A 144,179-nucleotide genomic window follows, 5' to 3' on the forward strand; every position below is an offset into this window, starting at 1 on the left:
AAGAAAAAAAAAGTGCGATGAAGTGGGAGGGCAGAAGGCATGGCTTATTCAAATACAATAGCCTTCAGTAAGTTCTGAGTAAATCCTAAAGCAAAATGACTGCAAACTTTATGATAAGTTTCACATTTCAGGGGCTGAAACAATAATACAATACCGGGAGTATAAAGAAAGACAAAATAAATGTATAAATCACAATTAATTAATGATTATGACCACATTTATAGAAATGCATATAAATGGTTAATTGAACCAATAAGAGTCAATATTAGAGTGGAGTTCAGTGTTTCATATAGTTGTCGTGGTAGCCGAGAAGGGGGGGGGGGGGGGTGCTAGTGGAGCAAGCACATCAACGGGGGAGGGGCGGAGCACATAAAGCAGACCCTTCACGTGATAGCTGAGCAAGCAGGTACAGGAGGGGTAGTTAATCGATCGCAGGTGGCGTTGTGCACGAGGACGGATACAAAAAGATTAATCCTAAATATGTCACGAAATATGCTTTGGCGGACGTTAAAGGTGACATGTCATGCTTTTCCGGTTATTACCCGTCCCCTTGTGTGTTATGAAGGTTTTTATGCATGTAAACGGTGTGCAGAGTCAAAACCCTCAAAGTACACCATGTAGCGAGTAAAACTCTAACACACCTCCCCAAAACGCCTTGTTGGAGATGCGTCACTGTCCATTTGATTCTTCCGGGTACATCATTATGTCATGTCGTCCCCGGAACGAAATGGACCAATCCGTGGAGCCGTTACATTACGTCCGCGGAGCCGCTACGTTAAGCCCCCGCTGATTGGTCCAAATTGACCAATCCACGGACTTCCTCACACACTCAGTGCAGGCAGCTCTGCTGATTTCTCCTCCCTGGCTGCAGGCTGATAACAGACAGTTGGGATCGTGGTGAAATTCTCTCTGCAGACCCATTCTCTCTGCAGACCCATTCTCTCTGCAGACCCATTCTCTCTGCAGACCCATTCTCTCTGCAGACCCATTCTCACAGCGTTTATCAACCTTTTTCTTACTCAATATCAAGCCACACTTATTGTTTTTACTTCGGCTGTGACTTTGTGTGTGCTCAGGGTGAGTTTGGCTGTGTTTCGCTGTGTATCGCTAAACAAGGAAATCACACCTCCACGGAGCCCAACGCGATTCACAACGTCCCGACTGGTCCCGACCAATCGGAGCACACTGGGCTCACAGGGGGGGCAAGCGCTGCAACGAGCCGTTTAGTGGAGAGAGTGAATACTGCTGAATACACATACTTTATAGAGATGCTGTATGTGAAACCAATGTGAGTTTGGAAAATTGCACAATATAAATCTATTCTAGTAGACCACAACAATGGAATTATGATCAGTGGAAATGGCCATGACATGGCACCTTTAAAGTAAAGTCTATGTGTTGGAAACCCTGGAGTTAATTTTTTTGTGATCTTCTTTGTTTTTTAATCTGTTGTTTCTGAGTTGTTTTTGTTCCTGTAAATATACAAAGCTTCACAAAAAAATGCACACTTCTACCAATTATAGGTTGGACAAAGATATATCTGATCCTAAATTACCATCTGTATGAAAATATACAATGTCTATCTTATTTTCGCACAGTTTATTAGTAAAAGTGTACACAGCTTGTTTCATCACGGACACGTCGCACATGGTCAATAGTTACGGATGACCTAAGATCATCCGTGCGACGCACAAACATCGTGTACATTTGTAGGGGTTTGGAATTGGACCTCAATGGTTTGTTCTAAAGAGCCTTTTTAGTGTTAGTGTTGGAGCTATATATGATTTAATAGTTTAACATTTGTTTTCTTGTTGTTTTTGTACATAGTAAATGTTTTATTATTTAGTGATATTATTGTGGTTAGTTAAAGTATTTTAATTTTATTTTTGTAAGGCCTCTTTGGGCACTGGGTGATTAGAGCACCTGGTGTGATTGTCTATATTGGAGACAGGTGGTGGAGGGAGTAGAGCACTAGTAGGCATCTCGTTTTCTATCAGGGTGATTCAAGCAAGCAAGCAAGAAAGAAAGCCATAGGAAAGGCTTGAGGAAAGTAAACCTGTTCATTGTACCTTTGTGATGGGAATAAAATGCACAGAACTGACGATCTTGTTTGGACTTGGATCATTCCCTCCGTAAGATTCGCTATTCGGTGCCTCAGTGGCAATCATACTTTTAAACTATGTGATTTTGGCCGCTACAGTTAGTTTGCCTGGTCGGGTACTCACTGACTTTATTTTGAAAGTGCTTTTGGACATAATGAGGCATTTCATTATGGATCATTTTGTGCATCACCAGTTCTGTTTTCAGCTAATCTATGCTTTTTTTATTGGCACAGAAAGCCTCATGGCATCAGTGTGTGGCTGTGAACTAAAAGAGAGCGGCTCCTGAGGTGACTCGGCACGAGAGGATCCACAGGTACTTTACATTTGGATTACCTTCATTATGCAGAATCATGCTGAATGATATCTGAATGTTTCTTTGAGCTTCAGCACATCAAATGAGAAGAGTTGCAAAAAAATTATGCTGACTGCAAAGCAATTCAGTAGGCAGTTTAAATTGGATGTAAATCATGAAAAACTCTCCCTTTTAATGTTATTACCTAATTTCTGTAATGGACTATACCTAAATTACAACAAATCAAGTGCAGGAGTAGACACAATTGTATGTTTCATTCTGTTTAGTAAAGATAAAGGCCGTTTAGAGATAATAGTCCATTTCCTCCCTCTTGGTATTCAATAGCTCAGCATTTAAAGACACACATTCTGCTTTTATTAAAATTGCTACTCCACTAATCACAGAAAAAAGAGCCCAAATTGATAGTTACGAAACAGCAAATAAAGAATAGTTTGCAGCCTTGTTTCTCTAAGAGGCGGATCATTAGATGGAAAGCAGAGTATCGACTGAAGCTGGATACAAGTTGCTTTTTAAAAGTCACTGTCTTTAGAAAAATCCCAAAATGCAAACACTTTCCTGCTTCTGCTGCATATTTATTATCTGTATGGTGCAAGTGGAATACAAATAAACAACTCTAGCCATGTAACGTTATCTTTTATGAGTTACTTTGTCATTACTTTGGCACGCTTCAAATCAATCCGTCCATGTTATTAACCATTGCTGGGATTCTGCAGGTCAATGGTAAATGTGAGTGAATGGAGGGTATCGGGGAGGCGTGTGATGCAGTGGGATGTGCGTTGGTGTTGGGATCAGGGGGTCACAGGTTCAAACCCCACTGCAGTCAGCATGTCGTTGTGTCCCTGAGACACTTCACCCCAAATTGCTCCTGTGGGGATTGACCACAGTATTGAGTATGTAAGTCGCTTTGGATAAAAGCGTATAACAAGTGTTACAACCCGGCTCCTGGGCTGCAACAAAAAGCAGGCAGGCGAGACGAAGGGTAAGAAAATAAAAAAATTGTATTCTCAATAACCAATGTAGTGAAGAGAACCAGCAACAGGTCCCTGAAGCTGGCCCGGAGTGACTGCTGGGTTGCGTTCCGATAATCCAAAAATCAGCTCCTAAATTCTAACCCTATCTCCTATTCCTTGACCTCTGAGTGAAACGTCACAGGGTTAAGGGATAGTGGATAGGATAATTCAAAAGGACTTAGGAGAAGAGACCGCGGTACTTTAGAGAATCCGAATGCACTTTCGCTATCCGACGTGTTTATGATGCGCCAGCGGACGTCATGAATGTGCGTCTGCTGCTGTGGGGAAACTATGGAAACTACAGTTTTCTATACAGCGGACTACAACATGGATGTTTAATAAGAACGAGGGACTACTGTGAACTCATCTAGAGACTCTGCACCGTGCTCTGATGCTGTTGTTTTATGCTTTATGAACGGGGACAACAGAGAAACATATTCTTCATGAACAAAGTTGGAATTGAAATAAAAAAGGAAAGTGAAACGTATGCTCGTCACCCTCTCCCTCCGGTCCACATTAATACAAATGATCCCAATACGTATGATTGTATGAACATATCTTAAAATCAATACAAATGTATTTATTATAAACGTTAGTCCTTAACATCTATCACTGTGTACATCACCATTCAAACATCTTTTAAAAGTTGAACAAACACAGCTCAGTAAAGACTGTGAGATGTTGACTTTATTTGATCATTTCAGTAAAAACTAACGTTCATATTTCTCTTTTTGATTATAATACTGATGAACGTTCAGAAAAAAGCACTTTGGCAACTTACCACATACGTTTTAAAATGCTTAATAAGAACCATAACTTTCATGATATCATTTCTCGGTCATAATCGGTTGTTTCCGTGAACGGCCGACTGTTGTGACGGCAAATGCTGCGGCTGCAATGCATTGTGGGGCAGCATTTCCTCCTCTCCTTTCGGTTAGGGAGGTCCAGTGGTTCCTAAGCTAAAGGAGGTTATAAAGGAAGTTTGAAACCTCCTTTCCTTTCATTTGGAGAATTGGAACGGCACTTGGCATGGCTGCAATTGACGTACTTCCGGGTCATTTCACTCCGTTAGGAAGATTCCTAAGCTAAATTGACTATTGGAATGCAACCCTGGACTCCTCCTATATCCTTTTCCTTTCCAGGTGTAGCTCATCAGGCAGGTATCCTCCCACAGGTGCGGCTCATCAGCCATGAACCTGTGAACGTTCACCCACAAAGCACACCCACAACCAGACAGCACCCCCACGTGGTGTGGAGGTGTGTAATGACATGTATCATCACTAGGAAAAGTAATTTTCTGCAGCATTATTTCTTTTAGTAGTTCAAGCTGGAAGTCCTGCTGCTGTTGCACTAATTACCTTCTTGTCACATAAAATCTCATATTCAAACATTTGTATGGTTAAAAAAAGAACAATTACAACACCAGTACGTTTATTTGAGGTATTTGTACTTTACTTAAATATTTCAATTGTTTTGCTATACCTGATATCTCTACTCCACTACATTGTACAAGCAAGTATTGTACCCTTTACTCCATTACATAATGTGAGCTTTAGCTTTAATAACTTTACAGATTCAGATAATTTGCTTATACACAATATAAAACAATTCAGCCAATTCCATTTTTGAGTACTTCTCTCACTACCAGTTATAGAGTGAAACAACTGTTTTAAATAAGAGCAGATTTGAATTTGTTCATGCATGTTGGAGCCTACAATGCATTTCTTCTCAGATCTTGCCTCACAGTAGCACACTCTTTCCTGGGTGGCTGAAGTTAGAGGTGCAGCTGTTTTAATTAAATTAAAACTGCTATATCTCCAGCAATGCATCCTATTAAGGCTTTGAAGCTGTCTCTCACCTTATAATGCACTCTTCAAACCTTTTCGAGATAAACTCATGTCAGGAACATTTCAAGGATCAGACTGTGAACAAAGTGTTTGTTAAATATGTAAAACACTTCCTTAACACATGAAACTCAATACAGCGGAAATAAAGTACAATCATGGCCAACAGTATTCTGAGTGAAAATCAGTCTGTTCCTGATTATCTGCCTTACTGGTGTTAAAGCTCCTATTGTCCACACAATATGTAATGAGTGCACATGGCAGGAAGTAGATTGTGCTCAGAAGGCTGCCTCCAGTCCAAATCACCTCCACCTTCATCATACGACTGTAATCAGTGAGCAGGAAGGGAAGTCTAATGTTGGAGGAAGGGCAGAAACCTGCAGACGTCTCACACTCTTGTTATCTTCCTTTGTTCTGTCCTGTTTCTCCCAGAGCGATTCAATCAGACACTTTGTTCAAAATCTGGGCCGCCTTTATAAAAACATGCACAATTCTGCAAGGAACAGAACCATTGCAAAAGTACTGTTTGTATTTGTACTCTACTTTAGTTTATCTTTCAATTGAATAGTTTACTTTAACTTGTTTGGTTTATATTAATACTGTAATTCCATTCTATTTTACATTGTTATTGCACATTTCTTACTTGACTTCTTATTCTTATATACATATTTTCTTATCGCAATTATTTGACTGAACTTGTTATATTTATATAAATGTGTATTTGATTCATTTAAAAGGGACCTATCATGTAAAATGCACTTTTTGATGTCTTTTATACATTTGTGTCCCCGGCGTGTCAGGGAACTCACACAGCGTCAGAAAATAAAACCCTCTCTCTTTTCCTCCGTACCCACATCTCTAAAAACGGGGCTACAACGGAGCTGATCCAGATTTGCGTCCGATATGACGTAATATCTGAAATGTGGACCCACGGCCCAATCAGAAACGTTGCTATCAGAAACAATGCCCGACTGTTTTGGACGTAATATGGTCGGTGTTTACATTAGCATCGCTAACACTCAGAGCTAACCTGTACTGGAGAGCATGTGTGTGAAGAAGCAGGAAATAAAAAGGAACTCACCTTGTGGTATAACCGGCAAGAGAGAAAGCCTTTGAGCTCCATACTGTTTCAGAGAGAATCCTTGATAATCCATGATATGGCGTTTCATCACGGCAGTATTTAGTTTAGACAGTAGCTGCCGGGTCCCGCATGAGCTCAGCCCCCTCCTTTTTTATTTTGTATCCATTTTTATTTTTTTAAAGCTTTATCCCCCAAATCAGCACTTTTGAAACAGGAAGTGAAATAGAGGGATATGAGGCATGGCTAGAATGGGTGATCTGTTTGGTATTTTGAGCAAAACACTTCATAGACATGTTTTTTATATATTTGTATATATCTGAGACCTATGCTATTGCCTAAAAATAGCATGATAGGTGACCTTTAAATTATAATCTTTTAAAATGTTTAAAACTTTTATTGCACATTTTTATTCTAACTCTTTCAACTAAACACTTTTACTTCATTTCTTGATTACACATTTAAATGTTATTCTAAAATCCAGTACACTCCAAAAACACAATTCCCCCGGGATAGATGAAGGATTTTGATTCTGATCATAGGACATCATGTTTGGGGCTGCTGATGAAATGTGCTTTAGGTGAAATATGGCAGCATTGGTTTGTTATCTATTGAAATTGGAAAAGAGTTTTCAAACAGACGGCATTCTGGAAAAACATTTGCTACAAAAAAGCACATCCTAAATGTTTTTCATTGTTAAAAACTATTTCCAAAAGCCCGATAATAACATAAACATTTGGTTTCTGATCCAAAATACAGACTGCCAAAAACAGTTTAAAAGAAGTAGTGCTCGACTTCTCTTACCACGTCTGTACCTTAATTAGAGTTCGATTTATTCCAAAGAAGTGCCAAAAAGCAACTTAAAATGGAACACTGTACATAACAGTAGGTTTTAGTTGAATTGATTGTAAAAACTTGAAAAGAATACAGACAGCCAAACCTTTAATTGTACAAATTAAATCACAACAACTAGAGAAATAAACCACCAATTATGTGTTAAAGGTCAGATGTCAGCAGGAATCCTCCCTTACATCCCTCTGCAGAAACAGCATATGAAATATCTGGCCTCTCTGTATGGTATATGACAGGTTCAACAAGAACCAAGGAAAACTGATGGGAACATCCTCTCAGGGAATATGTGCTTCAAGCTGCTCCGCTGAGAAACATGTCTGCTGTTTGTTTCAGAGGACAGCCGGGTATTAAGATGCTTCTAGATCACATCCAACAGAAGGATCTGAAGATGTGACGGCCATCTGTGCTGCTGCGTGCCATCAGAGCAGGAAACACAGGAAATACGTTTCTGATCACTGATAGACAGAATTCTATGGACAGCTTCATTCTTACTCATCACTACATTGTTTTTGAATTGGTTAACAACCTTTTTTTAGAATGAAAACAAGACATAAAACGAAACAAAAATTTACAAATAAATACTAGGAAAAAAAGACAATAACTCAAATCTGAACTATGATGGCAAAAAATTGACCAATGTTAACAACATTTGTAACCATAGTTAAACAGAACACTTTATTTTATGGCAGTTGCAAATAATATGCGATTTAAGATAACATAGGAACAAATAAGTTCAACTAAAATGTCCAATAAAAGATCAGCATGCATCTAAAAAATTATAAAATATATATAATCCTTTTTGCTTACTTAAGCTCTCTTAGCTTCTAAATATTGATATACTATTTTAACTATTTATTTCTTATGAAGTGGAGAAACTGTAACAAAGCACAGTTTCAATATATATAACGTTATTTATATAAATCCAAATAAAGACGATATTTTGACAACAAACACATTTGTTCACTGTAAAAATAGTTTTTGATGAATGAATTTTCCTCAAAGGGTCAATAGCATTTGTCAGAGTTGAGTTTATTTAGAACAGAATACTCAACGTTAAGAGTGTGTTGTATTACTGTGTGTGTTTGAAGAACTCAAAAAGTGCCTCTTCCCTTTTACCTAGTGAGGGGAGAACACCCTCTGTAACCATAGAAACTAAATATCAAACATAATGACAGCTATGTGTGTGTGTGTGTGTGTGTGTGTGTGTGTGTGGCCTAGCATTACCATCCTTGTGGGGACCTACATCTGTTTACACAGTCATGTGTGGGGACTCACCTCCCTTATGGGGACATAATGGAGGTCCCCATGAGGGGAATCATTAATTTTAGGGTGAAGACTTGGTTAGGGTTAGGGTAAGGGTTAGGCATGTGTTGTTATGGTTAAGGTTAGGATAAGTCTCCAGGAATTGCGTGTGTGTGTGTGTGTGTGTGTGTGTGTGTGTGTGTGTGTGTGTGTGTGTGTGTGTGTGTGTGTGTGTGTGTGTGGTGTGTGTGTGTGTGTGTGTGTGTGTGTGTGTGTGTGTGTGGTGTGTGTGTGTGTGTGTGTGTGTGTGTGTGTGTGTGTGTGTGTGTGTGTGTGTGTGTGTGTGTGTGTGTGTGTGTGTGTGTGTGTGTGTGTGTGTGTGTGTGTGTGTGTGTGTGTGTGTGTTCTTTAACCCTGTAATTTAAATATTGTCTGTAGTGGTATCCTTGTTTTTGCACCGGATTGTCCTTTGTGTTTTCTTCCTTCTTCATGCACTTACTGTGAAATATTTCCCTTCTGTGTATAATTGGAGTGAGTTAAAACAACAGTAGGCTGTAGTCATGCCTGTGTTGTAGCTAAAGAGTGCTCATTTAAGTCCATTGTGAAATTTCTCTACAAAGATTGGATGGTTTGACAGGAATTTGTGTTGACTAACTTTGCTCAAAGCATGTCGTAATAACGTTTCCCTCCTGAACTTCCACATAGTGCCATCAGCAGATCAGAATAACAATCTCTCCCATACTCTAAAAGTCCTACATTTGCATTGTTCTTTGCTTTAGCTGTACTCTATGTTATTTTAGTTCTAAGATAACATAACCCTTTATTGATCCCTCGATGGAAATACAGGAAAACTCTCGCCCGAACAGGGACTTGAACCCTGGACCCTCAGATTAAAAGTCTGATGCTCTACCGACTGAGCTATCCGGGCTCTGGGAGGAAACATCCTGATTGCCTTTCTTATAACTTGCTAAATGAAGATAGTTAACATGGTAAACAGTGTAGCTGTCACACCAAGCCCCCAGGAAGAGCGCAGGCCATTAATTACAGCTAATTTCTCTAGTGGCCAACAGTGGTACTACACTCAAGTGTCATACCGTGTTGTCATGGGGCCGAGAGCAAGAGATCGGGGGCTTAAGGGAAAACTCTTCTGTGCATGCTCACATCCGGCTACTACTACTGAATCTATAGTTGCTCTGTTTTGGTCTTAATGCTTCACTGACCAACTCTCATGGGGATGACAAGGGCCCTGCCTCCGACACTGTATTCAGATCTCTTCATACATCCATGTGCCACACCAGTCCAACTCTTTTCCAATCAAAGTAGATACCACTAGCTCCAAAACTAGCTAAAAGTATTGCCCTCATTTGCGTATTAGCGACTCCATGCGCATAATTTGCATTTGCCTAATGTTGTCTCCACCGCATATAGAGTGTGTGCTGTTTGCAAAGACCCAAATACTGCCATATACACTCAGCAACATTTGGAAAGCTTTTACAAAAAATATACATCTGAACAAATCAGTTTTTTCCTAGTTGCTTTTTTAAAATAAAGTAGCAAAAAAGGGGTCTGAAAAATCTTTAATCTGTCAAGGAAGTTGCCAAATTAACAGTGCTGTACTAACATGCTAGCTTGGTACTTAGCACGATAGCATGTAAATAATAGCATTTAGCTCAAAGCATAACGCTGTCTTACTAAAGCTCTTGTTTTCATCTTCAGCAGAAAATGTCCTAACTGTTAAAGAAAACAATCAAAAACAAAACTTTGGAACAACAAAAATGTTTTTTTCCCCACTATGTAACAGCTTTAAAAAAACTCCTAACTTTCCCATCAATATGAGATGTTTTGTTGTTATCGAGCGAGAGATGCAAACCTTGCTAACAAAAAAGATTTTAAAGGCTTTCTCAAAGGGCTTTTGTGTTGGATGATGTGTTGTAGAGAAAGCCAATAGCGCTCTGGGCCTGAAAGAACAGAGTCATGAATAACAGGAAGAATAATTGAACTCACAAAATCCAAGGACATTTGGTTAAACGCTTCTTTTTGAATGAAATAAAAGGCCATTGGAATTGGCCTTAAAACAACATTTAAAACAATGTTCAGAGCCTTGATTTGCACATGAAAGCCCCTTTATTTCTTCCAATCTGCGTCTGCAAGGTTAAAAAAGGTGGAAGACAAGATGGGCAGGCCTTTGAAATTAGGGAATAGAAAACTTTCTCCCACTGTTGTTTTACCTCCACAGACTGATGTCTTCACCTTCTTTAATGACACCAATTACTCGGACAGCAAGCTTTACTTCCAGTCCCAAGACATCCTTCACTTCACTATGACCAGGAAAACAGCCTGAAGAGCTCTCCACTCAGTCCCTTCCTTCATCAAACCTCCTTTCACAGTCCAACAACACATTTAATATTTCATGGTGTTCTTGTTTTTCTTATTTAGAAAACTGTAATACTTGATTGAACAAAATAGCTCAAGGTTAAGTGGCACTGGATAAGTGTGGAGACTTTGGGCTCATTTTTCCACCACTTCTCATTGTAATGATGGCACTAAATCATAGCATATATTCTAACATGCAAAGCTGTAATATTATTTAATATAACATTTTTGTGGAATGTTAAAAAAAACAATAGCCGGAAGGGACAAACACGCTACAAAACATTTCCATAAGGAGAAACGCGCTGCACATTCTAAAGCAATGCAATTATAAAAACACAAATGTACCAAAGCACATGCAAATGAAGAACATATTTTCTAAATTCTGTACATGTGTTGTCAAGTTGGTGAAATGAGACTTTAATACTTATACTAAATGAGTATTTCTACTGTTTTTCGAGAGTAGGCATCCTGCCGTAGTGACAGCTCTAGGGGACAGAGCTTTGTTTGTCCAACACACTGGTCCCACACACCCAGTGTGATGTTAATATTAGCACAGCTCTTTGGGCGAGTTTATTCATGCAGCACAAACAAAAGTAATTCAAAGGACAACTCCACAGAACGGTTTCAAGTTCAACCCTTTACCTCACAGCGTGTAGGACCGGTTTTAGTTTATGAAATGCTGAACTTTCAAGTGTTTAAAGAGGCCCTATTCTGCTTATGGGGGTTTTCCATTGAATGCAGTGTGGTATAGGTTTTTGTGCATGTAAATGGTCTGCAAAGGCTAAAATCCCTGTGTTCCCTCAGAGGGAGGTTCTATCCCACACACTAAAATAACTTTGGTGGGACAAAGTTGCAGCTGTTCCAACTTTGTCCTTTTTTTAATCTAGAACATGAAAGGAGGGATTTTGAACACACACTGCCCGCTAACACATGTTTTCATGTCTTATGTTCTACCTATCAGTCAAAGCGGATTACTTTAATTGATGTCTTAAACTCACGGTGGTGCAATCTATGAACGTATTAATAACTACAAACAATCAGAAAGCCATTTGGAAAACTCTCGATTGCAGACTGAATTTAAAGTTTCCTCAGCATGACTCCTGAAGTAAATTACATTTACAAAAGCTCTCCGGTCCCCTGCAGTAATCCAGTGTTTCCTGATGTGAGTAATAAGTCTGTCGCCTAATCAGCTCTGACACATTGACTCCGGCTATATTTTACATTGTCTTTGAAAACACACATTAAACATCATGTATCCCCGGAGACTGAGTGTTTCCCTGGAGAGAATATAAAATAATATGAATACTTGTTTGATTTTTTTTTTGAGTTTTGCTTTGGAATTTAAGGCAATATGAAATAATTTTTACAATTTGTTATGTGACGTTAGTTAATCGGAACACTCTAAAAAAATCACTAAAATGGCACATAACAAAGATGAATTCAACGATGGAGAGAGCGCGGATACCTTGAAGAGTGTAGGATAAGACTCTTTCCTGACCCTGCAGAAACTAAATATTCCCTCACAATGTTCAAAGCGCTGGTTTCTGTAGGCTGGCCGTGGCTCCAGATGAAAATGTTTTCACACTGCAGTCAGAGAGACCTTCACTGCAACACTTAAAAAACTCCACACATTATAATAATAATAACACTTTTACTCTCATGTGTTGTTCTGGCCTGCTCAGTAGCCTTTGACTGGTGCAGCGCTGCAGAAGCTTAAGTCAAATTAATGTTGTGCATTTCTGAAGCAGTGGTACAATGAACCAACACCTCTCAATACGCTGGGGAATAATACGTTGAAAAAGCGGCAGCACGTGTCCCTTTGTCTAGTATCACTAATGTGCATCATAGATGTACAGGCCTTTTCCTGATTAACACTTAACTGAATATAGTGTTTAATCTATGACGAAGTATATACTGCTCTCACTGATTGTCCCCCACCTGTGATTTGAAAAGCAAAACAAAAAACACGTCTTCCCAATTATAAACCCTCGGTTTCACCCTTGGGATATTTTTCAAAGCTTTACGTATTCATCTGTTGCAAAGGTGCTGGTTACATATTTATCTCAAAGAGTGGTACAGTGATGACATATTGTTGTTGGGCTATAAAGGAACAACAGCACGGTTTCATGACTTCATGTCACCACCGCTAAGCTAAAGGCGGCTAATGTCGGGCTATAAAGGAACTACAGCACGTTCACACTGTTGGGGACATATTTTCCAAAGCCCATAACTTTGACCCAGTTTATCAGTTCTGTCCTGACTGAGCACACGCACCTGTAACCTTGGCTGCTGTGCTCTCAGTGTTTTGTCTCCCTGTTCCTGCCTGTTGGCGTCAGCTGATAGAGGTGTTATGATTCTATCTTGTTATGCAGCATGTTGATTATTCACTCTAGCTACATACATGGGTCTTGGGTAGAGTTCTTCAGAATTGACGTGGCAACTCTACCGTGAAGTCAGAACCTCTGGCTCTTGGACTTGTTTTGTGAATTCTCCGGCTGACGCTCATAATAAACCATCAGTGTTTGACATCAAAGCTCCAGCTCTCCCCGTGTCTCCTTCTTGAGTCAGTGACTCCCACTGCATTGCTACACAGAAGTTTCTCCCACACACATGACTTCACGTCACCACCGCTAAGCTAAAGGTAGCTAAGGTTGGGCTATAATGGAACTATAGCACGGTCACATGACGTCACATCACCACCGCTAAGCTAAAGGCAGCTAAGGTTGGGCTATAATGGAACTATAGCATGGTCACATGACTTCACGTCACCACCGCTAAGCTAAAGGCAGCTAAGGTTGGGCTATAATGGAACTATAGCACGGTCACATGACTTCACATCACGACCGCTAAGCTAAAGGCAGCTAAAGTTGGGCTATAATGGAACTATAGCATGGTCACATGACTTCACGTCACCACCGCTAAGCTATAGGCGGCTAATGTGAGGCATTTAGACACTTTAGACACAGTTTTTTTTTTTTTTTTTTTGTGGGGTATTTTCTGACGTATTTTATGTTGAAGAACAAACGTTAAAATATTGAGTTTTTGGACTCCTTACTGCACCAGTCTATACAGTAGTTGTGTACAGATAAAATATATGAACACATTGTAATAACTCACCTTATGCATAATGTTGGCAGGGAAAGCAAGCCTCCTGGTTATTACCAGGAGAAACAAAAATGTCTGGGTCTCTGTGAGGACATGATTCCAGCTCTGGTATTTATCCTTCTGACTTTCTTTTCCTTCATCATCAGCAGAGATATATTGAAATTGCTTGCGTACAACCGGATCTCATTATCACATTCAAGCGAGCTGCAAACAAATTACAACGTGATTCCTTCTCATCTGGATACAAACTCATTTTCATACCATAAACAAGAGAAATTGCAATCTTGGTGAAATAAATTGAGTCTGTACACTGGTATTCAGCGGGGGTAAAACGTGGGTGATGAGTAAAACAAAGTGATTCACAGACGAGACAAACCGCTTCTCACAATCAATTGCGGAGGGAAGCCAGATGCTGCTGTTGTTGTAAAAAATCTACTGAAACCTCTGATTAACTGAAGCATCCTGAAAGAGCAGACTCACACCTCCTCCACTTCATTCAGATTCTCCGTCACTCTCATAGCAACCATTTATCTTAATAAATCACTGACTTGCAATTTGCTTTAATGTAACTCTAAATCTGTTTGTATTTTTTAATGTAATATTTTATTTATATTTATCTTTATTTATATAATTATAATTATTTATATGAATTTTTATTTATTTTCAAATGTTAAGTTTAATATTTATTTCGGCTATTTATTTATTTTATTTTATTTCTATTCTTTCTCTCAATTTTTGGGACATTTAATTACAAATAAATTCATTCGTTTTTTCCAAAGTCTTTGGGTTGTTTTTATATTAACTCAACATATCTAACCTAACTTTTGTAAGTTGACTCCATCCTATATTTTACTCCCTTTATGTCTAAATAGTAGCATTTGGAATTTTTAAACAATAACTTTGTATGAAGCTCTTGTATATGCAGCATCGTATCTCCCACACACTGTTTGAACTGATTTCTAACATAACCTCTAACCCCTCAAAATATAGCGGTTAGCTAATGATGTGCCATATAGTTCTGTAGGTCGTGAACTTGCAAACACACTGTTTAAACATTTATTTAAACTTTTGCTGTTGTTTTTGGCCTCTGAACTCTTTACATCATTTATTTTTTCTTAGATACCCATACACACATCTTTAAAGTTTGATTGTAACTAAAACCTAGATCACCTCTGTTGCTGTAAAACGTACTTTGGTTATCTCTTTATCTAAGGTGTTTGTTATTTATTTTTTACATTATGAATTCCCTGCATGCAACTAAATCTAAGAATAGCTAAATGCAACTTGTACTTTAAACAGAAACTAGAGCACCTGATGCAACTAAAGCCTGTCTAAATGTAAAAAGTCAATACCACAACAAAAAATAAATGTTTGACAACAAATTGTTGACCTTCTTCCTTTTGATCTAACGTATCTGTTTGAATACCTTTAAACCAGTGTTTCTCAAACTTTTTCATACCAAGGACCACTTAACCAATAAAAAAACACTCGCGGACCACCTAACTCCACAAATATCCAAAAACACATCGTTTTTTACAAATCGCCTGAAAATGGTACAAACAAGTGACAACATGTGTGATGAAGGTGTTTATCTGGGCTATATCATGCAATTGAAAGTGAAACGTAAGCTCGCTCCATTGCGGAGATATTCCCGCGAGAGTGCGGAAAACTTAAATGTATTTATTTATTTCAAATGTGAAATTTTACCAATATACTCACGGACCTCTAGGGGGCGCCAGTTGTCCGCGGACCACACTTTGAGAAGCACTGCTTTAAACTATAACAATGCAACACAATCTCACTCCCTAAGCGTCCAGGAGCGACATTTATATATCTTATCTTAAGCTGATCGATGGCTACTGCCATATTTGCAAAATGTGCCTCTGAACCTTGACAAGTGCATGTTTCAGGCTTATCAATTAATGTAATGTAATGTAATGTTATAAATTAACAACAGGGGTCACAAACATAAGACCAGCTGTTAAATAAAGCTCTTCTGACCTTAGCTGGCATGTGTGTATATATATATTAATGCTGCCCATTATGGGCACAAGCAATTTTCACCCATTTATTAATTATATGTTTTAAATGTGAGTGTTTCCTATCCCCTAAACCTCCAGGGATGTACACAGTTTAATACTGGCAACTTCTTATTATGGGAAATACGAAAACGTCTTTTAAAACTACAACTCCCAGTAGAGACGTGCCATAGATACAGAACATGTTGCGAAACAGAATAGCCAGCATTTGTAGTTCTGGGGACGGGGTGGGGGAGGGGGGACGCGGTGGACCCGTTCAAATCCAGTTTTGGACAGTCTGCGTGGTTCCATCCCATTTCAAGTGCTGTTCGAGGCTCGGCGTAACCCTCGGAGCACACTCTCCAATCACAGAGCTTGGAGACTACCAGGGGGTTTGTCAAACAGAGCACATGGTGTAGTCCAAACGATAGCTGGGGATTCTGGGTAGTGTAGTGTCTTCTGCCATCCTTTACTCAGAAAAAACATTTGTTTCTCCGAATCGAAGGGGAAAAATACAAAAGCATTGCACACAATTTAAACCAATCAATGTTGTGTAATTAACAAGGATAATCTGGTGTTTTTTAGTCGATGAGTAGTGCAGATATCACTGTAAAATCAATCGACAGTAAGAGGAATACTTACTTCCGGGTGTACAATTCTCCGTTATCCAATGAGAATGGACGCTCATATTGCCTTTAAGGGCAGTCGACACAAACGAATGCCGTGCTTCCATGAGCGTCAAATCCCGCCGCAGATGGGAATACATTGCAATCAGTTGAAAGCTATTTGCGTCCCTTTATTACGCTGAAGGAGCCTATGAGCGTCACAACTGGACGCCACGGACACTGACCAAACGTCGCTCCTGGACGCTTAGGGAGTGAGAGTGTGTTGAACAATGCTGCGTCTCAATGTCAGGATTTCTATATCTATTATAAGCTGTTTTATTTGCAAAATGGCAAAAATGTCTCGTAACCACCTTCTTTATTTACAAAAAAAACTATAAACACATTACAAAAGGCTAAAATAAATACTTTAGTAATACCAGGAATTATAGTTTAGATTTGAAGCATCTGGTTCCTGTTACAGTGAATTGTCTCGTGTTGTTGTGGTGTCAGCGGTGCCAACGAGACACAGATGATTAGCCCAACAGCAGATGGTCTGTCATGGCACCTGAGACACTTCTGTGGGAATGTTTCATTGAAAGATGTCAGTGTGGAAATGCCTGTTGTGTTGGATGAAGTCGTTTTAAGTCGAATCCCACAGCCTGCACATGGTTAGCTGCATCATTAGCATGCAGGCTAGTGGAGTCAGCGTTTCTTATGTTCATGACAGAAACAGCCCTATGCCAATCATCCGGTGTCATAATTAGTGTTAGAAAATACATTATGGTGTGATTGTATCAGAAGAAACTTTATTATTCGGTGGAAAAACAATCAATTTTAAAGTTCCAAGCTACAGACACAGCTTCCAGGTAACACTTTCTTCTTCTTTTTCCCCTTTGAGGCACATCCTGGTCGACTCATCTGTTTAAATCGATTCCCGTCACATGGTGTGTGTTATCCGGTGATTTTGAAGGTCACAGGATTTCAGACAGATTCTTGCATGTCTCTCTCTTCCCTCATATTTGTCCCCCCCCGTGGGCGATATTGATTCAACACGAGTCAATTAATCAAGACAGTATTGTTGTGTCAGGAGATGTGTCCCTAAATGTGACCTCCAAGAGAAAAGGGAGAAAGTAGAGCGAGGACAAAAATACATTATCCACATGCTTTGCTTAACTACATTTTTGAGTACCAAAAAATACTTTACCTGAATATTTCCGTTTGAACATTTTGTATTTGTCTACTCCGCTACATTTTGGAAGCTAATATTGAACATATTACTTCACTACATTTATCTGTAAGCTTTAGTTACTTTACAGAGCAGTAGCTTATACACAAAATATATTAACTACGACATATAATTACAGGTTAAGTTGTCAAGTAGCAGTATATAAAGTCATTTAAAATGGGAACACCTATATGATTAACACATGAACACATCAAGGATTATAATCCAGTTTTACCCCCACCTTTAAAATGGCTCTATGGGGCTAACAAAATTCCACCACTGACCCAAATAGAACACGAAAGACACCTTTAAAATCATCAAATCCATAGGATTTATTATAACAACACATCAAAGGTTTAATTATCCCTCCTAGGATGAGAGGCAGAACCACAGCAGTCCCCACACCAGAGGCCTCCCTCTTCTGCTGCTGCACTGGAGCATTTAAGCACTTCCTTCTCCAGGTGCACCTCGTCTGAACCTCGTTACAGCAATGCAGCACACCTGGGTAGAGGAACCAAAGGGAAAAAGAAACAGGGAATACATACAGCCGTAACACTTTTCATATATGATTCTGAAATACGCAGAATGAGAATTTTTACTTTAGGAATCCCAATATTTGTTTACCTTTTTAATTTGTCAGAAAGGTTAAATAAATATACATATATACCATTACTTTTAAATAAAATATATTAACTGTGATGCAAGGTTTAAGCCATATCATCCACAACTACACAACCTTTATCCTGAATAATGAAAGTTCAAAAACTTCATTTTTTTAATATTATGTAGATTAAATCCAGGAGTAGTCTGTGTATATAAAACACCGGTCAAATCCTCCTGAAATAAATGATGTCTCGACTCCTATCTGTTGAATAATTGAGAGAAAAAGATAGTTTTGTATTCAGCGGCTGTATTTTTTATTTGTGTGCTGAATCCTGTTTAGTTTCAGATTGCTCATGATTGTGCCTTCTCATGTTTGTCCATTTACTGCAAAAGGAAAGTATAATTATACTTTCAGTACACAATTAGATGGATGAGCTGGAATAGATGGTGTGTTGTGTGACCAGTCATCCAGTGGGCGATTTATCTCTGCACAGACACTCGTATCAGATATGAATTATGCTTCTGCATTGTTTACTGAAAGTTGGCCAGGAAGAGCAAAGCTCTGTGAAGCAGCTCCTAAATTTAAGATTTTAGATTTGATCACCTCATCAATTCAGAAAGTACGATACTGACATTTTATTTATTTATCCATCTGTTCATTCACTCATGTTTTATGAGCTATATCTTGTGTTATTATACTTCTTGTCACCGTCTCTTATTTTTCTACTTTTTGAGATTACAACTTCACAACCAGAATGACAAATTAAAGGTAGGGTAGGTAGGAATGGAGAAACCAGCTCGAGTTCGCTAGAATTTGAAAGTACGCAGCCGAAAAAAATCTGCCCCTTCCTTACAGAGCCCCTCCTCCAACACACACGTACGCGCACATGACCAATGAGGGCACGAGATAAGTTTGTGCACGAGATGGAAGGCTGACAGGCAGGTAGGTGATTGTATTCACATTGCGAAGCCTTATGCAGATTCTATTAGCTGGCATCTTTTAACAAATGAAGACAACTTGAAGAGAGAGAAAATGTATCCTTGGTTGTTGTGCAAAAGGATTCCTCTGCACCATCACATTATGGTGGGACATCAAGACAAGCTGCAGACTCCGGTGCATCAATAATCGTGGGCACATTTAATAATAAACCAGGGTTTTTCGGCTCAGTCTCTGCCAAGGTTTGCCAGAAACTCGTTGGCATTTCCTTCAGATACAGACACATTTCACTGTGGCAGAAAGCACCGGATAGTTTGTGTGTGTATGCTTTGCTCCGATGCACAAGACAGTATAGGCTCTCGCTAATGAAATCATACATTTAAACATGGCTGCAATTCTGGCCAGGAAGGTCGAGCAAACACATCAAAGCTGGTGTAAGAAACCAGAGGCTAATTGGGAACATATAGGCAGCGACGTGCCAGAAAAAGTCTGCAGGTTTTTAATCTAAACCAAACACCACAGGCAGCATTTGATAGTCCTTTTTTATCCACACACACCTCATGTCGAAGGTATGATCATATGTAGGGATTTTAGTGAGATAACCATGGATGTGTTATCCCAGTTTTTAGTGCAGGTATGTTTTGTATTTCAACACAGAAAGTTATTTGTTCCCCCTATGCAATCCTGCACAACTGTTGGTGAATGAGGAGGTTTGCAAATCACTCAAAGGTAAAGCCAGGGGAGAACACATGTATTGAATTTAAGATGAGTATGGAGAATTGTATGTAGCTAATAGAGCGCTCTCACTGTGTGGGTGTTCTGCAGCGATGGAGATGACAGGAAGCTCTCACAGTCGTCGTCCTACGCAGGGAGGCACTGGCGGCAAAACAAATTGATGCTGAATTTGATCCGGTGCATGTTAAAACAAACTTTGTGAACTTATCTCTGACGTGTGGATGTTTGTATCATCTTTAAAAGCATCTGCACTGATGCTGCAGTCTGAGAGGCAGCTCTGAGGTAAGGTGTTCAAAACAACATGACAACAAGACGCCAACTTGCTCTTGCAGAACAAATAAAGGCGCCCTGTTATACTATTTAGATTTAGGGTAAACCCTTTCCTGTACTGTGTTCTATAGGTTTTTGTGCATATAAATGCAAAGTCTGAAATCCCCTACATATTATTTTTCAAATAGCACTGCCAATTTTCTCTAATCAACACCACAAGCTGCTGAAATATAAAAATATATTTGTTCGCTGGATGTACAGGTCAGGATGAATCCCCTCATAAGTTCTCTGATGGGAAAAAGAAAGGTCAACCTGATGAATCAGAGCCGATCCGACAGACACGAAGAGCACGAGGAAATCCCCGGGAAGATGAAGTGCCCTGATCACCTTTTCATACGCCTGCATTACAGGAGAATAAGCCACTGTGCAGATCCAGGAGCAGATGAGGGATTATCATGTATGTGATGAAGAGGCCACGAAGGTCCAAGAGACCTGGAACACGGGATGTTCTTTAACCAACAAAACAGTCAAATATTTCTCTAATTTTCTACATGAACTAAAAGTTAATAAGAATATAAGACACAGAGCATGAGATTAAGATACTTGTATTTGAATCAATGCACTACAACATTGCAAGTCAATACATCTTATAGCAGTGAAAGTTGTACAAGATGGGAATAATGTAAAAACAGTTCCAAAAACAATGTATTTTCTTATGTTTCACTACAGCTGACATCCAAAGACGTTGTAATGCTGAACCATCTCCTCCATGCCCAAACAGGTAGGTCTGTGTTCATCAGCTTGACACTCAGCTTCTATGGGCCAGTACTCGATCCAGGTTCTTTCTCCAAGTACATACTGATACCTAAGGAGAGCAGAGTGAAAAACACGTTAGGTCTTCATGTGAACAGCTATCTGTAACATTCAAACATAACATAAGAAAGCCTCCTTCCTCCTTCTGGATACTTTATTACTCTATGAATGGCAACAGTAAGTGAGGACAACACATCTTGACTTTATTTAGTATAAAAAGCAGTGAAACAGAAATATCTTAAATTCCCACACCACACATCAGATTCAAACACACTTACGTTTGATGTGCATCATCACTGTGAATATCATCTGATGATCCCATGATAAGGTACGTTTTGCCAACAACCAAATCTAAAGACTCCCTGCAGTGCAGATAACTGAGGAATGTGCGAAGTTCATTCAGAAGACCCACATCAAACGTTCCTGTAATTTAAAATTAGGAGAACAAAGAAAAGGTTATGATCAAATTGATAGCTAATGATTAATCACAAAACAAAAGTACTTTATTCTCACATATCCTGCTGAATCACGTTTCTGGAAACACACTTTTTTGCCTTCTTGCCAAAAGTTATAAGGGGCCCAATAAGGTTTTTCGGCGTTTTCCCTTTCCTGTAGTGTGTTATATAGGTTTTTTTTGCATGTAAATGGTCTGCAAAGGCTAAAATCCCCAAATCCCCTCGAGAGAGAGTTTCTCACCCACAATCCCCCCCTCTGCTTGACGGCTTTGTTTAATTTCCGCAATATAGTCTTAGTGACATCACTACTGTAGCGTGAATCACACATGGAGATGGCTCTAACCCCTCAGAGCCATGGCTGACATCACAGTGACACTCTAGGGGAAGATCAAGGAGAAGATTCCCCAGAGACACAGTACACAAAAACCCATGTCACTTGATGCCCCAATGACTCTTAACAAAGGGTCCCCCCTCCTCCCACAAGGCTGGATACCTTGAACGATGGGAATGCCATCTCTGTCCACAGATGTCGATTAACTTTAACATGAAATCTTTGATTCCATAATACCTTGGTTTGCAGGTATCTACTGTAGAGTTATATTTGTATTTATTCATGTTAGCAAACTATGGATAAGCTTAAAATGGGAATAATTTGGGTAAAACTGTGAGCTGCATTTGGGGCCTGTTGACATGTGTTTTTGAGGACAAAGGAAGATGGGGGAAGGTGAGAGCATGTCCTGATTTGCATTCAACTTAGAACAAGCTACAGTGGTTGTGATATTAAGAGAGGTCCCTTGGGTTTCTCTGGTGCTTATCAATAGTAGCAGTTAAGTGAATACTGTTCAAACAATACCTGTGTTTGTGTTTTATATTGATTTCTCTGTTTTATCCTTTCATAAATGTAAGGACTACAAATGGCTATAAACATTCTGGGCTGGTTGGAGTAAACAGGGTTTTATGGCTCTGTGGGGGAGGTGTAGGTATGCAGGCCTTGAGACCTTTTGTTGGAAAGTGAGCCTGTTTGGTTTCCTGCTGCGTTTCCTGCTGCGTTGCGTCTCCCAATGAGATGACCTGAAAAGATGACCAGCTGACCTAACACCAAACCCCTCCTTCTTACTCTGGTATATATCCGGAGGATCCCTGGCGTTCGGCCTCTTCTTCACATGCTGCCCTCGGGTGAAAGTAGCTCTGCAGTATGCGGACCAGGGCAGGAGTAAGCCGGCATTACTCCTTAAGCATTACAATATAACTGTAATATATCATGTTGTATTGTAATGATTGTATTGCATTGTCATATTGCCATTAAAGTAGATTATTGTTAACTGTTACTTTGTAGATATGGATTCCTTCCTGTATTATAACCAGCTTCATAGGAACGCGCGGAGATTTGAAAAGCGGACCAGTTATCCCTCCAAATCTCTAACAAAATGGTGACCCGACGTCTAGAGATAACGAAGCTGAGGAAGAATTCAGACGCTTTCAAACATCTCAGACAATCAGCAGGACTCTGCAACTTTGCAAATAAGGTAAGCAGACGATGAAAGTCGCCTGTCTGTAATTGGATACGCTAAAACTTTAGGATTGTCTGTAGGCGTTTCACAGTGTTTTTATAGTTTAAATGGAATATACAATGCATATTTTACTATGTTAGGAAAGTTATATACAAAACGTAAACGTGGATCGACAGGTAGACGAAAGTCCTGCGTGACGTAAAATAGAGCAGTTTGGCGCGGATCTGCAGGTAGTTTATTCCTGAGTGGCGTAGAGATGGTGCAGTTTGTGTGAATGCGAGGTTTGAATCCTGCACGGCAAAACCTGGAAACTCGATAAATCAGATCGAGTCGCCGTTTAAAACTGGGGTTTAAATAACAGACCAATGCTAAAAGCTTAAGCCAGAGGTCTGTTATATATTAAACCAAGGTAGAGCGTTTCCCTTTGTCTGGAAACTTCTGCTGCTGCCATCTAGTGGCTGAAAGGGGGTATCACACCCTTGAAACTTCTGCTGCTGCCATCTAGTGGCTGAAAGGGGGTATCACACCCTTGAAACTTCTGCTGCTGCCATCTAGTGGCTGAAAGGGGGTATCACACCCTTGAAACTTATGCGAGCTTAGAGTTTAATCATTACATTGCTGGCCGGTATTGTTTGGTAAACTGGTACAAAACAATAAGGGATTGAACATTTTTTACAACGACAGCACCAGGAGATGAGTAAACTCAAGAATCTGTAGAGTGTAAATACATTGTGCAAAACACATTTTACACTCGAACTGTTTGCAAATGTAGACAATATAAATAAATGTTCAGAAAGAAGACATAGGCCTACACTTGATTCAAATTTCATTACTGTGATCCGATTGGTGTGCTCTGCAGGTTTACTATTGTTCGAAGTAACAGTGGGATTTAAAATGAGAGAAGATATGGAGATGTTCTTTCATAGTGTGTGGAATATGTGATGCTGGAAACATGTAAGTATTTCAGAGTTGTGTTGGGTAAATATGTAACAATGGATGAAACAATTTTTGGAGTGAGTTTTTGTAATATCATAAGTAGACATTAATTATGTTGTTTAGATGGCATTTAACAACTAAGACAGATAGTATGATTAGAAAGAGACAGAGTGGAAAGGGTTGGATTTATTTAACATCAGTGGGCTAGACTTCTTATAGGTAATGTGTACCGGGACCTGGACTCCCCCTCTGAGTTAGAAAGGCTTTGATCCCGACCCTCCAAGCAGACAACGAGACCTAACCCAACAGGAGACTCCTCCTTCTCCATCGTACAGACAGAGAACCAGAGCTAACCAACAACAACAACAAGACTACATCAAGACTGCAGCCAGAACTATCTCCACCTGTGGCATCCAGAACCAAACCAGCATGCTGACATACAGAGAGATACTCTCATCGGTCCCTCAAACAGGACATGAAGTTCCAAACTGCGCCGCGAGATTTGGCACAATAGACATGAGAGCAGAATCCGCCCTCCATAAAAACAGCAGAGAGACTGTAAAGGAGGAGTGCAACAACAGTGGCATGATGGGGCTGCAGATGTGACTGGGCCAATGGCTGCCTACAAAAGTTACAGCGGATGGATTCAACAGCTGATGGACTGAAGAGAAGACAGAATCAGAGGAGTTGGCATGGTCGATTAGAAGTGAGGAGGCCGGGGTCACGGCTTGAGAAAACCAGGGGAGGAGGAAAGGAGAACGGGAATCAGTGAGTTACACATAAACACACTTATTCACGAAACGCACATTTAAATAACTTGAATTAACTTCATAAAGACAGAAAGATTTATTAATCATTTGGTAAATTAAAAATAGCAGTAAAGAGGAAACTATTAAAGTAAAATGATAATCATCCTAAAACACACTGACAGAGTAGAACCATATTCTTCAATATTTTCATCATGTTAACAATTCATTCTTTAAGACATTTTTTATTCACGTGTGAATAAAGTAGCGGTCTCATTGGTTACAATATTGATCACCATTAAAAGGATAGTTTTAGGAACCACTCTATAGGACAAATCTTTGTTTGTATTAATGGCTAGTGCCAAGCCACATATTAAATTCCAATCTAAAGTGTTGATTTCACCATTGTGGCATAGTTATTACCAGACTTCGGTTTTAAATCCTTGATAAAGGAGGGAGTAATTGTTGCATGTTCGGACACCCAAGGTTCCACACACTGCTAAAGAGTTTAACATCGTTTTTTAAGTAGACCAGAATTATAATGAGCTATGAAATGCAGAGCGACACAGATCCTAGTAATGTTTTGACTCAAGATAATAGTTATTGTACAAAAGTTTCTGAAATAGATCATTAGACATTTTAATTAGTAGTGGTACTCGAAGGAAGTGAGTTTTGTACCAAGTTTCAGGAAAAGTGGGAGGCGGAAGTCCCAATGACAAGTGAGAATCATCTTGAAAATTATAGTTGAAATCGTGACATATTTTTGTAGACAAAGGATACTGGCCTATGCTGAAATGTCAAAGTCTCTGCAGAGCACGACACATGGCCAAAAAAGACGGAGACCAACTGACCTTTGACCCTGACCGACAGTGTAACTTGACAAGGCACTGTGGATGACTGACTCTGGGGTGAACCTGACCAAACTTGACATGACGACCAGACAGTGTGAGTGTGAATGAATGCCGGCATGTGATCAGTGTAACTGCATGATTCTAAAACAATAACTAACCAAGCATGTTTTTGGACTAACATATTATTTTGGAGCTCCAAGGGAAACGAGAGGTTTCCTAAAAATTCCACAAAAAGGGGAAACCGCACATGTGATATTTTCCTCTCACATGAGTTGGCGGTTTGCAAATGTAAAACTACAATCTGAAGATTCTGTTTCTTTTAGGCCTGAAGGACGGAGAGGAACACTTCTTTTCACTGAAGTGTTCACTGTGGAAATAATGATAATAATGTTCGTTATGTTCCTAACCAATTACCTGACAGTTTTTGTTCCCCTCCCATTACAGGCTTTTGTTACACATTATTTCATGTGTAAAAGGGGGGAGTGAGTATAATGTATAAATGTCAACATGGCTGTAAAATTCACAATTTAAATTTTTCTTTTAAGGATTGACAGAAACCTTCCGCCCCAACCCAGATGTTCAAACTGAGCATTGAATGTAATTAACCTGCTCCATATCTGGGGATAAGATACTGTTTGATGAAGGTTGAGATGTTTCTAAATATTGATTTGAATTATAACAGGTAACAAAGAAGCAGTGGCCAAGGGGCTACTGTGAAACCGAAGAAGTTGACCTGTGATAGTTAAACAATTTTGTAATATTTTAACAGACATTAGAGTAACTGAGGTTTGAAATGTAGAAAGAACATATTACAGTTAAAGCTAAAACATAGTAGTGTATTGAGACAGAATTTAATTTAGACAACATCATGTAACTAGCCTGGTAAAGAAGTAAAAGCCATAGACTTTATTGTTTAGGTCATTATGGGGATATACATTTCATCTAAATTTATAATAGAAAGACATTTGATGACAGTTTGTTGGAATTCTGTATTCATTTTTTCAGCGTGATAATATCTAAGCACTGACAGGTAGAAGCAGTATCACCAGGAAATCATTCACTTTGTTAGCATCGTGATTTTGGTTGTTTTTGAATCCATAACATTAGTGTGTTTCTTTACCAGAAACATTAGCAGTTCATATTATATTTAGATTTTAAATAGGATTTCATTTAAAAATAAACACGGATGCTTGTCAGAAATTCAGAGCTATTGAAATATGTTATTTAGTTTACCTAAAGATGTTGAGGTTCTTATTTAGTTGGCACAATCCAAGTATTAAGATTCTGAAGCTGCACGGGCAGATAGGAGGTCTACAATTAATTTGGAAAACCTGTTCACAGACGGCTGTTGTTTCAAGACACCCCACCAAGAGGCTCCAAGTGGGGCAAAACAGCTGAGCGTAGGCTTGAGGGAGTTGTATCAGATTTCTCCACACAGGTCACTGGCGCCAAAAGGGGGACCCGAGAAGCACGAGGACAAAGTGGCTCAACCCCAGGCTCTCCGACCCCGACCGAGTGACCCAGCGGACCTCTTATGCCGTCTGCCTGGGAGAAAAGGGGGACAGCTCGTACCACGGGAGCCAGTGTGCGGCGGGGAAACCACCTACTAGGACCAGGGGACGACATCAGGACGGACGTGGCCCTGGCAGACGTGGACTACTCGGAAGCAGCGGACTGGAGAAGGAGGACCCTGGAGACATCCTTACAGCAGACGACCCGGGAGGCATCATCAGCGGGCCGGAGAAGGAGGATCGGGAAGACATCTCTACAGAATCGACCCGGAAGCCGCCATCAGCGGCCGGAGGACGAGGAGGAGGAAGACATCTCTCTAGCAGGCAGCCCAGAAGCTGCTGTCAGCGGATTGGGTGGACAAAGACACGGCAAGCCGGGACGGCGCAGCAGAGGAGTCTACTTCGCTCTGATCAGTTCTACCCGTGAAGGGAAAGCTGCATCTCCCCCTCCCTATTAGCTGTCCTTGTGGGCTATTCCTCCGAGGGGGGGGGGGGGGGGTGATGATTCTAGCACTCAGCTACCCCCTCATGGTTCCTTCACTGCCATGGAAAGTGGTGTTCTGTCTCCATGAAGGTTTCAAGTACTCTAAATACCAGCTTCGGATGGATTTATGGACACAGTAGAAAATAATGACAGTGGGTATATTTCAAAATGCCTTGTCTAAGTTTATCTCTGGAGAAGGAGATAAAAAGGGGGATTTGTAGAGTTATATTTGTATTTATTCATGTTAGCAAACTATGGATAAGCTTAAAATGGGAATAATTTGGGTAAAACTGTGAGCTGCATTTGGGGCCTGTTGACATGTGTTTTTGAGGACAAAGGAAGATGGGGGAAGGTGAGAGCATGTCCTGATTTGCATTCAACTTAGAACGAGCTACAGTGGTTGTGCTATTAAGAGAGGTCCCTTGGGTTTCTCTGGTGGTTATCAACAGTAGCAGTTAAGTGAATACTGTTCAAACAATACCTGTGTTTGTGTTTTATATTGATTTCTCTGTTTTATCCTTTCATAAATGTAAGGACTACAAATGGCTATAAACATTCTGGGCTGGTTGGAGTAAACAGGGTTTTATTGCTCTGTGGGGGAGGTGTAGGTATGCAGGCCTTGAGACCTTTTGTTGGAAAGTGAGCCGGTTTGGTTTCCTGCTGGCCAGCGTTGCGTCTCCCAATGAGATGACCTGAAAAGATGACCAGCTGACCTAACGCCAGACCCCTCCTTCTTACTCTGGTATATATCCGGAGGATCCCTGGCGTTCGGCCTCTTCTTCACATGCTGCCCTCGGGTGAAAGTAGCTCTGCAGTATGCGGACTAGGGCAGGAGTAAGCCGGCATTACTCCTTAAGCATTACAATATAACTGTAATATATCATGTTGTATTGTAATGATTGTATTGCATTGTCATATTGCCATTAAAGTAGATTATTGTTAACGGTTACTTTGTAGATATGGATTCCTTCCTGTATTATAACCAGCTTCATAGGAACGCGCGGAGATTTGAAAAGCGGATCAGATATCCCTTTAAATCTCCAACAATGTGCATGGATTGCACACACAATGAGTAATCTATTGATTACATTGACAAAGATCCAGCACTGGATCAACACAATATTTCATCATATCTCTAGACCAGGGGTCGGCACCCCCTGGCACGTATGCCACAATTGGCACGCGGCACCATAACCAGTGGCACACTAGGAATAAGTGGAATCAGTGTGCAAAATATTTAAATTGTATTTTCGGATCCTGAACGAGACCGCCGCCAGAGCGCGTCTCCCCGTTACAGAAGGAAGCCATGCACGCAACGCAGCCCCGCTCTCTTTAACTCCAGGTGACTTTCTGCCGCTTTCCCGTGGTGCAGCGCTGATAGTTTCACCACGAAGGAAAGCACTGCTGCCGCGCCGGCACTTAACAAATTGCAGTACCCATAAGGAGCTGTACAAATGCCGCAATTTTTGCGTGGCTGTGTCTTTAGTTGAAAGCCCAGTGGCGATTTGCTCATCTCTCAACAAAATAATATGCTACAAAGGGGCGGACTGGCCATCTGTGGCATCTGGCATTATTATTATGCCGTTTGAACCAATTATTTAAATGTGTTTAAACGGCATCATGTAAGTTGCGCTGAAAGAAAGAGGTCCACACACTGCTTCCCGCCCTCGTGTTTACAGTTCACGAGTGTTGAGCTTATCACCCCCCCCCCCGTTGTCAATTCACGATCGTCGGCACGCTGATCAAAACATAAAAAATGTTGAATGCTACTTCATATCAAAAAGGTTGCCGACCCCTGCTCTAGACCCTTGCTCTGTGGCATTTTGCATCGTTTTGCAAACTCTAAACAAAAAATGAGGCCAACTTATTGGCATCATTTGAAACACCACATGACCTTGCATTTTGTAACACAGAGTGCACTGTAGCTCCTCATTATGAAAGATACAAGTTAAGGTAAATCCAAAAGCTTTTTGAATAATATGAATGTAGCGACCACCAATAGTTGCTCCCATAACAGTTTAACCAATAACAATGTGTATACCAGGAAGATCACCAAAAACAAAACAAAATATATCGTTGTTTTCTGAGAAATTATTCCAGCAGAGCTGAAGTTAGTAAAGGTACGACATGTCTACTTACAATGGAGCTCCATCAGCACGAGAAGTCAGGAAGACGAAGGCCAGAGAGGCCAGCAGCCACAGCAGAGTCTTCCTCATCCTCCTACCTGATCCTGATCCGCTGTCAGTGAAGTGGTGCAGCATCCTCCTTTTATCCTCTCACTGCCCCACTGCCACCTCACCTCACATAGTCTTTCTGTACACACGTACGAACACAACCACATACACACCATTTCCTAGCAGCAGTTGAGAAACTGATAAACATGAGGTCCACTTTGAGGAAAAAGATAAACAGTAGAAAATCAATAAGGGGTTAACATGTTTGACTAACTTTGGAGCATAAAGTTGAATGACCAGTTCAAAATTGCTACCAAATAACTATTCTGCATTTATGTTTCTTTCTAAATGTGACAACTTGTTCTTCTTTTCTTGTTTGGGAAATGTTACTAATGTTTAATTATTATACAGTACTGTAGCATTCAGTCTGCCAACAGTCAATGTTAGAGGAAAAAGAAAGAAAGCTGCCAGAGGGTTTGTCCATCATGTTGGAGGGAGAGGGTTTGTGCTTATTGGATTCAATCCAAAAGGACTTATACACATTTTAAATCACATTCATTAAAAGGGCACATTTTTCATTTGACATTTATCAGTTGGCCAGATTTACAGCCTATCAAAAATTCAAAGTTGGTTTCAATTGTTGTTTTTGACCTTTAAAAGTTTGACACCATTGTTTGGTCTCACATATCTTATGAGTTTACACCTAACAGGAAAGTAAGAAAAGTAAATGATTCTGTCTACAACTGCTATATTAGAGTAAGCTTATCTCTCTACAATTTGACATTAACATCACATCTTGCCTGGAGAGTTTTGGATTACAGCAACATATCGATTTTCCGACTCATTCCAAAGGACATATTCTGGACTTGATCTGCTGTTCTGGTGTCACTCCTCTTAAATGTACTGCAACTGATCTTCCCATTTCTGATCACTCATTAATATCCTTTACTGTCACCTTAACACTGTCCAAACCAAATTTGTCACGTGTTATTTCCTTCCGCAACATCAAGGATATTAATGTAACTACACTCTCCAGTGGCATTGACAACCTCCCCAGCATAAATTGTTCATCCCCGCCTGATGAACTGGTTTCTCATTACAATAACAATCTTCATAAACTGCTCAATACCCTGGCTCCTTTAAAAACCCGGTCTGTTTCCTTCACCCATTCTGCTCCATGGTTTACACCTGAACTACGCCAACTCAAAACAAAAGGCCGTCGATTGGAACGCCTCTGCAAAAAAACTGGACTTGTCGTTCACAAAGAGATGTACAATAACCACATTCTCCACTACAAGGACACTCTCTCTACAGCCAAATCATCATACTACGCAGTTCTCATCAGCTCTGGCGAAGGGAACACAAGGGTCCTGTTCTCTACAGTGAAGAACATTCTACGACCACCGGACTCTCTTGCACCTCATCAGTATTCAACTGCCTACTGTAACTCCCTCATGTCATTTTTTAATGACAAAATAGAAAACATTCACCAGCAACTAACTCCTAACACCACCTGCAGTATATCTCTCCCTGTTTTCACCGACCATCTCTCTCATTCTCTTTCAAGTTTCACACTTCCCTCTGCTGTTGTAATATCTGACCTCATCAGTAAATCCAAGCCATCTACCTGTCAGTTAGACCCTCTTCCTACCCCACTGGTAAAAGCCTGTCTACCTTCATTGTCCTCCCTTATTACTGTCATCATACATTCCTCCCTCACCTCTGGTCTTGTTCCCTCACTTTTCAAATCAGCCGCCATCACGCCCATACTGAAGAAACCTGGTGCAGACCCCAACAACTTTAATAACTACCGTCCCATATCTAACCTACCATTTCTCTCAAAAATCCTGGAAAAAACTGTTGCATCCCAAATCCATACCCACTTGTCTGACAATAACCTGTATGAACAATTTCAATCTGGTTTCCGCCCCCATCACAGCACAGAAACAGCACTGGTGAAAATCACTAACGACCTCCTCATGGCAGCTGACTCCGGACTACTAACTATCCTCATCCTCCTTGATCTTAGTGCAGCTTTTGACACCATTTCCCACAGCATCCTCATTGACAGACTGACCTCCATCGGGATCACTGACACACCCCTCCTCTGGTTTAAATCATATCTCTCTGGCCGCACTCAGTTCATCCAACTCAAAACCTTCAAATCACAGCCACTTCCAGTCACAACCGGTGTTCCCCAGGGCTCTGTCCTGGGGCCTCTTCTTTTTATCATCTATTTACTTCCTCTTGGCAATATCTTCCGTAAACACAACATCCACTTTCATTGTTACGCGGATGACACCCAGCTCTACTTGTCCTCCAAACCAACCACCATCCTCCCTCCATCCTCCCTGTCTGACTGCTTACAGGACATCAAATCCTGGTTTTCCTCTAACTTTCTCAAACTTAACGACAGTAAAACCGAGGTTCTCCTCATTGGCTCAAAATCTACCCTAACCAAACCTGACAGTTTTTCAATTACTATAGACAACTCTTCAGTCTCCCCCTCCCCTCAGGTTAAGAGTCTGGGTGTCATCCTCGACGGCACACTTTCATTCAAATCTCACATCAGTAATATCACTCGGTCTGCCTATTTCCATCTACGCAACATCAACCGCCTCCGGCCGTCCCTTAACCCTAAGACCACCGCCATTCTTGTTCACACCCTGGTCACTTCCCGCATCGACTACTGCAACTCCCTTCTCTTTGGTCTCCCTCTCAAATCCATCCACAGACTTCAACTGGTTCAGAACTCTGCCGCCCGCATCATCACCAGAACCCCCTCCATTAACCACATCACTCCTGTTCTTCAGCAACTTCACTGGCTCCCCGTCAAATCCCGTATCGTTTTTAAGATTCTGCTCCTCACCTTTAAGGCCATCCATAACCTCACTCCTCTGTACCTCTCCGACCTCCTGCACATCAACACACCCATCCGCACTCTCAGGTCTCCTGCTTCCCTCAGCCTCACTGCACCCCCCTTCCGCTTCACCACCATGGGGTCTAGAGCCTTCAGCCGCTCTGCACCCCGCCTCTGGAACTCCCTCCCACCTGACATCCGCAACACTGACTCTCTCCCCATTTTCAAATCACGCCTCAAAACATATCTCTTCACACTCGCATATCCACCCTGATCATTATCCATCACACATCCTCTGTTTTATTTATTTGATTCGTTGCATTGTCTTGTTTATGTTTCTTATGCTGGTGTTAGGTATTGTGTATCTTGTTTTTTTATGTGTTTGTACGGCGACCTTGAGAGCCTTGAAAGGCGCCTATATAAAATAAATGAATTATTATTATTATTATTATTAAGTCTTCATGCTTCCATTCATTCTTGATAAGCCCCATACTGTGATCAAAACTTCTGAAGCAATGGAGCCTGTCTCCATTGCATCACTCAGAGAGATACGAGGAGAGCAGGAACTTTGATGGCAAACACTGACGGTTTATTTGGAGCTTTGGCCGGAGAATTCACAAGACATGTGCTGAGCCACGAGTTGACACAGCAGTTGCCAAACCAATTCTGAAGATCTCTACCCCAGACCCATATATTTAGCTGGTTCTGAGAGAATAATCAACAACATTGTGCATAACAAGATAAAGCACTATAACACCTCTATCAGCTGACGCCAACAGGCAGAATAGGGAGACAAAACGCTGAGAGCACAGCAGCCCAAGGTTGCAGGAGCTCATTGTACAAACTGATAAACTGGCTCAACGTTATGGGCCTAGGAAAAATAGTTCCCCAACAGTTCTATACCTTTTTATCAATGTTGATAAACAAAACATACCCCAATAATGACATTTTTCAAATCACTAATACATTAGATTCTTCAGAAAGGGTGTTGGCATTCCACTCATTTGAAAACAAACATATAATAAAACATTTCAGATTGAAACAGTCAATCACAATCCTACAAAAATATATTCCATAGTGTTTGGAGCAAAAGTATAACAATTAACATACATGAAATAAGACAGGAATACAATAACACAAATCATTTAATCCAAGCAAACTTTATCATGTATTTATCAATTAGCAATATTATAAATGTGTATTATCAATGTAGTAGATTCAAATCTTACTCATTACCCTATTTAAAAGACTTTGTACGAATAAAGGTATTCTGATTCTGAAGCTAAACACCTTTTATTTGATCAATTACCCGGCACTATAAATAATCCAAGATTTTGATTTAAAAGGCTATATATTTTAAAGTATTCAGTCTATATATGTAACATTGTAGAACTATCTGACACGATGGGCTCACAGGAACTCAGACGCACGATTCAGTTTCAAATAAAAAATGGTCTTAAAAATATATACATTTATTAGGCACTCTGAATAAGGGTTGACTGTGTAATAATCATGCCTGTTATTAATGTCAAATGTTATATGTTGTATTATATAACAAAATAGACATTTATAACATATTATAAATGTCTATCTTTAAATAAAAATATTAAATAGATACCTTTACATCCTAAACAGAAGGTCAAAATGTTAATATGTTAGGAATTCATATTCTTTCACACACACATACGGGGATTGGGCCGAGGGCGACACCGTACTTCCGGTATCTGCCATTTTACGCGAGGTGCAAGCAGGCCGAGGGTTTAGCCGTACACCGTCTAGGTGTTGCTAAGCTTCCTGTACTGAATATCATAGTCTATTGCCTTAATCAATATCTAGTCAACTCTAAAATACCACATATATGCAATGGCATGATAATATTATTGTGACAAGTGGGGTATTCACCTGGTGTTTCCAGAAGATAGACGTAGATGCAGCCAAAATTGACGAAGGCCACTTTCGAGGGTCGTTTTTCCATACATCTGCAGGCAGTCTGTAAGGGCAATCCGACAACCCACACAGCTCTAGTTTACGCTGGTAACGACCTGGAGCACACCCCTCAAGTCCAGAGATGTAATCCGAAGACATGCAGCGATTTCTTCGGTCGTTAATTCAGAAAAAAAACCTAGTGCGCTCTGCCTGGTTACGTTAGCTAGCTGTTTATATTAGCACTTCCAGGATATTTGCACCTCCAGGAAAATGACGTATTTATATATATATATATATATATGGCGCGCGTTGCATTGTGGGTAGCTCGTGACGTCACTGTGTGTGAAAGAATTAAATGATGAATTAACATTACCTCAGCACTGCATAAGTGTGGTCGTCAGTCATATTGACAAATAAGCACTATTATATTGTATATTGTATATTATGCGGCGTTTAAAAGGAAGGTATTTCGCTTGTCAGATTCAGATTTCGCGGGTGTGCCGCGTCTATGACGCTATCGCGTAGTGCTACGTCGATCCTTGCGTAATGCGGAAGTGGGCGTGGTTAAATCTAAACTGGGTTGGAAAAACGATAGACGCGGCCGGGTCAGATGATTGGTCGTGCTTTTTACAGTACTACGGCTTCCACAGATGACATGTTGTCAGTCAGTCACTTAATGACTGACTGAATATATTTTACACACTGCTCTGCTTTCTGCACGGACCTCACAGCTGTTATCACTGTAAACATCGCGTTGCTGTTCAAGCAGTTGCTAAAATAATATCCAAGGGATGCATGCAGAGCTGTCATTGGCTGAGATAACTCCGGCCGTGCGTAACGCCTCCACCGTTCCCGGAAATGCATCCGCGGAGGAGCCGTGGAGGAACTATCAAGCCTCATCCCAATACCCCTCCTCGACTCCTCTCTTCCCCTCCTCCGGTACTTGAACCGGAAATCGATCAAGACACGCCATTTTGAAGGACATCCCAATAGCTGAAATGCACACGGAGGAGTCGAGGAGGGGTGAGGGAGGAGGGGTGCGGGAGGAGACGAAAGGGAGGATACACGCAAGCAGACTACGCGGAAGTGTTTTCACTACTCGCATATAAAAGCCCCGCCCCCACCTTCACAGCTGGTCGATTTCAACAGAGGAAAACCGACAACTGGAAGATGAGTGGAAAAGCGTCACATAAATGTATAGGTGCTCACAGCTCCGTGGGAATTATTATGTGCAATTCATTTCTAAAAGGCTTTCACATTACTATAATTATATTTTTATTTAAATGTGGGCTACATTTTACACCAAAACGGAACACAAAAGCAGGACCAACCATCATACATTGAATTCCTTGACTAACAAGAGAAAGATTCATTCATTTAAATAAATATTTAACAACAAATGGGCCGGTTCTAAAGGGTTATTCAGTTAAGCCCGATGAGAGGGGATACAGCTGTGCACATGGCATCATTAACAGATGTCGTTTAAGAGTGACGTTTGAGTGAACGAGGACATCCCAATTAATATCTGAGGACTCCTCTGTCCTCGCGTCACCTCCTCGTGTCTCTCGCTCGCATCTTACGGCGGCGGAGCTAAGATGCAAGGAAGGGACGCGAGTGAGGGAAAGGAGGAGTCGAGGAGGGGTATTGGGATGAGGCTTCAGTGTCTCCTCGGTTAGAGCGCCTCCAGAGAGCCTCCTCGATGCTCGATGCTCGGTCCTCGAAGTGCATTTAGAGAAATGAGATGTCCTTCAACATGGCGCGCTGAAATTCGAGGAGTCGAGGAGGGGAAATTTGAGTATTGAGAAACCTCTAGTGAGTTGATTCATTCAGGAAATGAAGCAGTTGCTGCCTGGTTCGGACGTCACATGTCACGTGATTTGAAGCAAGCTTCGAAGCACTGCTTCTATGGAATAGGAAGTCCAGGGTTGAAGCTCCGTTCGAAGCTTCAGTGTCAAACTGCCATCACTAGAAAACTAACCTGTTAGATAAATGCACGTTTTGTTCAGCCGGATAATATCCACATGTCTACCCTACTTTTATAATTTTCGAATCATAAATCGAATCGATAGATTTATGATCGATAGATTTATGATTAGCATAAGTTTGTTCATGATGGCTCACTTCAGTGATAGTGATGACGTCGTTGCGAAATTATTAACCGAGTCATTTTCAAGATTGAATTACAATGATAAACTGGAGTGGCAAAGGATCAGCTGCATGACCCGCCATCAAGTGCTTCACAGTGGGGGCCTGGGTATAAAAGTGGCTATTGTAAATGCACTGACATGGCATTAAGTCCCACTTGTCACAGAGACCTGCTTGTTGGTGTGTTTGGACTGGAGCCAAATCTTTCTTGGCAATTCCACTGTTGAGAATTTCTTCTTGTTCACCATCTAAAGGGAGAAACAGTGGGCAAGTTTCAGCATCAATTAGCAAAAGATAAACACATAATGTTGATAAACCACTATACTGTATAATGCAGCCATGTCATTCTTCAAGGTAACTCACCTACACCTTTATTAGTGGGGTCTAGAATTACAATCTTAGGATCTTTTACTAGTACACCTTCAGGCTGGAAAAACAACAGTTAGGACACACATTAGAAATCACAATCATTTGCACAACTTTTTGTAGTTGTAGTAGTAGTCTTTGTAAGTCAAGTATGGTCCGAATTTAAATAAGGTATTTATATATCAATAAGATGCATTTCATAAACATGAAAGTTTACGAAACTGACTTTACCAGACTATATCTCTCATACCCGTAACTGTAGCTTTGTAACATTATTAAACCGACTGTATTCAAACAGAGGTTTTTAAAGGTGAGAGAGGGATCAGTGTTATCCTCAGCAGGTCAGGTGATTAGTATGCCATGTCTGAGTTTCCTAAAGTGGAAACGGAGTGACAACAGTCATCAGCGTAGTGTATGACCTTCTTCAGCCGAGCGTCTCCTTTTAATCTCACCTGGGACTGCATGCTTCATAAACAAACACAAAAACAATTTCCTGACTAAATTACCAGCAAGAGTCGCAGAAGAGATGGAGGCGAAGAGCGAGTATAGAGCACGCCCTCAATTCACAACTCCAGTCTGAAGTTTGAGGCGCTCTCATTTCCACGTTGTGAGCGACACGGTCAATAAGAAATGTTTTCTGATCATGAAGAGCGAGCAGAGTAACCTTGAAGACAAGAAACAGGATTAGAGGATGTATTTCATGTAATTTAGTTAGAAAAATCATATCCAAAGATGCATAAAATTGTGATTTATTAAAGAAAAGCTGTTATAAATATTTTACCAGTTTGCAGTTCAAAATAACTTCCTTTAAGAAGCAAAACAAGGATCTTATTGTACGGAAGCCCTGAGACGCCAGAAAGAAAGAGATACTTCGTTTTTTTAATTTAGCTTTTTCTATATCAACACTTAATTTAGAGATATATTTTCCCTTACGGCCCGTCCACACAGCGGTGTGCGTTGAAGCTTCCAACGCTTCTGCCCATTAACTTTGAATGGGGTGACGTCACTTTTAGCCGAACTGCATCGTGGGAAGCGACGCGGAGCGTTGCTGGCGTGGCTCGCTGCAAAAGTTGAGCAATGTTCAACTTTTGACGCCTCGGCAGAAGCGTCAGCCAATCGAATCATATGCCAGTACAAGCTCTAGCCAATCAAACCGCTGCTTGTGTGTCAGGGGCGGGAGATTCATGTGATTGGTTGTTGGTCGAGTTTCAGACACGCCCGCCGGCAAGCGTCAACGCACGCCGCTGTGTGGACGTGCCGTTAATGTATACAATAACCATAGAAGGAAGTGTTAAGATTTAAATACAGCTTTTTTTACGACTTAAATACTAATACAACTTTGCCCGGTATCAACTAATAACTTCCTGTATTGTTATGTGGAACAAAAAAGTTTGGCTCTTTTGTTTGTTATTTTCCAAAGAGGAACATTTTCTGATAATTTGCCTGTTTGCAGTTGTAATACTTAGCTGTTTTCTTTAATTAATAGTCAGTTTTCCGAGATAACATAAATATCTCCTTATAGAAGAAAATCAAGCTAAAAAAGATCATCCACATACGCAGTGCTTGAATTGGAATAAAAAAGGTGCCAGTACTCTAAAATCAGCAACTTTTTCAAGTCAATTTTATATATACAGCCCACAAACAAGAATTTGGCTACTATAATGCTGGTGGGTTTGTCTCTTTACTACTGTATATTTTAGAAAGGTTCACTGTACTTAACATTTGTTATGATAGGCAGCGGATATGGCTAAAGCTCAGTAAGGTCAATATTAACTGAAAATATAGCAATCAAAGTCTAGATCTTCTGCTGAAGACACATGAAGCAGAGACCTTTCAGGTGAGAGCCCCTCTGGTGGTGTTCAACATTAATGACAAGGAAACAAAGCTCTGGTCAGAAGCATTTTTTATAAAAAGCTTTAACAAAATTAAGTATTTCTGTACATTTTGAATGCAATCTAACTTTCCAACTCAGAAAACGAAAAACGAAAAAGTGCCAAAAGTCTTCTCACATGGCTGAGCTGCTTTGCAATATACTTCACCACTGAAGAATACAAATATGTATAAAGTAAACTATGATGCAATCTAACTTTCCAACTCAGAAAAATGAAAAAGAGCATGAACAAAGAACATGTAAAAACAAATGCAAAATTTGCACAATCTAAAATGAGAAACTGTAACTGCAAGTAACAAAGTCTGAGCCATGGTAAAGAGTTACATTGAACACCAAGCTGATCAGATAACTCCCTGGTTGGTCTGAAGTCCTTCTATCTCCAGGATCTGTACAAATCGGCACATTATGCCAAAAGTCTTCTCACTGGGTGAGCTGCTTTGCAATATACTTCACATTGTTAGAAAAGGCTCCAGAAGGCCTTGGGGACATCAGTATCAGGGGCTGGAGCTGGACAGGCTCTTTCATCAGCACTTCTCCTTCCCTTTGCCAGCCAGGACCTCACATACTGTTCCGGATTGAACTGTCCTAGTGATGGTCCATTACATTTAATGAAAACCAGGCTGGACAGTCGGCTGACAGAGAGAGCATTCCTTTTTGCAGTAAGGATATCGTTCATGCAGCTGAATGCCCGCTCACACTCACTAGTGGAGACAGCGATGGTTCGGACTGCTTTCAGTAGAGGCTCCATGGCAGCAGGTGTACGGGATGCCCTGGTTTCCTTGTATTCGCGAAAGCCCTGAACAGTCTCTCTTCTGTCCACTTTCAGCACTTCGCACAAACGTAGCACCTCTACGTCCCCATACTGTACGTCTAACTCCTCTTCAGGCCAACTTCCAGGATGGATAACTTTCATGTCCTGGATTAGCTGATTGTCCCGGGCCTCCCGGCCATGTAATGGGATTTCTCTTGTGCTGACATGAGAGGAGGTTGTGGAAGTCATTCTGTGTCTCAGATTCTCTACCATACTGCGGAAAAACTGACCTGCATGAATCTGTACAAGCCTGCCATTCTCACGCAGGGCAACACCCTTGAAGGACTTCTCAGCTAGAGCTGTATGAACTGTAGTCATGTGTGGGCCAGGCATGGTGACCATGGATTCAAAAACTCGTATTTCTCGAGTTAAGAACCTATCTGCTGTAGGCAGTGTCATCTCTCTTTTTTGGAGTTGCCGAGAGAGGTCGCTGAGCTCTGTGAGCGCATCGTACATCAGTCCCAGATTGCTGACAAACGTTGCAGATGTGAGCACATCATCCAGGCCCTTGTACTTTGCTCTGTCTCTGGAATCCCTGCTCGTGTCGTTTGCAGCATTTGTGAAGTGATCATGAAGCACTCGGTAGTTTTCCCAGACTGCTCTGACGCTCCTTTCACTTGAAGCCACCCAGCGGATGGACAAAACACGCCCTATCACCAGGAGACGCTGTACGACTGCTTGCGCACACTGCGCTAACTGCCTCTGATTTTTGGGGGAGGCATGGAACAAGGAATAGAGTTTGTCAAAAAAGATCTGGAAATGATTGAGCCCTGAGACCTCCTTGACCACATCCCCAACTGCCAGCTCTAGACGATGATTGGAGCAGTGCCACACAAACAGGCTTGGGAATTTACTACACAACTGGGTAGCAACGCCTGTTCTCTTCCCTAGCATGACTGAAGCCCCATCACATGCAAAAGAAACGAAACACTGACCTAAAAAGTCCTCGTTAAAATCTCTTCCAAGACACTCCATTAACGCCTTTGTGATGTCATCAGCCGTTGTTCCATCCAACTCGATCAGCTCCCAAAAAAAACGTTTCGGGCTCAGCATCAGCTAATGCTGAGCGTAGACACACAACAAGCACCGTTTTACCACTAATAGTGGTAGATTCATCGACCAAAACACAGAGTTTTCTTTGGTTTTCTGTAATGTCTTTTGCCATTTTTTTCTTCAGCTCATGAGCTATGTGGTCGATGATTTCGCCACAGGTTTTATTGGAGTGCAAAACCCTGCCCACGTTCAGCCCATTCAGTTTCTGTACATTCAAATCAATTGGCATGTCTGTGAATGGCCGGCTATGTTTGCCAATTTTATATGCCGTTCGAAAAACTCTGATAGTGGTGTCTAATTCAGATTTATGCATAGACTGCACTTGATGTTGAATAGTTTCACGTGAAGCAGATGTAAGGATGTCAGCAGCTTTTACATGGGCTTGTGATTCTTTATGTTCTTTGATTTTTTTTCTCAAGCTAGCTTGTTGTTTGCCCTTGTCAACACCGAAATGAGACACTGCACACTCACCCCATTCAGTTGACAGTTTCAGTCCTTGTCCAGTGTGTATTCCCAAAGATTTGACATCTCTGCATATCCGACATCCTAGCTTCTTATCTTTAAGAAGGAGCCATGCATTGGTCTTGCAAAAATATTGCACCTGGTCCGTTGTCCGGTGCATCGCTTTGCCCGGTGTTGGTGGTGGCAGTTGCGCCAGCAGCAGCTAACGTTAGAGGCTCTGGAGGAGGCGGCGGAGCTAGTGCTAATGCTAATGCACTAGAACTTGGAGCAGGAGGATCAACCAAAGAAAGCTCCCCATCAGACACAATTTCCAACACAGGCACAGCATTCTCTGTATTTGAAGTTTCTTCCAGCGACAACCGCTGTCTTTTTGCACTTTTATTAATCCACGCTAACATTTTAGAAATGCTAATTTGTGACGTGACTTGCTTTCCTTCTCTCGGGGGCGTGCCTGCTCTGTTCTATCACTCTACATAGCCACCCACTGGGTGGGAGTTGCACTGCATAAACACAACACACGTGCATCTAGGTATGTAAATTGTAAAGCATTAAAACATGGTTTTACTAACAGTTTTCAGTATGTTGTTACTTCGGCATTATTATTATTATTATTTTGAAACGTGTATTACTATTAAATCACGGTCAAATAGGTTAATTTTGACATAGTCGTTTCCACCACAGTATTTACATGGAGAAGATAAGCCCCGCCCCCTCTCCAGCACGTTCTGTTTGAATGACAGGAGTAAACAGCTGACAGCCGCTGTGAAACTCCAGCGGTTAGAGCGATGAGAATGTCCGTTCGGCACCTCATGACGCATCTACTGAGTACCGGGCGGCTGTATATATATATATGGATGTATAATAAGAACGGCGGGAGAGTGTTGAGTACTGGCACGGTGCATGAGTACCGGAGTACCGCCAGCATGCCGGTACTGAGCAAGAAGTGCCGGTACTCCATGGGTCAGAACCAGAAGTGCCGGTACTGCGTACCGGTGAGTACCGGCCCAATTCCAGCACTGCTCATACGGAAGCCTTGAGAGAAGAGATACAAAATATTCTGGTTATCAACAAGGCCCGGCCCCCCCATTGAAACTTTACCTCAGCCACACAACGCAGACTCTGCATTACATTAATGCACACCATGTACACAAATATCAGTTTTTTTTATTATTATTACTGCACATATTTAACTCCATTCAATGACATTGTAAATACTGCCATATTTTATTTTACTATATATTTTACAATTTTTTAATGTTATTATAGTTTTCTTATAATAGTTCTCTATCTGTGTTTTTTTATTTTTGTTTAACTTTTATGTATTCACCTGGTAAAATTCCTCGTACGTGTCAACCTACCGGGTAATAAACCCGTTTCTGATTTATCTGACAGCCTCTTGTGGCCAAAATGAGTATTACAACAACAAAACACAAAATTCCCGTACCAAAATTAGTTCCTCCTGTTTTCAAATTAAACAAATACTATCAATCTATAAATAAACCCAGGTGTGAAAGACAGGTGTGTTGAGGTGTCAGGTGGTTTCTTTCTGACACCAGAGGTTAAATGTGAGCCCGCTCTGGCAGGAAGTGGCTGCCAGATGTAGAAAAAGGTTCTGGTGCTGCTGACAGGTTCTGAGTTGGCCTAAGTTTCAGCTCCAGTTAGGAGCACCTGGGCCGGATTTGGTCTGTAGAATTTTGGCAGGTCATGTATCAGGATCCTGGCACCAGTCAGGCGACCAGGTTTGCCAAATGTAGCCTTTTTTGGACTTAAAAGTAATTTGACCAACACCACGAGAGAAACTTACTGCAGACTTTGTTTTCTTTGATCAACTGCTCAGTAAAGGTCACCTATTATGCAAAATCCACTTTTCCATGTCTTTTCTACATCAACATGTGTCCCCTCTTCTTCATGTCTCCTCTACATCAACATGTGTCCCCTCTGTGGAAAGAGACTCTGAAAGTTTCAGGAACAAAGATTCTCTCTCTTTTTGTTCTGATCCATTTATATAAAAACCTGTCTGAAAATGAGCTCATCAGATTTTGGCCACTTTGTGATGTCATAATGATTTTTGTCTTGTGTAACCATTAGCCAATCAGCAACCAAGGTAACCCCCCCCCCCCCCCCCCCTTATCACCTGAATCTCCTCCTAGAGCACCATTGAGTTCTTTTTAACCAAATCTCTCTCAGAGGGGCGTGGGGAGAGGCTCCTTATTTTCATCTAAAGTAACAGACAGAGAATCAGCACTTTTGAAACAGGGCTGAAACAGAGAGGATTATGGGTAATGCTGCAATGATCTGTTTGGTATTTGGAGCCAAACACTTCAGAGACATGTTCTGTATATATCTGAGAGCTATAATATATTGATGAAAAACAGTATAATAGGGGACCTTTAAATCATTGGTGGAGAAAGTTATGAGATCCCTTACTTGTGTAAAAGTACTAGTACCACAAAGGTATTTTAACCTCAGACCATTTACATGCACACAAACCTAAAGAACACACTACAGGAAAGGGGAGAACCCCATAAGGAGAATATGGCCTCTTTAGAGTAGTGGACATTAGGGGTGTAACGGTTCACAGAAGTCACGGTTCCGTTCATACCTCGGTTTGGGGGTTCGGTACGGGTTCGGTACAACAAGGAAAAGCAAAAAAAAGTCCCAAATGCATTTTTTTTTAACAGTAGTGCAAGTTTTGGTATGAAAATAAGGAACTCTAACATTTGGAATCATTAACTGTATTACACAGTTAAAAACAAACCACAAACAGTAACACACACACACACTCAGATGGCCATACTATTTATAATGGCTGATGTCAAACAAAAAGGTTAAGATAAAATAAGCTGTACAACTAAAAAGAATGTCTTGAAAATATTTAAATAAATAATAAGAAAGTGTTTCAATCACAATCACATTGAAAGCAGGGACAGGCTTCAGTATAGGATCTAAATGTGTTATCCTTATATGACTTATTCTTTACTTTTATTGGAGTTTGTTTGCACTCTTTTACTTTGTCTTCACTGCATATAAACCTAATTTCACACACTTTCATTACGCTGCCATTCACACATGCTTTGCAATCTTTTATCTCCTCACGATGCGTTCTGGTATCTGACCTAATTTCCCCGACGTGGATCATTTAAGTTTCATATTATCTTTCATCTGCGTCTTATCTTAATAGGTCTTGGCGTCCTCTGATTGAAATACCCAGAAAGCCGTTCTCCGTGATGTCGGACGCTGAGCAGCATGTGTGGGAGTGTAATGCAATCTAAAAAAAAAACACCAAATTAGACTCCAGCTGACAGCCATATTCAAACACCTGATGCTGATCAAAGTGTGCAGATGACATAGGATTTATTGAGGGAAATGCATAAGGAGGCAGCAAAGAACAAGATTAAAGAAGATATTCTCTCTCTATATTCATAAAGCACACTTACAGCAACATTTGAAGTTTTTTTATGTATTTTAAGACTCTAGTTTTATATTTTCAGAGATGCTTCAGAGGGGGAAATTGAGGTAAAGTCTCTTTGAAGCTGCCTCACTGTAGGCGGTAACTGTAAATATATTACAATTAAAGAAGGACCTGTTTGTTGTGCAACTGTTTCTAAAACCACTTTATGAAAGCACCTTCCCCCGGCAGCGTCACTTTACTGATACGAGAGGAGAAGCTTTGCAGGGAGGATCTATTTAACATATCTAACGCCCAAACTCCAGCCGGATTTGCAATTCCTGTGAGAGCGAGTTCTGCAGCGTCATGAGTGACACTTCACTGGAGGAGAGGTGGGTAGAAGACTGAGGCTGAAATTAAAGGAGGAAAAACCAAATATTATCTTCTTCACTTTCACCTCCAGGGAATTCAGAGGAATTGAGGAAAGTAAATAAATAGGAGAAGGATTTGCAATCATAAACTGCTGCCCAACAGCCAGTCACTGAGGATTACTGCTGCAGCCATTCATCTGTTGATTCTGATTGTGATTAAAGGAGAATGTCACTAATTGTACACTTCAAGGTCAACTCACTCAAGAAGGAGCTGAATTTATCATTCATTAAAAACGTTTTTTTTGTTTTTCGGAAGTCTATTGATGTTTGTAAGCTTCATCACTCGGTTATCTTAGCTTGTGCTTTGAAATGTATTCTTGGCATGGATAGGCACAGCAATGTTTTTCTCTTGGTCAGAAAACTTTGGTTCAGCTTGAAATATCCCAAGAAATATACTGTAGGAGGGATTGAGGAAGCATATGGTTGACCCCTGACTTTCCCTCTGGTTCCTTAGGCTTTTACTTAAATATTTCCATTTAAATTAGTACAGATATCCATTTTGAGTTGATATATAAATAAGGGAATGTAACCAGAGATACCACTCTTTACTTTATTATATATACAACTTATTTTATATTGATATGAACTTTAACTAATTGTTTTTGGTTTTCTCTCCTTTTACCATGTGTGTAAAGAATGATTTGAAATGTGCATGCGTTTTTGGAATAATAATGGATACATTTTTTATTTAGAGCGCTTTTACAGGTGCTCAAAGCGCTTTACAATTACATATTACACATATTAGACGTGTAAATGTCAATACTGTCTATATTACCCAAAGGAGCAAATGCGGGTAGAGTGTCTTGCCCAAGGACACAACGGCCTGACGCAGTGAGGGGTTTCAAACTGGAGTTCACCAACGCCCCTTGATCTGATGATCAACGCTCTAAACACTGCGCCAAAACCACCCCAATGTACTATTTCCAAAAGGTGCTCAGCAATCTTCTGGTCATGGAACTCTATTCTATTGTTTTCTATTTTGTTCTAGGAAGCACGGTAGAGTCGCTTTTGACCTTTTATAAAACAAACTTCTACTATATGGACTGGCCCAAAATGTGGAACTGATACTCATTGCCCCCAGAGAATGGATCCTAAAGAATGAAACCTTATGTTTTGGTGATCACCCTACTTTTGATCTAGTGCCACCATAAATCAAATATCAAGCAAACTAATCTATAGATTGCAATGAAGTTTTGTTCAGGATAAATGCTACTAACTTGCTAGCATTAGTTGCTACTTGTTTAAAAGCTACCAGAGCTAAGTACAACGTCCCAGATCCTCTAGCATTGCTGGAGACTCTCATCTTGTTTTCCTGTCTTGAGCACATGTGTAGTATTAGATATTTGAATTCTCCTGGGAAAATTTGAGGGACTCATAATCTTTCAACTTCTCAAAGCTTTTCTTGCTTTTTGTTTTTGTTGTATGTTTGTATTTATGACACCTGTGGTATTCCACAACAGCATCTCTAACTTACTAAATATTTGAGGAACAGTAGAGGATAGAGAAGGAGATAAGGATGGATGTGAAGTAAAAGAAGCCTTTCTTGTTCCTCCTCCTCTCTCCTCCCGCCCCTCAGAGAGATTCCCATCATCCGACAGCAGTGACTGATCTCCATGTCGACAGAACAGTGAGATCAAGGTGAACAGAGCTCTGCCTGAAAGATGAAAGAGGCCAATCGCTGAAAAACAAACAGAGAGGCGGCAGCCGCTTCTTCTCTCAGCTTCCTGGAACAAATCTCACCCAGGACGAGACGTCAAAAAACTCTAAAATCCTGCGTGATAATGCTCACCCTTGAGCTGACAAACTGAACTGCCTGCATGTCCAAAGTGCTGCGAGGCAAATCCAGCAGCTTCATTACTGCGGCCTCAGTCAGTCATAGCCCAACATCACAGCAGCTCAATGGAGACATTTACAACTCTGAGATCCTGACTGGAGCTGATGATGTTTTTTCTCTCATTGATATTGATACCTACACTTTTAAGATACTTGTACTTTACTTCAGTATTTCCACTTCATGCTACTTTTGACCACTACAATTCAGAGGTAAACAGTTTACTTTTACTCCACTACTTTTATTGAATACATTTAGTTACAGATTTGGATGAATGATGTGAAATATAATCAAGTCTTAAATCAGACTTTAGTTACACCTGGAGTAAATTCACAAGCTACCCTGCAGCAGTGTTGTAGTCAAGTCACCAATTCACGAGTCCAAGTCACTCTCGAGTCCCCACTTTTCGAGTCCGAGTCCAAGTCCGAGTCACAAGTCTTCATTAACCTTCGTGGATATATGTGTTGAAATGTAGCTGCTCCTCTACATTGATTTTATCCTGTCATTTTATACTAATCTGTCCATTGAACTGCTGTGAAGCGAGTTTGGCAATTCTTGTATAAAAGGTGCTATACAAATATAAAGCTTATTACTAACATTAATATTATTATTATTATTATTAAATCAGCACTCGAGTACTCCATCTCTGCCCTGCAGTATACAAAGTCATTCAAACTAGCTGCACCTTTACCAGCTTTGATAACACTTTAATGATCAATCATTATAAAACATATCATATCCCTTTCATGCATAGAGGTCAATACAGTGGACAGCTATTCAAAAGGTGTTTTCTTGTATATGCATTGGTTTTTTTTGCATAGTTGCACCATCAGCCACTACATAGGACCCTATTGCATCATCCCATACACTGCCACTCAGTGGAAAATCAGTGCATGATAAATGTCTCTAAACCAAGATGGACGACAGAAAGCCACATGGACCAAGTCACCCATCTATATCTTGCCAATCCTTTTATGGAAAGCGTCCCCTGCAGGTATAACAATGTTGGTGACATCAAGTAACAACTAAGGAATCATATAATTAATAAATTATCAAAGTATTGATTTTATGTTTGCACGAAATCATGATTAACCACCTGTCCATTACAGTGGACGTCATGCATCACTGGCTATATTTCAACTACAATTCATACTGGTACTGCTTCTGTTGTTCCCAGGGCCGTCCCTCCTTACAGGCAGATCATGCAGACTGTGTGGGGCCTCACCTTGTGGAGGGGGCCACACCTTGCGGAGGGGGGCCTCATCTGAGGCGCACCTATGCGCTTATGTGGCGCAATTAGGGTGGCGCTGCACGGTTTCGCCGCTGCGAGGTTCCACTAGCACTCATCAAATAACTGTGTGTGGGGCCTCAAATTGGCCCCTGGCCCTGGTTATTCTTGAAAATACTTCATCTGCAATATCTTTTTGGGCCGTAAATCAATATACTTATGTTATTATTCAAAATGTACATCTCTTCAGTTCAAACCCTGAACGCATACTGTCCACCTGAGTGGACATGTAAAAATCTCTTTGAAAAAACTAGATTAAAAAAAAAAAAGTTCAAATCTTGTTTTTCACGCCCCAAGAGCAATAATAACACTTGGTAAAAAAATCCTGACTGAGACTTTCATAATTCATGCATGAAAGGGATATATATTATTCTGAAATGGACCAATCCGCACAATGACTACTTTTACTTTTGGTACTTACAGTATATTGGAATTCTCATACTTTTGTACTTTTACTTGAGTAACATTTTGAATGCAGGACTTTTACTTTACGTTTGTGTGCGTACGCACGTGTGTGAAGAGGCCACGAAGGTCCAAGAGACCTGGAACACGGGATGTTCTTTAACCAACAAAACAGTCAAATATTTCTCTAATTTTCTACATGAACTAAAAGTTAATAAGAATATAAGACACAGAGCATGAGATTAAGATACTTGTATTTGAATCAATGCACTACAACATTGCAAGTCAATACATCTTATAGCAGTGAAAGTTGTACAAGATGGGAATAATGTAAAAACAGTTCCAAAAACAATGTATTTTCTTATGTTTCACTACAGCTGACATCCAAAGACGTTGTAATGCTGAACCATCTCCTCCATGCCCAAACAGGTAGGTCTGTGTTCATCAGCTTGACACTCAGCTTCTATGGGCCAGTACTCGATCCAGGTTCTTTCTCCAAGTACATACTGATACCTAAGGAGAGCAGAGTGAAAAACACGTTAGGTCTTCATGTGAACAGCTATCTGTAACATTCAAACATAACATAAGAAAGCCTCCTTCCTCCTTCTGGATACTTTATTACTCTATGAATGGCAACAGTAAGTGAGGACAACACATCTTGACTTTATTTAGTATAAAAAGCAGTGAAACAGAAATATCTTAAATTCCCACACCACACATCAGATTCAAACACACTTACGTTTGATGTGCATCATCACTGTGAATATCATCTGATGATCCCATGATAAGGTACGTTTTGCCAACAACCAAATCTAAAGACTCCCTGCAGTGCAGATAACTGAGGAATGTGCGAAGTTCATTCAGAAGACCCACATCAAACGTTCCTGTAATTTAAAATTAGGAGAACAAAGAAAAGGTTATGATCAAATTGATAGCTAATGATTAATCACAAAACAAAAGTACTTTATTCTCACATATCCTGCTGAATCACGTTTCTGGAAACACACTTTTTTGCTTTCTTGCCAAAAGTTATAAGGGGCCCAATAAGGTTTTTCGGGGTTTTCCCTTTCCTGTAGTGTGTTATATAGGTTTTTTTTGCATGTAAATGGTCTGCAAAGGCACAAATCCCAAAATCCCGAGAGAGAGAGAGTTTCTCACCCACAATCCCCCCCTCTGCTTGACGGCTTTGTTTAATTTCCGCAATATAGTCTTAGTGACATCACTACTGTAGCGTGAATCACACATGGAGATGGCTCTAACCCCTCAGAGCCATGGCTGACATCACAGTGACACTCTAGGGCAGTGGTTCTCAAAGTGGGGGGCGCAGAGGCATGCCAGGGGGGGCGCGAGAGACCAGGAGGAAAAATGGTAATAAAAAAATTAAAAAAAGATTAAAAAAAAAAAAAAAAATTCATAATTTGAAAAATTATTGATTCGAAAATAATATGATGCAGTACAGTACTATTACGTCTGGGTATCTGTGTTTCATTAAAGCTCGGCTCGGCGTGTGTGTGTGTGTGTGTGTGTGTGTGTGTGTGTGTGTGTGTGTGTGTGTGTGTGTGTGTGTGTGTGTGTGTGTGTGTGTGTGTGTGTGTGTGTGTGTGTGTGTGTGTGTGGAACGAGCCATGTTGTGTGCGCGAGCGAGAGAGAGAGCGCACCGGTACCGGATATCGTTGTTGTTAGCTTCTGGTGCTAGCGAGCTACGCTAACGGATATAAGGAGTTTTTTCAACAACAAAGTGGAGGAGAGTCCTCTCCTGTCAGACTGAGAGACTCGGTGAGCTAAATGACTCTCTCAGTGTTATCTCAGTGGGTCTCAAACGTTTTGGTCACCATTAATGTAAACAATTATTTCCGAGGCACACATTTATATGATCATTATAGTTATAAAAAAATAAGAGAATAAATGAAAAACAGGTATGAAATACTATATGACAGTAAAAAAAGAATAAAGTTTAAAAGGGTGATTTGTAAAATATCCATAAAGAAAAAGTAAATCTGTTTACAGTTCTGTTTCAAATGGGTGTTGAGAGATGTATCCATAGATCTCTTCATGTTGCTCTCAAAGTGCACCAGATTGATGCATTTAACTTCAATATTTAAAAATAAATCTTCCCGGGGGAGCTTGCCCCCGGACCCCCCTATGTGAGATCCACACACCACCTATAAAAATAGCACTTGACCCCTGCTTACACCTATATGCCGTGAGCTGATTATCGAGCCTTCATTGTAACAGTTGCGGAAACACTGTGTATATGCGTGTGGGGAGTGTTGCAGTAGAAAATTCCACTGTAGCGACCGGTACATTAATGGGAAACCCTAAATGTTTGAGCACCCTCTATGAAACGTCAAGCTACCCCACAGCACCCCCAAAAGAAATCTCTGGCGCCGCCACTGAGCCTGACTTGTGTTGGGGGGGCCCGACTTTTTTTTTCGCCTGACAGAAAAAGTTTGAGAACCACTGCTCTAGGGGAAGATCAAGGAGAAGATTCCCCAGAGACACAGTACACAAAAACCCATGTCACTTGATGCCCCAATGACTCTTAACAAAGGGTCCCCCCTCCTCCCACAAGGCTGGATACCTTGAACGATGGGAATGCCATCTCTGTCCACAGACGTCAATTAACTTTAACATGAAATCTTTGATTCCATAATACCTTGGTTTGCAGGTATCTACTTATACATCCTGATGTATGAGAATTATATGATGTCATGCTGCCTCAATTGTGATTGTGTTATTTGTTTAAATCAAGTTAATGTGTCAATAAGGTAATTTGCATTTGATTTGTATTATTTTTGTCTTTCTCAACAGCTAAAACAATGGATATTTCAGATATGGTTAGACGTTTAAAACAATTACTATATATTTTGTAAGTTTCATTTTAAGAAATCCCAACCAGAGCTTTATGACCTGGGAGGGATAGGGTAAGCCCCACCTCCTTCTTGAGACATACAAAAGACAGATACAAATTTAGAACATCCTCTTATCCACTTTTCATCCTCCTGATTCCTGACATAAACACAGAGGGGTCGCTGACTCCTTTCCTCCCCCCTTCCTCCAAGATGACCCCCCACTGAGGTTCTTTGTCTCAGTTTAGTTCTGAGTTTAAGACCCCACGGATACGGCTCAATAAACGTGTCCCTTCACACGAGACCGCTCGACCCGCTGGTGACGCTGTAGTACATATGCCGGGCCTGTAAGTGGCGCTATACTTCCGCCACAAAATACACCAAAAGCAGTGAAGAAGACCCCCGAGCATGGTGGCCTGGTTGCCCTTCTGTTTATTCTCCGCGGTGGATTTAGCAACATGTAGTTCATGTAATTCTCCATGTCCACTTGTTGCTGATGGTTGTGGTAGAGGAGCTGTAGATTTTTCACTAACAGCTGTTGCATGGTCAGTAGCTACTGTCAGTAGCAGCTACTGACCATGCTACAGCAGTGAGCAGCAGAGGTGGGGAGAGGCGGGGCTATGGCTTCATCGTTATCAGAAAAATGATCGTATAGGACGTACACACGGAGCCGTTTGCCCCCCAGAGCGTTCCGTCCGCAGCAGATCTATCCACCTTGGGACCCGTTTTCGTTTTAGGGGTCCGTTTCCGCGGTTCCGTTATGGCCTCGTGAACGAACGGGCTATATGAAAGAGAAAAGTAGCGGATACAACCGTTTAGTTCCCGTGTAAACAGCACATAAGTAACATTCTTAAATCTTGAAAGACTTCCCTTCAACGGACTCATAGTGCTACACGAACCGTGTTTAAAGACTTTAAATAACTTTAAAATAACCACATTGCCAGTGTCCGGGCTCTGATGTGCCGACTCACAGTTAAGGAACGGCCGGACTGTGGTCACAGGACGCCAGGTCTAACCAAGCCCCTAGGAAGTGCTCCGGACTCTGAGGAAAATATTCGTTGTGTCCAAACGGCAGTACTACAATTTCCGTATCAGTCCGTGACGTCACCCGTTACTTCCAAAATGTAATTCATACATATTACTTATTACTGTCTTTTTTAAGTAATAAGTTACATTACAATATTACTGTCTCTGAAATGTAATGAGTTACACTACTTTTATGTTAATTTTGAGTTACTTTCACCAAAATAACCGCAAGAATAATGGCTAGGTATTTTAAATGCTAAAATGTAGTTTAGTGCAGCAACTGTGTAGGCCCTTAAGGCTACTAACAACTTGTATTACAAGCCTTAGTTGAATACTTGATTCTGATTGGTCAATTCCGTTGCTAAGGAGGATCAAGAAAGAGAAAGTAAAAGTCTGAGTCTAGGCTCGGTGAACAGAGGCTGAATTACTTCAAACACAAAAACACATGACCTGGTTCTTTATAAATTAAACATTTATTAACTACTAAAAATATAGACACTCAAGAAAAACATCACACAAATAATATGAATGGCCAAGGGAAGGTTACAAAATGTATATGGACAGTAAATCAGATGGTTGGTAAGTACTGAAAAGTATAGTTGGAACACTCTTTGACACTTTTCAGTACTTACTGACCATCTGATTTACTGTCCATATATATTTTGTAACCTTCCCTTGGCCATTCATATTATTTGTGTGATGTTTTTCTTGAGTGTCTATATTTTTAGTAGTTAATAAATGTTTCATTTATAAAGAACCAGGTCATGTGTTTTTGTGTTTGAAGTAATTCAGCCTCTGTTCACCGAGCCTGGACTCCGACTTTCAGATTATGAGACTATAATAATTGATTATGCTATCATATTTTCTCGCTTATTAGAGAGTGGTGCCCCAACTTTATTAAACATTATATTAAAGTATTGTATTGGTACACTTTCAAGTTGATAGCTAAGTAGAGTGCTGGCACTTTAGATAAATACTTAATGATTAAATCTGCACGAACAATATATACTACATATCTTGCCCACGTGCAAGGCTCATTGTTATACTACACTACATAACACTTGCATTTCTATTGTAAACCTCCCGACATATTGTACATAATAGGCTTAGGGGCGGGGTCTGTCCTGTGCCGTGTTCAAAGGCACCACGGCAGGGCCCATGAGGTGAACTGGGATCTCTTCAAGTAGCAGTCCACAATCCATATTTTAAGTCTGTTCAGGGCCTTGAACCAGCAACCCTACGGCTCCCAGTCCAAGTCCCTACTGAGCCAGTGCTTGCACTGAATTCTGCTTAGCATGCATACAATTAGCCTGGCTCTGTTTAAAGGTTACACAGTCTTCTTACTTGAGCCTGTAATTTTCTTGTTGCAATCTGTAAAAATGATCAAGTGCAAAAACGAGTCGAACATCTTATTTTCTTATCTACAAACATGAAAATTACTGGTGTTGTCATCCAACTGCCTGACATAAATGCATTTACCAAAATGTCAAACGTTTTATTTTATTGTCTTACAGGAGATTAAATGTGCAAACAAAATGTAAAAAGGAGGTAAACCAACCTCTTAAGCCCCAAGCCTGTTTTTCAGGTTTCAGGCTCGAAAATGACATTCCCAGAACAAATGACCATATCTTCACTTCTAAAAGGGTTAAATTAAGAATCTTTTTTCTCAAAGTAATGATAAACCTGTGAATTGGATGTAGAAAAGTCAGAATCAATATATTGATATATATATATAATATATATTTATTTTAAAGAAAATTCAGATTGAACATGCTAAAAAACTGTAAATTATAGTGTCCGTCCAAAAAAAAAAACATCCAACTAACCTTGGATGATGGGTTAGTAGACTAAAAGCTTTAGGAATCCAAAGTACAACATATAATAAGTACCCTGTATCAAGATTGATGTAAAACAAGTGATATTTGACCTTTTTAGACAGATTTAGCAAAAAAACCCTCTTCTGGGGCCATTTGGGTGGATTTTCCTTATCTCTGGCCTCTCTTCTTCGATTTTGATATGTGACATCTCTTTCTGAGCCAATAGAATCGAAGGGAAATCGTCCCTGACTCATCTTTTCTATCATATTCACAAATAGCATCTATTATTAGTACAAAATGTAAGGAGGGAGCCATGCCTGCTTCATGTATGGAAGAGGACCAGCGCCTCAAGAAAGCAATCATATCATCAGGTGTGGTGGTCTCTAATATTTATAAATTATTATCTAGGGCTGCCCCGAATACCTATTCTCCTGTCCAACTGTCCTGGGAGCATGCCTTGAATATCTCTCTGTCTGCTTTGCAATGGAACTCCATTTGGAGGTCAGATATGTTCTCTTCTAAATGTGTAAGATTCAGGATCATTCAGTTCAAAATTATCAATAGAGCTTACATCACCCCTGTTACAAAATCCAAGATGGATAATAAACACAGAGACTTATGCTGGCATGAATGTGGCAATCGAGGTACATTGTTGCACCTACTCTGGGAATGCCCAGCGGTAAAAAAAACTTTGGTCAGATGTAATATCCTTAATGTCTGAATCTTTAAAAGTTAATTTCCCTACATGTCCCATTGCATGCCTACTGGGTCTCAAGCCAGATGGCAATGTTGCAAGGACTGCCGATCGGCTCTGGACATTGGGCTGTTTAGCCACAAAAAGACTCATCCTACTAAACTGGAAGGAACGCAAACCAGCCTGCTTTACTAGGGACTCATGGCTGAGGGAGTATCTGGACCTACTGAATATGAAGCGTGCAGCTTCTCTGCTGGGGGATTTTGAGGGGAGACAGGAGGATTGCGGCTCACTGTCCGCAGCTCTCCTGTCTGACCCTGTCAATATGGCATCTCCTGTGTAATGTATAATGTATTGTGTATGTAATGTCCTGTGTATGTCACAATCAGCTGTCTTAGGAAGTCATCCTTGCATTCCCCCCCCCCCCCCCCCCCCCATTATGTTTTGTTTAGTTGTTTGTTGTTACATGTTTTGTTGTATGTTCTGTTATCTGGAGCAATGTCTGTTTATTTTATAACTGAAAAAAAAAAAGATTAAAAAAAAGAAGGGAAATCGTCCCGCACACACTCATGTTAAAAAAAAGGTGACGTCTTTGCGCATTCAATGAAGCTACAGAGCGTAGGAATGGCTGCTCTACTATTTTAAAACGGAATTGCAGTTTTATTGCTTATAGATTATCAGAACATTTCAAAGGGGACACAGCCACATTGGATATTAACCTATGGATTAACTACATCATCGTTGTTATCGTTTTAATGCCATTGAAGACCAGTTTAGACCAGACAAAGACGAAGGTAAGCCATGTTAGCGTTGTGGGCTACCTAGCGCCACTTGTTTTGATGTACGTTTTTGTTGATAACGTCGCAAGTTTGTATCTTTCAGTGTTGAGGTGGGCACCATTAGATTCTGTGTCTTTACGATCATAAACGATGTGTTGGATGTGCAGCTAGGATAAGTAATAAGGGAGCTAGGAGTGATTTTCAGTGCAGTAATAGGTTAGCATTTTTCGCTCGGGGCTAATTCAGAGGCTCATTGTTAGCATTGTGTGTTTTTTTTGTTTTTTTAAATGAAAAAGATCAGTTAAATGAGTTTTTTCCCGTTATATGGATATAAAATATTCATAGTTTATTAACTATTAAGGTTCCTTAGACGTTGTTTCCTGCAAATGACGCGATTTCGGCCCCGGAACCGGGTCCATGGGGCTTAAGAGGTTTTAAGTCACCTACAGTTTTAAGGCAACCTAGAAACATCAGGGGCTAGTCCATTTTAGGCATTTAAGCTATAGACACCCACCTTCTTTGATGACTTCCAGTACACGCATTGTGTAAATGTCTGTGGACAAACCGTCTTCAAACACTTCCAGTTTCACTTTGAACACTGAGGACAGACACATTGTAGATTGTAAGCTCATCTGCTTCTTTGCTCACTTGTTCTCCAAATCTCTTAGACGTAATCAAACACATACATTTTTGGGGTATAAAAGTACTATTCTAATTCAATCCATTTACGCTCTCTTACCAAAATCTATTTTGCTGGTTGGTATACTCTCACAAGCCTTAGCTGTGCGCTGATCATTGCTGATGTTCGCCTTCTTCTGCATACTGCAATTCTCTGGAAAGACAAAATTAGCATAAAGTAATAACACATCTGATCAAATGTTTACATCAGTACATGACAATGGATGATGGCAGCTGTATTTACGTCACAATTTAGATTATTAGTGAGGTTTTTTTAGACTGCAGGTGCTTGTGATTTACGGCAAACTCAATTTTACAGCATTCTCCTTTATCATATGTGAAACTAAGTGCTTTTCTCGCAAGGAGTACAACTCAGTCTGAGAAAACAGACTTTATGTTGTAAATCTGAGGGACAATACCTGGTTGTGATGGAAACTTCTGAAGCAAAGGTGCGCCGTAAGGGGGTGAAAAGTTAGGACGATTCTAAGGGCCCGTGACTGACAGGGGCCCAAACCATTTTAGAACATTAAGAAAAAAAAATGTAAGTAACAAATGTGATATCTTTTCATGGGGCCCAAAATCCCTGGTGGTGCCACGAAACTCAGAGAGTCACGGGGAGAGCTGGAAATACACTATCATTTCTTTCAATTGAATATTGAAAGAGTCACAATAAAATTGTCCGCAGCTGTAAATGCACCAGATGGGATCAAGGCTTTTTACCCCGCTGCTGGCCATAGGTGAGGAGAGACTGACTAACATTGACTAACATGGGGAAAGAGATGTCTGTAAATTGGTGGATACTTTTTTTTTAACAAAATAAACTACCCAGTATGAACTATTTTATAGCCCTTATTAGATTTATTCGGTCCTTAAAGTTATAAAATGCACTACAAGCCGAATCTAGATTTATTTTCTCTCTCCATTCATTCTAGTGAGCCGAGAGTGGGAGATCGGGGCGGTGCTTAAGGGGCGCATGCTCTGTGAGCGCACATAGAGTGGCCCCTTCCGGTGGACCTCCATGGGACCTTATTTCGAAAAAATTATGTATTGAAGTCAATGGAGAGAGAAAGATTATCTTTCGATCCCGTTTGAATTGTGCCACAAATTACACATTTGTTTGTCAATTTAAAAGATAATTTTGCAAGTAAAAAAAAAAAAAAAGTGTCGTAAAACTGTGAAGTAACACATTTGTTTGTGTGAAACGCTCAATGAACTACATCTCTGGTCTCGCAGAACAACACACGTCACCAAGATGGCCGTCACTACTGTCTTGTCAACAAAACGATTGACTACCCTCACTATCATCACAATGAAACACGTCGAGAAGAATGTCATGCAAAGCTGCCTGCCTGCCTTCCTTTGATTCTCTCTGAACTGCCTGATCTTTTTAATGTTTAATGTCAACCATTTGTGCAGATAGCATGAAGTAGGAAAGATCGGCAATCGCCGATGCTAGCGTTAGCATTTCTCCCCCGGGCTTAAATTGTGTATTATAGAATGATCACACCGGTGACAGTACTCTTCAAAGGGTTCACGAAATATGTCTACTAGGGCTGTCAAGTTAACGCGTTAATAACGCGTTAACGCAAAAAAAAATTAACGCCACTAATTATTTTAACGCATGTGTATTTTTTTCCTCGGCTGCCCCGTAGTTTCAGAGCGCATCGAGTTTAAAATACCATCTACAAGCTGATGCTGACAGCCCCGCTCCTGCTGCCTGCTTGCGGCAGACCACACTTCCACGCTCACCGGCAGGCACCGACAGGCCATCGGGAGGACCGGGAGGGTGTGTGTATGTGTGGCTCGAGCGAGAGAGAGACCTTACGTGTATTGTTGTTGTTAGCATCTGGTGCTAGCTAGCTGCGCTAACGGATATAAGGAGCTGTTTCAATGAAAACAGAGGAGCGACATTTCGCCGACAACTGCGCCGAGCACTCGACTTTATGCAGGAAGCCAGACAGTGGGACATTGTACGAAAAGTCAGCACACTCAGCACGGATAGTGTGCGCAACATGATTGCAGCGTCCAGGCAGCTCCCGTTCGAGCATATGCCTTGAGTTGCATATAGCTCCAACGAGCCCTCCCACACACACACACACACACACACACACACACACACACACACACACACACACACACACACACACACACACACACACACACACACACACACACACACACACACACACACACACACACACACACACACACACACACATCACACACACACACACACACACACACACACACACACACACACACACACACACACACACACACACACACACACACACACACACACACACACACACACACACACACACACACACACACACACACACACAACACACACACACACACACACACACACACACACACACACACACACACACACACACACACACACACACACACACACACACTTTGTATTGTATTAGAGGTTCCAGGTTGAATTGAGGCAAATATTTGTAATGTTCAGAGGTTTAATATTCATGAGAATATTTGTCATTGTTCAAATGATAATAAACATTTGCATAAAGCATATTTGTCCACTCATATGTTGATAAGAGTATTAAAAACGTAAAAAATATTCCTCTAAGGTACATTTAGAACAGATAAAAAAAATTGCGATTAATCGCGATTAACTATTTTAATCGACTGACAGCCCTAATGACTACTACTCTTACTGTTTAACATTTTGGGTTACTTAATGTTACTTCATATTAAGGCTAATAAAAATGACAAGGCTGTAATGCTAACTAACGTGCTAGCTACTAGCTAGGTAGCTAACTTGATCCAGCCACTCCTGGTCCTTTCATCAGACGGGAAGCGAAAGAACGAGCAAGACCCATTGCTGGTATGATAACAACCTGGTACTAAGCACACAGGCATCTTGTTAAAGTTATCTTATCTTAGCCAGCACCATATAGATAGATTATATCTATATGGCGCTGATCTTAGCTATCTCTTAGTGGAGGAAAACAATTGTGACATCACTTACGCGACTCTGGGATTTGTAGTCTTTCTAGTTGCGTATTTTTCATAGTCTTATATTTCAACAGTTTTACGACAAACTGTGACTTTTTTGACATGGAAATTATTTGTTAAGATTGACAAACATCATATGTGTAATTCATGGCACAATTCAAACTCAATACATTATTTTAAAATGAAATAAGGTCCCATGGACCGGAAGTAGATGGGCGTGACTTCGCCACTCTATACGGGTTCTTCTGCTCTGACAGCCAGGCATGATGGGTAATTTGTGATGTTTCGCTCCCTCAAAAGTTGGGCCATTTCGTCTTCATGCGCCAATGAGCAGCTCTCATAGGAAAGAACGAGACCCCGCCTCCCACGCTGTATCCAGTTCTTATTATACATCCATGGATAAGAGCCGTTCGAATTAGATCAGTGATTCTCAAAGTGTGGTCCGTGAGCGCCCCCTAGTGAGTCACCAGGCTTGCATATGGGCCATGCGTCATCACCTCACATGCTTCACGCACGCAATCGACCTAGGTTATGGGTCTGCGTCAACAGGCTTGGATATGGGCCATGCCCATGCGTCTCTGTTCGGCTTCAAAGGGCCTGACGCTCCACACTTCAAGTGCAGTTCTACACAATATCAAGTTCAATGCTACTCTGTAATATGATTTCCCCATATAACTCGCTCATTATATCCATAGATCCCTGTTGCCATCAAGTAAGGTAAGAAACTCCGTACATGAAACTGCCTAATACAGTTATTCTTTTGGGTGTTTTATCGGCTCGGTATTCCCCTCCTGGATGATACTCCAAACACCATTTAATTCATCTGTGTATCTTTGGCAATAAATATATATTGTTGCATCAAAAAAGTGTCTCTCCTGATTGTAATGCCTTTAACCATTAGCCTGTTACCATGCCAAACTAAGATGAGGACCACAATAATCCTTATATCAGCAAAGAGTCAACATGTTTGCATTGTGATTCCAAGCATTTTAGCATGCTGGGACACGCTTCTGAATCTTTGTTTGACCTTCTACCCCTTACTTTTTTATAGTACAATAATAGATTGCTGCCGTTTACAGACCTCAGACCTGCAGTCTACCTCTACAAAGCATAATTTAAGTGTTGTGTTATTTAGAATTTTAAATTGAACAAATACAAGTTTACAGTGGATGGATAAGGTTGTTTTGACCCGTTTACCTTCAGCACATATGCACTCATCACCTCTGCAGAGCCGCAGTAGCTGTCCACCTTTCCTCTCTGGATGGTAGAACTGCACACAATGTGTTTCTGAATTGGAAGAAAAATATATTTGAACATGTTTTTTTGGTACTTTATAAAATATACATGAAATACTTGAACATGTAATAATGCCTGCTTATTATATTCTCTGACATATATTGGGGACAAAACACATGGAGGTTTCTCTAAGACTCACGCTCATAGTATTCATAGACAGACACAGCCGCTGGTTGTAAGACGCCCACTTTCATCTTCTGATGAACCCTAAAAGTGATTTCTTCTGGTCGTGTGTGAGAAACCTGAAGATAAAGGTGAGATAGAGATAAATACACAAAGAGCAAGGCAGAGAGGAAAAGTATGGAGGAAGGAAACAGCGACGCCTTACCTTGTCCAGGTAGATGATGAGTGAGCCTCTTTCTGACAGGACTTTGTCCATCTCATATTTTGCAATGGTGCGCCCATGTCCTTTGGACAACTAAACACACACACATAATCAGACCATTAACCATAATACACATATCTTTTCTCCTAACAAAAACCAGCTGGTGCATTTGTTGTGGGTTAATGTGTATCTGTAAAAGTTCTTACTGAGTCCAAGTCCTTTGTGTCAACGGTGAAGCCGGTTAGCAAGCCAATATCCAAAATTGACATTGCTGCATCTCTTTCCTTGTCCTTAAACCTGTACACAGAATAGATTGAAGGAAATTAAAGTGTTAAGGAGATAGGGGAAAGGGTAAGGAACAGAAGCAGAATATTTAATACAGATTGTGAAATATAATAATATTGTAAATAGCTGGTTAGAAAATGTTATGAATGAAGCCATGTGTCAGTGTGTTGCCTTGGTTGTACTTACAACACTTCTATCCTCAGCTTGTATATCATCTCGTCCTCATCCATTTTTTCTGGAGTAAAATATTGTATTTAGTTAATTTGTTTCTCAAGAGTAAGGTACAACAAATGAAGAAGAGACAGAAGGCACTAAATCACCTGGGATGAGCTGCACTGACAGGTTAAACATCTGACAATCACTTTCCTTTTGTTTAGGTAGAGTGTAGTACAGCGACACCATCTGTCACACAGAAAAGGTGCAATATTTGATATAAGTCCTCACAAGGTTAAAAGGGTATATGGTCACATCTTGATTTTTTAATAGGACAGATCAGTTATTAACTGTTACTAAAACTCGGAGTATAAAATACAAAAATATATTACTCACTCTCAATGTTGCTTCTCCTGAACCCTTGGCAGTCACTGTCACGTTTTGGTTGATATCATTGATCTGTCAGAGTTTAAATATGAGCACAAACACACAATGTCAAGGATAAGCAGACATTAAAGTATTATACCAATATTATTTGTGTGACGAGATCAACAATCTGTGTGTAAATGTGCAATATACAAATTAAAACTACTTCGGACCGAAATTGGATTAATCGGGCAAATCTCCAGGGAAGAATTGAGATCCACAAGTGACTTTAGATTTCGTAAATAAAAACAAAATTTAGTTCAAAAGTAAAAAATCTTAGTAATATAGTTACTTTTTATTTATTTTCTGTATTTTCAGATCCCTTTTATAGCTCAATATATTTTTGAGAGTTTATAGATTTCTTTTGTATTTGTGGAAGACTACACACAATATTCATGCAGAATTTCAATCTGCTCACACATTACCACTTTAATGAGCCACTGTTTGTGAATTTGTGTGTGAGTGTGTGCTTACTTTAGACATCCTTGTGGCATAGTGGTTTTCCCTGTTGAAGTTGTACCTTTCAGGCCTTGACATGCCCGGCAACAACATTAACACGTTCAGATCATATTCTGGTTCTATAGCACTGGACCAGTACTCGGATAAAGCCTGGTACACCATAATGGTGGCCTTTAGTAAAACAAGAGGGAGGTGGGAGAAAACAATGATCAGAACAAAATAAATGCGAATCTAAAACAAGATGGAGGGATCAAGATGGAGAGAGGTGTCTCTTCTTACCTGAGTCGATCCATAGCCTCCGCCAACTCTCTCCTGTTCTTTGAACCATCTCACAACAGGTCTGGCATCTCCAAAAGCCTTTATTCATAGAAGGAAGGTAAATGGTTGAACTTTTCTGTCATGTACTGCACATTGGAATGATCAAAAGACATACAAATATAAAAAAGACAAATCAGTTACTTAACAATTGTAATACTTAAAATATTGTTTACTTAAGATGGTAGCATGTCAATTATATTTTGAGGCTGTGACATTACTGAGAGACACATTTCATTGAAAATTGTTTGCAAACCTTTATATTAAAGTAACATGGACTAAATTGTATGTTGTCTGTAGCATGAAAGGAACACACATAAATGCGACATGCTCACCTGGGCCCTGACCAGAGCGAGAAGAGCGTAAGCCGTAGCCTCCAGTGTGTAGACACGTCCCTTAGACATCGGCCAGTGGCTCAACTCTAAGGACGACACACAAATATCTTCCTTATTACTTTGCTATACATGCATCTATTTACTTATAAATCCAGGTTATCTCATTTTAGAAAATAATGTATAATTAAAATATGTAAGGAAATATTAAAATGTACTAACTAATCCCCATACATATATCTGTTATTCAAAACGTTTCACCAATATTTGTTGTGAGCAGGACATCGTATGGCTGGAAGACTATTTATGTCAATTACAGACTTTTCGTTTCTAAATGAGTTCAAACATTTGACATTTCTCTACTGAGCAAAAATCATCCCATAATATCAATGTGTTGGTCAGGCTCTTAGTAGTTGTGGATGAGAAATCGTTTGAATCTAATCACCAAAACATAGACTATGTTTACAAATAATAGTTTAAGAATATTAACAGCACCCGGGGAAGCAAACTTGTAGAGGATCTCGCGGTTCATTTTGTCTTCATTGGCCATGGCATATGATGTCATGGCAACAGCATATGGGTTGGTGAGGCTTGGCAGACGCCTTTCCAGATAGGCCACCGCTTTTTCTATACTACGGGGTAGACTCTGTACACAAGGGAGGAAAGAGAATAAGGTGAGAACAGTCAGATAGACATTTTTAGGCAACCAAAAGAAAAAAAAAATACTTTTCATGAAATTAAAACAAACTATAAGTGAGTCTAAAACGAAAACATAGACAACATCCTAACCGGATAGCACTATTTTAGCTACTATTCAATCTCATGGTAGCCTCGCCATAAAGCATACACTGATTAATCGTCTATTTTACTCTAAATAGGACCATCATTTACAAAATGAACATCATGCTTCAATAAAGAAGACTCAAATCTAGCGATTGCGACCATAACCTAATTTGGAAAATCTTTACTGAATAAAAAATCAAGTGAGAAATTGGTTTATTTTCTCTTAGACTTCTATACAATCTGACTTGATTCTGCCACAAGTGGAGTCGCCCCCTGCTGGATATTAGATGCAGCTTTAAGGCTCATCCGGATTGGCTTCACTTTTTAGACCCGGAGCATGCTGCTTGGACAGGAGCAGCAACAGGGCTGGCTGTTAAACAGAGCTTTACAGCTTTGCAGATGTGAGATGCTTCCCAGTGGTTTAGTGGTTCAGAAAGCTTTATTTTGCACATCCTCTGCGAGGAGACGGTAAATAAAGAAATGAAACAGATGAGAGAAAAAGAGAAAACATTGTATGGAGGTAAAGTACTCACACCAACACTGGCAGCACATAGCATTCGTGACTCCTGCAGAGCAATGAGGCAGAAGGCCGTCATGGAGGCATCTGAATCTGCGCCACGCACATCACCCTGGACACACACACTTATTTATTTATTTTTAGAATAAGGGTCGATAACATGCTATTGTTTTCAAACTTATTAGATATTTTTGTAGCACATAGATGAAAAACAGATGAAACCAGTGAACGCACCATCATCTCTTCATGGATCACTCTTTCAACTTCTCTAAATAAGCCATCAGGTTGCTGTGCGTTGCTAATCAGAAACTTGATGGCCTCACAGATGTGTGGGCTTTGCACTGCTACCAGATTGTTTGCCATGGCAAACACCTTGACAACATAGGCCGTCAACCTTAGAGGAGAGAAGAAGGTGTAATAGTTTAGTTTTATTCATACGTGACATATATCATTGTGTGAGTTTAGGGATGTTTGAATGCCTCACCAGGTGCTACTTGGGATTAGATGAAACAAAGAAAAAGACCCATCATTTTTCCGGAAGACAAGCTCTAGGTTGTAGCCTGTACACAAACAAATACACACAACCATTTTTAAAAGTGCCATTCATTGCTCTACTGAATCTTATTGATTAGAAGCCAGTTTAAGGAGACCTGATTTTTTTCAGTCATTAGAGCTTCTTTCAAATGATTCTGCTGGCATAGGCTTTTAAAAAGGGAAACCCAAATGAGGGCTGGACAGGGGTGGTGTGGATTGATTTTCTTTTTCAAACCTCTTCTACAATGTCAGACAATTCAAAATCACACTCACAGTGGCATTAATAAGATTCTGCTATCTGTACTAAAAATACATAAGATAAGATAAGATTTTATTTTAGGGATGCCAGTGATTATTCGATTATTCGAATATTCGTTACAGTCTCCATAATCGAACATTATTTTTAAAAATCGATTTTATTTATATATTTTTTTATTATTATTTATGTTTTTTTTTTTTTTTTCTGGCTTAGTTTCAACCAAAATATAGACTAATGCTAATAATAGTAATAGTATTAATAATTGTAAATAGCCATTGGTCACACCACCAGTTTGTTTTACTGTAAACTTGGAGGAAGCCTGCGTGCAGAGCAGACTGCTGCTGCAGCACGATACACACCGACCCCACCCCCACCCCCCCTCTCCCTCACACATGCGACTAAAGATGAACAAAGCGGCAGATAAAAAGAGTTCCTCCTCGTGGAACTACTTCGAACTTACAAGTCCAAAGGAAGTTAAACGCAAGCTCTGCGAAAAGACGTTGGTCTATCACAGGGGGTCGGTCGAATAATCGATTATTATTCGCCAGGGCTGCCGAATAATCGATTTTGATCATGGTCAGTTTCTGGCAACCCTACTTTATTTATCCCGAAGGAAATTGTTGTGCCAGAGTAAGAAAATACAATAAACACAATAAACACAGCAGCACAACAGTACACTAAAAGTGCAGCTAAAAGAGCAATTAAACATCTACAGACAACATGAAACATAGAAACATAGATGGTCATACAATCAATGCATCAGTGACCCTACCAGTCTTGATGTGTTGGAGGGCTTCATTACGTTTCTCAAAGCCCACAGTTTCCCACTGGTTGGTTTTGTCTAAATATGTGGCTGCAATGACAGGTAGGGTCATGCTCATCATGTTCTTCTCTCCATTGCCAGAGGGCTGTCTGATTAGAGTACCCATAGAGTTCCCGCTAACAGCGTTCTCCACGAGGGCAGAAACTTGTTCTCTCCCTGAATGAACACAGACAGACAGAAAAGAAACACAAAACGATATAAATCAACAAGAAGAAACCACTAAGCAAACAACAAAGTGCCCCGACGACCATGAGGTAGATATTTCCCAATAAGAACAATACAAATGTATATATTGTTTCCATTGTGCATATCACATATCAATCCCCTATATGGAATTATGTCCCACCTGTCACAGAGATCAGTGTGCGTGTTGGTGTGTTTGGAACCAAATCTCTCATGGAAATTCTACTGTTGAGAATTTCTTTTTGTTCACCATCTAAAAGGGAGAAACAGTGGGCAAGTTTCAGCATCAATTAGCAAAAGATAAACACATAATGTTGATAAACCACTATACTGTATAATGCAGCCATGTCATTCTTCAAGGTAACTCACCTACACCTTTATTAGTGGGGTCTAGAATTACAATCATAGGATCTTTTACTAGTACACCTTCAGGCTGGAAAAACAACAGTTAGGACAAACATTAGAAATCACAATCATTTGCATGACTTTTTGAGTAATCGGTCTCTGCTGTTGTTTAACAAAGTCAAATATGGTCCGAATTTAAATAAGATATTAATATTCAATAAGATGCATTTCATAAACTTAACAGTTTACCAAAACTGACTTTACCAGACTATTTCTCTCATACCCGTAACTGTAGCTTTGTCACGTTATTAAACCGATTGTATTCAAACTGAGGTTTTTAAAGGATTTGTAAACGGCTTGTTGCTTGAAACTAAAAGTAGTTACAAGAATATTGCATCCATAATGTAACAGACCTCGGATAAGTTCTATTTTATGGCAGCTTGAACATTGTAATGCAATAAGAGAACAATTCCACATGGTGTAGGAAAAAAAACAGGGCATGTAGTCTTTTTCCAACCCACTCTCTTCAGTCTGCGTACAAATGACACGACTTTACACATTGGAAATGCGTGCAATAGATACGCAGAAGTCCGATTTTGCGTGCATATGATACGCTAACCAATGCCATTGAGTTCTGAGGCCGAGTTTTGTGTGCATATGATACGCCACGTTTTGTCCGGTCGGGTCTTGGTAGACCGGAAGCTGTGTGGTTCATAAAAACATATTCTTACCGGTTCTTACTCAATATCAAGCTACGGTTATTGTTTTTATTTAAAATCGTATAATGTCTGACTTTTTTTGCATGGAAATGGGGCTCGGAGCCTCAGAATAATGAAATCTGTATTTTTTTAAAAGAAAATGTCCTTCTAATTTGTTATTCTTTTCTGAATAACACACTGTTATTTACTCAACAATAACACACAATTATCCTTGTTTTTATTTATTTGTTTAATTCTATAATCTCTGGCTTTTTAGCCGTTCCTCAGGAACTGAATTTCAAAATAAAGTCACCGGAAACAGACGTAGGCCTATGAGGGACATTTCGAGCATAATTGTGATACACACCACAAACCCACTGAACTGATTACCTAAGCTAGAAGCTCGGTGATTGGATTGTTTAGCCGCAATGCATGTTGGGATATGGTGTTAATGCGATATGAAATCCGAAAAACGAAAATACTTTATTCCGAGTGTGCTTGCTTTTCTCCTTGGAAGTCATCACATAACGGCATTGTAATACACAGTTCGGCTGCATTAAATATTACACATCAGCCTTAGTTCTTTATTTATAGAGCCCTGATGAGAAGACTTCTGGACAAACAGGAAGAACAGCCACGGAAACTGAATATAAGACGTGGATCATAAATATATCAGCAATTAAACAACATCTTCAATTTCTCTTCACACAATACGTCTCCTTGCAGTATCAACATTAATTCGGCTGACTTTTATATTTGATCCAATTGGTAGATAGGTTATATTTACACCGTAACGGTGCATAGCTGATAGAAAAGGACTTGTAGTTTTTAAAGATATTACTGATTTTCTTTGAATATAAGAATGTAAATACTGAGTTGAGAGAATAGTCAGGGTTTTTGGGTGATGTTAGACACATCTATGGAATCACAATTTCAATAGCTTACCATTAAATGACGGATATATGCCTTTCTGTCTGTGATGTTTTACAAATCAGATATTAATGTGTAGAAGTAAAACATGAGAAATAGTATAGCAATATCCTGTACAATTATGTAAAAACATGAATAAAACTACACATCTTCAGATGTCATACATACATAAGTGTCCTACACTAATAATACACAGTTGTTATTATTAGTATGCTGTGTGTACCTTGTGTGCACCGCTTAGTGGTTAAAGCACGTTATTTAATTTTTGTTTTGAATAATGTTATTTTTGTTGAATAATGTTATTTGATGAAACAAATATTAAGAGTACATACAAAACAGACAGGGGGAAAGTAGAAGGTCAATGATAGAAATATAGAATATAAAAAATCAAGAAGATACTGTAAGTGATCTCTACAATAAAACAGTTTAGTGCCGGATGTACAAAGATATTAATATGAGGATGTGCAAAACAGACAAACTAATTAACCTTTATTAACACATTAAAGAATACTTTAGGTTAAGGTCTTCTTTTAAATAAGAAAAAAGCTTTTGGGGTATCTACACATAAATATTAAGCCTGACAAAGTACTTAACGTCTAATATATTGCTTTCCTGCCTATGTTGAAGCACTTATTTTAACTGATATTATACACATTAATTATACTCTTATGTATGTAGATAGTATAAGAAATGTCAACCCAGTCTCACATCTAAACGTGTAATACAGTAACTACGTTGGTCCACAACTTGGGATGTAGTATTTCTACAAAAACGTCTCTGAAATTGTAGGATCCCTATGTTTTTTTTCACCATTAATTTCCAATGGCTGTGTCACGTGATCTTCAAATTTCTCTCCGCATAAAAAAAACAACATGGCCGACCTTTGTTTTATTCTCGGTGGAAAATGCCTATTTTAAGGTCAGTTTGGCCATTAAAATGCGTTTTGATGTCATTTGATGCGAGAAATATGAGTTGTTATTTCAGATTATGTGTGCAGTGGATATACATGATCTTTAGTTTGCTAGTTATTACGAAGATTACTTCAGGAAATTGTGTACATACAACGTGTTCATTATTACCAAGGTGGTTGCTAGGGACGCTGCTATCGATATTATTTCTGTTATGTTGTGTAACTGTTTAATGGTGTTATCTTTATTGCTACCCCCATATGTCTCCTTGCAGTATCAACACTAATTCGGCTGACTTTTATATTTGATCCAATTGGTAGATAGGCTGTATTTACACCATAACGGTGCACAGCTGATATAAAGGGACACCTAGTGTTTTTTTTTTATTATTACATATTAATAGGATCCCTATAAAGTATATTCATCACTCGTTATTCTCTACTAATAGTTAATTAAAGACTGTGTATAATGACTATTTTGCACATCCCTTTCAAGATTTCAAGATTTTCTAAGGTTTATTGACATATCATATTATACACAACTACGGTGTAGTTATGCAATGAATGAAAAACTTGGGTCGCAGGTTCCTCAATAGTGCATTACAAGATATCTATCAATTGTGTGTATACCTCCAGCAATGTTAACTATGTTGAAGCACTTATTTGAACTGATATTATACATATGTATTATACTCTTATAAGATGTATGTAGATAGTATAAGACATTTGCAGAATATGGCAGTTTAATGGTGGAGGTATACACACATATTGATAGATGTCTTGTAATGCACTGTTGAGGAAGATGTGACCCAAGTTTTTAATTCATTGCATAACTTCAACATAGTTCAGGTGTAACTAAAAGTCAGATATTATACGATTTAAAATAAAAACAATAATCGTGGCTTGGTATTGAGTAAGAACATGTTTTTATGAACCACACAGCTTCCGGTCTACCAAGACCCGACCGGACAAAAATAAGTGGTGCAGGCACGAAACGTGGCGTATCATATGCACGCAAAACTCGGCCTCAGATCTCAATGGGAATGGTTAGCGTATCATATGCACACAAAATCGGACTTCTGCGTATCTATTGCAGGCATTTCCAATGTGTAAAGTCATGTCATTTGTACGCAGACTGAAGAGAGTGGGTTGTCTTTTTCTTACCACCACCCGCAGCATCTTCCAAATTCCATCATTTAGTAACGAATCTTTAACAGCAGCTTTGACCTCAATGCGGAATTCTCCTTCTTTCATGGGAATGATGATGAAGGGCACAGATCGTGTAGTTTGAGCCCCAATTCGGACCTCCTGGCGATACTTTCCACGCTTTGAAGCCGAACTGCACACAGAATCCTCCTCAATCAGATCAACCCGCACCTTGAGAACAGGACAAAGATAGACTGGAGATTGTGAAGTTGCTCAAAGACTATTATTGAGGAAATAATAGGATTACATCAGTTTTATTTTTGGGTCAGCTAACGATAATGCATACTTGATTTTAATTAACATTTGATGATTTACACCGTTTTTTACAGGATAATCTGATCTGGATAATAAAAGGCACACTGTAAATATTGCAGTAAGGTTTCCCGCTGCTGAGGTGAACCGCATCTATTGTTTTTCCATCCCAGTTCAGACAACGATGCCCCGCCTCCGACACTGTATCCAGTTCTCTTTATTCATCCATGAATTCGATTTTACCATGTCCACCTCCACATGACAGAAGCATTGACGCAGCATCAGAGCGTCACCTGGGGGATTTTCATTCCACGAAAAATGAATTTGACGGCCCCTATCGTTGTTTTCCCAAGCTACATAATTGTATTACTAGAGTATTGTTTAGATAGAGAGGGTGTCATTATCTTTTTACATCCATGACGCAATCGTAGGGTGCTATGTCAAGCTTTCCTCATGCAAGTAGGGGTAAAAATAATTTAATCTAAGCTAGGTTGGAAAACAATAGGTGCAGGCCAATCACCATGTGAGCAGGTATTACACTTATCAAAGTCTAGAGTAGGAAGGTCATTCACTCTCTTTTTTATGTCAGTTGAATATTTATTGTTGATTTTGCCCTTTAGTCTAAAATGTTCTCTTGCCTCTTTTACTGTATGTAACACAGACTTACAGTTGCAGGATCGGGGCTGTAGTTGTGCAGGATTGCCTTAACTTCCAGCTGCTCTCCCCGGACAGCAGAGTATGGCAGCATGAGATCAATGAAGAATTCCTTCCGGACAATTACCTCTAACGGATCACCAACACAGATTCCTTTAAGATGAGGGGGACAATAAAAAAGGATTACATAGAGAAAGTTAGATGACTCAATGAAACAGCTTTCAGTCACTGAATTCTCACCGTGAGTAGTTGAAAGACTAATGCCAATAAACTGCCAGGTGGTGATTGAGTCTTGCAGTGGAACATGTTTAATCACTGATGTGGTATCACTGAAACAAAGAATGGTGTTAAATCTTTGAGAGATATGTGTAGGCTTAAATCTTGGTGGTGTCATTATTGAAGTTAGTGTTTTTTGTGTGTATATGTCGGTTGACTTACCATGGGTTTTGTCCAGGGCAAGTAGGAAGTGTGATATATGACCACAGCCAACTTTCAGGGAAATTGGTGCGAGGAATAATGTCATTGCTGTCAATGTAACTGTTGTCATCCTCCTCACCTAGAGGTTTAAGGCAATTATGCATTGGTTTTCCTTTTAAGACCTGAAGGTTTCCCCTCAGACAGAAGATAACAGGAAATTAGGTTATTGCTTTGTATAGGCCAGGGGTCGGCAACCCCAGGCACCGTAACCAGTGGCACACTAGGAATAAGTGGAATAAGTGTGCAAAAATATTTAAGGAAGGAAGCCATGCACGCAACGCAGCCCCGCTCTCTTTAAATCCAGGCGACTTTCTGCCGCTTTTCCTCCGTGGTGCAGTGCTGATCGGTTCACCACGAAGGAAAGCACTGCTGCTGAGCCGGCACTTCACAAATTGCAGTACCCATAAGGAGCTGTACAAATGCCGCAGTTTTGGCGTGGCTGTGTCTTTAGTTGAAAGCCCAGTGGCGATTTGCTCATCTCTCAACAAAATAATATGCTACACAGGGGCGGACTGGCCATCGGTGTGTTCTGGAGAATCACAGAACGGATGGTCGTCCGTATTATTATGCCGTTTAAACCAATTATTTAAATGTGTTTAAACGGCATCATGTAAGTTGCGCTGAAAGAAAGAGGTCCACACACTGCTTCCCCTCCCTCCTGTTGACAGTTCACGAGGGCTGAGCTTTTCACCCCCCACGTTGACAATTCACGATCGTCGGCACGCTGATCAAAACAAAATGTTTGAATGGCACTTCATATCAAAAAGGTTGCCGACCCCTGGTATAGAGTTCTGGTTCTTACTTAAGCTGGTTCTGACATCCATGTTTGTAGTCTCTCGTTTCCTTCTGCTCGGTGCCGGACATTTCAATTCTGAAATAAGCAACAGAGACAAAATCTTTTCCAGAACTCAACCATATTTAACCTACTTTAAGCATTGTATAATTGTTATGGAACTTTTAAAAACAGAGGGAGGTGATTTCTCTGGTAGGAAACGTGAACAGGGTGTGGGGGTCAGCAAATTTGGTATAAGATAAGATAAAATAGGATAGGATTATATTCATCCCGAAGGAAATTGTTGTGCCAGAGATATAACGATACAACAAACACAGTAGCATAATAATAAAACTGTACCCTAACAGCGCAGTAAAACCAGCTAATTAAATAACTACAAGAAACATTGATGGTCAAATTATTAATATAAAAAACTATAAAAAACGACATATCATTAAACGTTTCATTCGTGTAATTGTTATTATATAAATGCTTTTTTATATTACAAGTGCTAAAGGTGGTTTTTAAAACTGACTAATAACAAGGACAGTTCAGCTGAAGACACTTGTCCTACAAACAAATACCCCAGGAAGTATCTGACATTTCTAGTTTTTTTATTCCATATTTAAAGTATCTGTCGTTTTTCTAGCATACAATATTTTTCTAGCACTAAAATATTTACAAAATATATAAACAGCAACAAACCATTTAGAGAGACCAAAACAATCTGCATGACCATAAAAGGGAGCCGTAAAAAGACCCTGAACCGAATATGCTCAGCCTTTGACTGATGGTGATAAATAAAGGTCTATGTGCTCACCTTTCTTCTTAGAGATTCATTTGTATACTATTGTAGCCTAAAACTATGTTCAGGGAAGGGGAGAGTAAAGTAGTGTCACCTTGTCTGTAGGGAGTCCCAGAAGCCGTGTTGGACTCAAACAGCAGCCCTGCGTCGTAGAACACACTCATACCGTTCTTCCCTCCACCTGGTGTGCAACCTGTGTCGTACTTCTCTACAACATCCCACACCTGAGCATAGTGAAAGTCATTCACACACAAATAAATAAATAAGACTCAAAGGCAAGAGGTAGACAGATCTGGAAACTCACATTACAATTCTGATATGTCATTAGAAATGTATTCGTGCAATGAATGCAAGAAAAATATGATATAAATAAATTGCCCTTTTCTGTGTGAGGCGGTGCTTGTTGTTAAGGACATAGACGCCTTTGTCCACTGCCACCAGTCCCACTATGGCCCCTGGGTCTCCTGTAACCTTCAGACCAAACATCTTGCGAGGCTCGTAGGATGGAGCGGGTCTCGATGGTTCCAGCTTCAGCTAAATGTGAAGGTGAGGTCAATGAATGACACATACGGTTTGGATTTGTTGAACCAGTTGCTTACATTAAAAAATGTCAGAAGAATACAGTAATAAATAAATCAGATGTGTATGTTTTGTATTGCGTGTCTCACCGAGCCCATGCAGGAGTCTTTTACATCCACCCAAACAGAGTCTGATACCACTTCATTCTCATTTGTGTGGTAATAGGCTATGATGCGGAACGATGGCAGCATGTCTTTGGTAATGAGAACCATCAGGGAGATCAGCACTTGACCTCTTGTCTTGTATCGGCCTTTTAGCACCAGCTGACCTCTGCTCATGAACTATAGGGACACAGACTTATATATCAGCACTTATTGCACATGCGCGTGTATACTGCACTACACAACTTGATGGACGCAACAATAAGGGTAGTATAAGCTCACATGCACAGATTTCAAACATCTCTCACCAGGTATGTGATGTCACAGTCATGACTTTCCTGCATGATGAGGTTGAAGGTGATTTTCAGGTTATTTCCTAATTCTACATCAGCTGAATCCACACCTGCAAATATGACATGTTTTGATTGTAGTATCTACAGTATTTCTAAAGTAGAGCATTGTAGTACATGTTCTCCCCATAAAACAATGATATTTTACATTGCTTCTGATGGACAGTTATTCTAGAGCAGGGGTGGGGAACCTCCGGCCCCCGGGCCGTATACGGCCCGCGAGACAATTTGGTACGGCCCTCGAGGTAATTTATAAACACACGCAAAAAAGAAAAAAAATTAAGAAATCTAGACCGCTAAAAAATGAAACAAGCGAGTGCCTGTTTTTCCTGGCCAAGGTCAGGGTCCATGAACACAACACAAGCCTAACGTGTCATCATGTGGTATATATGTCTCGTCTGACAGGGGTGCAGTTCTGACGGAGAGCACCAGAACGTGGCTCGGCACTTCAGATAAGGAGCCGTACACATGCCGCAGTTTTTGCGTGTCTGTGTCTTTAGTTGAAAGCCCAGTGGCGATCTGTTCATCTGGCATACTGATCATACAGTCAATAGCTTTGTTGTTATTAGCATCTGGTTAGCTAGCTATGCTAACGAATATAAGAAGCTTTTTCTACAACCAGCAGGGGCGGTTCTAGGGGGGGCAGGGGGGGCCAGTGTCCCCCTAACACTGACCCCTGTGGCCCCCCTAACAATGACAATTTTCTTTTTTTTAAATGTATATTTTCTGGTACTCGGTTTGGCAAACACCGCAGGATTTTGTTGCTGTAATGTGAGATTGTGCAGACACCCTTATGTAAAGTAGAGATGTAACTGTTCATTGTCTTTATTTTTATATGGTGTGAGTGCAAACATTGCACTATAACTTAAGCTGAAGCTAACAGTAATAACTATAAGATCTATCTGAAATAAATAAGTGTACTGAAACAAATACCAATAACTGTATTGCATTGTTTTCTTATGCGCAATTACTTCATACTGTCTAGTTCTCTTTTTCGTCCTGCATTTATTGTGCCCCCCTCAGAAAATAACTGGCCCCCCAGTGGCCCCCCAGTCAAATTGGTCTAGAACCGCCACTGACAACCAGTGAGGTAAAGGCACATCTTTATATGATCATTATAGTTATAAAAAAATAAGAGAATAAAGTAAACAGGTATAAAATACTATATGACAGTAAAAAAAAAGTTGTTATTAATAAACAAGAATACAGTTTGAAAGGAGAGTGATTTGTAAAATATCCATAAAGAAAAAGTAGGTATGTTTCATTTGGGTGTTGAGAGATGTATCCATAGATCTCTTAATGTTGCTCTCAAAGTGCACCAGATTGATGCTTTTAACTTCAACATTTAAAAAAAAATCTTGGATAGGAAACTAAATACTTTTGCACACATCTTGTGTCCATATCTTTTTGTTTTGGTGGTCATGCCACAACCGTGCACGTGCATGCATGCGCGAGTCATGGTAAAATATCTGGATTAAGAGGTTGCTTTTTCTTTGCACAGCATGAAAGAAAGAAGAAATGAATGGGTTGTGATTTTAGTATTTTTAAGCAGAGGTCAATCATTTGTACGGCCCTCGGAGGATGTTGAAAAAATTGAAATGGCCCTTGAGAGGAAAAAGGTTCCCCACCCCTGTTCTAGAGCAAGAGAGTCGTAGATTAATTTATTATATAAAAGTGAAAAATGTAGGAAGAGCATGTTTTTTCCAGACAAATTATGTTATAGCTATTTGGCTCAATACCGTCCAAAGCATCCCCAACCTAAACTTTAAATAATTTCATTAATAATAAAACCCAATAATTTCATACACGCTTCACTCTACTTTCACACCATAATTTGCCAAACAGCCATAATAAGCGAAAGGCTGATTGGAGTCTATTTCTAAATTAGCACCTCCATGCAGTTAATTGAGGATCAATTTAGAATCAAACCGTGATTAAAAAAAAAAAAATAATAAATAGTTTCCCAACCCTGGTCTCTTACCTATGTGGATATAGTTGTTGCTTTCGGTAATATATGGGAGAGCTCTCATGGTGGCTGATGCTTGTCTGTTCGAGGAAATACGAGGATCATTCGTCTTTGCCTGAAATTAAAGAAACACATAAGCATACACATGGTTAAATAAATATTACTTAAAAAGTCATGAGTCTTTCCTATTCCATCTTTATCCTGGTTACAGTACGATGAAGATAAGCTTCACCATTTACATACTGCCAATTAAATGTGCAAGAAGCGGAAGTAAAGCAATGAGCTATAAAGAAACAAAAACATCTGCTGATAGCTCTGCTTGAATTCACCTTAAAAAATGAATTTCAAAAATGTTAAAAGCTTACATTTGAAAAGTGGCCTGTGGTGCCTGTATGAATTTTTAAGAGACTTACAGTGATCGTTAGTTGTGGGTCCCTTGTATTGATTGTTAGCCTTGCCATGCCATTGTTTGCGGTGAAGCCATTCACGGTGCCTGGTTCAACCACAACAGCAACACCTTGTGCCGGAGTGTTGTCAGGATTCACAACTTCGACCTGCCAACACCGACACAAACAGTTCAACAATCAGAAATATGTTTTACTGTCTTAATAGACCACATCTTATAAAGGTCAAAACTCAGTCTTAATAACTTGCTCTGTTCACTAAATATTATGACTTAGATCGTTTATGGTGAAACAAAGCTTAACGGGTACATTTCTCAATTTCTCTGGAATCATAATTAAAATCCATGACAGAAAAATTGCTATGGTCTGTTATTGTCATATAATATAGCAAGATAGAAGTAAAGTATAGGTTTCACAATGTAAGAAATTAAAATCAATGTTGAATGACGTAACTTAGTTTAAACATACTCTAAGCTTAAAACCAATTTAATTTCCGGTTAGCATTGGCTCGTGGCTAACGTTGTTGCTAAATGAATGTACAGTTTATTTTGAAAAGCTTTATTGAAAGGCGTCTCCGTTGTCAACAATGACGTCACTTCCGGTTTTACGTTAACAATGATTACAGCCGTTAAAATGCATTAAATAAAAAGTCATGAATGAGTGTGTGAGGAGAAAAGGCGTGTGGAGTTATACAATGAACACACAACGTCTAAATCCTCTGATTTACGCGATATCGGACACTGAAGAACATGTGGCGGGAGGACCCGCTTTCGTCAGAGCCGCCCGCCATTGAGAGGAGGAGCCAGGGAACAGATACACACAGAGAAGACTGAGTTCTATTTCGTATATGGCTTCGCCCTCTAAGGCTATCGCTATTGGGTAATCCCCCTGCGCCCCCGCGCAGCACTGAAAACTTGTAGTCCACGCCCACCCGCAAGGTGGGCCCCACCCTCAGGCCTCCTTCCGGTATAAATAGGAAGGAGGCCCGGCAATCTGCTCCCTCTTTTCTTCAGCAAACCAGCACAGTTACTGAAGCACAGCAATTGAGAATCATCATGAGCAACAACTGCGTCCGCGATTGTCCCTCATGTGGCTCTGGGTTCATAATGAGTTATGACCAGCAGAGATAAAAGCAGTATGCGAATCCTGCCTGGGGTCAGAGCACACGTACCAGCAGGTAGCATGCACACACTGCGCCCGTCTCCCCTCGGGCGACAGGAAGCGGAGAGCGGACGCTCTTGCTACTGCGGCCGAGGAGGACGATTGGCCCGTCCAGGCTTACGAGCCGCGGACGGGGACTCGTGTCCCTGGGGCCGAATGCCGGGCAGGAGTCCGAAGAAAAGCAACTGCTGCCCCGCCTCCCTCCACGGTTCACCGTGCGGTTCTCCCCTCCCTCCTCTCCTCCGGACGGGGGAGACAGAGTCGGAGCAGGGTGCCAGCTTGGCGGCCGAACATGCTTTCCCCCTCTCCGTCACCACAGCGCGGCGGCGAATAACATTGCGCTGCTCTCCAACTCGGTGGTGACACTGGTAGAGCGGTCCACCACCGAGGCAGAGGAAATCAGCAAGGCGGCCAGCACGGTGCTCATTCTGTGCGCGTCCGTTGCTGTCTCCCAGGCGAGGATTTCCGCGTGGGTGACACAGATCCAGCGCCACCTCTGGCGGAAGCAGGCGTCTGTTACGGAGTCGGCCAGAAAAGTGCTACTGGACGCTCCAATCAGCCCGGACGGGCTGTTTGGACCCCAGTTCCACGCCATGGTGGAGTCCATGAAGACGGCCGCGGAACAGGCGGACGGCATTCGCCAGCATGTACAGCTGGCTCCAGCCTGCTGAGCGCCCACAGCGGCACCAACGCCCGCAGCAGCTGCGGCGTCCACGCCGGCCACAGGAGGCCGCAAGCGGAGAGACGCCCACAGCAACCGCCTCGGCATCAGACTCGCCCTTCGGCGGCTGCAGGGGCTCCGTCCCACGTCTCCGCTCCCCACCACCCCAGAGACAGGGTCTCCCGGCGGCGAGTCAAAGGGGAGTGAGGCTCCCCCGCTCCTGGTCTGCTCCGCGAGAGCCTCCGAGGAAGCAGAGCCGGTAATTAAGCCAGCTGCCACTAATCTGTTGATTAGTAGACAGCAGGGCTCGCTGCAGAAGCCTGGTTTTAACCTGTTGGTTAATAAACTACAGAGCTCGCGGCATTCCTCTGTCCGAGATACGCCTCGTACACACGGCCTTAATAAACCCATGAGCGCCGTTATAACGCCTCATATGGGCAGCACTGCACACACCTCCATCCATCCCCTGAGCGTGTACGCGCCTCATGATGAGAGTCGGAGTGAGACGCAGCGTGTGGAGGCTCCCGCGCAGCCCTTTCGGTCCAAGCACACCTTGGGTTGCCTCATGGGCAGCGGCGGCAGGGGCTCTGGCGTGGCTCGTCACCATGACGACCAAAAAAACACATCTTGAGCACGTGCGCCCGCTCTCAGAGTTTTTATCAGAGTGGCAGCGCGTGGGTCTGATGGACAGATAGATGAGCAGGCTGATCAGCAGAGGATACGTCCTGCAGTTCGCCTACATCTCGTATCGCATCTGTCAAAGCCTGGGTTTCATAATAAATTGGAAGAAGAGCTGTCCTCTTCCCTCTCAGACAAACTTTTATCTGGGAGTGGAATTAAACTCAGCCAGCAGAGCACGGCTCTCGCGGCAGCGAGTGGAGGAACTGACAGCTCTCCTCCGGCATGTCACAACCCACACAGCCCTCTCCGTGACGCAGCTGCTCGGCGTTGGCGTCAGCTGGTCACGGGATGATCCCCTTGGGTCTCTTCCAACAGGGGGACACTCCAGAGGTGGTTAATTCGCTGCAGAAATTAGCTTATCTTTTCAATTTACACACGGCATCTATTGCACGTCTGTCTGGGAGAGGGGATCCCTCCTCTGTTGCTCTCCCTGAGGTTTCTCCCATTTTTCCCTTTAAACTGTGGGTTTTCTCCGGAAGTTTTTCCTTGTACGATGTGAGGGTCTAAGGACAGAGGGTGTCGTATTGTCATACTGATATTCTGTACACACTGTGAAGACCACTGACGGCCCGTCCACACAGCGGCGTGCGTTGAAGCTTCCAACGCTTCTGCCCATTCACTTTGAATGGGGTGACGTCACTTTTAGCCGAACTGCATTTTGGGAAGCGACGTGGAGCGTTGCTGGTTTCAAAAGTTGAGCAATGTTCAACTTTTGACGCCTCGACAGCCAATGAAATCCCGTTTATGCAAATCTGCCAGTACAAGCGCTAGCCAATCAAACCGCGTGTATGCTGGAAGAGACGACGCAGGTCATTTCCTCATATTCCAGAAAATGGAGGGAAAATTCATTATAGCGGTAGTGAATCACCCGGTGCTGTATGATCAGTCTCTGTTCATCTACCGGGATACAAACCGGAGGAGCGAGGCATGGAGGGAGGTGGCAGAGACAGTGGGTGAAACTGGTAGGTTTTCGCCTGTTTGGGGATTTTATATCCAGTTTACTTCGTTTTAACATTGCTATTGCTTTGTACGTCGGGGGCGGGAGATTCATGTGATTGGTTGTTGGTTGCGTTGCTCGCAAAAAATCCCCAAGCTTCAGATACGCCCACCTCCAAGCGTCAACGCACGCTGCTGGTCCGTTAGACAAATGTAACATTTGTGATATTGGGCTGTATAAATAAACATTGATTGATTGATTGATTGCAGAAGCCTGCTGTTTTTAACCTATTGGTTTATAAACTGCAGAGCTCGCGGCATTCCTCTGTCCCAGATATGCCTCCTACACACGGTCATAATAAATCCACGAGCACTGTTATAACGCCTCGTGTGGACAGCATAGACACACCTCTCATCCCCTGGGCGTGTACGCGCCTCATGATGAGAGACGGAGTGAAATGCAGCATGTGGAAACTCCCTCGCAGCCCTTTTGCCTCACGGGCAGCGGCGGCGATGGCGTGGCTCGTCACCATGATGACCATTACGTCTCTCCCCCCAGCAGTTCCATGGGATACAAGAAACACTCCTGTCATCCCAGGAACAGTGTCTTGCGCGGTTTTTACCCCCGCTATTTTTCTAAATCTCGGAAAAGAACGGGGGAGTCGCCCCGTTGCTGTACAATCAAACATGTGTTGATTTGCACAGACAACAGGCCACGGCTATGGAAGCAGATACCTCAATCGCCAGGGAGGAGTACGATCTGCGTAGCTTCTGAACTGCAGCCAGGCGGCTGCTGTTCTGGGCGCGCACACACGTTGCTCTCCATCAGAGCAATGTATATTCCCGGCGAAATTAACAGAGGCGCTCGCAGAGCGCAGCAGCCGTTGTATGCGAGGAGTATGGAGACTCAGACCTGTGTCACGCACACTGGCGCCTCAGTGGGATTTGGCTTTGGTGTTACCCGCACTAAAGCAAAGCCCCATTTGATCCTGATCAGGTTCCCCTTAAACTGTTATCAGCCAAAGTAGTACTGCTTTTGGCTCGATCAGCGAAAAGGGTGAGTGATTTGTCTGCTCTCTCTGTGGCTCCGTCATATCTCCGGATCCAAGGAGATGGCAGTTCAGCTGTTTTACGCCCTAACCCGGCTTCATGCCTAAGGTCATCACAACTCTTTTAGGTCAAGAGTGATCACCCTGGCTGGCTTATTCCCCCCTCCTTACAGGTCGGAGGAAGAAGCCACGTCTCATCTCCTCCGTCCTGTGCGCGCGCTGTCTTGCTATGTGGCGAGCACGGCGGCCTGGCGCCGTTCTCAGCGCCTGTTTGTGCATTATAGAGAGCGCTCGATCGGGCAACCTCTGTCTACACAACAGCCTCACACTGGCTGTGTGAAGCTGTGTCACAGGCATATGTCTCCTCTGGGGTGGAGCCCCCGGAGAACATCAAAGCGCACTCCACCAGAGGAATTTCCTCCTCCACGGCTTTGCACGGAGGAATGTCAGTGGAAGACATTTGCACTGCTGCATCTTGGTCTTCCCCCTGTTCATTTATTCATTTTTATTTGAGAGATGTCTCCCATTCCTCTCTGACACACCCTGTACTGGGTGTCCTGTCGGAGTGAGTGACGTCAGGGAGCCAGCTGTGTGCCTCTCTCCGGCCTCTCGGCACGCGGAGAGCGGCCCTTTTTCCCTCTTATAGGAGGGATGTTCCTTTTTCCTCTGACACACTTTGTACGGAGTGCCTGGTCAGAGTGAGTGACGTCAGGGATCCAGCTGTGCGCTCTCCTACCTGTCTGACACGCAGAGAGCTGCTGTTCCCCCTCTATGATCGCTGGACAAGGTGGGACCTTCATCTTTACTTTCTCACAGCGGCCGGTATGTATTGTTCCCAGCCTTCACCCCGTCGGGAAGATAGGCATGTTTTGCTATGTTCCAGGGACGGTGATGCGCCATTACCCATGGCACAACAGGCAGGGGGTGTTATTGAGCAGGTGTGTCTGTGCTTCTAGTGCTGGGCGGACCCAGTGGGGCGCAGACTACATCATGCTTCGCCCTTAACCCAATAGCGATAGCCTTAGAGGGCGAAGCCATATACGAAATAGAACTGAGGTTACCTACTGTAACCCCAGCTTCTATGAGTAAATGGCGCAGCCCTCTAAGTGCTGGGCCCCACTGGCTCTACGAATAGCTGAAGAAAAGTTATTTTGTATGGGAGCAGATTGCCGGGCCTCCTTCTTATTTATACCGGAAGGAGGCCCGAGGGTGGGGCCCACCTTGCGGGTGGGCGTGGACTAAAAGTTGTCAGTGCTGCGCGGGGGCGCAGGGGGATTACCCAATAGCGATAGCCTTAGAGGGCTGCGCCATTTACTCATAGAAGCTGGGGTTACAGTACTGTAGGTAACCTCAGTTTTCTCGCCCTCTCTGCTTCCCCCAACGAACATGGCGCTGTGTTCCTGAATTGCACTGTTTGTTTCAAAACCACGTTACTTAATCAAAGTACCCATTTGAACTAGTGGTGCACGATAATTATCGGCCCGATAATTATCGGTCCGATATTAGGAATGATGACGTCATCCCGATAAACCCGATAACAGTATTAATAGCCCCGATAATATAAAATATATATTTTGGGTAAAAAAAAAGAAAAAAATACTGCGGTGTGGGTGGATTGGGATGAGGGGTGCTTGTTTTTCACTCGGCTCCTCCCGTTTTGCCAGTACTGTGGTATTAGTGGTTTAAAGGAAGAGGGGAGTTTTTCACAAATCCAGCGCTCCCTAACTCATGCCTGGCTGTGACGTAAATGGTGTGCGGCCGTGAAGCCAGGACAGTAAACAAACATGTCGCCGGTAGTATGGGACTATTTCAAAGTTTCAGAGTTAGATAGTTCGCTTGCTATTTGTATTAACAAATGCAATGCAGAAGTTCCACGAGGAGGGAAAAAGGCAACGAGCTATAATACTTCCAACCTGATAAGTCACCTGAAACATCGCCATCGCTACGATGGTGTGTTAAAAGCGTAGGAAGACGCCTGCGCTGCTAAACTAGCGGCGAATCCAAAGCCAGCTGTAAAGGCACCGGGGCTTTTACCTATCGACGAGGCTTTTGAAAAAGGCAAGAAGTTTGCCAGAGACGTGATGGCAGTTCTTAATACATTAGAGATATAGCCATACTTTTGCTTGTGTTATTATAATGTACTTTTTTATAGTACTTTATAAAGTTAATGCAAAGTACTTTACCACAACTTCGAAGGTCATTCTTGGTTTAAAATATTTGGGAGTTTTCTTGAAGTGGATGGTGTAAGGTGATTTGACAATCTGAATATTTCTCAACTCTGCCTCCACCATTTCAGCACCTGTTAATAGATGCAGAAACAAATCAAATCAAAACAGATTAAAGATTATTTTGTTTATAATGTAATTATATCTTTCAATGTGGTCACTTTCAAGTGGATACATCATCAGGTTTATTATAGAGACTCAAGGTACATTTTTTAAAAGACGTACAACACTCAAATATAAATAAAAAAACGTATCCTATCTTTATATATTTATGTTTTCCAACTGTGTCCGTCTTATTTGGGAATAGTCTTAGTCTTTTTCTTACCGTTCTCCGTTAGCACACTGACAGCTACAAATATGGATTTCGTCACCAGTTCTTCAATGTTTCCGAAGGTCGTTGTGATGTGCTCTCTCCTCAGCGTGACAGCTCCAACACCTCTCTCAATCTAATGTAACATAGTTCAAAAAGGTGTAAAATGTAGTATAGTGTTACAGTGAACAGTTGATAGTACTTTACTGAACTTGTAAATTCTGGGTTTCAACGTAGAAAATGCAATTTCCTGCTGCTAAGGGTCTCTCAATTAAAACATCAAAATAATGTGTTTTGTCACCACCATTTTTGCCATTGTGGTACATTTTCAACACGCTGAATACATAATATCTGTGAATGCAACATATTAAGTGAATTAACTGCAGATCTTGGAGTTGGAGGAAAAATACTACACATTTTGTGAGTATTAGACTCTTACTGTAAAATACAGTAAGTGTAGAATGTGCTCACCTGCACTCTCTGAAGAGAACTGGGAAAGCTCCTCTTTTGACCATCTTGTATGACCCCAAACACAACGTAGGCCATCCCATTCACCTCTTGACCAAACAAATACCTAAATCAAAGAGACGGAATAGTATAAATCAAAACAGAGTAATTTTAAACAAAGTAAAAACAAATGGTTAAAGAAACTAAAAGAGCAAGAGCGTCAACCAAACCTCTAAACAGCAACCTGCATTCATTCCTACAATCAATCCACCAATCAAACAGTCTCTAAAGCCACAAAACAACAACTTTCTCTTACGTGGCTTTAATGTTGACTGTGAGTTCTTGGTCGTCCACGTAGAAGAAAGGGTTCGTAGGATTCAGTTTAACTTCAATACGGGGAAGCACTGAAAAATGATATTTATGGTTTTACCGATTAAATCCAAGGCAAGATATATAGCACCTTTCAACAAAAGGCAAGTCAAGTTCTTTACAAAAATGAAAAACATTAAGAGCATTAAGAAATAGTGTAGCGGAAAACAATTATAAAATGGCATTTAAAAACAGTCATTAAAATGCCAAGAGTTACAGTGCAGTGTTAGATGTAACTGTAATGGGAGAATCACCATATTCTTTGACCTCAAACTCTGCTTGAAAGCTCTGCTGTGGGTTGCTACGGAACTTCGTGACGATCTTCCACAGTCCGAGACTAAACATAGAAACACACAAACACACAATGTTTAAATACACATTTAGAGAAGTGACAACTGTTAACTGTGTTGGTTATTCTCGCGTCCAGGAAAGAGAAGCTTAAAAAGGAGACTAAATGGAGTCTCTGAGATTGTTTCAAAATTGGTACTTTAATTAATAAAAAGCGTGGTAAAGTCACAAACAGGATATTGTTCGACAGAAAAGCAGCTGTCTCTGGCTCTCGCTAGCAGAGAAAAGAGACCGAACCCCTTAGGTCTCGCTGTTTATATATCCTCTGCCGGCTCACCACGTTTCAATGTCCGTTTGTTATGCATATCGGAGGATACAGACATTGTACATTCAATATATATCTAAACACGCCTTTTCTCCTCCTTAACTCTTTCATGACTTTTTATTTAACACATTCTAAACGCTGTAATCAATACTTCAAAAATACAGGAAATACGTCACAGCAGTTTGGTTACCGGTCGTGCAACATCATATCATCTCGCTGCTAAATTCACCTCGATAGTAAATGGCAGAGGTGGGACCAAGTCATTGTTTTGCAAGTCCGAGTCAAGTCTCAAGTCTTTGCGCTCAAGTCCGAGTCAAGTCTCAAGTCATTGTTTTGCAAGTCCAAGTCAAGTCTCAAGTCAGGATGGGCCAGTTCAAGTCAAGTCAAGTCCTAAACTTTGACAAAACGAGTCATAAACAAGTCATTATGTGTTTTTCACCAAATGTAATGACATCGATCAACAGAATAATACTTAATAATCAAATTGCTCTTTATTAGTCACATTAATAATTTAATAATCCATTTTCTCTCTGCTGGTAAAGTAACGTGTTTTTTTCTAATTTAAGAGGGATCAGTAAGGTAAGGCTACCGTGACGGTTTGATTCAGAAGGAGTTTAATGGATAAGATCCCTGATGTTGAGGTAACCAGAATGTTTATTTCTACTGTGTACAACATGTTATAAGGGACCCACAATCTATCTTTATGCAAGGGATAATGTGCAGCGAGGCGGTCTCTATGGGGAAAAGAACACCTGAATCTAGATCCCTCTGCAGGTGGTACTTTAAGTATATTTTGATGCTAATACTTTTGTACTTTTACTTGTAACATTTTGAATGCAGGACTTTTTATTGTACAGGGTTCCTGCAGGTTTCGCCAACTCAAACACCTTTTTAAGACCACTTTGAATATAATTTAAGACCTATTTAACGGCAATAAAGTATGAAGGAAAATGTATATAAAGAAGAAATACGTCCCATAATCACTTACAAAGTAAATGTATTCATGTTCAACATAAGAACAGTGACTGAACACAACAGCGTAACAGTACAGAACTGTGTTAGACAAAAAGTGTGTGTATGTGTGTGCGTCTGTGTGTGCTTGAGTGTGTGTGTGTGTGTGTGTGTGTGTGTGTGTGTGTGTGTGTGTGTGTGTGTGTGTGTTAGGGCTGTGCAATTAATCATATTTTAATCGCAATTACGATTTTGGCCTGCCACAATTACGAAAACAACATAATCGTAAAAAACGATTATTTTGCTTTGCTAGGTTGTGACAGTGCACTACAACATATTTGATCTAATTAATTTTTTAGTAATGTATCATTTATTTAATTAATTTTTGTATTGGTTTTTCAGTTGAATTATACGTTCAGGGTAATCAACAGTTAAAAAGATACTGTTCAAATTATTATCTGTTTTTAAAGTTCAATAAATGGATGTTTTCAAAGTCAATGAATAATCATATTTAATAATCGTGATATTAATTATTGACCAACATAATCTTGATTATTGCCATAATCGAGCAGCCCTAGTGTGTGTGTGTGTGTGTGTGTGTGTGTGTGTGTGTGTGTAGGTGTGTGTGTGTGTGTGTGTGTGTGTGTGTGTGTGTGTGTGTGTGTGTGTGTGTGTGTGTGTGTGTGTGTGTGTGTGTGTGTGTGTGTGTGTGTGTGTGTGTGTGTGTGTGTGTGTGTCTGAGAGAGAGTGACAAGAGCTATATTCAGAGCTCTGCTGCCTTGGCTACACTATTTCACCGTTGCTGTTGTATGATTGGTGTTTAGCTACGGTATTTAGCGTCTACAGCACCTCCGCTTTTAGGGTTGACGTAGACCCAAACTTAGCCCGGAGGTCCCCCGGTGTTGTTGCGGGAGCTGCTGCATTAGCTGCTGCTGCACTAGCTAACGCTGCATTAGCTGCTGCTGCACTAGCTAACGCTGCACTAGCTAACGCTCCACTAGCAAAACAAACACTAATTTATTTTGCAAAAGGTGCAGCGGGCTTCAAACACGTTCCCTCCACTGGTTTCAACCAAGCACTAAATTAGATGTTTTCCAACCAAATACGGTTGAACTTACACTTCCCCATATTTATTTGTAAGTAGATTCGAAGATAGGCTACATGAGCTGAAGCTTGGTTGCTAGGTTACTAGCTGGGTGTTCTCCAACAAGGGGCCGGGGGAAACAAAGTTAGTGATTACTGGTTCCATGTTGATTTAATTCAATACAAATTGTTGGGGGGAACTGGAAGGCTATTACCGTACTGGTTACTTTGCAGCCCGGACATTTCCCCCAAAACACATTTAGACGCTATCGCAACATAGAAGTACCTTTCAAATCCGATAATTTTTAAGACCTTCTGAATCATATTTAAGACCTTTTTAAGGCCTTCAATTCTGATTATCAAATTTAAGACTTTTTAAGACTTGTTAAGACCCCGCGGGAACCCTGATTGTAACTTTTTTTAAATTGTCTGAACTTCTCCCACCTCTGACAATAAATCCTGAGTGTTTACCCTGCTCTGAAGGTTATTTTCATTTTACAAATCCTGCACTCAGCTTTGCTTTCTCCAATATCATTGAAAAGCAGCCAGATGCTGCTTCTTTTTTCGGTTTTCGCTCATTTCTTGACTTTTTCCGACGCGCTTGCATTTAAATCCGGCTCCCCGTCTCCCCGTCGCTCTGCACATGCTGTGCCCCCACCCTTCTTTCACATAATGGTATGATCCTAGTGTGTCCTCGCATATGATTGGCCGCATGGTGGCCCAGCTAAATAAAGACCCGCCCCTGCCTGCAAGGATTCTCAGCAAGAGTAGGAGCGGCTGAAGATTCTGCTTTCCCCGACGGGAGTCTGCTCTTCTAGCGGTAGCTCGCGATCGGCGTGTTGGAGACCTCTGAATTAAAGTAGCAAGTCACCTCAAGTCAGAAGGCTCAAGTCCAAGTCAAGTCCCGAGTCATTGGTGTTCAAGTCCAAGTCGAGTCGCAAGTCTTTTGTGATGTTGTCAAGTCGAGTCTCAAGTCATAAAATGTGTGACTCGAGTCTGACTCGAGTCCAAGTCATGTGACTCGAGTCTGACTCGAGTCCAAGTCATGTGACTCGAGTCCACACCTCTGGTAAATGGTATATTAGCCTCATGCTAACCAGAGATGACGGATTTTCAGGATAAAGCTTAACAACTGGTTGTGCACAAGAACTTCTGGTTTTTCAGTATAAAACAGCATTTAAACTGACGGTATGTTTAAGGTACATTATGCTATCAAAACATTGATTTTAATTTCTAACACAACCCTGCTAGACATTTTTGGTTCTAAAAACATTCTGAGAATGTTACATTCACTGTTCTAGGAATGTTTTCAGCGGGAAGTTTTCTTTTGGTTCCCAGAATGTTCTTCTGAAAGGTCGGATAACGTTTTCTAAAAACATTCTTAAAATATTTTGTGATGACATTCTTCAAATGTTTTTGATAACATTGTTCGAACATTATGCCCTACTATTCTTAAAACGTTTTCAGCGGGACGTTTTAATCAATTTTTAATCCAAAAATATTAAGAATGTTTTTAGAGAACGTTAATAATTCCTTACATTTATTATAGCGCTTTTCCAGATGCTCAAAGCGCTTTACAAATACACATTACACATATTTTTTATACATGCAATGGTCACTGTGGACAATACCCACAGGAGCAAGTTCAGGTGAAGTGTCTTGCCCAAGGACACACCGGCTTTACAGACGCAGCAGCGGCGGGTTTCACCCCTTGATCTGATTATCATTGCACAGCGCACTGCGCCACACCGTCCATCTTCACGCCTCAAAGTCATCGAGGCGCTTTTACAAGTACACATTGATATCATACATGTACTGTGGACATTACCCACAGGAGCAAATCCGGGTGAAGTGTCTTGCCTAAGGACACAACGGCCTGACGCAGTGGCGGCAGGAGCGGGTTTCGAACTAGAGTTCCCCAACGCCCCCCTTGATCTGATGATCAGATGCACAGACCACTGCGCCACCCGTCGAATCCTACCTTTCAGAAGAACATTCTGGGAACCAAACTAAAATGTCCCGCAGAAAACGTTTTAAGAACAGTAGAGCATAATGTTCTAACAATGTTATCAAAAACATCTTAAGAAGTTTATCACCAAACATTTCAAAAATGTTTTTAAAGAACGTTATCCTACCTTTCAGAACATTCTGGGAACCACACGGAAAATATGGTGACATCATATTTTTTTTAAAACATCCTTTTCAAACAAAAGCAACAAGTTTGTTTTTTAAAGCGCTCTAGAAATAAATCTGACGTTGACCATTATCGTGTTAATATTTGCCATCACAGGAACGTTTTATAAAAAAAGAATAACATCCTGAAAACATTTTCAGAATGTTGCTTGGAGAATGTTCTTCATTAGTTATCATGTAACATTGAGGGAACGTTTTATAAAGAACATCTTTAATGTGTTACCCCAACAACATCCAAAAAACATCCTCTGAATGTTGCAGTTAAAACGTTATGTCTTAGTTAACCTTAAACCTTATAGGAACATTATTTGAAATAATAAACATCCTAAAAAGGTTATTTGAACATCAGATTAAAACGTTTCTTTAAAACATTATTAGAATGAAAATGAAAAAAATGTGCTGCTGAAAATAATTATTAGGGCCCTACAGAGAGCAGTCACCACAGAAACACTTTAAAGGTCTAAAATGAAACGTGTTCAGGTTAGTACCATAGTAGGAAGTAAAAGTATTAGTATTGTGTATTTTTCCGCTAATTAGTTTTACTGTACAGTTCATAGGGAAAAAAAGTTGGCCTATTGAATCTGTCCATTTACAATTACAGTAACGTTTGGATTGTAATAGATAAAGAAATGAATAAATTAACTATTGTGAGATGAAAATATAATGACTACAAGAAGACTGTGCTATCAATCCTTAATCATTTCAGCCAGAAAGTGAATATGCTACTTTAGTACATTCAGATGTGAAATGTAAAAGTTTAAATTGCATGATCTCTATAGTAGATTTAGCCTTCAAAGCAAAGATGGCTCTTTTTGCAATCTAGTTTATCCTGTTAGTCTGTCTCATCATGTAGGCACATTATGTATAATTTGAAATCCAAACTTGTTGGTTTATCAGTATTTATATATAACAGAGACTGGGGAAAAAAACAACAAAACTATATTCGGCTGATTCTAATTCACACCTGGATAGGGACTATGGATATTAAGATAGCCTCTTTGAATATTCAAATCTCCTAGTTTGGGATCAATGAAGTACATCTTATTATCTTATCTTAACAGAACTACGCCTCTACATTGCGTACAGCGCCCATAAACTATGGCTCCCCCCCCAATCAGGTAAATTGAAGTGCCCCGGGGGACAGAGGGATTTTCTGAACTGACACTTGACCTGCCGTGACAAAAAAACAAACTACCTGACGGTAATTAGCCATCACCATGTCAAACTAACAAAGTTAAGTTTTAATTGTGATTATTACAGCTTACAGATCATGAAAATCACTAATCCTGTATTTCAAAATAGCACAATATTAGATAAGACCAATCAAAACAGGATTTATAATACAAATATTTTGACCTTTTGAAAAGTTTGTTCATTTATTTACTAAAATCTTGCCGAGGGCAGCAAATTGGTCAGGGCCGGCCTTGCAGAAAGTAAAACTCAACATCCACTTCTTCTGTTGACATAACAAATAGTCATACTCACAACCCTATATTTTCAGTTTATGTCGTTCTGATCCAGTGTTTTTCCCTTACATTCATCATCTTGGAAGTCTTTCTTACAATATATTTTGGTTAGTTATTTTTCAAACACTACATTTGCAACATGGAAATTCATTGTAGAGAACCCAACATAAACAAGATAAACTACTAACCTGACAATTTCATCGAGTTGGTATTTTCCAGAGTGGATCCCTGATTTCAAAGAGACTCGATCAAGTGGTAAAATGATGCCTTCAGGGGTCTAAAAAATAACAATATATAAAAAAACAGGTGAGCAGCAGCACGTGAACACATCAGCAGCAGCATTAGCGAGGCAGAGGCAGGCAGATCTGGCGGCTTAAATAGGGCGGCAGATGTAGGAGAATGTGTTTGGTTGGTTGTAAGAGGGACGAGGTGCGTCACGTGTTAATGTATCATTGGTGCTCGAGTTGACTGTCTGAACTAGCTCGCAGGCTTCGCCCTATTTAATGCATGTCTCCATGTGCTTGGTCATTGTCTCCATTGAGACTTTTTTCAATTTCAGCTACTCCTTAAATATATCTATCTACAATTTAAGGAAGTGGCTGTTTAATAAGCAAATCAACCACTAGAGCAGGGGTCTCCAACACGTTGATCTCAAGCTACCGGTAGCTCGCGAGCCCTCAATAGCTCGCCAAGCAAATCCAAAATGTAAAAAATACACAAAAAAAAAAGGGAAATCAAATTAAAATAATCTATGCTATACATGAACGAAACCTCAATCATAGCGAATTCTAGGCATGCCTGGCAAACTTATCTAGTATCCTATCCATGTGAACCTGCTGTATTTGGGGGTGGACCTCACATACACTAGGGGGGTCCGGGGGCATGCTCCCCCGGGACAATTTTGTTTTTAAATGTTGAAGTTAAATACATCAATCTGGTGCACTTTTAGCAGACTACACATTTTCTTGGATTTGTTAACACCATTGTCCTGAACAAATATTTGTAGAAAGGCAGAACAAGACCCAAAACAGCTCAGAAGGGTTAAAGGTAAGCATAATGTTAAAATGTGCTAAATATATACACTGCAAAAGCAAAAAACAAAACAAAAAAAAGAGGAGTAAAAGTAGCTCACGACTTGTTTTATTTTTTGAAAGTAGCTCTCATCCTAAAAAAGTTGGAGACCCCTGCACTAGAGGGAAGCAAGTGATAGGACAGGTGTTCCTAAAGTAACACATCCCAACAACTCACAAGGTTGGCTGTGTTTTTATTTTTATTTTGATCATTTCCGGGGAATTAAGAATTTGTAATACAAAGAGCCTTGGTATATGTGCTTATCAAAAATTGGAAAACAATACCACAATCTCAATGTCAATATCCTCTCGGTTGTTGTCACCCTTCTCCACGGGCTCCATACGGGGAGTAACAGCAAACATCCTGTAATGAACTGACATCGAAAAAGAGTGGACTTAAGACTTTACTTTTTGATAAAGCTTATAGTTGGGGCTGGCTAGGGTTAGGGTTAGGGTTAGACTTACTTTGGACCAGCCCCTAGTCATAGTGCTATAGGCTTATGGCGCGTTTCCACTGCAGCGTGGAGAGCTGTGACGTCAGCGGCCCGTTTTTGGTTGCGTTTCCACTTGGCCTAGTACCGGCTAGCGGGTCCTAATTCACAGTTTTTCTGGCCCCATAAAATCGTGGTTCTAGAGCCAGGAACAACCAGGCTGAGTCGGGCTGAGTATGCTAAACTAGAGAGAGAATCGCTGGCAAGGGGGCTACAACTACAACAAAATGAACATATTTGACCGTGATTTAATTGTAATACGTTTCAAAATGATGCCGAAGTAACAACATACTGATACCGGTTAGTAAAAACCATGAATTAATGCTTTGACAAGTCTGCAGACAGACAGTAGGCGAAAAACCTTTTAAAATGCGTGTTGTCTAATGGAGATCGGCTAAGCTAACGCAGTGTATGCTCCGACCGTCCACACTCACAACAACGGCCTATACAGACATAAATAAACCAGCGACTGTATTCGCCATGACACAGGCAGTCTGTGGTTTGTACTTGTTTAACTTGTATCTAGTTTTCTGAACAGATATGAGGAGCAGTGAGCTCTGAGGGCTAACAGCTAACGTGTTATTTTTCTGGGGTTCTCATTGAAGATGACGTCACGGCTCCGCCAACACTGCGTTACTATAGTTACTACCCCAGTTCCTAAACTGTAATAGAAACGCGCTATAAAGTGAGCCGGTCCTAACAAGGCCTAACGAGGCCTAGCCATACCGAGGGAGGCCGAGCGAGGCCGTGTAGTGGAAACGCGCCATTAGACTGCCTCTCTTTTCCACTGCCTCTCTGTCTTTATGCACTAATCTCCAATAAATAATAACTTGGCAACTCCACATTTTTCGCACTCTTTCGTCTTGCAAAAAGCCACATTCAATCATTGTATCTACACTATTGTGGTTGAACCTGTTGCAGTTGTCCTAATTGAAGTCCGCTGCTACTATGTTTTAAAGGTCCCCTATTATACTCTTTTCCAACAATACATTAGAGGTCTCAGCTGTGGTGAGCCGTGACTTTTATACCTAGGCCCTCTGACCCCAAACCCTTCGCTCGAAAAGTTATTATGTCACAGCGTATACTTCAGCGGAATATCAAAACAACGGCCCGGGGTGCAAAACGCATCAATGAAAGCGACCCTCTACCACACAAAACGACACCTGTAAATAACCCAATTTGTGTTCTTTGAAATTGAAAAGGATATTGCATTGTGTTTGTTACTTTCGTTGCAGTTGTATGTCTTAAGTGTAATTTGGCATGCTTTTATTTTGAAGGCGAGTTTACACTGTTGACAGGAATTTGCTGTTGCTATGGAAACAAGAAAAGCTTCACAGCCCATTTAGAGGGAAGATATGATTGGTCAATTGTAGCCTACTGTCATTTGACATTACTCTCTCGTTCAGTTACTGTAGCGGGCCCATTTACAGCAGGACCACCAACAGCTCCTATCTTCACAGTAACTCGGCTAAAGGAGCTTCTTTCATTTAACCCTTCACATTCAAACAGAAACTGAATAGGCAGATTCGAAGGATTTATTTATTTGGAAATGTTATTTTAAATACAATTAAATCAAGTTATTTTGGTAAAACTAATGAAAAATATAACTAAAAATATATATATTTTAAAATATTATTTTGTAGAACATCTTAGGCCCTCAGAGAGGGTCTAGAGGGCCTGACGGCTCGCCACTGGGTATATAAAACTTGTCTCTGAAGTGTTTGGCTCGAAATACCAAACAGATCATTGCAGCATCCCATAATCCCCTCTGTTTCAGCCCTGTTTCAAAAGTGCTGATTCTCTGTCTGTTACTTTAGATGAAAATAAGGAGCCCCTCCCCACGCCCCTCTGAGAGATATTTGGTTAAAAAGAACACAATGGTGCTCTAGGAGGAGATTCAGGTGATAAGGTGGGGGGGGTTACCTTGGTTGGTGATTGGCTAATGGTTACACAAGCATAAAAATACATTATGACGTCAAAAAGTGCCCTTAAAAAAAACGGTTTTTATGCTGGATCAGGACAAAAAGAGAGCAAATCTTTATTACTGAAACTTTCTGAAGGGGACACATATTTATATATAAAATACATATAAAAGTGGATTTTGCACAATAGGTGACCTTAAAGTCATATCGTTTTATTTTTTCACTGATTAATTGAGAGTTATTTTCCTAATCAGTCCCTGTTGGAACATTTGTAATTTGTGATATGGGGCTTTATGGATAAATATTGCTTGATTTATTGATTAATGAATACACTCACCTTTGCTGTTGGGGGTGTAGAGGGTCTTGTCAGTTTGGATGAAGTTATACCCAGACTGAAAGGAGACCAGGACAACCTTCTCAAGCAGTCGGTCAGGGAACTGAGCTTGCAGATACACATAATGCTTAATGCTGGGATCCTTACTGAAGACTCCAGTAGGGATCTGAATCATTATGAAGACATACAAACAGTGCATTAGGAGCAGGGTGTGTACATGATGTGCATTTTTTAATTAATAGATCATCTTGGAAAATGCAACCGAGTTATACCGCATCATTTACCATTATCTGTACCAGCGCCTGGAAGTTATCTCTACTGGTAAGCGTCACAGATGCAGTTGCCAGCCTTTGGTTTTTGGTTGGATGGTTCCACACATTGATGTCCACCCTTTTGTCTGCACCTGTGCAGTCCTGACACTCCACAAAAATATTTTCTGCTGTGCCTACACTCAACAAGTTGGGGGCAGACATCACCTCCCTGCAAAGCGGGGGCGGAAAAGAAGATATATATTAATGTGATGTCACCGAGCAGAAAGAACCACATGCTGTTTTGGATGTACTGAAAAAAAAGAGTTCAACAATATTACTTCAGTTCACACACAAAACAACCTTTTTTAAATGAATTACTCACCTTGAATTAATAATGCCTCCATGGTTTATTTCCATTCACAGGACGGGTTTGAAGTGTTTCAAATAGTAACGTTATTCATGTGTTTTGGAAATAGTGAGCATACAAATAAATATATGGGATACTGCAGTGGTTTCCGACCTTTTTCAGTCAGGCCCCCCTTGTGTAATTGCAAATATTTTCGAGCGACCCCCCTTATCCGGTTCCCACAGAGATTGGTAGAATTAATTGTATATAGTTGTAAAAACATTACATTTTCTCTGCTATTAATAACGAGACAAAAAGATCCAACTATAATTTTATATTTTATTATGGATTGAACATGAACGAAAGTGATTGTATTGGCAGATGATTCTGTGCCACTGTGAAATAATGAGGCCTAATTGAAACAATTACAAATACTGCTTATCGATCCGGTTCTTTAACAGTATTTTTATAGGTTATTTTTGTTCTTTTTTAGTGGACAAACTAAACAGAATTCACATTGATTCATTTGATGTATAGTGTGGATTATGGGCTGCTAGCACACATAACATACCTGCAGTGGTGATAGTAACTAAGTAGATTTACTCAAGTACTGTACTTATTTTGAGGTACTTAAGTATTTCCAAGTATTTTTGCTTCTTTGTAATTCTGCTCCTCTACGGTCCAGAGGTTCATGAGTTTTGTGTATGTGCATGGATTGCACACACAATGAGTAATCTATTGATTACATTGACAAAGATCCAGCACTGGATCAACACAATATTTTATCACATCTCTAGACCAGGGGTCGGCACCCCCTGGCACGTATGCCACAATTGGCACGCGGCACCATAACCAGTGGCACACTAGGAATAAGTGGAATCAGTGTGCAAAATATTTAAATTGTATTTTCGGATCCTGAACGAGACCGCCGCCAGAGCGCGTCTCCCCGTTACAGAAGGAAGCCATGCACGCAACGCAGCCGCGCTCTCTTTAACTCCAGGTGACTTTCTGCCGCTTTCCCGTGGTGCAGTGCTGATAGTTTCACCACGAAGGAAAGCACTGCTGCCGCGCCGGCACTTAACAAATTGCAGTACCCATAAGGAGCTGTACAAATGCCGCAATTTTTGCGTGGCTGTGTCTTTAGTTGAAAGCCCAGTGGCGATTTGCTCATCTCTCAACAAAATAATATGCTACAAAGGGGCGGACTGGCCATCTGTGGCATCTGGCATTATTATTATGCCGTTTGAACCAATTATTTAAATTTGTTTAAACGGCATCATGTAAGTTGCGCTGAAAGAAAGAGGTCCACACACTGCTTCCCGCCCTCGTGTTTACAGTTCACGAGCGTTGAGCTTATCACCCCCCCCCCCCCGTTGTCAATTCACGATCGTCGGCACGTTGATCAAAACATAAAAAATGTTGAATGCTACTTCATATCAAAAAGGTTGCCGACCCCTGCTCTAGACCCTTGCTCTGTGGCATTTTGCAAACTCTAAACAAAAAATGAGGCCAACTTATTGGCATCATTTGAAACACCACATGACCTTGCATTTTGTAACACAGAGTGGACTGTAGCTCCTCATTATGAAAGATACAAGTTAAGGTAAATCCAAAAGCTTTTTGAATAATATGAATGTAGCGACCACCAATAGTTGCTCCCATTACAGTTTAACCAATAACAATGTGTATACCAGGAAGATCACCAAAAACAAAACAAAATATATCGTTGTTTTCTGAGAAATTATTCCAGCAGAGCTGAAGTTAGTAAAGGTACGACATGTCTACTTACAATGGAGCTCCATCAGCACGAGAAGTCAGGAAGACGAAGGCCAGAGAGGCCAGCAGCCACAGCAGAGTCTTCCTCATCCTCCTACCTGATCCTGATCCGCTGTCAGTGAAGTGGTGCAGCATCCTCCTTTTATCCTCTCACTGCCCCACTGCCACCTCACCTCACGTAGTCTTTCTGTACACACGTACAAACACAACCACATACACACCATTTCCCAGCAGCAGTTGAGAAACTGATAAACATGAGGTCCACTTTGAGGAAAAAGATAAACAGTAGAAAATCAATAAGGGGTTAACATGTTTGACTAACTTTGGAGCATAAAGTTGAATGACCAGTTCAAAATTGCTACCAAATAACTATTCTGCATTTATGTTTCTTTCTAAATGTGACAACTTGTTCTTCTTTTCTTGTTTGGGAAATGTTACTAATGTTTAATTATTATACAGTACTGTAGCATTCAGTCTGCCAACAGTCAATGTTAGAGGAAAAAGAAAGAAAGCTGCCAGAGGGTTTGTCCATCATGTTGGAGGGAGAGGGTTTGTGCTTATTGGATTCAATCCAAAAGGACTTATACACATTTTAAATCACATTCATTAAAAGGGCACATTTTTCATTTGACATTTATCAGTTGGCCAGATTTACAGCCTATCAAAAATTCAAAGTTGGTTTCAATTGTTGTTTTTGACCTTTAAAAGTTAGACACCATTGTTTGGTCTCACATATCTTATGAGTTTACACCTAACAGGAAAGTAAGAAAAGTAAATGATTCTGTCTACAACTGCTATAGTAGAGTAAGCTTATCTCTCTACAATTTGACATTAAGTCTTCAGTCTTCCATTCATTCTTGATAAGCCCCATACTGTGATCAAAACTTCTGAAGCAATGGAGCCTGTCTCCATTGCATCACTCAGAGAGACACGAGGAGAGCAGGAACTTTGATGGCAAACACTGATGGTTTATTTGGAGCTTTGGCCGGAGAATTCACAAGACGTGCTGAGCCACGAGTTGACACAGCAGTTGCCAAACCAATTCTGAAGATCTCTACCCCAGACCCATGTATTTAGCTGGTTCTGAGAGAATAATCAACAACATTGTGCATAACAAGATAAAGCACTATAACACCTCTATCAGCTATGTTTGCACAAAATCATGATTAACCACCTGTCCACTACAGTGGACGTCATGCATCACTGGCTATTTTTCAACTACAATTCATACTGGTACTGCTGCTGTTGTTCCCAGGGCCGTCCCTCCCTACAGGCAGATCATGCAGACTGTGTGGGGCCTCACCTTGTGGAGGGGGCCACACCTAGCGGAGGGGGGCCTCATCTGAGGCGCACCTATGCGCTTATGTGGCGCAATTAGGGTGGCGCTGCACGGTTTCGCCGCTGCGAGGCTCCACTAGCACTCATCAAATAACTGTGCGTGGGGCCTCAAATTGGCCCCTGGCCCTGGTTATTCTTGAAAATACTTCATCTGCAATATCTTTTTGGGCCGTAAATCAATATACTTATGTTATTATTCAAAATGTACATCTCTTCAGTTCAAACCCTGAACGCATACTGTCCACCTGAGTGGACATGTAAAAATCTCTTTGAAAAAACTAGATTAAAAAAAAAAAGTTCAAATCTTGTTTTTCACGCCCCAAGAGCAATAATAACACTTGGTAAACAAATCCTGACTGAGGCTTTCATAATTCATGCATGAAAGGGATATATATTATTCTGAAATGGACCAATCCGCACAATGACTACTTTTACTTTTGGTACTTACAGTATATTGGAATTCTCATACTTTTGTACTTTTACTTGAGTAACATTTTGAATGCAGGACTTTTACTTTACATTTGTGTGCGTACGCACGTGTGTGTGTGTGTGTGTGTGTGTGTGTGTGTGTGGCCCAGAGGTCGCGTTAACCGAATATTTTCCGTCAATGACGGATTTTTTCTAACAATGACGGAAAAATCTGAAAGCAGTCCGTCATTTTGACAGATTAGAACACAACTCGTAACAGCGCCAAAATGTCCACCAGCGGCCCACATTATATTACCTCCTTAGTGGCCAGGTCGACTGAGGGCGATCTACTGTAGTCTGTAACTGTTATTTAGTCATTCACACCCCTGTCCAGTTGGTGGCGAGTGTGTGCATATTAAGTAGCTTTTGTCTAGTCTTGTTTTTGACCTCGTTGTTTAACCGGCTTTAGCAATCGCAAAATGTCACGGCAGCTGATCGTCCGAAGCTTTTTTAATAAGCCCAGTAGTTGTGATGGTGTGGATAAACCATAGACTGTATATATAAATGGACGTAGGGTCCGTGACGTCACCCATAGGATTACGGCCCGTCTACACTACAGGCGTCAAAAAATGCTTTCAACGCTTCGCCCATTCATTTGAATGGGGTGACGTAGGATATTTTCAAACTTCGCCGAACTGCATTGTGGGTAGCATGGCAAGGCGTTGCAAGCATCGCGAGCATCTATCGGCGTCAAAAGTTGAACAATGTTCAACTTTTGAGGCTCGATGCTTGCTCGAAGCTGGCGTCAGCCAATCAAATCCCGTTTATGCAAATCCCGCCAGTACAAGCGCTAGCCAATCAAACCGCGTGCAAGCTGGGAGAGCCAGACCGCAGTTCATTTCCTCATATTCCAAACGAGAAATTACGGTAGCAAATCACCCGGTTCTTTACGACCAGAACTATTTACCGGGATACAAACCGGAGGAGCGAGGCATGGAGGGAGGTGGCAGAGACAGTGGGTGAAACTGGTAGGTTTTCGCCTGTTTGGTGATTTTATATCCAGTTTACTTCGTTTTAACATTGCTATTGCTTTGTATGTCGGGGGCGGGAGATTCATGTGATTGGTTGTTGGTCGCGTTGCTGGCAAAAAATCGTCAAGCTTCAGACACGCCCAGCTTCAAGCTTTTTTTACTTCTGTAGTGTAGACGGGCCGTTATGCAGAGTTGCCGTGAAGCCCTTAGTAGGTGGAGTCGGCTACTAACGGCTCGACAGTGACGTCAGAGTCTAACTCCCGCCTTCTCCAAATAAGGGCAAAGAGGCGGAGCCGAGGTGGGACAGGGCGGGACCTGCTGCCAACGAGCGTGACGTTCCAGACCTAGCTCAGGCTAAGAAGCTAAGCTAACATGCTCTCCGTATTTAGCTAACAACCTATGCTAACAACACAGCTTGCGGTCACTGCTCCTCGTTCCCGGCATATTCTGAAGGTAAGATACCCTGTAACTTTACAAAACTTGTCCTTTTGATTTAAATGTTCTTGAACCTACACTATACAATTGATTTTTAAGTGCTTCACCGTTTTTCAAATATAAATGTCATTTGTAACTAGTAAACTAGAAGAGATATGGCCAGTGTTGTGTGAATTACATTTAATTAATGAAATATGACTGTATAAAAAGAAAGGTGCTTTTATATTGATTAAACCATTTTTATTTCTTTCAGCATTAAGAAAAAAGAAGATGGCAACCTCCTCCATGCCAAACTGCACAACCTGTAAGTTGATGGTCCTGGCTTACTTTACATGACTTCAGATGGTTGACATTACACACAAACATACTATACATATATGTATATATATATATATATATATATATATATATATACATGTGTGCACAATTATAGATAAACAGCACACAGTATATAAATATATATATATAAACTGTGTGCTGTTAATCTGTTTTTTGAGGTTTTGCTCTCTTGTTACTTTTAACCATACAGGTGTGATTTCATAGTTATTTTGTATGTTATTGTCAAAGGAACAAAATGAGCAACCCTTTATACTTACTTTGATATTCCTCATTATCTGAAGCATTTGTTACTCTCATTTATTTTCCTCCCAGTGACTGTATGGATAATCGAGACAGCTATGTCCGGCGTGGAGCCCAGAGAGCTACAGAGACCATCGGCAGCAACCTTGGCCTCGACCTGAGGGTGTGCTGGTTCTGTTGGGGTGGACTGCGCTGGAGAGGTGTCCTCCCTTTCTTTTCCTACTCCCTGCGAGGAAGAGCTGTCCCGGATGTCCTCCTCATCCACTGTGGCGGCAATGACTTGGGGGATGTGCCCACTGTTCAGTTGCTGAACCAGATGAAGGAGGACCTGCACCAGCTTCACCATCGGCACCCTGGCATGAAGATCATGCTCTCCCAGATCAACCAGAGGCGCCGGTGGAGGGCTGGTGCAAATCCTGTCAAAATTGACAAGGCCCGGAAGTTTGTTAACAGTGTTATGGCTACTTTTGTTCATAGCCTAAATGGTGTCATTGTTGACCACTCCAACATTAGACATGACAGTCCTGGGCTTTTTTTGCGAGATAGAGTTAATTTCACCCCTAGGGGAAATTATGTTTTTTTTAAGTCACTAGCCAATTGCCTGAAAGACCACCTCCAAAGACTGTGAACTGCTAAAAATGTCAGTATGACTGTTTTTGGATTTGGCCTTTAGAGTATGTATTCTAAGGCCCTTGCTAAGCCCAGACTGTCATGGCTAATGTTGAGTTAGATATTACATCTGTAGCCATAACACTGTTAACATGGCTGCTCTTCCTCTTCCCCACATCCCACCCCCCCCTCTTCCCCCAATGGACTCTGTAGCTCTCCAGGCCCATGCTGGGCATGGCTGTCTGTCAAACCTTTTATTTTGTATTTGTTATGATGTTTTTTGTTATTTTATTTGTTAAAATAATTCTGTATTTATGTAAATATTGAAAATAAATTACATTCATATTTTTACTTCTTTTGTCTACTGCTTACTGAAAATGCTAGCTATCACATCCAAATGGGACTATCAAATGAAAGGATAAGCTTACCATACAATACAGAAAACATTACACATTAAGGCTCAAATCTTTTCCCAAGCCGTAGCAGTCTGAAAAGAGTCCCAAGTTTAAAAACACAAAATCTTGACAATGAATACTATCCTGTCATTTATCAGTGACAATGCAAACAACAAGAAGGTCTCCCCTAATCCCATGTATTTTGGCATCAAATATGTCATAAGCATACCATAGAATGTAATTATGAAGTGCAATACCCACAATCCCTACAGGGTCGTAACATCACAGAAGATAATACCTTTTAGAGAGTTTAGAAATTGTTCAGTATGCAGATAAATATTTGTTTTACAATAGAAACATTTTTCTCCATAAATGTTCCCACATGTTGTGAGCATCAACTTTAAATCTTTTGTCAACAAATAAAAAACATCTTAATTTCCTTTACGACAACATTTTGTTTATAACACCACTACATTAACAATAAGCATAGGCAAATGATAAATGTCAACATTTAAGATTGTGCTTTTACTCTTTATTTAATCAGATATATTTCACATTGAAAATGTGATAAATACACAAGCCACATTGAAAGTTACATCTTGCATTATATGAAAAGTAAAGGTTTCGAATCATTTTATGATTTAAGTACACTAGAAAATAAATTAAAGATGTGCAACAACTGTATCAGTAATTAAAATGATATAACTTATGTACAGGGTTGGGAGGGCTACTTGCCAAAAACACAGCCAGTAACTTAATGTGAGTATCAAGATATAAAAGTAATGTAACGTGATGACTTTATTTTTCTTTTTGATTACCTCAATATCAAATGCAATGCAAATAAACACAGGAGAGAAGAAATATTAATATGATTTTTTTTTATACTTAAATGTATAATATAATACCATAAAGCAGATTCAGGCAGTAGGTGTATAGATTCACAATTAAAGTATTAGCCTACAGAACAGTACCGCTTCCAGAGAAGAGATACAATTTGATAATTTTACAACAAACAGCTCTTTTTAGGTTTTGAATAAGATTGTAATCCTGAGTTTCCCTATTATTAAAAAAAGTAAAACTAATCTGATTACATATTTTCCTATGTAACTAAGGATTACACTTTCCTTTTTTTCTATACGATCTTGATTCGTGTTAGATGTAATCCATTACTGCCTAAGCCAATAAAAGTCATAACTTTTGGAAAATTGTCTCAAGTTATAAGTTATGCCTTCAATCTCTTTCACGTGGAGAAGACATCACATTGGCCGAGGCGTTGCAACTTCCCTCAAGCGTCCTACATGAAAGAAAGATCACATGTTAAAAATGTGTGCACAAACTATTCAGTATGACCCGTCTTAGTTTAAAGCCCACTCACCACGACAAGGTGCAGGTCAGGAATGGGAACATATAAGACGGGACAAAAATGCAAAATAAAGTGAAAAGCATGGACACAGGACATGGACAAACAAAAAATAAAAATGAGACAAACACACACAACAAAGTCTGCACACAATGCTAAAAACTAGTGCAGAAGGGTCAAGAAGAAAAAACAGGTTAAGGCAGTTGTCAAAGTCTTGAAAGATAGAGCTGAGATAAATGTTCGATAAAAATGTAATAGGAACGTGAATTTGATGAACAATCAAAACAAAAGAACACTGATACATTCCAAAATTATGTTTTTACTGTTATAAACGACCTATATCAGAAAATATATAATATCACATGCCAAAAGTTACTTAGCCTTCGTCAAAACAGCAATCGAAGAAAGAAATATGTTTTTTATAAAAGTTTTACATTTTATAGATTTATATATATTTTTTTTAATTTGCATTGAACTGATCCTTAACTTGGACAAACACATCAAGAAACCATAGCATATATATTAATAATAATATTTGAATAAGCATATGTTTAACAAATCAATATGAGATTAGGTCAAAATGACGGACAACGAAAAAGTCTAACGCAACCACTGGTGTGGCCTAGCATTACTATACTTGTGGGGACCTAAATCTGTTTACATAGTCACGTGTGGGGACTCACCTCCCTTATGGGGACAAAATGGAGGTCCCCATGAGGGGAATCATTCATTTTAGGGTGAAGACTTGGTTAGGGTTAGAGTTAGGGTTAGGCATGTGTTGGTTATGGTTACGGTTAGGATAAGTCTCCAGGAAATGCATGTAAGTCAATGTAATGTCCCCTGAAGTGATGTATACATGGTATATGTGTGTATGTGAGTGTGTGTGTGTGCACGTGAATCACATTCATTCATTGCCAATTAGTCATGACATGAACTAATCCTGTACCCATCGTCCACCGTGTGAATGCTGCCGCTGTTCCCATGTTTTTTTCTTGTTGTGTGTTACCTGATAGCGGGGATCTCTGTTCGTCACCACGGTGACCCCCGTCTGTAGTTTCTGCCTGCGCTCCGATTGTCGCACCTCCCCTCAAATTGGATTCGCTCATATATTCAAAAGAGGAAGAGATGCAAGAGGAATTTGTGTTTTGAACCATGTTTGCAAAAATAATTATCCCCAGGCTGTGATGCGGGTAATTATGCAGGTACGCTGACATTATTCAAATGAAAAGCAGTTTAGCAGTAGTTTTGTCTTTAGTGTGAGTGTGTGTGTGTGTGTGTGTGTGTGTGTGTGTGGTGTGTGTGTGTGTGTGTGTGTGTGTGTGTGTGTGTGTGTGTGTGTGTGGTGTGTGGCCTAGCATTACTATACTTGTGGGGACCTAAATCTGTTTACACAGTCACGTGTGGGGACTCGCCTCCCTTATGGGGACAAATTGGAGGTCCCCATGAGGGGATCATTAATTTTAGGGTGAAGACTTGGTTAGGTTTAGGATTAGGGTTAGGGTAAGGTTAAGGATAAGGGTTAGGGTTAGGCATGTGTTGGTTATGGTTAAGGTTAGGATAAGTCTCCAGGAAATGCATGTAAGTTAATGTAATGTCCCCTGAAGTGATGTATACATGGTATGTGTGTGTGTGTGTGTGTGCAACACGTTCTCACTCCCATCCCGTCACATATTGACGGACGGTCAGGGCTCCTCCCCGTCGCTATATTACGTACAGGGTAGGGTACCCCTTGACCGTCAGGCTTCTACGGGCAGGGCGTCCCATAGACTAAGGTTATTTTTATTTTGAAATTCAGTTCCTGACGAACGCCAAAAAAGCCCGACATTATGGAATTAAACCAATAAATAAAAGCAAGGATAATTGTGTGTTATTGGTGAGTAAATAACAGTGTGTTATTTTGAAAAGAATAACAAATTAGAAGGAAAAAAAGATTTTAAAAATACGAGGCTCTGAGCTCCATTTATTTTCCTCACAGACGGCAACACTAAAGGTCTAAAATAAAGACCTAAATGAATATTTGGGATGTTCTTGTCTTTAGATTCTCCCAATAAGTCCAAGTACAGAGGGTGACTTTGCTGTGAAAAAACACATTTCCACCAAAAAAACGTTAGCAACCATGAATGTGTACACATTCATGAAGTAATCTTCGTCATAACTAGCAAACTAAACATCATGTACATCTACTGCACAAATAATCAGAAATAACAACTCATATTAATCGCATAAAATGACATCAAAACGCATTTTAATGGCCAAATGAACCTTAGAATAGGCATTTTTCACCGAGAATAACACGAAGGTCGGCCATTGTTGTTGATCACGTGGTCAATGAAGGTCTATGGGACGCCCTGCCCGTAGAAGCCTGACGGTCAAGGGGTACCCTGTACGTAATATAGCGACGGGGAGGGGCCCTGACCGTCCGTCAATATGTGACGGGATGGGAGTGAGAACGTGTGTGTGTGTGTGTGTGTGTGGGGGGGGGGGGTGGCTAGGAAAACATAAAAAGAGAACCAGCTATAAGTGAAATGAGGACACTTCAGAATAATGTGCTTTAAATGAGTTTGAGGAAAACACGCTGTAGTCTCTTGGTGTGGCGTTAAGTCCCATAGGCGATGTCTGAGTAGATTTTTAGGAACAATAATTATTACCTTTGTCATCTAATGAGCTACTCCTACTTTAACTGACATCCATGAGTTATCTTTATATGGCTTAATAGAGGAGTTAAAATGATCAGAAGGACACATAAAGGGCTGGTACTACCACTCACCTGTAGTTGATCCTTAGAGCAACTATGATATATATTTTTGCAGAGCTTTACAACTATTAATTTTCTGCTGAAACTGAACCTGAAAATGAGCAGAATATGACCTCTGTATTACCTTCTTTCAATGTGTATTGTACATTACATTACATAGCTTGTGGATACTGTAAACAAGCAACTGTTTGCTAGGGGTTCACCATATTGATTTTAATATTTCAAGGTTGTGCTCACAGAAATGCTCTTCACCCAAATGGCCACAAATAACCGAACCCTAACCCGTTTGAAAGGAGAAACCTGTTTTATGAAAACATCTATTGTTTCATCGCCTTCCCATGTGAAAAGAAACATGGGAGTGGAAGATTTGATTTGAAAGTGAAAATGTTTTTTGTTGTCAGTCCAAAAGAGAGAGCACATTTTCTAAGGACACAACTATAAGAAGCACAGCAACAAACTGGAGTATCATAATCCTGGAACGTTCTGTCTTCCAACATCTGTTGGTAATAAGAGAGGACTATCCATCCATCATATGGCATTATCAAGAGGAGTTATTTTTGCTTGAATTTGAAGTGTACATATGTTAATGATTCCAATCTTCCAATCCCAAGAGAGTTCAGTAAACGAGCCAGAACGATATGTTTGAAATGAATATAAAAATGTGATCTATACATCTGTAATTAATGTGTGATCCTTTAATCACGTAATCCTGACTTTAATTTCACTCATATCATTTTTAGTTAGATCTCTGCTCTCCGCTCTGAATGTATTACTCGCTCAGGATAGTTAAGGAGAAATCTATAGTGTGAGATGTGTTAGTGTTCCTCTGTCGTCCTTTTTTACCTTCTTGACAGGTGTAATTCATGCTGTTGGACAGATGTGACTTAACAACTTGGATGGAAAGAGGCTGCAGAGACTTGAGTCGTCCGGCTGCTTCAAATTAAAAGCTTTAGGGGAGAGGAGCAAAGAGAAACTCTTTCATCCATCTGACCTGGGTGTGTGCAAAAAGGCACACACCCAGGTCAGATGGATGAAACTTCGAAACAGTATTAAAGCAATATATATATATTAATGCTGTCAAAATTATCGCGTTAACGGCGGTAATGAATTTTTTGAATTAATTGCATTAAAATATTTAACGCATTTAACGCATGTGCAAAATGGCCTGCCCCATACATCCCACCAATGGCAGCGCCAGGGTATGGCTGGGGTAGGCTACACCCATACCAAGAAATGGCTTAGCCCCACCATGAAAAATGATGTTAAAGTAAGCAAAATAAAGTCCGTCAACTCGCGCCGAGAATTGCACAGACGGCAGTTAGTAAGATTGATTTCAGTAGCCACTTGTCTGGAAATACCGAAGACCAGAAACGGTTTTGAAAACTTTTGTCACGTAGTGATCGTCTTCTCAATAGAACATCTTTGATAATGTCTTCTGGCCCATCAGAATCAAGATAACGGCGTGGTGTTGTCGCGACGGAGAATACTTTTGCTGTAGTAGGTGCACATAACTGGTACGCAGATACGCATGCGCGGCAACAATCTGAAATGCTTACCGTCACTTGTGTCACAAAGCGCATTTGCGTACTTGTGAAGCTTTTCCAGAAGGTCGTTAGATCACCCCCCCCCCCCCCCCCCCCCCCTGTGTTGATAGAAATCAACACATAATGAAGACCCCACAGTTTGATAATTGATAGGTGTGTGGGCTGTCTTTCATTTTGACACACAGAACAATGTTATAATAAACATACATACTGTATGTTAAATGGATATATCCGCCTTCTTTCATTTATCTTTCCATTCCCACAACAATATACATAAAGAAATGGCATATTTTGGACATAGTTCGAATGGTGATTAATCATGATTAATTCATTTTTAAGCTGTGATTAATCTGATTAAAAATTGTAATCGTTTGACAGCCCTAATATATATAAATGTTTTTTTATGAAGGCCCTGAAGGTCCAAACATAACAAGAACAACAGTTACGAAGAAGTTTAAGGCTATATAAAGTCATAATCAGAATCAGATTACCTTTACTCATCCTACAAACGGGAAATGTACGATTGTCACATCAAAGAGCATGGACCTGCTAATGCTGCTAACTCTGCTAATGTCATGTGATCGCACTCGTAGCCGGAGTGAGAAACCCTGCGTTGATTTACAGAGTTGATAACCAGTGTTGTAGTTAAGCAGGATTACATTTTATATTAGTGTTAGTTAAGCTAGATAACACAACATATCTGGGATTTGTTGAACTGGCGTTTCAGTACAGGCTGGTACGATTCGAGAGAAAATGCAGATATGGCTGCGAATTATAGCAGTAACATTTCAGGGACAAGAACATAAAAGTTATTCTGTCTCACTCTTGAGATGTGAATACAAAAAAGTAGTATTTTATATTTGGTATAGGTTTTAATTTCATCTAGCACTTTGATTTAATGTTGCAAGACAGAAAACATGAGAAGTTACAAAGGTGAGTTCCTCCTATAGACATTTTAAAGTTGTATGCAAAACCTCTCCCTCTTTCTAACTCAATTGTTATAGTAAGAACCATAGGTAAGAACACATCCTGCAGTATTGTCAGATTAGAGACAGATGCAATTAACGAGTCTTTCAGTGGGTCGGATAGAACTAAGTGAACCGCCGCTGTGCAAATCATTCTGGATAGTTGATGTGCGCGATAGGCAATTTAAAGAAGTCATTATTTCGATGTAATCTGTATGAGAAACCTCTTGTTCTCCATTTCAGATTTAATGAAGCGAGGGCGCTGCGAGGAGATGAAATCTCTTTCTTCCCAGGTGCTTTGATGATTTCAAGCGAAGTGACCGGAAGAAGTACAAAAGACTATGCATGACATGGTATAATTGCCCTTTGCCTTCAGTCAGACATCCAGACTGTCTGTGTTCTGGACTGAAAGGGGATCTGAGACACGGTCAGATAAAACGGGGAGCACAGATGTTAATGAAAAAAAGTTAAGAATATCTAAATATAAGTTCAGGGAAAGGTCGAGGAGAGGGTTAGTTTGGTACCTGAGCAGATACTGCCGGACATCACCAGAGGTGGGAAGTACTGGATTACAAATACTTCGTTACTGTACTCGAGTACTTATTTTTCTGATGACTTTACTTTTACTTCTTACATGTTGAACACAAATACCTGCACTTTCTACTTCTTACATGTTGAACCCAAATACCTGTACTTTCTACTTCTTACATTTTGAACTCAAATACCTGTACTTTCTACTTCTTACATGTTGAACACAAATACCTGTACTTTCTACTTCTTACATGTTGAACTCAAATACCTGTACTTTCTACTTCTTACATGTTGAACACAAATACCTGTACTTTCTACTTCTTACATGTTGAACCCAAATACCTGTACTTTCTACTTCTTACATGTTGAACTCAAATACCTGTACTTTCTACTTCTTACATGTTGAACACAAATACCTGTACTTTCTACTTCTTACATGTTGAACACAAATACCTGCACTTTCTACTTCTTACATGTTGAACACAAATACCTGTACTTTCTACTTCTTACATGTTGAACCCACATACCTGTACTTTCTACTTCTTACATGTTGAACACAAATACCTGTACTTTCTACTTCTTACATGTTGAACACAAATACCTGTACTTTCTACTTCTTACATGTTGAACACAAATACCTGCACTTTCTACTTCTTACATGTTGAACACAAATACCTGTACTTTCTACTTCTTACATGTTGAACTCAAATACCTGTACTTTCTACTTCTTACATGTTGAACACAAATACCTGTACTTTCTACTTCTTACATGTTGAACCCAAATACCTGTACTTTCTACTTCTTACATGTTGAACTCAAATACCTGCACTTTCTACTTCTTACATGTTGAACCCAAATACCTGTACTTTCTACTTCTTACATTTTGAACTCAAATACCTGTACTTTCTACTTCTTACATGTTGAACACAAATACCTGTACTTTCTACTTCTTACATGTTGAACTCAAATACCTGTACTTTCTACTTCTTACATGTTGAACACAAATACCTGTACTTTCTACTTCTTACATTTTGAACTCAAATACCTGTACTTTCTACTTCTTACATGTTGAACACAAATACCTGTACTTTCTACTTCTTACATTTTGAACACAAATACCTGTACTTTCTACTTCTTACATGTTGAACACAAATACCTGTACTTTCTACTTCTTACATGTTGAACTCAAATACCTGTACTTTCTACTTCTTACATGTTGAACTCAAATACCTGTACTTTCTACTTCTTACATGTTGAACACAAATATCTATACTTTCTACTTCTTACATGTTGAACACAAATATCTATACTTTCTACTTCTTACATGTTGAACACAAATACCTGTACTTTCTACTTCTTACACTTTGAACACAAATACCTGTACTTTCTACTTCTTACACGTTGAACCCAAATACCTGTACTTTCTACTTCTTACATGTTGAACCCAAATACCTGTACTTTCTACTTCTTACATGTTGAACTCAAATACCTGTACTTTCTACTTCTTACATGTTGAACTCAAATACCTGTACTTTCTACTTCTTACATGTTGAACACAAATACCTGTACTTTCTACTTCTTACATGTTGAACACAAATACCTGTACTTTCTACTTCTTACATGTTGAACACAAATACCTGTACTTTCTACTTCTTACATGTTGAACACAAATACCTGTACTTTCTACTTCTTACATTTTGAACACAAATACCTGTACTTTCTACTTCTTACATTTTGAACACAAATACCTGTACTTTCTACTTCTTACATTTGAACACAAATACCTGTACTTTCTACTTCTTACATGTTGAACACAAATACCTGTACTTTCTACTTCTTACATTTTGAACACAAATACCTGTATTTTCTACTTCTTACATGTTGAACCCAAATACCTGTACTTTCTACTTCTTACATGTTGAACACAAATACCTGTACTTTCTACTTCTTACATTTGAACACAAATACCTGTACTTTCTACTTCTTACATGTTGAACACAAATACCTGTACTTTCTACTCTTACATGTTGAACACAAATACCTGTACTTTCTACTTCTTACATGTTGAACTCAAATACCTGTACTTTCTACTTCTTACATGTTGAACTCAAATACCTGTACTTTCTACTTCTTACATGTTGAACACAAATACCTGTACTTTCTACTTCTTACATGTTGAACACAAATACCTGTACTTTCTACTTCTTACATGTTGAACTCAAATACCTGTACTTTCTACTTCTTACATGTTGAACACAAATACCTGTACTTTCTACTTCTTACATGTTGAACTCAAATACCTGTACTTTCTACTTCTTACATGTTGAACACAAATACCTGTACTTTCTACTTCTTACATGTTGAACTCAAATACCTGTACTTTCTACTTCTTACATGTTGAACTCAAATACCTGTACTTTCTACTTCTTACATGTTGAACTCAAATACCTGTACTTTCTACTTCTTACATGTTGAACACAAATACCTGTACTTTCTACTTCTTACATGTTATGTTGAACTCAAATACCTGTACTTTCTACTTCTCTAATTTTCCCAAACAGCTGGTTCCTTTAGTCTGAATGTGTGTTTGATGCGTGATCATTATTCTTTAGAGTCATTGCGTGCCTATTGATTTGAACACGATCCGTGTATCCATTCATTTCCCTGGTCTTCTTCTGAGAAGAGGGACCAATGGAAACGTTGTCATGTTGCCCGTTGTTCAGCATGGAAACATTCATTAGCTAACAATGACATTATTGTTCTAATTAATATAAAGGGAGGTCAGGTACTCTTTATAACAGCTGCTAGTTACGGGTACTTTTTACTGAAGTACATTTCCACTTCTTTACTTTTACTTGAGTAAAGAAGTTTAGTCAGTTCTTCTAATTTCCGTGCACCAAAACCTATATAACACACCACAGGAAAGGGGAAACTCCAAAAGCAGACGAGAGCCTCTTTACTTACTGTAGGGTGATTTAGCCCAATGTGGGACATTTTTTGCATTTTAGACTTCTGGAATATATTGCGATATGAAGTACGAGGTGCTTCCTGTTTGAAGATTGCTCCACCCTCATCTGTGATTGGACATTTGAGAAATCACATGACATCACAGCTTGTGTTAACCCATAGTTTCATTGACTCATTAGTTTGAGGAAGACCTACACCCACTGGACCTTAGGCATCTCACATTAGGGAGTCTCCCAAATACTCTAAAGACAAAAATGTGTACTGTAGACTCCTCAGTATTTATTTTGTCACCTGGTGTTAAAAGGAAGGAACACTAAACAAATGTAACGTTTTATCAGATTCATTTATTTATCATTTAGTGACTCAGTGGAAATGAAAACTATAAAGTTAATATGATATAACTTCCATTTTAACTGATAAGCTCCTGTAACGCATTTTTCAGTAAGACCTACAACTGATTACTGTTTGGAGAGGACTTACAGTGGCACTGTGCTTAAAGCCCTTCACCATCCGGCTTCTATTACTAGCTGTTCATTACAATATAGAAAGCCGTTTAAGTGTTTTGTTTTTCCCGCTTCAGGAAACTCTAATTTAAGACGTCTCTCCTTTGCAGCTTTTCCTAAAGGTCAATCAAAAACTAATTATTTGTCTAAAGCTGAGGTAGATTACACCGCTACATTAACTCGCTCTGACCTGAGGGTTCAGTAACTTTTCTAAACCCGAACAAAAGGGGTTTTTGAATCTCGACATCATCTTGCTTTCACAGACGGAGGGTTACAACCGAGGCTCCTTTCTGAATAATATCCTGCCTTCATAGTGAGAGTAATTCCACCAAACACATACCTCAGCCTGGCTTTCATTCCTTTATTTCTATACATCCAATGGCTCATATTCAGCTTTCAATCAATGCCTTATTTCCTCCTTTCTTTGCAGAGGCAGGCTCTTTGCCATTAAGAGTAATTTGGGGTGTAATTTAGAGGAATTGTGTGGAAGTGGCACAGAGACGTTTTTTGCTGGCTGAATTCTTGCAGGAACTTGATGGCAGCGGCTTTGTTACCTGCTGAGCCGCAGCTCTCACAGATTTAGCATTGATTTTCTTTTTGAACTTTTTGACTTGAAGCTAAGATGAATCATAGATTGCACATAAATGCTCCTAAATATGTGACTTACAGTCGAAACATTTTCTTTTCCACTGATTTACTGATAAAAATGGTTGAGAAATATTCAGAATAATTCCAAGTAGAGGGTTGGAACAAAACGAAAGAAGACCAATGTAATTGTCATATTGGTACCTCAAATCAAAACATATGTGAAGGGGGATAGAACCATTTGACATAGAACAAAAGGGGGATCAAAAGAGAAACATTTTCAATAACATTTGTATTTGTTGTATTTTTATGAATATTTTTTTATTATAATCAAGGCTGATTAAAACATTTTGGAAAATATATTTATAGTTCATGTAGGAAAAAAGCATATACTTGTTTTTCCGTCTAGGAAAAAAAAAGGAATAAAAAGAAAGTAAAATTAGATCTGCCACCAATACTGACCTTGTGGTGAAATTATATTTAAAAAAAACACCTGTAAACGAAGTTCTAGCCTTTACAAGTAATCCCTGAAGTTTGGAAGTATTTTATTTGTAAAACAAGTCAATGGCATTAAGCAAAATCAAAGATGTATTTGTATTTATAACCACAGCAGATGTTCTGCATACATATATCAAATATCTCTCTGCAAATTATGAAAAGAGGAGGAAGGCTGTGGCTCAGTGGATAGTGTGCTGGACTTCGAATCAGGGGATAGCAAGTTCAAATCCTACTGCAGTCAGCATGTCGTTGTGTCCCTGGGCAAGACACTTCACCCCAAATTGTTCCTGTGGGGATTTTCCACAGTACGGAATGTATGTAAGTCACTTTGGATAAAAGCGTTTAACAAATGACATGTAATGTAATGTAATGAAATGAAAGAGCCACACAAATGTATGAATAAATATAAATTCTCTGCTCGTACAGATCAATATCACATACAGAGAAACCAAGAAAGAAAACTAAAGGTCAATCTGAGAGGCATCAGTAAATATGTCTTTGTTGAGCAGCATACGCTATAAAGTTCATATAGAGATCAATATGAACTGTAATTACATTCCGTCAATTCCTTACTTCCTACTGCAGTCAGAAAAATACATCCGAGCCATTTTACAAGAACAATAAGGAAAATACATCACATTATAAAGCCTTTTTTATTGAAAAACATGTTACTGCGCCATAACTTCGCTGACAATAAAAAAGAAATCAGTGCTAAATGTAACCTCTGAAAAACAGCTAGCCCCGCTCCATCAAAGGTAAAATAAAAATAAGTACTCTGACCCTTTACTATCCTGTTTATTCTTTATCATTTTAAAAAATGATTCTAGAGCTAGTGCCTGCTTGTTTGTTATTTTATTTAAACTCTCGTTTTCTAGTGTCAGTGGTTCTTACACAAAGTACTCGCGGTGAGATTCAGAGAAGCTCTCCTATCCTCCTTAGAGCTGACTGTGCGAGTCACTTACCAAAATCCTAGGAAAACTTGGAAGTCGAGAGTCTACATCGAGCCGAAAATATCTGGACATTATTATTTCCCTAAACTTAGCCAAGTTGCTTTGATGCCCAAATCCATCCATCCATCCATCTTCTCCCGCTTATCCGTGGTCGGGTCGCGGGGGTAGCAGTTCCAGCAGAGAGCCCCAAACGTTCCTTTCCCTGGCGACATCAACCAGCTCTGACTGGGGGATCCCAAGGCGCTCCCAGGCCAGCGAAGAGATATAATCCCTCCACCTGGTCCTAGGTCTACCTCTTGTTCTCTTCCCAGCTGGACGTGCCTGGAACACCTCCCTAGGGAGGCGCCCAGGTGGCATCCTAACTAGGTGCCCGAACCACCTAAACTGGCTCCTTTCGACGCGAAGGAGGAGTCCCTCCCGGATGACTGAACTTCTCACCTTATCCCTAAGGGAGACACCAGCCACCCTGCGGAGAAAACCCATCTCGGCCGCTTGTATCCGCGATCTCGTTCTTTCGGTCATGACCCATCCTTCATGACCATAGGTGAGGGTAGGAACGAAAATGGCCCGGTAGACAGAGAGCTTTGCCTTCTGGCTCAGCTCCCTTTTCGTCACAACAATGCGGTAAAGCGACTGCAGTACCGCTCCCGCTGCTCCGATTCCCCGGCCCATCTCACGCTCCATTGTTCCTTCACTCGAGAACAAGACCCCGAGATACTTGAACTCCTTCACTTGGGGTAAGGACTCATTCCCTACTTGGAGTGGACTGCCCAAATCCAACTAAATGGAAATAGGAATTCAAATGGAAACGTATCTCAATCGTTACACACCAGCACAGAACACACACTGACACTAAGTGTTGGGAAAATACTGAATGTACTCTTTCAATATGCTATAGAGTAGCACATGATAACAAAGGCCCAACTGGAGCTGTGTACGTAACCGGATGTATGATTACATAGAAGAAGCTCATGAGACAATGTGTTGAACATACAATAGCTATGTTCCAACGGTTAAACATGATGATTCTAGGGAGATAGGCATATGACTGTCATGTTTATTGCTTACGTGGGCCTTAGCTAATCTGAACTAAACATGAATACTGCTTTGAACCGGTATACAATGTACCTTGTGACTGTGTAACTCCCTCTCTTGTAAATCAGCATGTGAAGGACACTGTTCAGGAACTACGTAGTTGATGCTCTGTATGTGATGACTACTTCCATTCTTGAGAGGATCAGAAATACATGTTCTTGATTATTGAAGCTCAAGCCTGTGACGACGAGTGATATTTTTCTAACACTAAGACTGTGCATTTCATCTGTTCTTGTACAGGGGGAATAGTGGGCAGCTGAAAATAAATACAGTGCCAAAGTCTCCACTACACTCTCCACAATGGCAGTAGTTATTAACCGGTCACCTTCCAAGCCAAAGTACAGACTGAGCTACTTGCCTTGCTGTTGGCAGTCACAAAAAAAATCCACCTTTTCAGTCATTTTCTTTTGGAGGACTTGTTTGTCTGAATGCAGTCAGGGTCATAAATCAATGAAGAGACGTCGAGTGCCATGCCAGCCTACCACATCACCAATTTCACTGGGCTGACCTTCATTTCTGACACGCTGTTCAGAATATTATTTCGCAAAGTTGTATAGAACATCATTTCTAAGCTTCTACTGAAAAGTAACTTACATGAACCACAATGTCCACTTGCTTTCATAGGCTGTGAAGTCTCTGCCCTTTTAAATGACTCACTGAAAGAAAAAACACTACAGTACTGAAGAATACTGCAACCCTTAAACTAGCAGTACTGTATCCTCATACAGGCTGTGTGGAACAGAGACCACCTGCTGTGACTAAAGCTTCATTCCTCCATCTTCTTCTAATTGGAGTTCAATTACTGTATGCCTCGTTAGCACTTCCACTGTATATGAATTGCATCAGGTTTTAACAGGTTTCTTTGACTCAGTCTTTCTGTACGGAAAAAGCATGGAGCTTAGTAACGCCGTCTGTGTGTCACATTTAACTCTCCACGATGATCTTTCCACGCCAGCCCACTGACTCCTGGTTTTGGTTTTGATCTGGTTTCACAGACAGATAAATTCAGTTTTTTATTCTGTCTCTTGTCCTGGGTCACCCTTCAGATCAGATCAGAATCAGAATAACTTATTAGGTCCCAAAGAGGGGAAATCGTTACAAAGCAGAAAAGAGACAAAGACGCTTAATGTTACCTAAGTAGCAATGTATAAAAAAAAAAGCAAGATGACAGAACAATTATAATTAAAAAAGGTTACACAATTTACAAAAACCAAATTTCTGCAGTTCTGAGGATTTAGCAGCCAGCTATATATTGCACAGTTATTAACGGCATATATAAATAAATATATATTGCACATATTGCACATAGTTGGTGGTACGGGCTTGACGTCCATTGTGCAAAATATAAGTTGTAGTTTGACTTGAAATAAAGCATGCTTTTCTGAAAGTGCCAAAACTGCAGTTCATTGAAATGTCACTTGTTGCTTTCCATTGACTCCCATGTTAAAATGTCCAAAGATGGGTATTCTTAGTGCCATGGCTTCCTTGACTGACAGCTCAAGTCTCAGGTTGCAAGCTGCTCGCAAAAAGTAAAAGAAAATCCAGAAAATGTAGTTGAAGTATGATCTTTCTGTTAGTCTCATTTTAAATTGTGAGGTACAGGTACATTACATCAGGTCTGTGTAGAGCCATTGAGGAGACTGGCTGCAGATCATTTTCTTAATTCAAACCATGCTTCATACGTCATTTATTCACTAAATGCACGTTGTCGGATTTGAATGATATGCAATCTAGCCCAGTAAAGCCTAAAAACCTTTCCGTTCTTTTGTTTTCATGTCCATTTACAGTAGGCTTGTTAAATAGGCAAATGTGAAATGTGCTTTAAAAAAGGGTCTGGAAATGCTTTTGTTGCTCGTGCTGCTGATCAAGAATGTTCAATAAAGTCAAGAGCGTTAAACAAGCTGGAAGATGGGGGGGAAGCAATCATTGAGTTGAAATATCAAAGCAACGTGTTGCAAAAATCTTGACTTTTCTCTTATTTGGTGCTAAAAGAGAAGCTCACTCAGCCTGGCATGTGCTCCATCTGATAATACAAGAACCAAAGCTCCTCCGCCTCTTGTATTTCTGTTCCCAACATGCAGTTTGAAGCTGTGGTGACAATCTGTTAGTGAGAACACACTCCATCTTTTCCCCACAGTCTCCTTCTCTTGCAGCTTGTCTTGCATTTCAGATTCACATACATCTTCACTGCCTCTCCTTCTATTTTATATTCCCTCTCCATATTGTTAGCGAACTACAGCGGGGATACTGCCACTTTTTCAGACTCCTGTTCACTGTAATGAAGTCTGAAACAAATCGTGTTTTACTAAAACTGGGGAAGTCTCAGCTGTTCTGCAAGCCTCTTCATTTTAATATATGTTCTAGGTTGACAGACATGTATGTAATGTCAGTAAAGCTGTGTGAGTTCCCAAAGGGATAACATGCCACAGCAGGTGGATTACAGCACAAGAAAATAAAAAGACTGACAACTTAATTGTAGAGCAGAGTAGTGCCAAAGCGTCATTAAACAATGGTAAAATGGCTCAGCAGGCAGCGATGGAAATGACCATTCATGCAAAATAATACCACTATATCCCTCTTCTGTCAGACTCCATTAGACGCCCAATGAAGCTAGCATGTTTCACCTCATTTAGATTTGGAGTTAATGTTGGAGAAGTCCATTTTCCACTTTCAAAACCTCTCTAAACATAACATTCATTGGTCATTTCTCTCCAGTTTTATGTGTAAACCACTCTGACATTGAGTGGTTGATACAAGACACTTCACTATCATTACAATGAGTTAAAGCTCATTTGGTTGTAAGAGCTAATAAGAGCTGAACAAGTCGTACCCACAAAATGTATTGTTAATGGGTTAGCTCAGGGATAACCGTCTCTTGATAACAGAATGGCTCTTAGTCATCCTAATAAACCTGAACAATATTTCAGAGCATGGGTTTTATTTCTTCTAGCTCTATGGATTATGAATACTAGTGCAGTATGTCACACAAAGTATCTGCTATATAATGTCTTAATGGAACAACTTGTTTTAAGCGTCAAGAGGGTTTGCCTGAGTTATAGTCTTTTTATTCTCTGCAGCTGGAGCACTTTAACAAAGCTTGAATGGGGAGAATATCTCCAGATTCTATACAGAAACTCTGATAGAAAATAACTCTCTGATAGAAAAACTAAAGCTTGACATGTTTGCGAGGTCAAGGACGTTTCGATTTGTTATCAAAGCAACATAAGCATTAATCTGAGCCAAAGAAAATGAGCTAACTAGGCTTTCATTTCTCTTTAGAGCTAAGGGGAGCTGGAAATATATGTGATAGTTCTCTCTGGGTTTGTGAGCCACTGTTAAAGAGGCCCTACCTCATTCACACCAACGGTGTTTCGGGGCCGCTCCGGAGCTGGAGCTTGAAAAGCACCGGGTTTTCCTGTTCACACCGCAGCGGAGCAGCCTCTTAGCTCCGGAATCCGGTTCGTTTCAAACACCAAAAAATTGTCCGGCCAGAGCAAAAGCACTGCATACGTCACGCTTACGTCGAGGCGGGTGCAGGGGCGGGATCAACTCCTGAACAACAACAAGAAGCCCGCGTTTTATCCAGTTTGTACACAACGATGGAGAAACTTAACAAGCAGCAGTGGTCCACTGAAGAGACCAGCTACCTGCTGGGAATCTGGTCTTCAGAAGAGGTACAGAGGAAGCTGGAGCACAATCGGCCATTGTTGTTGTTGTCGGTGTCAGCTGTGAGGGGTTTCCGCGCGGTTTGGCTTTATGAAGCAGGCACGCAAACGGTTACGTCATGACGCAAACGATGACGCAATGACGCAGCACCAGTCGGACTCTGGGCTGTGTGTGAAAAGAGCCTCCGCTAAACCGAAGAACAGGTTCTGAACCTGAAAAGCTCTAGTACGGAGCTTGAACCGGAGTTGCGTTGGTGTGAATGAGGTATATTAGTGTGTTCTGTAGGTTTCTGTGCATGTCAATGGTCTGCAAAGGCAAAAATACCTGTGTTTCCTCCAGAGGGAGTTTCTCTGCCACGCACTTGGACACACCAAAACGTGGATACGGTGAGAGTAAAGGGGTATATATACAACAGCAAAAAATAACATTACCAGTACAACATATCAGTGTGTTGTTGTCTCTTCGAAATGTACTCTACCAATGTGACACGGGTGTCACATTAACTTTAAATGTTCTGGAAAGTTCCTTATACAGCTTTTGCCTTTATTTTATCTCATGAAGTCCCTGAGTGACACACCCTGAACAGTCTGCTGGGTCCTGGGCCAGGTCATTTGATTTTGTGTTCCCATGACAACATGTCCAAGATGTCCATGTGCCAGACTAACACATGTGTTGTTTTTGTTGCTAAAGATACAATTCAAGCCATTTAAGAATTAAAATGCTTACATAAAATGTCCTTTATTACATTTAACCTGCTGTGGAAACATGTATTGATCAAATTGATATGAAACAAATGAGACAAACATCGCTGTGACACTGGTGCCACATCGGGACTTTAACCCTACACTTTCACAGTAAACCCGGAGTGACATATGCACAATTAGAAATATGATTATGATCTGCTCAGTTAATTTAGCTGATTCAATTATATTGAGTTAATATATTCTTTATTCTTCAATTCAAAGAATGTTCAAACTAATTTAAACCAACAAATCATCCTTGTTAATGAAGTTATATATAAGAGTTATTTTACCATTAAAGCCCAATGTGACATACAGTTGCAAGAAAAAGTATGTGAACCCTTTGGAATTACCTGGATTTCTGCATAAGTTGGTCATAAAATGTCTTCTGATCTTCATCTAAGTCACAACAATAGACAAACACAGTCTGCTTAAACTAATACCACACAAATAATTATATGTTTTCATGTTTTTATTGAACACACCATGTAAACATTCACAGTGCAGGGTGGAAAAAGTATGTGAACCCCTAGGCTAAAGTCAGAGTCAGCCAACCTGGAGTCCAATCAATGAGACGAGATTGGAGGTGTTGGTTAAAGCTGCCCTGCCCTATAAAAAATACACACCAGTTTTGAATTTGCTATTATTAAGAAGCATTGCCAGATGTGAACCATGCCTCGCACAAAAGAGCTCTCAGAAGACCTACGATTGCATAAAGCTGGAAAGGGTTACAAAAGTATCTCTGAAAGCCTTGATGTTACCGTGGTAAGACAAATCATCTATACATGGAGAAAGTTCAGCACTGTTGCTACTCTCCCTAGGAGTGGCCGTCCTGTAAAGATGACTGCAAGAGCACAGCGCAGAATGCTCAATGAGGTGAAGAAGAATCCTGGAGTGTCAGCTAGAGACTTAAAGAAATCTCTGGCACATGCTAACATCTCTGTTGACGAATCTACGATACGTTAAACACTGAACAAGAATGGAGTTCATGGGAGGACACCACGGAGGAAGCCACTGCTGTCCAGAAAAAACATTGCTGCACGTTTGAAGTTTGCAAAAGAGCACCTGGATGTTCCACAGCACTACTGGCCAAATATTCTGTGGACAGATGAAACCAAAGTTGAGTTGTTTGGAAGGAACACACAACGCTATGTGTGGAGAATCCAAAGGGTTCACATACTTTTTCTTGCAACTGTATATGTCACATTTCAGATATTTGACACTAGGGGGGTTACTTGTCAGAAATGTGCTCTATTTAGTCTGAATGATGTTCTCCTTAATTTCCCCAAAAGTAGAAATGGGTCCGGGTTCTTATGGGTTAAAAAGGCCCTCATACCCTGTTGTTTTTTCTCCCATTAAGAGTCAGAGAGTTGCATTTTACCGACCAGAGATGAATTGAACATTGGTGGGTTATTCAGAAATGAAAAGTGGTCATTAACTGCAGTCCTACGTATTAAATGACCAGTATGCAGACCATTACTGGATTCTTCCCACGGCCTTAAATCTTGTCAGTTGTGAAATTATCATTGGCATCAGAGTACTCCCTCTCTATACCGGGAGATTAAAGGTCTCCGCAATGACGATAAAAGGTTGACTTTGTTGCAAAAACACTGTTCAGTTAAATATCATCACTGCCTGCTAGAGAACACTGCAGTTATGTTCCAGGCCCTGCTCCGAGAGACGTAAAGGTTAACCTATTTGAGCTTGACGTGTCCCACATAGCATCAAACAGGATTAATATCTATGTGATGAATTCCCCATCGCATTATCTGTGAGGCCTATTCATTAGCACAAACATCATGGTGTTAAAGCGGGTGACTGCTGGTGATAATTTTGCCTCAGGGTGATCCTCCTCATGCTTCATTTTAAGTATGATGCATGTATGGGGCTAAGAATATATGGCTTTCTCCCTTTAGAGGCTGACAGCGACTTGGCCCGGCCTTAACTCGGCTGACACATCCCGCCTCACACTGCCAGCACATTGTAAATATGACGGGCTGTCAGAGATATGGAGACGCTTTTTGTTCCATTAATTGGATTTGCAGGGACAAGGCGCCACGGGAAAGCTAATACCACACAAACATGCTCAGACGTATATACTGTGCATGTATAGATAGAGGACGAGTATATTTCATGGCCGTAAATTAAGCACGTCGTAAATTAAAACCAACAGAAAATACTTGTTTCCTGACACATACACAGGGCCGCCCCTCCCTACAGGCCAATCACGTAGGCTGCATGGGGCCCCGCCTTGCCGCAGGGGGCCCCGCCCAGAGGGCCTCAGCTGCTGTGCCAGTTCTCCGCTCAGTTCTCCGCTCAGTTCTCCGCTCACCCCCCCGACAAGGGGAGCACGTGTGTAACCCGACACCGTTGGCAATGAATCGACATCTGACCAATCACGGGCTTTGATACGGCCACTAGTGCAGGTGAAGAGATGTCGGTGAAAAGACAGTTGCAAGCAAAAGAGGGGAAACAAAAACATGAAGAAACTAGAGCATCACTCGAAGGTGGGTTATTGTATGAGTCAAATGTACAACTTGTAGAATGTTGTATAAGTTCAAATTGCAAATTGCCATATTAAAATATCAGCTGCAATTCACGACATGGAGGAAGGCAGTCTCTGCATAGCATATAGGCTAATGGGAGATGCAGTTATTTCCAGCATTCTTTATTTAACATTCATTCAAGTAGTGTGATGCCTTTGATCTGTAATGTACAGGAGGAAGAAGTGATACACTGTCTGTCTAGTTGGCTTACATAACAGTTAAAGTTTGCAGCCTAAAAAAACATGGAGCATTTTTTCCCCTTTTATTCATTTTTATGTCAATTTGCACATTTCATGGTGACGCTCAGCCTCTCCCCTTAAGGCAGGGGTGCCCAACCTTTTTGAACCGAGAGCTACTTTTAAAGTTGCCAGTCTGCCGAGATCTACCAGTCCAATAGAGGCGTAGCCATACTGACAGCCTACTACCAAATACACAACTTCTACTTGTATAAAACTGACCTTGTACGATTATACTTCATAAAATACTGCAGATCCTTATCTTACCTCTTTCTAATCTACACACATACAAGTATTTAACTGAAGTTACACAACAGTGTTGTTGATACAGAGTTGGAGTTTATTCACAACGTCACTACAGTGGGTAATGTTTTCAAGAAACATTGAACAGTGCTGCCACATATGACACAGGAAAAAAGAAAAGACTCTGAAACCCTTTCTTTGCCATTATATAAAAATAGTGTTGCTACAAAAGTATAAATTAGGCTTACTAATAAGAGACAACTCAGATCTGAAGCTACACAGGAATCTGCTGCCACAGTGCAATAAAAAAGACAAAAATTAATCAAAGCCTTTTTTGTAGCATTTTAGTAGAGTATAAAAATAAATGCCTTTTTAAAATAGGATGCAAGCAACACTAGTTTCTTAACCTGAATTGATGATAGACTATAATCAATTTAAACAGAACATATCTGAATGTTTGCATTTTTATACCATTTTGTACAATAATTATAATGAATAAGTTCAAACAAACTAAAACTTACAGCTGATTAATAACGGTATCTAACTTGAGTTTTTATTATATCAAAAACCTGTTGAAATGCTTCTGTTATTTTTACTGTCCCCCAAAAGCGCGTCTTTCACAACTTCGCCGTCTTTGAAAGACTTCATGTGTTTCTCAAGAACGTGCCTGACACGATAAGATGCTCTGGTAGCAGCCTTGCTCTTGTTGTTGGGCCTGGTGAAAATGGACTGCTGTGCATTTAGCTGTCCTTTCAGGCCCCTCCCCTTTTGGAGCGTAGGGGCAGAATTAGGAGGAGAATTCCGTCTCGTAGCGTTTGTGCACTGTTTTGAAATGCCGCTCCTAAATGACCCTTCTTCGATAAAGCCACGCTCGCATTGCAGATGAGACAGATGAATTGGAATAGATACAAAAATAATCATCCTCCCACTCGGAGTGAAAATTATATATTTTGGGCTTTTTTGCTTCTTCTGCCATAATTGCGGTCTTGTGTGTGTGCGGACTGTCACTCCTGTTGCCACGGACAACGTCAGCGAACTAGTGCCCACTGCCCACCAGCCACGCCCCACACATGGGGTCACGCCGGCCAATCACAAAGCTTTGATGCGTTCAAGTGCATTATTCTGGCACAGGAACATTATGTTACAGGACATTAACGATAAAACAGAATATTGTTTTTCTATTTTTAGACACATCTCGCGATCGACTGGGAATCTCCCCGCGATCGACCGGTCGATCGCGATCGAACTGGTTGGGCACCCCTGCCTTAAGGCAAGGCAAGGCAAGGCAAGTTTATTTATATAGCACCTGTCAACACAAGACAATTCAAGGTGCTTTACAAAAATGAAAGACATTCAGACAAAGGCATTTAAAAACAGTAAAAGATAATAAAAGAAACTTAAAAGAAAAAAATACATGAATAAAAAAGTAAACTTTTACTCCTAACAGTCATCATCATGTCAACCACAACACAGAGAAACACTGATAGAAATGTGTGTGTAGTTGTTGATACATTGCTGACAGAGGGAACTACATTTGAATACAGATTTAAGAAATATCAGTTTTTGAGCATGTCATAAGCATGTTTTGTCTTGACTATATTACAACTATATTATAATAAAATAATATATTTATATTATTGAATTGATTATGATTATTATTATTATTAGTAGAAGTAGTTTATTTGCATTAATTATATGTTAATCTTTTTGAGGCTAGTATTTGGCAGGAAATGCAGACGTACCTGTAAACGCATACTGAACGACATACATGCACATTTACCATTTACCTCACTGTATAAAAAAGTAACTGTGTTGATAATAATAATAAACAGGAATTATATTTGCAAAGTAGCCTACTTTGTTTCCAAAAACAACTGTCGGTTGGGGGGGGGGCCTCAACTCACAATGTCGCTTGGGGCCCCAAGTTGGCCAGGGGCGGCCCTGCACATACATCTTGTTATCCTAGACTCCATCTCCCCAGTCAATCAATGCTGCCGCATAGCCGAGTATTTACAGTCCTTTAATGAGGCGGCAGGGGACGGGGGTGCCGGGGCGAAGAGCTCCGGGGGCGAGGAAGACGTTTGAAGGGGAACAAGTCGAGTGACTGAGTTACAAAGTGTAGATCTGAGAGGGGACATGTTGGGGAGGAGGAGGGGAAACTGAGAGGCTGAGAAACAAAAAGTGCTCTATGTCACTGCAGTTCATTATACACAGGGTTGGGAAGCCAAATATGTCATCAGTAACCTAATCTGAGTAACGTAACCTGATTGCTTTCCGTTACTTTTGGATTACCTCAATATCAAATGCATTTCAAACAACTACAAAAGAAAATAAATATCAATAAGATGTTTTTTGTGTGTATAATGTAAGACAACAGAACAATGTGACCTTAGAAATTAAGATATTTAGGATTAGAAATGATTTTATTTATAGGAAAACTTGCCTTCATTCAGCATATTCAAGCAGTAGTCTATACACCAACAATGAAACCGTAAGGGTTTTTGTATCCTGATTACGTATCTCGTTACATGTTATTATGAAGGAGACATGATTTGCTGCTTCTTTGATAATTAGCCTCAAATATATTTATTGAGAAGAAGCATACGTGTAAGCAACAGTACAGACTTCTTTGGGGTGGAAATCAGCCAACAAGAAATAATAAAGAAAAAACATAGCATGACAAGAATACCATACTTAATGACATACATAGTCATAGTGGAAAAGAACATATCAAATACTATATATACCAAATGTTATACTATATAATACAAATAAATAAATAAACTTAAAGGGTGCAAATGAGCCCAGATATATCTAAGTGGCTGTAAAACAGGGTGTGTGATTGGTAATGTGATTGTAAACCATCTTGTATGCCGATGATTCGGCTATTGTTCCTCCTAGCAGTGCTGGATTTCAACAGTTGCTAAATATATGTTCTGATTATGGTGTCAAATGTGATGTTAAATACAATGCTAAGAAGAGTGCTGTAATGATCTGCAGAGCAACAAGGGATAGGAATCTTGGTTTTCCAATATCCTATCTGTCAGGGCAAGTGCTTGCTGTAAAACTAAGTATCTGGGACACATCATTACAGATGAAATGGCTGATGATGACATGTATGGACAGCGGCGTGTCTTATATATTACATGTCACTTGTTAGACGTGTTTATCCAAAGCGACTTACATACTCAATACTGTGGGCAATCCCCACAAGTGCAATTTGGGGTGAAGTGTCTCAGGGAAACAACAACTGCAGTGGGGTTTGAACCTGTGACCCCCTGATCCGAACACCAACGCACAACCCACTGTGCCACACGCCTATACACAAGCTAACATGTTTGCTAGAAAATTCTCTTGGTGTTCAGATAAGGTTAAGGTGAATCTCTTTAGAGCTTATTGCACTCCTCTCTATACTGCCCCCTTGTGGGTCAAGTATAAGAAGGCGAGCCTCAAGAAGCTCCAGGTTGCTTATAATGATTGTTTTTGTATACTGCTTAGAAAACCAAGGTGGTGCAGTGCAAGTGAAATGTTTTGTAATGCACGAGTCAACACGTTCCATGCTCTCTTGAGAAATCTGATGTACAAATGCATCTGTCGATTGAATGTTTCTCATAACTCTGTCATTAGCTGCTTTCAAATCCGTGTCTCAGTGCTGGACGATACCAGTCACCTCTGTGCAAACATTGGGTATAACTGCCTTTTTTCATTTATATTTTAGTGTTGTATGTCTTTTAAAAAAAAAAATGGACCAAGAGTCTCTTTAAATAAAGCTGATGATGATGATGGTGATGATTACATCTTGAATTACACTTATGATTTAGTAGCATAAATGAAATCCAGGAGTAAAAGTGAACATTGGGCTATAAAGGAACTAGGCTCGGTTATTTGACTCATTGATCTTCTTAGTCACGATACCCTCTTGGATGGCAAAAGCTTGAATTCATTTCAAGAATATTGGGTAGAAATTCTGTGAAGAGTTGCTTGCATTTTTGTCAGTGTTTTTGCATTTGCCTCGCAGCAGGGAGGGAACACATGGCGTCTGAGAAGAACACCCATTTCAGTGCTTCCCAGAACACCCTGCAGTCGATAAGGAGTTGTCATCTTGCCCCACCAAACAAAAGCCGAGCCTGTCAGAGCCAATATGAGTCCTCATCGATTTAAATATCCCCCCTGTTCTCAGCTGAGCCAACAGCGGGGGGGGGATTAGGAGCGAGGTTTCGGCTATCAGCGATGGATCTAGATTCTAGACACACCATCGGTTATTCAGAAGTAATTTGATTTAGGAGAAGTAGGTGAGGGGGAGTCACAACAGATTAATAATCATAATTGACAAGTGGCCAGTGCTGGGAGCTGGACTCCTTATCCTTGATGGATGTCATCTATCAGCGCAGGAAATGAGGGGCTTGGCCGGCTGGAGTTGGTGAGTTAGGGGCTTCATCTCTTTAGATATGAGGCCTTCTGTCAGAGTGCAAGAGGAGGCCTTCTGTCAGAGATGAATCAGGGGAGTTCATTTGGCTAGTCAGTCACTAAAGTTGCTATGATCGACTTACTAGATGTTTCAACTTGGCAGATCTCCCACCAGTGTAACAGTTGTAAATATGCAGTGGTGTTTAGTGTTAAATATTTCTTTGTAAATCATTTTTAGTATAATCACACAACATCTATGTTTTGTATTTAATAATTCTGTGTTCTTTATTTATTAGTTGTTCAATACCTGACTATAGGTCTAGAATCAGTGAGTGAATACACATACTATACAGAGATGCTGTATGAGAAACCAATGTGAGTTTGGAACATTGAACAATATAAATCTATTCTAGTAGACCTCAACAATGGAATTATGATCAGTAGAATTGGCCATGACATTGGACCTTTAACAAGAAGACAACAGAAATGAACACAATAATTAAACATAATGGAATAACAGATTCATAAAAACCATGCATAAAAGAGATACAGAATAGTTTAAAAACAACATTATAAATACGGTAGGTGCTAAAACAAGTTAAAAGATTTCTGGGTAAGCAGATGATTAAAGTAGTGTTTAGAACTCAGCGTTGGTGAATATCTCAGGTTTTTTGGAAGTTTGTTCCATTTGAGGGGAGCTAAAAAGCAGCTTCATGTAAATGAAATTGGGTATACAAAAATATACTAACATTTTTGCTTTACTAAGGTTCGATAGAATAATCTATTGCCTTTAGTTAATTTGTAAATCATGTTGGATTTCAACTGTTTCCTAAAAGGAGGAAACTTCCAGCCATCTTCCCCGTGTTTTAAATATGTTGACCTTTGGTGCTTCAAAATCATGTTGAGAATATGAATACAAAACAGATAATGGCCTGGATGTGGGTAGAACATTTGATTCTTATTTGGTTGTTAGAGACTCACTGTATCTACAAGGCTAATTGCCAACAGATTATTTTAAATAGCTTGTGTTGGTAACAGAGCGAATGGTTGGTGGTCCTGGAGATGGTGTGGAAGAGGGGCCAAATGTGGATATGTTTTACCAGGAGAGCCATCAGGAAGGATTGACTGTTGCCATGCACCTTTTAATCCAGGTACTCCTGTTGGGGAACATTCATATCTTTGGATAATGCTTGCATACCAGGTGTCTGCATTCTGTAAGATAATGTCTGAACTAACCTAAGTACAACTTTAAATCTTCTCACTTTTTAACTGTCATCATTTTAAAACTTAATTCCAAATGTTATCATACCTCTAAATCCTTTCTACCGAATGGAGACATTGGGCCTCAGAAGGACACCACACACACACACACCACACACCACACACAACACACACACACACACACACACACACACACACACACACACACACACACACACACACACACACACACACACACACACACACACACACTGACACAGGCAGAGCATGAACAAAATGACAGCTTAGTAGAAAAAGGTATGGAAACCCTAAGACAGATGGCAGCGGGGAACATCTCCTAAGATATGGGTTTAGGTGGGATGAAGAATGCTGGAAATGAGAGCAGGCATTACGCAACCAAGAGCTGACAGAGATGAAGATGTATCGATTGCTTTGCCTGTTGACCAGATTAAATCTCGGGGTTGTGCTTGGAAATTATTAAAAGAGTCTTGTTTCGCTTGAGCATAAAATCAATAACCATTTCAGTGTTAACATATCCTTTTCTTTTGAAGCCACATTTCCCCTGGAGAATTTCTTTAATAACTTGTTGTTTTTCACTTCAAGTGTATTAAGCATTCCTAGATGCTTTAAAAATCTCACCCAGATGTCATTTTAGTATTGTAAAGCATTCTTGACATGGCTCTGAAAGACTTTGTATGAAATGGGACGCAAAACATGAATGATTCATTTTGCACATCTTAAGTTTACATTAACATTAAAAAGGACCATTACAAAGGCAACAAAGAGACTAGATAACAGGACATGGTCTCATCAATTAAAAGGCTTGCAAGAATTTCTGAAGTGGATTCTTAAGTCAAACTTTACATAAGGGTGGACAAGCAGGCATATAGAAAAAAAGACGACACATCTGGCTGTAGAAGGAGGGGGTCTTTGTATTCCTAAATGCCTCCAGAGCATCTTCAATTCAGGCCGAGTTCGTCATAGGTTGAAAATGTTCTTCTATAAACACTGCCGCGATAATGTCACTCAGCTCCTGCAGAGTTTGGCAGCACATTGAAGCGGCACACATCCTTTCACCAGAAATCCGATTGTCTGTCTTGTTTCCTGGAATCCTTCTGACACAATAGAGCACTTTCCTGCGAGAAACATAATTTGACAAAAGGCCTGGAAGGAGTCCTTGTTCCAATCAAATGTGAAGTGTGGCGTTTTCCCCTAATGCCCTACAGGAAGGTATGGATTGTTTCTTCTTGTGTTGCTTAATTATTATGTTTTACTCAATGTTTCCTATTTGGTAAATACATACCAACAACAGACTCTGACTTTTTTAATAGTTCCAGATCCTAAGTCATGCATCCAAGTGAGGTTTTTCAAGTTATTTAATCAGTCAGTTGTGATCTGGCTGTGATGAAAACCAAAGCACTGATATAGAATAATAATAAATAAACAACCTTCTCCAAGCCCCAAATGCAAGTGATCGTAAGAATGACTTTTTCTTTTAAATATCAGTACAGCCTTGACAATATAGTAGGGGTGCACCGAATGGGAAATTATTGGCCGAAACCGATACCGAAAATAGGAAACAGTTGGCCGAAAACCGAATGCCGAAAGGCCGAAAATGATTAATAGAAATATATATATATAATGTATACATTTTTTACCAATGTTGTTCAGCTACCTGATTATGGAAATAGACATGATTATGGCAAAACTTAACTTAAATAATAATCACTATTATGGGTCCATAAAACATGTATTCAGCACTTTTGAATGCATACAGTACATTTATATATGTCATGTATTATTGCTAAAAAACATTATATCGCAGTCTTAGTGTCGCCAACTCGTTTCTAATATGCAAAGACAACAAATGCGTCTATGATGTATTTTCGATCAGACGAGATCTCTCTCCCCGTCTGTGTGCGAGGGGGGCGGGGCAGTTTACACACACGCAGCTGCTACATGCAGCGGAGCACACTGCGGAGATGGCGGAGAGAACGCGCTCCGAGGTGTGGTTAAACTTTACCCGTCTCGATGTGGAGAATACTTGTTACCATAAGTGCAATAAGAGTTTAGCATGTAAGCACGAGCAATTTGTCTAAACATTTAGCAAAAGTGCACCGCATGCAGACGGAGGAATGTCACCGGGTTCCACCGTCTTCTAGCAGCTCTGTAGCCCATCACGAGTAACGTTTCCACGTCAGGTGTTATGTATGCTAGCAGCAACACACGGAGTTAACTACATGATACAAACATGGGTTAATGATTAGAGGAAACTGAGTTATTTAGTTTGTTAAAATTTCAGCTATTCTGTTTACAGTCTGTCATCAGATTATTTAATACGATTTGTTAAAGGCTCAGGGCAATCTCGATGACAAAGGTCAATGTCCCCCCCCCCCCCCTGTGAGCCAGCCGTGAGCATGGTCGCCGCGTCTTTATTACGTCATCACAACAACACGTTAGGTTACCAACGTAAGCCTGTTCTGACATTCGGTGATATTTTTTCGGTGCTATAACCCTTTCGGCCGAAAGCCGAAAGGGCCTTTTTAACCATTTTCGGCCGATAATTTTCGGTGGCCGAATATTCGGTGCATCCCTACAATATAGGCATTGTAATTACAGTATAACTTTTTATAAAATATAAGGTTTATTCTGCACTGCATTGTTGACATATTTCAAGGAGATAATTCATTGCCCATTTAAAATATAACAGGATCCCACAGGGTTCATTTCTGGGACCTTTACTTTTCCCTATATACATTACATCTTTGATGTCACACAACCTTCTGCATACTTCTTTAAATACATCGTGAAAATATAATATGTAGTTAAATAAATAAGTTTCCATCTTCCTGCGACACTAAGAATATGATTTATATATTAAGTTTGTTCGGAGGAATCAAAGGGTCAAAGCTGAGTCAAGGCCTACACTTGCTTCGTCTAAGACTGATCAAATGTAAAAAGGAAGGTTTATTTTCGAGAGAAACTTGTCTTAAGAAAATATATGAGAGAGACAATAGAAGGTTGGAGTAGGGCTGCACGGTATTGAAAAAAACTGACATCGCGGTTTCCCCCCCCCCCCCATGCGGTATATATCGCGTTTTTTTTAACCTGTTAAACCCCAAAGTCCCGGCGGGTACTTTACTTTTTTTTTTCACGACAGTGTCTCAGGGGATCGTAATATTTAAGAACCTATTAATGTGTTATACCAGATTAACGGAAATAATCTCAGCTAACTGACGATACAAACCATTTTATACCAAAACAAAACACAAGTCTCATAAGAAGCATCTAAATGACCCCTGAGCGAAAAATGCTAACGCACTTTGGCACAGAACTCAAGATAAAAGTACCCTTATTATTACTTATCGTAGCTGCATTTACAAGATATCCGATTAAAGCTGAGGTTCCACAGATTATTTAGGTATATAGTATCATCACTGAGTGATCTGAACTCGGACAGGGGAAGCAAACACAGACATCACAACACGTACCTTTACGTAGCTTCGAGGGGAGATGTCTCACCGTAGCTGTCAATCTGATCAAAAGACGTGGCATTAATGGCATTAAAACGAGAAAGAAAAAACGCGGCTGAATCGGTTAATCCATAGGTTTTTAACGTCTCTGTATACAAAAATGATTTAATTTATAATCCATAATTCCATTTTTATGTAAATATCGCAGAGCAAAAGTTAGCTGCTAATGGTAGCCACCATAGTGGCTGCTGCTTCCGGTCTTGGCAATGAGGAAGTCTCTCACACACACATAATAAGGACTGTGTGATGTCCCCTCGATTCCATTGGCTCTGACGGTCAGAAAGAGATGTCACATGTCAAAATCCAGCAAGGTGGGCCAGAGATATGGAAAATCCACCCAAATGGCCCCAAAAGAGGGTTTTTTGGTGCTAAATCTGTCTAAAAAGGTCAAATATCAGGGGAAGTTCTACACACACCAACACATGAACAAATAAGGAGTGAGAGTGACGACGCGTAGCCAAAACCGGAAGCTGCATACCACCAAGGTGGCTACCATTAGCAGCTAATTTTTGTGATCCGATTTTTACATAAAAATGGAATTATGGATTATAAACAATTGCTTCAAAGCCGCAGATACATTATCAACCTATGGATCAACCGATTCAGCCGCGTTTTTTCTTTCTCGTTTTATGCCATTGAACACGTCTTTTGATCAGATTGATCTCCCGTAAAAGCTCCGTAAAAGGTACGTGTTGTGATGTCTGTGTTTGGTTCCCCTGTTGCGAGATCGGATCGCTTAGATACTATACTTAAATAATCTGTGGAGTCTCAGCTTTAATCGGATATATTGTATGTGCAGTTTCGATACGTAATAGGGTATGTTTATTTTGAATTCGGTGCTAAAGTGCGTTAGCATTTTTTTTTTTTTTAAATGAATAAAACCGCAGGTCCCTGCGGTGTGAATACCGCGCATGCGCATACCGCGGTTATCGCCATGACACGGTATATCGTTCAGCCCTAGGTTGGAGGTATTTGTCTCTTTTAAAGCAGTCTTTTGTCGCAAGTCGAATCACAGAGAGACTTTTGGTCACGCCAGGATGTTTAACGCTTCTCTGAAAGGACATTTAATGGAAGTACAGTAGCGGTCAAAGGCTTTGAAACTTGCCTTAAAAATGCACTTAAGTTTGATGTCGTGACAAGGGCTCATACAAATGTAAATCCTCCAGATAAAAGCAGCAGGAAGTAATGGGGTGTCTTGTGGCAGAGCAATCTGCTGGGGCTGCTGTGCCAGGTTTGACATACATCAGAACCTCCTTTATCTAAGAATCTCAGATGACAAGGTGTCAGTCCTCCTTGACTTCTTCTGCCAGTCTCTGCCTCAGGGCGTTTAAGGCTTTCCGGTGATGCAGTTTCACCAGATGGAGGCAACCTATGACTGCTATACTGTAAGGACAACTCTATGTTTCCACATGTATAGTTTAGTTTCGTTGCATAAAACTGCAACTCAGACATGTTTTATTTTGCTGGGCAGACAGTGTATGGATTAAGCCTGATTTTGTTCCCGAATGAACCCCCATATTATTTCACAGTCATACCGAATGTCTGCCTTAACGGTTGTCATTTAGTGTGCAGTTTAAAGGAGGCCTGTCAATCAGCTGGCTCTACAGCGATTGGTTGGATTTCAAAGATATCCGAATTTTGGTCGATCATCGCAAAAAAAGCTTATACAAGGAGGATGGCAGAAACACAGCCATTACAGATCAAGCAGTACATTTGTGTCCTGCTAACATATATGATATGTCTGTAATACTGGTCTTGTCATAAGTTTATTGACCAAGGGGAACATTTCCTTGCAGTTTCATCCCTGCAACTGAATTATTTAACAAATAAAGAAGGAAATAATAGCATTAATAAGCATTACATTCACACATTAAGGGCTACAGTACATAGACAATTTACCCATAACCAACCCCTGAAACGTAGTATGTCTAACATCACATACCCTTTCTATGTGTGACAGCCAGATTGTCGTTATTTGCTTTGACTTTGAGAAAAATGAAAAACAGGCTTGTTGTAATAACTCACCTACACTTTGGTTATAACGCTACAAGACATCTCATCCCCTATTTTATTTTATTATTCCTGCCCCTTCACTTTATCAAATAAAACTGCCTGTGTCTCCATAATTAAAAGCCCATTGATTTACACTTTATGATACTGTAGGGCTAGATTGAGTATAGCAAAGCTACTTGGGGCAGACACCTCCATTTTATTTTCTATTAGGCGCAGTAAATCACTGGCAGGCAGCACGGAGGGCAAAGGAGTTAAAATATATACACTGTGATCTGAAAATAAATGGCAGCATGGTAACCAGGTGCACCTGGGATTTGCTGTAAATGAATGTAAAGCACAGCCTATTATTTTCCTCCTGACACAGAACAACTCCCAGCCGGCTCTGCACTGATGTATTGTTGTTGTGCTCCTTAAGTGCTATAACAATGGAGGCTGGAGGTAAACTGCCTTTGCTTCGACAACATGATAAATCTGTCTTCTAATGATCCCTCACCGTGGTACCCTTCCTCTCTTACTGCTAACTATAATAATATAATAATAATACATGAGACTTGTATAGTGCTTTTCTAGAAACTCAAAGACACTTTGACAGAGAATAAAAAAAACAACAACAACAACAAAACAAAGAAAAATACAAAAAGAGATAAACAAAACAGAAAATAGGGGGGGGGGGTTGTCAGTGGTTGAATGCAGTGTGAACAGGTGGGTTTTGAGTGATGTTTTGAATGCTGTGAGGGAGGAAGAATCTCTGATGGATTGGGGTAGTGAGTTCCAGAGGGCGGGTGCAGCAACGGAGAAGGCTCTGTCGCCCCAGGACTTGAGCTTGGTCCAGGTGGGGGGGGGGGGGGGGGGGGGACAGGAGGTTGGCAGCAGCAGAGCGGAGGGAGCGAGTGGGAGTGTGTCTGTGGAGGAGGTCAGTCGGGTAGGGTGGGGTCAGGTCATGGAGGGCTTTGTATGTCATTAGGAGGGTTTTGCACTGAATTCTCTGGGGGATGGGGAGCCAGTGGAGCTTGATGAGGACGGGTGTAATGTGTTCAGGGATTCGGGTGTGGGTGAGTAGACCGGGCGGCGGAGTTCTGGATGTATTGAAGTTTGTTGAGAATTTTTGCAGGTGAACCGTAGAGGAGGCTGTTGCAATAGTCCAGACGGGAGGTGATGAAGGCGTGGATGAGGGTTTATGCAGCAGTGGGGGAGAGGGATGGATGTAGACTATAGGATGCTTCCTTTGAGTGTCACAATCCCACGATGCCATCTCCTCCTTTGATGCCTAAACCCGTGCATTTAGCACCAAATATAATATCTAAAGCCACTTAAATCATCTTACCTTTTCCATCTTTCCACCTCCAGGGACTGAACGGCCCCCGTCGGCATGCATTATGATTTATTTATACGTGACTCGCTGTCTGAAGAAGTCTCCCCAGGGTAATACATATGTTGAGGGTTTAACAAGTGATCCAAAGACAAGGCTTCTTCATAAGGACACAAACAAAGCACTTTACTCGCAGGGCTATCTACTTGTACAGACGCTGGGACACTTTTATCACTAAGGATGCACTAATGCACCTCCTCATTCCCGGAGGTTTCCATTGGCTCGTCACATCCCATCACAGCCCATTTGCCTCACAGTTAATCCAGTCCTCCTACCTCCTTTAAGTCTTTACACTCTCAGCATTGGAAAATAGACGCACTGGCTAAATATGTCAGCACAGACTGCTGGAACAGAGGTAATCATCCAGAACATTAAACAGCACTGCCGAAAGTATTTGTTGTACCTCAGAACATCTTTGAATGCTTCTAGGGCATGTCACCTCACAGTGTCAGTGAAATTGCTGGAAACTGAGAGACTTGAAAGATGTAAGCAGCAGGAGGTGGAGGCATGCTGCATTACTGTTGGTACATGTCTTGTAATAACACTTTAAGGCAGGGGTGCCCAACCAGTCGATCGCGATCGACCGGTCGATCGCGGGGAGATTCCCAGTCGATCGCGAGATGTGTCTAAAAATAGAACAACAATATTCAGTTTTATCGTTAATGTCCTGTAACATAATCTTCCTGTGCCAGAATAATGCACTTGAACGCATCAAAGCTTTGTGATTGGCCGGCGTGACCCCATGTGTCGGGGCGTGGCTGGTGAGCAGTGGGCAGTGCACTAGTTCGCTAACGTTGTCCGTGTCAACAGGAGTGACAGTCCGCACACACACAAGTCCGCAATTATGGCAGAAGCAAAACATATATAATTTTCACTCCGAGTGGGAGGATGATTATTTTTGTATCTATTCCAATTCAAAGTCCATCTGTCTCATCTGCAATGCGAGCGTGGCTTTATCGAAGAAGGGTCATTTAGGAGCGGCATTTCAAAACAGTGCACAAACGCTACGAGACGGAATTCCCTCCTAATTCTGCCCTACGCTCCAAAAGGGGAGGGGCCTGAAAGGACAGCTAAATGCACAGCAGTCCATTTTCACCAGGCCCAACAACAAGAGCAAGGCTGCTACCAGAGCATCTTATCGTGTCAGTCACGTTCTTGAGAAACACATGAAGTCTTTCAAAGACGGCGAAGTTGTGAAAGAAGCGTGCCTGGAGGCTGCCGATGCGTAATAAAAATAACAGTAGCATTTCAACAGGTTTTTGATATGATAAAAACTCAAGTTAGATACCGTTATTAATCAGCTGTAAGTTTGAGTTTGTTTGAACTTATTCATTATAATTATTGTACAAAATGGTATAAGAATGCAAACTTAAATTGATTATAGTCTATTATCAATTCAGGTTAAGAAACTATGTTGCTTGCATCCTATTTTAAAAAGGCATTTATTTTTTATAATCTACTAAAATGCAACAAAAAAAGGGTTTGATTCTATTAATTTTGTCTTTTTTATTGCACTGTTGCAGCAGATTCCTGTGTAGCTTCAGATCTGAGTTGTCTTATTAGTAAGCCTCATTTATACTTTTGTAGCAACACTATTTTTATATAATGGCAAAGAAAGGGTTCAGAGTCTTTTCTTTTTTTCCTGTGTCATATGTGGCAGCACTGTTCAATGTTTCTTGAAAACATTACCCACTGTAGTGACGTGTGAATAAACACCAACTCTGTATCAACAACACTGTTGTGTAACTTCAGTTAAATACTTGTATGTGTGTAGATTAGAAAGAGGTAAGATAAAGGATCTGCAGTAGTTTATGGAGTATTAATCGTACGAAGGTCAGTTTTATACAAGTAGAAGTGTGTATTTACCTGGTAGTAGGCTGTCAGTAATGGCTACGCCTCTCTATTTGGACTGGTAGATCTCGGCAGACTGGCAATTTTAAAAGTAGCTCTCGGTTCAAAAAAGGTTGGGCACCCCTGCTTTAAGGCAAGATGTTTCCAGCCCAAATGTGGCCCCTTATCCATATACATTTATGTTCACTTTGAAGAGACCCTATTATCCCTTTCCTGTAGTGTGTTCTATAGGTTTCTGTGCATGTAAATGGTCTGCAAAGGCTAAAATCCCCCAAAAGTTCCCTCGTCCATTGGACTCCTTTGATAGTTCTGGAACATAGTGAAAAACTCTTCCTCCTATTGGCTAGAGCTCCAACACATTGTTCATGATAGGCTAAGGGGCGGGACATTTCTAAACGGTTGACCAATCCCAACAGAGCCGGCCAGCTAACCAATCAGAGCAGACTGGGCTCTGGTTTCTGACAGAGGGTGAAAAGAGGTGCTGCAGCACAGGTAGTATGAGAAAAATAAAGAGCTTTTTGAACATTAAAGCATGGAGACATGTCCTAGTAGAGACACTACATACTGATATACACCTGAACATCAGCAGGAGAGGACTCTTTAAAGTAGAGACACTACATACTGATATACACCTGAACATCAGCAGGAGAGGACTCTTTAAAGTAGAGACACTACATACTGATATACACCTGAACATCAGCAGGAGAGGACTCTTTAAAGTAGAGACACTACATACTGATCTACACCTGAACATCAGCAGGAGAGGACTCTTTAAAGTAGAGACACTACATACTGATATACACCTGAACATCAGCAGGAGAGGACTCTTTAAAGTAGAGACACTACATACTGATATACACCTGAACATCAGCAGGAGAGGACTCTTTAAAGTAGAGACACTACATACTGATATACACCTGAACATCAGCAGGAGAGGACTCTTTAAAGTAGAGACACTAAATACTGATATACACCTGAACATCAGCAGGAGAGGACTCTTTAAAGTAGAGACACTAAATACTGATATACACCTGAACATCAGCAGGAGAGGACTCTTTAAAGTAGAGACACTAAATACTGATATATACCTGAACATCAGCAGGAGAGGACTCTTTAAAGTAGAGACACTACATACTGATATACACCTGAACATCAGCAGGAGAGGACTCTTTAAAGTAGAGACACTACATACTGATATACACCTGAACATCAGCAGGAGAGGACTCTTTAAAGTAGAGACACTAAATACTGATATATACCTGAACATCAGCAGGAGAGGACTCTTTAAAGTAGAGACACTACATACTGATATACACCTGAACATCAGCAGGAGAGGACTCTTTAAAGTAGAGACACTACATACTGATATACACCTGAACATCAGCAGGAGAGGACTCTTTAAAGTAGAGACACTACATACTGATATACACCTGAACATCAGCAGGAGAGGACTCTTTAAAGTAGTGACACTACATACTGATATACACCTGAACATCAGCAGGAGAGGACTCTTTAAAGTAGAGACACTACATACTGATATACACCTGAACATCAGCAGGAGAGGACTCTTTAAAGTAGTGACACTACATACTGATATACACCTGAACTTCAGCAGGAGAGGACTCTTTAAAGTAGAGACACTATATACTGATATACACCTGGACATCAGCAGGAGAGGACTCTTTAAAGTAGAGACACTATATACTGATATACACCTGAACATCAGCAGGAGAGGACTCTTTAAAGTAGAGACACTACATACTGATATACACCTGGACATCAGCAGGAGAGGACTCTTTAAAGTAGAGACACTATATACTGATATACACCTGAACATCAGCAGGAGAGGACTCTTTAAAGTAGAGACACTACATACTGATATACACCTGAACATCAGCAGGAGAGGACTCTTTAAAGTAGAGACACTACATACTGATATACACCTGAACATCAGCAGAATTGTTACTAATGGCATTATTTAAATGTATAGACCAGCAAAGTTTGAGCAGGAGATTTGCAAAAGGTTAAATTATTGTTTGTTGTGTTAAACGTCCCACTGTGTCTGTCTTGTCATATTCAGGTTGTTAGGGTTAGCTGAATGCTATTATGGCCAACAAACTTTTTTAGTTTACTTTTTTGTCCTTTTTATAGACCAAACTGTATGTTAGGAGACTATGAAGGAATACAATAATGTCCCAGTGTGGTCCTCACTGAAAATGAGTTTGACACACTTGCTCTAGGGCAACTTTAGTGCAATCTTTATTGCCTCACTATGTCAGATTTTAATACACTACACATTTTATAGGCTTATTGATTTTTCAAAGTTAATGATTTAAATCCTAATACCGTCTACACTTAAGGCCACCTTGGCCCATTAAGTGCTATAAGTGTCAATTGATCGCCATCAGCACTGTTTAAAACAGATTGTCAAGGCCGTCTCTGCAATGAAAGTAAAACAAAACGAGCATCAGACTTTGCATTGCCCGAGCTTCCTTCCTCTCCACCTATAAAAACCACTTCTGCAGAAAGAAATGTACCCTCTGGCCACTGCTTTTCTACATCTAAACAATCGAATTATCAATGCCATTACCTCCACTCTATTGTAATGGAACTAATGTTGTGGCAAATTGTAAGGAATGCCAGTTTTCATGGACTCAGTTATAGCAAGAGTTGTGTCTCATCAGACTGTTTGTAGTCCCCATCAGCTGCTCCAGCACTCTGTTTCCTTCTGCTCGCCTCCAAAGTGACACGGCTGCTTTTGTTTCAGCCCATTAGCTGCTGTACTTCTCATATGTTGCTCTTATTGGAGCCCATACTTTATTGTTAGCTGCATACTTCAGCACATAATTGGCAGTTTGAAGGCTCAGGCCTTTGCTGTTTCTGCTGATCAACCACAAGTCATGGCTCCTATTACACATTACGGGAGTCGTGAATATGAGCAGTGGGGAAGATAACGAGATGAAAAGAAGTGTGAAAATGCTGAAATGAGTGTTATGCCCTAAACCTTTTAAACAAAGGCCCATAATATGGCACTTAGCCAAACAGGACAATGTTCCAAAGGAAATGCTCTATAAGCACTTACTTATTTGTAATTATATGCGAGTAACTCGCGCCGGCCGGATGATTACCTACTACAGTATGCATTCCAGCAGAGACAGAAAGCCTTTTTGTGTTAAAAGGCGTGTTTCCTTCCTGCTTAACATCACACCTAAAGTAAAGTGTTAGGTTAAACAGTGACTCAAGCTGAACATCATTGATTTTGTTTACTCTGATTCCAGGTTTTTAGGAATACAGAATGAATGGAAAACGTTGGTTAAAAATGTTTGTGTTTACAGAGGGAACTTTGTGAAGTACGATGAATCGGTTGCAGCTTAATGTTGTAGGATGTAAGTTAGGAAAATATGGGGTTCTACATCTTCGCTTGACGCAAGTTGCAAAAGCTACGTTAGCTACTAGCATAGCAGCACACCTGAATCCATGACTGTCAGTGGTGGTTTGAGTTGCATTATGGGTCATTTAGCTGCCAGGTTTTAGTATCAAAGAATGTGTGGAATAACAAAAAGGATATCTCTGGTTCTGCTGCATCCGATTTGGAAATGTAAATGATAATTAATTCCACATGACTTTATTGAATGAAATGCTATAATTAAAGTTGTAGCCTATGGGCTATAGTTATTAGCTGTAATCTTACTCTCAGATATTGTAGTACATAGGGTTAGGCTTGGGGTCATCTTCCATGTTTGTAATACCAGAGAAGACAATAAAAGTCATCCTCTATGTGAAAAAAACATTGATGGATGAAAGCTTGGGGAACAGAGACCCAGAACAGTGATGGAGATTTTAATACACTGCCTAAATGAAGACACAGTGACACGGGTCAACCTGCGTCACTGGTAATTGGATATGGGCAGTGTACTATCTTTGGTCTGAGTGTCAATATGTCTAATACCCTAGTGGATCCTCGGAGACTCGCTTTCAGATTTTATTGCAAGGTGCATCAATCATCGCAGGAAGAAAATGAGTTTTTAGAGGCAAGACAGATAGTGTGAGCTGTGAAAAGCATTGAATTGATTATGAGGGCCTGGACTGCTATTGTTTTCTCTTAATTGGTCTGACGGATGTCTGAATTAAGCGCCAAATACCCCTTTTTTTTTTTTGCACGACACTGTGTCTCAGGGCTTCTTAATATTAAAAAAACAATGAATGTGGCATACCCTCCTAACGGGAAGAAACTCAGCTAATTGATGATATGAACCATTTTTACCGAAACAAAAACACAAGTCTCACAAGACGGGTCTAAATGAGCCCTGAGTAAAAACATGCTAACACAGAGCACAGAACTCTAGCTATACCGATCAATATACTTATTGGATCTGCACAAACAAGCTTTAGATAACATCCTGAGATTCCACAGATTATAGAAATATAAGTATCATCACTGAGCGATTAGAACTCGCGACAGGGGAAGCAAATACAGATAACACACGACGTAGCTTTAGGTAGAAAAAAACGGAGATATGCTCACCTTAGCTGTTATTCTGATCAAAAGTCGTGTTCAATGCTATGGTTCAATGGCATTCAAACGAGAAAAAACGCGGCTGAAGGTTAATAAACAATTATTGATAACCCATAATTCCATTTTTTGCTAAAATCAGAGAATAAATATTAGCTGCTAATGGTAGCCACCAGAGGTTAGCGCAGCTTCCGGTTTTGCTACGCGTCTCTCTCACTCCTTATTTGGTAACCTGTGTTTGTATGTGGAACTTTCCCTCGATTCCATTGGCTCTAACGGTTAAAAAGAGATGTCAATCATCACCATCGACCGAGGGGGGCCAGAGATATGGAAAATCCACCCATATGACCCCAGAAGTGTTTTTTGTGTGCTACATCTCTCTAAAAAGGTCAAATTTCACTTGTTTTGCATCAATCTTGAAACAGGGTACTTATTATATGTTGTACTTTGGATTCCTAAAGCTTTTAGTCTACTATCCCATCATTCAAGGGTGGTTTTCACTATAAGTAATGTGTTTTTTTTGGACGGACACAATAATTTAAATGTTTTACTATGTTCAATCTGAATTTACTTTAAAATAAAATACATCTATATTGATTCTGACTCTTCTACATCCAACTCACAGGTTTATCATTGCTTTGAGAAACAAATTATTAATGTTCCCCTTTTAGAAGTGTAGTTATGGTCATTTGTTCTGGGAATGTCATATTCGGGGCTTAACAGGTTAAGAACGGATACTTTAATACTAAGTCAATGCAAAAATTGTGAAAATATGCTTCATTATCGCGGGTACCTTAGTTGTTGCAATCAGCAGGAGAGGTAGTTAACAATAGCTGATAGATGTTAGCCGTAGCTGTTAGCAGCCGGTATTGGAGGGGCTACTGACTTCAGGTGCGTCCAGGCGCTACTCAATAAAAATGGGTATTGGGCAAAGATAAGGATTAATCTTTACATTATGTACTCATATATAATCTTTACATTTAAACTTGTTTGCAGGAGATGTGTCAAAGCAATTCATTCATTTTTTACAACGGTATCCAATTGATATCGAATCATCAAACTTAAACATATATAATATATGTATTAAGTACATAATTCTTGGTATTGTGACATTCCTAATTGATCATGCTTCTGCTTGTGTTCATGGTCTTTTTTAGGTTTATTCTGAACCAGATGTGACTTTCATGACTTTTTTTAACAAATGTTGGTTTTATGTTCACTTTCCAAGAGGCCATTTCAGATCAGGTCCTTGAATTCAGACCCGTGAAGACCCTTTACCACTGAGTTGATTATGAGTCAGAAATAACTTGGCTGTATTGGATGATTAAACAACTCTTTTGAACAAAGAGAAAAAAGTTAGATTAATATAAAAGTCTCCTGAGAAGGGGAAATCAAAGAGTGTGTAGGAATACTAATCATCAGTTTTGGCATCATCACTATCTCAGCTTTTCCCTAATTGTCTTCTCACATATAGTGTAGGCTGTTGTACAATTAAAAACTGAATCATCAAGAAACACAATTTCCCATATGGGCCCAGAGGGGCAAAATCTTATCAAATGATGTTGTGGAACTTGGTGAGTAGCTTTTCTGGGAGCCTCTGAGGACGTCTGATGTGAAACTTCTCTATGGAATATTAAGTGTATTTATTAAAAGGCCGACCTGCAAATCATTCACTGACAGTCACTTCTCCGGTATTCAGATACTGAACAAAGGAGCTCATTCTGCGTAAAAGCGAGCAGGTGTAGACTTTATTTCCCAGCCCCTTGGTGAGCAGTATTTGATGGGGCAGAATACTCACAGATGGAAAGTTCCAATTGAGCGTGTCATGAATTCTTGTGGCGTTCAGCAGAGACAACATGATTGGAGGCGACCCCCCCGTCGATCATTCCCGTAAAAGCACATCACGGTTGGCGCATTAAAATCACCCAGACATTACTTCTCACAAAAAAATTATGTTCTGAACCTGTTGAGCATGTCATGTGGGATTTTGCTTTTCATACCGTGCTTTTTCCGTCAAATCAGGTTACTCATAAAATAAGTATGTGCTGCTGTAGGAAGTGACTCACTGTAAGTGCATCTGGGGATAAAGGGGAAAAGTGATCAGCATGAGTGATGAAAGCTGCATACATGGAAACACTGAATATATTTAGATTTAATCTGAGGTGTTTTCTCAGTGTTCAAATGTCCTGTGGGCCATTCATAACACATAACGGCAAATACAGAATTACTTTTTTATTTAATAGATCTGTATCCGTTATAAATTTGCTCTGAGCTATGTGTTTTTGGAGCTAATTTTATTCATAGAGTGCTATCACTGCTGTCAACAGAATACACATATTTACAA

The 144,179-nt window shown here is 40.4% G+C and overlaps 1 protein-coding gene, 1 long non-coding RNA gene and 1 other non-coding gene across 4 annotated transcripts; all 3 read right to left on the reverse strand.

Moving 5' to 3' along the window:
• Positions 1-9,296: 9,296 nt before the first annotated feature.
• On the reverse strand, positions 9,297-9,369 carry trnak-uuu. The gene has a single exon. It is a non-coding gene; the product is annotated as a tRNA-Lys (tRNA).
• An 11,532-nt stretch (positions 9,370-20,901) lies between these two features.
• Positions 20,902-29,896, reverse strand: LOC117559983. Its single transcript, XR_004571084.1, has 3 exons — positions 29,759-29,896; positions 21,404-21,548; positions 20,902-21,177 (listed from the first exon to the last, which is right to left on the reverse strand). It is a non-coding gene; the product is annotated as an uncharacterized LOC117559983 (long non-coding RNA).
• Positions 29,897-48,884: 18,988 nt separating this feature from the next.
• LOC117559933 (complement C3-like) lies at positions 48,885-97,148 on the reverse strand. Of its 2 annotated transcripts, XM_034236660.1 has the most exons (42): positions 96,963-97,148; positions 94,861-95,056; positions 94,580-94,742; positions 92,115-92,203; positions 90,948-91,036; positions 84,708-84,790; positions 84,401-84,488; positions 84,109-84,211; positions 83,653-83,773; positions 83,286-83,401; positions 76,624-76,764; positions 76,226-76,325; positions 74,203-74,297; positions 73,883-74,074; positions 73,593-73,748; positions 73,309-73,438; positions 72,440-72,508; positions 71,599-71,716; positions 71,401-71,489; positions 71,174-71,313; positions 70,213-70,425; positions 66,538-66,601; positions 66,332-66,421; positions 65,935-66,141; positions 64,854-64,929; positions 64,604-64,763; positions 64,386-64,481; positions 63,565-63,715; positions 63,073-63,158; positions 62,702-62,779; positions 62,438-62,593; positions 61,934-61,996; positions 61,705-61,786; positions 61,571-61,619; positions 61,306-61,396; positions 61,103-61,192; positions 60,914-61,016; positions 60,676-60,765; positions 56,552-56,644; positions 56,327-56,410; positions 49,387-49,531; positions 48,885-49,160 (listed from the first exon to the last, which is right to left on the reverse strand). In XM_034236660.1, exons 1-42 carry the CDS (start codon positions 97,082-97,084, stop codon positions 49,019-49,021), a joined length of 4,809 nt encoding a protein of 1,602 aa, XP_034092551.1. In that variant the 5' UTR covers positions 97,085-97,148; the 3' UTR covers positions 48,885-49,018. The 2 variants fall into 2 exon arrangements, with proteins under 2 accessions (XP_034092551.1, XP_034092552.1); XM_034236661.1 differs by lacking the exon at positions 92,115-92,203 and having other exon boundaries at positions 96,963-97,041.
• Between the last annotated feature and the right edge of the window lie 47,031 nt (positions 97,149-144,179).

Source organism: Gymnodraco acuticeps, unplaced genomic scaffold (assembly GCF_902827175.1).
Source record: "Gymnodraco acuticeps unplaced genomic scaffold, fGymAcu1.1, whole genome shotgun sequence".
Lineage (NCBI taxonomy): Eukaryota > Metazoa > Chordata > Actinopteri > Perciformes > Bathydraconidae > Gymnodraco > Gymnodraco acuticeps.

Coding starts and splice junctions, on each gene's coding strand:
- LOC117559933 (XM_034236660.1), bottom strand. CDS start 97,084: ATGCTGCACCACTTCACTGACAGCGGATCAGGATCAGGTAGGAGGATG. Junction 74,298..76,225: donor CAACAACTATATCCACATAG/GTAAGAGACCAG, acceptor TCATATTTGCAG/GTGTGGATTCAGCTGATGTA. Junction 72,509..73,308: donor TGGGACTCCCTACAGACAAG/GTGACACTACTT, acceptor TGCTTATTTCAG/AATTGAAATGTCCGGCACCG.